The 144,179-nt window shown below is 41.7% G+C and overlaps 4 protein-coding genes across 8 annotated transcripts in view; 1 reads left to right on the top strand and 3 right to left on the bottom strand.

Annotated features, from left to right (window-relative positions):
• Positions 1-4,680: 4,680 nt before the first annotated feature.
• On the bottom strand, positions 4,681-60,365 carry LOC310948387 (transcription factor COE1). 3 transcript variants are annotated; one of them, XM_083915482.1, is made up of 17 exons: positions 59,555-60,365; positions 58,530-58,686; positions 57,450-57,513; positions 56,604-56,659; positions 55,107-55,180; positions 53,478-53,546; positions 29,458-29,539; positions 28,480-28,621; positions 25,920-26,050; positions 23,802-23,928; positions 15,857-15,945; positions 12,459-12,524; positions 11,862-12,024; positions 10,510-10,689; positions 7,431-7,628; positions 7,162-7,230; positions 4,681-5,996 (listed from the first exon to the last, which is right to left on the bottom strand). In XM_083915482.1, the coding sequence occupies exons 1-16, from the start codon at positions 59,686-59,688 to the stop codon at positions 7,163-7,165; spliced, it is 1,800 nt and encodes a 599-aa protein (XP_083771608.1). In that variant the 5' UTR covers positions 59,689-60,365; the 3' UTR covers positions 4,681-5,996; position 7,162. The 3 variants fall into 3 exon arrangements, with proteins under 3 accessions (XP_083771608.1, XP_083771610.1, XP_083771609.1); XM_083915484.1 differs by lacking the exon at positions 7,162-7,230; XM_083915483.1 differs by lacking the exon at positions 7,162-7,230 and having other exon boundaries at positions 4,681-5,999.
• Positions 60,366-68,600: 8,235 nt separating this feature from the next.
• Positions 68,601-70,704, bottom strand: il12ba (interleukin 12Ba; the record flags this gene model as incomplete). The annotated part of the gene is made up of 7 exons (XM_083915438.1): positions 70,681-70,704; positions 70,158-70,442; positions 69,910-70,015; positions 69,369-69,562; positions 69,065-69,249; positions 68,703-68,824; positions 68,601-68,607 (listed from the first exon to the last, which is right to left on the bottom strand). The coding sequence occupies exons 2-7, from the start codon at positions 70,357-70,359 to the stop codon at positions 68,601-68,603; spliced, it is 816 nt and encodes a 271-aa protein (XP_083771564.1). The 5' UTR covers positions 70,360-70,442; positions 70,681-70,704.
• Positions 70,705-123,546: 52,842 nt separating this feature from the next.
• Positions 123,547-125,793, top strand: adrb2a (adrenoceptor beta 2, surface a). The gene is made up of 2 exons (XM_083914989.1): positions 123,547-123,664; positions 124,058-125,793. The coding sequence occupies exon 2, from the start codon at positions 124,058-124,060 to the stop codon at positions 125,315-125,317; it is 1,260 nt and encodes a 419-aa protein (XP_083771115.1). The 5' UTR covers positions 123,547-123,664; the 3' UTR covers positions 125,318-125,793.
• Positions 125,794-139,434: 13,641 nt separating this feature from the next.
• The window catches only part of sh3tc2 (SH3 domain and tetratricopeptide repeats 2), a 19,273-nt gene continuing 14,528 nt past the window's right edge, over positions 139,435-144,179 (bottom strand). For all 3 annotated transcript variants that reach the window (XM_083915714.1, XM_083915715.1, XM_083915713.1), the window contains 9 exons: positions 144,077-144,179; positions 143,738-143,958; positions 143,483-143,649; positions 143,221-143,398; positions 142,979-143,129; positions 142,041-142,163; positions 141,789-141,939; positions 141,488-141,684; positions 139,435-141,010 (listed from right to left, as the gene is read on the bottom strand). The exon at positions 144,077-144,179 is cut by the window's right edge and continues 758 nt beyond it. In XM_083915714.1, coding sequence (XP_083771840.1) covers positions 140,357-141,010; positions 141,488-141,684; positions 141,789-141,939; positions 142,041-142,163; positions 142,979-143,129; positions 143,221-143,398; positions 143,483-143,649; positions 143,738-143,958; positions 144,077-144,179 — 1,945 coding nt within the window. In that variant the 3' untranslated portion in view covers positions 139,435-140,356. The remainder of the gene's footprint in view (positions 141,011-141,487; positions 141,685-141,788; positions 141,940-142,040; positions 142,164-142,978; positions 143,130-143,220; positions 143,399-143,482; positions 143,650-143,737; positions 143,959-144,076) is intronic.

Below are 144,179 nucleotides of genomic sequence, written 5' to 3' on the forward strand. Positions count from 1 at the left end.
AGAGTGTGCACCTGCAAACGCACAAAACAAGGGCTGGGAATGGAACTTGCCGCTTCCCTTTGCCTCTCTTCATCTCTCTATGATGTCCATTGTGACTATTTTCCAACATAGAATATTATTAATATTCATCCCTCCTCTCCTTGTCTTCTGCTCACTGTCTAGGTCTGCCTCCATTCTGAATACTACACCCCCCCACCCCCACCCCCACCCCCTACCCTCCAGTCCCATCCTCTCTCTCCTCTCCATTTCTTTCCTTTTCCTTTCTTTATCCGGGATCCCCATGGGGGACCCCTGTTTTTCTTTCAAACACGCCTCTCTGCTCTTCATCCCTTCATGTGTCCGTGCAGGGAGGAGAATGAGAAAAAGTAGGAGGAGGAGGAGGAGGAGAGCGAGATGGTGAGGAATATGTGCATTAATATATTTCATTAGGATACTAGTAGCCCAGAAGCTCCTGCACAGATCCTCTCTTGATGTGTGAAGGCTCTGCTAGAGGAGTTGTTCTCCAGGAATAGTGTCTAATGTTATGTCTCCAGAGGGCTGAGGTCTGCTGGCTCTATGCTGCCCTCGGCCTCCCACTCCTATTGTCCTCCTCCCACACTGACCGGTCTATCTGGGCCTGAAAAGCTGCTGGAAATGAAGAGCAAAATGGGTTCACCTTTTGTCTATGTGTATTTATGATTTATGAGTGTACGTGTGTGTGTGTGTGTGTATGTGTGTTTGAATGTGTGCGTTGCAGTGCAAGACGTGTTTTGGGAAGTGAATCCCTGGAGCAGTGTGGTGCAACACGGCAGCAGTGCTCGGCTCGCTAATCAAAAATATTAGGCTCCAGGACTCATTTTCCTCCATAACCTCCATAATTCAATATCCCACCTCTTACTGCTAAATCGTGCACACTACAACCCACTTTCCTGTTTGTCAGCAAACTATCAACTCTGTTATTGGATATATGGGAGAAAAAGCCATGTGCAGTTAAGAACCTTTGGGCAATTAAGGAGGCAAACACACACAAGCACGCACAGTGTTTACGAGTCCTTATTTCATCAGTACTTTCAGTTGCCCCCCCCGGCATTGCGGAAGCCTCCAGTTACCTTGGAGACCCTGGAACACATTGAGGTCAGCAGAATCCTGGGATCCGCTATTTTCACAAGCAAATCCAATCGCAGGGCCCTAAATTAGATATGCAAAAAATAAAAAAGAAATTAATTTTCTGCTGATGACCGGGTATGCAAATGATGACTCAATTATGGTGGGCTGGTGCGTTTGCAATTAATAACCTTGGAATCATCATTAACTAATATGTTTAGGAGGAAACTTGTCAGGCTAACCATGTTCACCATGCCATCAGTAATGCAGTAATGAATTAGATTCATTAGAGAAGGGGGCCAAGTGTGTGTGTGTGTGTGTGTGTGTGTGTGTGTGTGTGTGTGTGTGCGTGTGTGTGTGCGTGTGGACACAGGCCTGTTTCTGACCTGTGGCATTAGTGTAAGCCAGGTCTCCTCTACTTTTAGTCTGTCAGCTATTTGAAGATGACAGTTTCAATCTTAAAAAGAGCTGAATGTCACAAAAAAACTCTCTTTCGTGAGCTGATTGAATCGAAGTTCACAGTGTGTGTGTGTGTGTGTGTGTGTGTGTGTGTGTGTGTGTGTGTGGAAGGGCAATATATATATTAATTTGTACAATATATATATATATATATATATATATATATATATATATATGAAGAGCTCTTTTCCAAAAAAATGAGTTTGTCATGCCACTTTGCTGTGTACAGAACCTATTCACTGCTCCATCAGTGTTTCATGCCAAATCGCTATATTTCCTTGTTTAAAATGGTCTGCAAGATGCAGTTCCTTTCCAAACCGCGACCAGAGCCAAACCTGTTTTTAGCCTAAATGCGATACGTCCTCTCGACCAATCAGAATCCAGTGAGCGTTCTATGCGATCCAACATGGCGGCGCTCTGAAGCGGGAGAGTTTTTTGTTTTGTCCGTCCGTTCAACATGTTCAGGCTGAGCCATAAAAACCAATTTTCCAAGATAAACTGAATATTAACCAAATGTGTGGGTGTGGGAAAAAAATGTCATTTTCCTGAAAACTATTCAAATGGATTTATAGTGTTTTGGAAGAAGTTCTTCATAAACATTCCATACATTCAAGAGAACGATACAAGATTTTAACACTATTTTAAAATGTCAGTATTTTCTTTACAGGGCGGTTGATTTTAGCAGAGAGCTGTGGTGGTGCTGCAGGTGTCTTTGCATAGTACTACTTGTGTTAGCAGCGGTGTAGCTGCATACGGAGGCTTCGGGTCCGTCAGGTCCTGACACTGTGACTATAACCTGTAGCCCGATGTTAAAGAAGCTGCAGGGCTCACATGTTACATGTTTGTGTTGTGGATCTTACTGATTCTAAATACTGTGCTTACATATCGTTCCTGTCTTATCAGTCTCTGTTGCTGTTTATCCACTTACACATTGATATGGAGAGTCATCGGGTCTCAGTCTGGATTTTTGTGTGTGCTTCAAGATTCTGAAGACAAGTGGATAGAGGCTAAGTCACCAATCAAAGATGGTGGTGGGGGTATGACACATGCGCAGTAAAATCTGGTCTGCTCTATCAGTAGCGCAGCTCCAAATCCACTGTGCATGTGTCATACCCCCCAAGTACCGCCATTTTTGATTGGTGTCCTTGCCTCTTTCCATAGCCTTGGCCTCTAAATGATGAAATGATCTTCAAATAAACTAGGCCGTCCTTGGCAGTTGCTATAGAAGGTAGCCTTCACTAGCAGCTAGCATTTAGCAAAGACACACAATAACACAAACTAACCAAGGCAGCCGTTGGTTTGTGTTATTCTTATATTATTATAGAACTCTGATGGCTTTGAAAGGGGAGCTGATTCAGTTCCCCATCGGAAAGGGCTATCTGACAGAAAGGTAACTTTTTAAATCGTGCGAGGGAAGTAGACGTCATAGCCGTTGCGTGTGGTTATTATATCAAGGCTATGGACCAAAAACCAAGAGATTTATTTCAAAATGACAAATTGACAACTGACAAAGTCACAGACAAGAGGTAACTTTAATTCAACATTGTGAGAGTCCAAAAGTTATCTTACAGCTCAATTTTCATCCAAAACAATAACAATCTATACAGTAGAATTTTTTTTCTTCCCTTATATCATAGAGCTGTTCAGTGTATTTGCAGTCAAAGACAAAACAGAGGGAAAAATAGACACCAGCTATTTGGTTTGCATCTTTTTTTTTGTTGTTTGTTACCTAAATACAAAACTTTGTCACCCATTACCAATATTCATAATCAGGATGGAACTTTGCTTACAAAGAAGCCATTGTATGACAACAGACCTCTGTAGTTCATTTGAAACAGATATGGTGCGGCGCCTCCCGGCCCGGCCCCGACCAGCACAGGCACACTAGTGCCTGAAAAACACTCGTCTGTCAGCAGGCGCCTCCGTTAAAACGCTCCTTTCTACCCACTTAACAAAACCAGGCTCTAGAAAAGAAAAGCAGAGAGAAAAGCCCTATTCTCTGTCCAGCAACAGCTTGAAGACACACGGCAGACACAAAGAAAGGACTACAGAAATGGCTGAGGGGCAAAGGAGTTGCCCTTTCATGCTTCCTCACTTGTTCTTGTTGTGTTTAGCTTGTAATGAAGCTGTATTGTCCAAAGGCTAATACATGGAGAGAAGGACTGGGGGATCGACTGTCAGATACTGGAGTCAGACCTACGACTCCATGTGGGAGATTCAAATTGTGCTGTGACAGTGCTTGTCTTCACTATGCGCCCCTTTGTACTACAATTAAAACAGCTCTGTGTTGTCATACTGTTTTGATCCTGTGGTTAATGAGAAATATTACTAACATGCGGTTGAAATGATTTCATTCATCAGAACAAAAGCTACATAATTGCTACCAAAAAAAAGTGTTTCTGTGAACACTAAAGTGCAATGAGCACAGCTGAGACAGGCCTCTCAGTGTGGACTGTCCTTCAAAGCATGCCATCGCTGTAGTATTATAGTACATCGGGGGGTGTGTGATTGTTGAATTATGGCTCTTTGTATTCTAGTCTGGCTTCACCACCAAACACAGCGGGTTTGTGCTTTGTCCCCAAGTTCCCATGAATTCCTCTGTGGCAATAGACAATTGTGGTGAGGGTAGAAAACTGTACACGTGATTGAATGAAGAATGGTTTTGCATTGTTAAGGCATCTAGACTGCTGGTAAAGATTACAGTGACAGAGAAAAAGAAAGAGTATATAGATACAGTATGTAAGCAGGCATAAATAACATAGGAAAAGAAAGAACAGAGGGGGAAAAGGAGGAACTCAAAGAAAGAAAAACAAAGCATTTTCTAAGTTCTCTTGGTTTCCAAACACACAAAAAGAAAGTGTCACTCAAGAGAAGAACCCATGCATATTATCAGTTCAAGAACAGTATCAATCTGAAAGCCTCAAACAAAAAGATATAGATTTACAGTATATATTAATGTGTGTATATATTCTTAAAAAATCTACTTCAACCAAATACTCTGATTAAGATGCTACTTTTTTGCCATACAATAAACATTTTCATAAGGAAACAAACTGAATTTATTTATTAACTTACAAATCATACAAAAATAGACAATGGCATGTTTTTGAATCAACAAATTAAAGCATGGTACACCAATCAACATACAAAACAAAAAAAGATAAAAGAAAAAGAAGTCACATTTAAATAGTGAGAGACAACAGTAAATAATGAAACAAAACACGGTGAAATATGTTCACTTACTGTATTAAACTTACACAACACAACTAAAGGAGGGTGAGAGGCAATGTACAAATACAAGAGATAAATACAATATTTATAGGATATTTTACACCATCCCCTTTTTGTATCCAAATCCATGTTTGTCATGTTTAGCAGATGAGATATTGACAACACAGTAAATCTATCTTCTGTACTGAGAAGCTGCCTTAAGACATTTAATGTTTACAATTCAAACTATAGCTATCGCAGAAAGAAACAAAAAAGTCAAATGAAAAACTTTTTTTTTTATATACAAAAATATATCACATATATCACGCATTTATTCTAATTTGATATTTGCTAGACTCCTTCAGTACAGTGCTGGCTGGACGCACACATCCTCTGGCTTTTCAAGTCTATAATCTCAGACAAAATGTCAATTTTGGCTAAATCATCTTCACATGACAAGCAAAAAAAGCATATTGCAAACAGCTCAATCCTCACAGTTTTATTAAAATTCAAACAAACAAAGCAAAGGGGGTGGGGGTGGTGGGGTGAAAGGCATGTTTTCGGACGGTGATTCGGGGCAATTTTATTATGCCATTTGCTTTTTGTAGATTTATGGGATTACTAGCAGCAAAGCTGAGGGTTGATTTTTTTCTTTTCTGTATTTCTTTGTTTTTGGTGTTGTTGACCTTTGTTCCACATGGCCAGTGTGTTGTTTTGTGGTTTTAGTAAGCAGAATGAGCTAAGGAAAGCATCCTCTATTGTGACAGAGGTTACGTAAACTTCATGGCCAAACCAACACTTCACTGTTGTTTGTGCGAGTTGTGAATTGCGAGATGGCGTGGGGCCTCCAGTAATCAAACCCAAACCTTACAGGCATAAACATAAAGATAAATAAATGCTCTTCATGAGGTCAGTGTCACACTGTGGGTAAACTATCAGTCTCTATGCACTCCATCCGACGTGGTGTCAGAGAAGCTACACTAATTCAACCAAGAGGGAAATAACATCACAAAGGTTCGTATTGTTCCTTTTTTTTTCTCCTCCCATATCCCTTCAGATGAAATCCCAATGGAAAGGCCTGAGTTTAACAGAGTCCTGCGTCTTATCTTGACTTCCTTCAGTTCGGCTCCAGAGCACAACAGAGACTCGCCAGACTCTGCTACTGTGTCTTTTCCTCTCAACATTCCCAAATCTCCAGCTATCCCAGATCCTCTACATGGGTGGAACGATCATCCCGGGAATCACTGCTTTATGGGAAAAGAGGGGGAGGAAGATGGTGGAAAGGGGGTGGGGGTAAATAAAGAAAGAGAGAGGTCAGTCATGTGATCGCTGGGTTTCATCTGTCATCACAACAGTCACATAACAGAAATGTGCTCCAGCATCTGGCGAACAAAAGACGACTCTCCCTCATTATCTCTTCATTCCGAAGCCCTCAAAATCAAAACATTTTTCTCCGCTGCGCCTCTTACTTGGCGCGCACCGACAACATCATTCAACTTTTCGCAGGCTTTCTGAATAGCTTCATGCAAGAGCTGCCACTGTTAATTGTTAGCAGCTACATTGTCTAAGCCCATTGTGCATCATGGAGCATAATTCAAACAAGAGAGAGAGGGGTAGTGACGTGGGATGACAGGTGGTGAAATTACGCTCAACACTTGAACATGGAAATGGAAGCTATGAGCTTTATTCACATTTTTACCTTCTTAGATCATGCTCTGCCTTCCACTAGCTCTGACATCTTCACCTCCCCACTCCCACTCACCCCTTTCCCTTCCCCCCAGTTTTACACAGAATCCATCACAAGCAGGAATTTTTCATATAACATATTGGCTCCTTATTGATTTCCCTCTTTCTTCAATCCACTAATTCCCTGGTTATTTCCTAAGTGTCTCCGGCTTGTTGGGATTAACAGAATGGTGTGTGTGCGTGTGTGTCAGTGTGATCAGCGCGCAATGGCCAATGGCCCTTTGGGTCACCGTGGTCAGCGCTCATCAACGCTGACAGAGGAAGTGAGGAAGTGCTTAGCTTGGGGCTCTGATAAAGATTCCCATCCATCATTTCTCTCTCTCAGGATCTCAACACCATACAACATCCTGCCTAGACGAACAGACCCCGCGCTGCATTCGATGGAAATGGGAGAACAGAAATGACCCGTGGGGGCATAACCATACCCACCCCCCCTACCGTCTCTCTACAGAGACACCCACCGTAGAGCAGGCAGGAAGCAGGAAGTGAAAACAGGAAATGGAACACATATGGTGTGGCGTGCTGTCCCTCTGACAAGTCAAGAGTGACAAATAAAAACAGAAAAGAGAAGGAAGGGTAGGGCAGGATGAGCTGGTGTTGCAAATGAGCCATGTGGGGATAGTGTGGCATGGAAAGAAATGGAGAAGGCAAAAGTTAACGTACTTCAGGAGAAGGCCAGGCCCTGCAGAGAGTTGTTTGATGAGTACTTGCTAGAGTCCACAAAAGACTGATCTACAGTGAGGAAGGAGAGTGGAGTAGTTCAAGGAGGGTAAAGAAAGGAAGTGAGAGTAAAGGTGAGAAATTATTAACAGGTGAAGAAGAACAGGATTAAAGCTTGATGAAGAAGTATCTTTTAACTTTTTCTATATAAATACACATACAAACAGTTGGTAACATGTGAATAAATGCTAGGTGCCTGTTCAGCAGCTTACCTTGCAGGCTGTTAGCGTTAGCGCTGGTGCATGTGGGTGGAGGGGAGTTCTGGGGTCGCACGACAGGGGCAAAGGCGCTCTTCTGCTTGACGGCGGCGGACACCATGTTGGCTGGAGAAAAGGAGAAGATGCCAGAGGAGCTGCTGCAATTGGAGGGCAGGCTGGTCGACGAGGCCATGGTGGGGCTTGATGGGACGACTGAGAGAAGAGAGACGGGTAGGAAAGGGGGGTTAAGGGGGTCATAGGGAGCATGTCAGGGAAGAAGGACAGGGAGGAAAGATGAAGATGGAGAGGGAAGAGACGAGGTTAGAGAGAGGGCCGAGGGCAGAGGACAGGCAGGCGGGATGAACAGAAAGGGACTGGTCAATGGATGATGGCAGGGGGGATGATATTTTGGACTCAGATCAACTGGCTCAGACTTTCAAATCTTTTTATGTTGTTAAGCAAGTACCTGGCAGTGAGATATCCCATAACTAAGACAAAAATGTTGGAAACTTGCACCGAAAACAGCCCAAAGCATTTTTTCCCCCTCTGATCAGTTCATTTTGATGACTCATCTTGTTACTCAAGGGGTGCAACGGCTTGATAAACATCTCCTTGCTGACTCTGGGTGCTGTACCCGTCATTTGTCCTCAGGGCAAATAGGCTCTCCATGACCACCTTCATCACGGATAATCATGCAAGAGATTTTTAATAAACAGCAAGTGCAAAATACAACACATCTGCTTTATAATAATCACTGCTTCTTTGTGTTTTCATTGCTATCTCATTAAACATGGTTTGATATCCAGGCTCATGATCAGTGTCGTTATCTAAAGCCTAACGCACCAGTCACATCAGGAAGTGGCAGAGGTATATATGCAAAATATGCAAAATATGCCGTCGTAGAAGCTTGGTGACATAGGCGCTACTCATAGGGCGAGTGGGGGAGCTACTTTAGCTAGCCAGCTAGCTATTGTAGCTAGAAAGTTATTGTAGCTAATCAACTACTGTAGCCAGCAAGTTATTGTAGTTAACCAGTAAATTTAAGAAAAAGTTCAAAAGCTTGCTAACTGTAAGTGCCCCTGCAAAAAAAGTTAATCAGCTTGGTCACTAACTGGGAAATAAGTTCACACAGTTTTTAAACATTTTATATATGCACCATTAACTGTTACTTTGTTGTGAGAAAGTTTATACTCTGACAATTAAACTTCATTGTAACTCTTGGATAATAAATGATAGCTTCCTCCACTTTTGATGACTTGGCTAGCCGTTCCCTGGTAGATGCTAGATCATACCCACCAAACAACAACATGGACGTTCCGCACAGTCGTCAACACATTATTATTATTGTTATTTGAATTTATAAATTATAACCTTATAAGTAACAAGATTTAACCCTCACCCTGTAATCAAACCTGACCCTACCCTTAACCCTTCATAACATTAGGTAGCTGCTAACATAAGTGTTGAGGCTTGCGTATTAGGCTATGCCAGATTTATTCCGCGACTAGTTTGATGGGTACTATCTTGCATATATCCCATTCCCTTAAAAGTCAACACTGTCAACACGGCTTGCTATTGGTCAGACAAATTCAGGGGTCAAAGTTCACCAAAAGTTGCACTCCACTGGTTGATTTCTCAGTGAAATGTTGCGGTTTTAAAATGCTGGTGCGAGGCTGTAAAGCTTAATTTTTGTGACATTCTCAGTCTTAGGTCCACACAAAGATTTCCCAAGTAAAACAGCAACCAAGTATTTAGGAAAAAAAACTTGAAGCAGAAATTTTGTAAAATTTTGACATTTAGGCTTTAAGCAATTTGCACCGGCCGTTCTATTCATTTCCAATGGAAGAGGCGATAGCGGCCAATTTAGCAGCAGCGCCCACGGTAGCGGTGTGCACCGCTCGGATTTGCCTCTGTGCTGCAGTGCTCGGGGTTCAAATCAGTTGAACTTTGACCTAGTTGCCGCTGACCTTTCAAAAGCGCAACCAATGAGATAGAAGCTTTGAGTGTGATGTTTACGTTTCCTAGGCAACCAGAGAACGACTTCAAGTCGGTTAGAAAGATGGATGAAAAACTTATTTTGTGTCCGAGTTTCCTGGAACTATTTAACATTACATTCAAGTCTTATCACAATCTTGAAAAAAAAACGGAATGCTTGAAGCGTTATAAGCAGTGACACCAGGTTCGTGAATAGGCAGCTTACGAGCTAAAGGTTGTTTTAATACTAACGTTGATTTAGCCGTTTATTTGGTCTCTGCGCCCAGCGCAAAAAGCTTATCATGTGAAGGCCCTTTGCATAAGATAACTCTTTGCTGGATTTTGGTCATGAGACTCATCCACAGACAAAAATGACCATAAGGTTATCTTCACAACCAAAATCCTGTTTCCCTTTGACATCATCCCATCCATCCTCCTGGGTTTATCTTTTGTCTGCTAATACACTAAGAGCATTTTCCCCCTCAGTGATTTTACAATCAGCCAAGTCGTATTTCACCTGCCCTCTGATATCTGCTTCTGCCTTTATTGTTGTTATTATCCAACACTTAGCTTTTATGGCTCTTCCTGACAAATCCTCGCAATAAAGTCATAATCCATTTATGAAGGGGCCTAACTAATCAATTAATGAAAATTGGACCTACAAAGGCAGGCCGAGGGGCCATTGATTGAAAGTGTCTGTGTAGGGCCGATGAGCCTGTTAAAATACTTGTTAACACCCAGGAATCAAAGAGCTGAAATGGAATTGCTTCTCTAGCAATTAGTTTATTGATTTAATCAAGGGTCTTTAATGTAGAGGGTGAATGTGTGTGTGTGTGTGTGTGCAGAGGTGGTGGGGTGTGTGTCGGAGGAGGTGCTAGGTGATCTGCTCCCTTGGCCAATAAAGTGGGGATTTGCGTTTGACTCTGTTCTTAAAGAAACAGATGAGCCAGCTGAACTGCACGACTTTCCCCTTGAGTGTCACTCCTTATTTCCCCCCTCTTTGTCTGTCAAATACTTATTTTTATGTTAAAAAGGCTCACACTCAATCCTTTTGGTTACTTTGCCTGGATTTTGTCCTCCCCTCTTGGTTTCACGTCTAGGATGTGGTGCATTTACTCACTAGCATAGGGCGAGTTGCCTGCAGATCCGTTGAGGAAGTTGGGCGAGGTGCCCAAGGTTGCCATGCCAGAGTTAGCGTAGCCATTCATGCTAGTGGAGACAGAGCTGTAGCCACTCTGCTGGGGAGTGGAGCTGGGAACATAACCATGAGGGGACACACTGCTTGTATTCCTATTGAAACCTATGGGCGGTGAAAGAGAGGGAGAGGGAGGGAGAATAGGTGTTAGGGGAATAGCAGATGGCAGACAAAACAAAATGAGAACATCAGTGCTGCCAAATATTCTTTTCCCTACACGGCTAATGGACATAGCAGTACAAGCCAAAATGAATTCTTGAAAACTCTGAGACTGTGAGAAAGCAATGAACAGAACGGAAGAAGAATAATATGAGAGGAAAATAGCTGCAATCCAACAACTGAAACAAGAGGCCTTCAACCTTACTGGCTCCTCTCCAAAATTAGATATATTGATAAGGCAATTAACACTAAAAGGCCTCTGCAGCTCTTTTGTAATTTATAAAGAATGAAGCCAGTATTTCCGACAGGACCTTTTTTCTACTTTATGCTTTACAGGGGCAGCGAACAGAAAGAGGACAAGATGGAAAGGAGACTATAAATATACATCTCAGGTCCAATGCGCTGACACTGGAGAAAACAGAGAACAGCTGGAATTGAACATCAGGAATTCTCGTGCCACGAGGGCTGCACATCTCTACTGTAGTAGGAAGCCTCTTTCTTCATAATTAGGTACCACCAGTTCCCATTCCTCATCAGTTATGAGTCGGAAACTGTAGACAAGAAGCCACGCAGCTGATAGCTGTTGTTTTCTTCACATCTGAGCGTATTTCCAGATGAAGATGAAGGACTGAGGAAGCTCATTGGAAGTATTGAGACATATCCAGAGGCTGGTCCATCCACTCTCCTCTCCTTCCCCTGATACATGTGATGAATTACCACTGACTGCACCCACATCTCTCTCTGTCAGACAGGGGCCGACCTCAGTCTAATATACACACCCCTAGGACCCACTCATATTTCTCCATCGTACTCCATCCATGGCTCTCTTTTTCTCCATTCTTCACTCTCTCACCTTCATTCTCTCTTCGTCTTAAGTTTTCCCTGTTTCTCACTGCCTCCTCCTCCTCCTGTCCTCCTTTTTCAGAATCTTCCTTATTTGCTCCATGCTCTTAAATCATCCTCTCTGAATTTCCCACGTGAAAAATAAAATCTCCCTATCGCACTACTCATCTTTACAATCCATGCTTCTTTCAACGAAAAGAAAAAAAAAGAGAATAAACCGCCGCCACATTTCCCACGGTAATAGACTTGAATTGTTTCCTTTTGACTTTGCTCACCCTGATTGGCTGTTTGTGCCACCTCTGACCCAGTGAAGGAGTTCACGGACATCATGCCAGCATGGACGGAGCCGCTGCCAAGACCGGCTAGCTGGTTGTGCCCCCGTGGCACTGTTGTGTAGAGGGCCTCTGCGATATCCGCTGCTCGTTTCAGAATCATCTCCTGACAATGTGCAAGTAAAAAAAAAGAACTGTGGTCAGCAACAGAGGCAGGAGAGAAGAGAAGAAGAGAAAATATGCCCTTGATGCAGGCTTTATGGTCTCACAAGAATGTAAGATCTCCACTTGAGATATTGCGCATGTAAACCTAGTAGGCTGAGTGCTTTTTATCAGTGGTCACTGGGAGTGGTGGGATTGGTTCCAGTAAATGGAGAAAAGCCTCATTAACAGACTCATCAAATCTTTAGCTTGTCTCTTCCTCTCTTCTTCCCAGTCCTAATCATCCTCCTCTGCTTCTTTTCTCTTCCCAGATCTTGCATGAACTGCAGAAGGGTGCTGGGGGCCGGCAGAGACACCGCCTGTGATGCTGCGGTTGGCCCGAACCAAAACGTAGTTTGAGGATGAGATATTGATGTTTGTGTGCGCAGTAGTGTCTACCTGGTTATTGTGCGGCATTCCGTACAAGGCCTCCACCAGGTCTGCTGCTCTCTTTAAGATCACCTCCTACAATCAAGAGCAGAAAGAGGAAGGGGATTGATCACGACTGTGACGGCTCAAAGACTTCAGTCACTTTTATTACATTTCACGTCCTACATTATGCTGTGAATGCAGAACAGAGAGTGCAAGAGAGGAAGGAGGCAGACAGAGGAAGGGAGAGGAAGAGAAATGGGCCTGTCCCAGCACTTTGTTACTAGCCGGGCAGTTTGGGAGAGCAGAGGTAAGATACTGTTATCTGTGAATAAAACATGAGCCTATATCTCTCTATCAGTCAGCCATCTTCTACATCTTCTCCTCCCTACTGTCACCGCCGGAGCATGAATCACATGATCACACATCAATCTCATTTAACACAACATATCATCAGGTTGACGGCTATACAACTCCTCTCGTCAGCGGGGACACACCCGTCTCCTGCCCTGTATTAACCCGGGTAATGATCCAAGTGAATAGCCCTGCATCCACTTTGTGTGATAAATGTAGAACATCATTGCTCAGGTGAAAACCGCCAAGTGGAATTTCCCACATCAAACATTTATCCTTCTGTAGTGTTTGCCACTCATTTTCTACCGCTTACCCTCCTTTCTCTCCTCTCCCTGTCTCTATTCTTTTCCCTTCCCTGAGTGTATGAGTGTGTGACTCCAGGCAGTCGTTATATGTGTGTGTGATGTAGACACCTACAGCCCTACGAAACCCTTTTTAAAAGTTAATGTGCCAGGGCCAGGATATATGCTGGAGGCGCGACAACCAGAAAATTGCAGCCCCCTCCCCTCCAACCTTCCCCTCGTTTCTTTCTCTCCCTCCCTCTCTTCCACTTGCACACACACACACACACACACACACACACACACACACACACACACACACGCTGTGCGCTATACCCTCCTGAGTGTATCCCTCGCTGTGAACAAGCCCTGGAGCATGTGTGCTCTCTGTTCCGTGACACACCGCCTTTCAATCAGACCTCATATCACATACGCACACGCACGCACATGCACACACGCGCACTCAGCCACGCACATGCGGAGGCTGTCGAGCACGCCCAGGACATGACGAGAGGGTCAGCAAAGCAATAAAGATTGTAGAGCGCTGTCCGAGGTGCTAAATTCACTCAATAATGGGAGCGCTGCCTCTGTGTTAACCTCCCATTACTAGCACTATCTGGGGGGAGGCAGAGAGGGAGGCAGGGGGAGGAGACGGAAAGAGGGGAGACCAGAGAGGAGGCCTGTTCGGTGTGATTGAGAGATGTAGGGGCCCTAGGAAGGTAAGTGGTTCTTTAGTATGTATGCACCGCTCCTCGCTTCCTTCTCTCTGCTTTTCCTCGACGCCCCATGCCTCCCAGGGATTGCTAGATAGGTAGATGGATGGATGGATGAAGGGAGGGAAGGGGAGGAGGAGGAAGAGAGGGGTGGGGGGGGGGGGGGTTGGGGAAATGAGGGAAGTGTGAGGCATTAGGACACAAACAGATCCGCAGCTGGAGTGTAAGGGTGTTCAGGGGAGGACACGTGAAACCTCAGTCACTTCATCTAAAAAAATTTTTTTGCATCTCTTCGCACTGGCTTTGACTCTCATCGACCTCCTGTCTGTCTTTGCCTCTCCATCTCTAACGTCCCTCTGCACCTGCGTCTCCAAACCACTTCCTCTGCTCTCTCTTCTTCTCTCCCATTCTTTCTATTAATCACTCTCTCATGGTCCTGTGCCTTGTCTGTACCTATCAGTCTCTCGTTAGCAAAGGGATCTGTCCAGTAGCTAAACGCAATTAGGCAGCGCTCCAGAGTCGTTCTGATAAACAGATAAATGTGGTTAGCGCCGTGCTGCCTCCCTAGCTCTGCTGCTGTAAGGGGAGACGATTTCCTGGGCGCAGGGTCTCTTCCCGTAAAGTCAGGCCCACAGAGACGTCAACAGGAAGGGGAACCTGATCCAGAGCAGAGCCTGGCCTCGTCTGGCAGGGCGGTCACTCATTAGCCGGCCCCAGACCCCCAGCTCCACCACAACCTTAGCTAAACACCCTGCAGTCTGGCTGCGACTGAGCTACCCAGCACTCCTGACTGCCTGACTATTAGCTACAGCGCAGTATGGGGGCTGTTTTCAGCTGGACACTGGATCATTACAGCGACATACAGAGATAGAACAGACATTGGCAGACATCCCACTCGGCGTGTGTATGTAGGTTCATTAAGAATCCCATCGAAACAGGTGCCACTCGAACCGAATACATTATATTCCCAATCAATTTTATCTCGATTAAGAATTGACTGAAGAACCACAAAGAGGCTTTTGCCAAGGTGACGATGAATGGACATTTGTAGCACAAGAAGTTGCCAGTGTGTGCCCCTCTCCTGCCCCTCGCTCCGATGATTGAGGCCAACAGTTGAGAGAAGTGCGGTCAACAAACTGTTATTACCTCAATAAAGGCACAAATCAATAGAGCTGAAATGAACAACTGGGCCTGCCAGCTACCGCTGTTCATTTAGAAGAGAAAGAGACACAGCAGAGCAAGGGAGGAAGAGGAGGAGAATAGAAGAGATGGATGGATACAAATATATTTAGAGAGATACAGGGGGGGTTGATAGGCTAAAGACCAGAACTCACCAGGACAAGTCTCGCATCCACCAGACATGACACGCGGCGAGGACAAGTGATTTCTCTATCTTCCTTCTGCATCTACCTGGGCTCTCCATCTCTGCCTCATGGTGACTTCCATCTACTGAGTGTGTGTGTGTGTGTGTGTGTGTTTTTGTGCACGTACAACCACAGAGAAGTGTGTATGCATTTCTGTGTGTGCCGGTTTGTGTGTGTGTGTGTGTGCTGGAAGTAATAAAGTCCACCCGGGGTTGACTTCGATCCACTGACCCAGCAGGAGGTAAGACTGGACAGCTATGATGGATCACCTAACCTGCTTCTGCCTCTCTCTTCCTCTCTCTCTCCCTTCAACCTCCTTCCCTCCTTCTCTTCCTCCCTCCCTCCATCCATCCCTTTCCTCTCCCACTTTGCCAGTCTAAATGACCTGATACTCAGTGAAAGGATGAATAGAGTTGCTTGTTCGTTCGCTACGCAAATCAAGTGTTTGTTTGAGCAGAAAATGACCATGAACATATGATAAAATGTTTAAGTGCATACTGCATGGTGTCATGTATGGCCTACTGTCTATAGCACACAGGCCCTCCTCTGTATGTGAGGTCATTTCACCCTTGTGCCATGTCTATCCATACATGCTATGAAACTCTAGAAGTGGTCAATACTGTACGTCTCTGTACCAGAAGACAAATTCCTGTAAAATAATTGCATGTGGCAACTAGCACGAGCAGAGACACATGAGAGGAGTGGAGGCACTGTACCTTGGGTAATCTCTCTTGGTCTCCGGGGTGTCTGGGGATGACCTTCTGTAACCTCTGGAAGCCGTAGTCTATGGTCGGCTCGTTCAGCGCTAAGCACAAACAGACGGGAAGAGAAAAAAACTTTTAATGCTTTATTCTTAATAATGAAAACACCTACTGTTAGACAGCAACTGAGGGGTGCAGCAGGAGGAAAGGCGTGGTGGGAATGACTGAATTAGGCAGAGTTTTACACGAGTATTTCAACATTAAACTAAACACGCTGAAAATGTGGGTGTTCTCTATTAAGTCTGGTGTGTGTCTTTGTTTGCCTGTGATGTAATGAATCTCTCTCTGTCGCCTGCTTTGGTGGTTAATAAAAAGACTGTCAGGAATCAGGCAGAGTGTGTGCGCGTGTGTGTGTGTGTGTTTGTGTGCATGCATGCCTGAATGTGTGTGTGTGTCCTGTGGTCCTGCGTTGATCAGCGACTAATATAAGCAATTACAGAGACTGGTTCCAATATAACAAAGGCTTGATCGCTCCGGGGAACAAGCTAAACACACACACACACACACAGACACACACACACAGACACACACACACACACACACACACACAGACACACAGACACACAGACACACACACACACACACACACACACACACACACACACACACACACACACACACACACACACACACACACACACACACACACACAGTCAGATCATCCAGGCAGCAGGGAGAAAGCACTCTCTCGGCATGCTGTGGTCGTGCTACGGTAATTGAATATGAGAAGATTTACCATGAATATTTAAACATTAGAATAAATACAATGAAGATCTGAGGCTTATAGTACAAACACTTCAGAGGAGGATTGTTGGATAAGTGCTCTCTCCACATAATTCATTCCTAATGTACTCTCTCTCTCTCTCTTTCTCTGTATTTTACCCTCCTCCCGTCTGTTCCTCTTTGTGGGTTGCCTGGGGAGTCAATGTACATACATAGATAACATTCTTGACTACAGCCTATAAGACGCTGCTTTTGTACAGAGTTTGCGGCTTTTACATGTGTGTATTTGTATTAGTATGCGGTTAAAAAGTGAAAGAAAAGGAGCCATTATGCGTGAGGATTCCCTGTTATGTGTCTGTGCCGTCCGTCTGTTTCCCCTGTGGGTCGCAGCTTGGACGTTTCCTGGGGGCTGATGCCCTGCTCGCCTCACATCTGAGCAGCCAGGCTGACTAGGCGGCCCCCAGAAAAAAAGGCCCCTAGAGGCTATGAGTACAAGCTGTCTTGCTGGACCTCTAGTGACTTTGTCATGGCTCCTCCTAACCTGCTCGCTCAAACACACACAGACCAAAACAGAGCAGGAGGAGCGAGAAACGGTGTTGCTCTGTTTTGGCAACACAAACGTATTTGGACAGCTCTCCCAGCGGACCGTTCCAGTAATCCATAAGAGTGAGAGAAAGGAAAGGTGAACAGCTAGAAGCAAAGACAGTCGAAGTGGAGATGCCAGAGGCAGGCTCAACTTCTGAAGAATGACAAGCATTACAGGCCAGCTGGTCCACTGATAAAATAAGCCAAAACAATGCGATGATCACATGCAACAAATAAAGTATGAATTATTTCTGAGGACAAATATTTGACATTACATCCCTATTCTCTGATCTTTCTAAAGCCTTAAGGAGGATTTGCCCTGGATTAGGCCTGCAGTCTGAGGAGAGGATTGTTCCGACAACATCCTCTCCTTCGTCTCAAAGGCTTTTGTTTTTATGATGAATTTTTTATCAGTTCTCCACAATGTGCCAAATGAGCCTCGAGTGAATAATAGCATAAAAAGCCCAAGACATACAGAGATACCTCTTATTACAAATAAAGAGACGATTTTAGTAATTGAGAGAGGAAGTGATACTGTCTCTGCTCATTTTCAAGGACCATAAACCAGAAGAGAAGTATGTCGGGGACAATGCGCAACTACCTGGCTGCGTCTCTTTGGGGATTATCTTGCGTTTTATGCCATTACATCTTTGCTCGATATCTCACATATCACAACAGGAATTAGTACTGGAAAAAAAGAAAAAAACACCCAAAACTCTCCTGCCTCGAAAGGCGAGTGTTGTGCCTTTACACTCCAGGATTCAAAGCACACTCTCCTATACAGGTATATTTATAATCCTTAGCTGTCGCTCTCCAGAAGAGCAAATCAAAGCCAGTAAAACATAACTGCCATAAATAAATGAATAGATGAGCAACAGCCCTGGACTGGAGGGATTCACCTAGCAATCACCCACATCAGATCAGATCAATGCTCATGGAAATTTCATGAAGCCTAGAATCCACACCGCTTCATATTTCACTATAATAACCCACAGAGCCGCAGGGGGAGTGTGTATGAAGGGGTGAGGGGGTAGAAGGAGGAGGAGAGGAGGCAAAGGGTGGTGGGGTGCTGGACGTATGAGCTTAAGGGGAGGAATGATGGGATGGATGTTTTGGGTGGAAAGGTGTGGGGGGGTGGGGGGGGGATTGGGGTTGAGGGATAATTGAGAGGTCAGCACATAGAGTCGTCCTGGAAACATAAGAGAGGAGGAGGGGAAACTACAGTAAGTGTCCAGTAGCCCTGTCTCCTTCTCCTCCTGTGTCACAACACTGTATGTGTGTGTGTGTGTGTGTGTGTGAGTGTGTGTGTGTGTGTGTGTATGTGTGTGTGTGTGTGTGTGTGTGTGTGTGTGTGTGTGTGTGTGTGAGTGTGTGGGCAGTGGGTGAGTGGGTAGTGTACTTGCAGGGTTTGGTAATTGGCTCTGAGGCTTGATGTTAACACCTTAACAGGCCCTCAGACAGTGGGTAAGGAGCTGATCATATCACAACCTTCTGTTTCTCTCTCCTTCTCAGTCTCCACTCCTTTGCCTCCCCTCTCCCTCCTAACATCCTCCTCCTCTCTCCCCCTGCCCCCCTCTTCCCTCCCCGCTGCAGTCTCCAGTGCTCAGGTGTGATCTCATAAGCGCTGCCTTGCGATCGATGCCGCCAGTGGCAGGGGGTTCAATAGCCCTGAATTACGGCTTCATTTCTACCCCCCCATACTCCCACCCTCGCAGATGAGAGCTGCCCCCCCCATCACCCACACACACACACACCCACCCATACCCCCCCCCCCCCACACACACACACATACAACACCCCCACCGACTACTCACAATCCAGATCAATACCTTACAATCTAATTTTTATCCATTTTTCCATAAACCCCGAGATTGCGTTTATTTGCAGAATCCGACAAGCTAAATAAAGCATTGCTTGAACATGTCAGGGAGACTAATGCATGGCTGGAAATTCATACACAGAAAACAGATGAGTAGAGCTTTTTGCTCCTAAAGGAAGGGAGAGGCCGAGGAAGAAGTAAAGGGAGGAGAGGATGGAGAAGAGGAGGAGGAGCAGGAGGAGGAGGGGGAGACGCTAAGAGATTCCACAAATCAATGGAGGTGTGGATGCTACTACAACCTAAGCTCTAATTATCTGTTGCAAAAAGTGCATGTCGAGAGTTAACAATACCTGACAGCACGGATCGTCACTGGGAGAATGCAAATTTCTAGAAAATCCGGAGGAAAAGTGCACGCTTGAATTAAGATATAAGCAAATGTAAGAAATCATTCCCCCGTCGGATGCTGCTCATTTCAGCGGGGTATAAAATAATCTTCGTTCGAAATTCATTTACATCATCATCATGGACCAGATGCTCCTGTAATAAGAACGGAGCGCGCTAAAGAGGGAAGACAAGCCACATGGTGCAGAAAATTTATCTCAATCTCAAATAGAGGTGTGAATTTCCTCACTGTTAAGACTGTGTGCAGTAAACGTGAATGTGTGCAGCTATCTCAGCTGGCCCTGTCTCCAGCTGGAGACCAGCCGTTTTAATCAACAGCAGGCCTCCACCCGAGCTCAATAAAAGACAGCATTCACAAATAGGAGCAAGACAAGTAATTGACCAGCTCGTGGTTGCACCTCACTTTTATTGCCAGATGACTGCATGCTGCATTTGTGTCCGTGATGTGTGAATGTGAGTTTCTGTAGGTGTATTGCATGTGCATTTGAATGCAGAATATATCTGAGAGTCTATGTTAACAACAGATTTTGTCACTGATTCTGCAAATTTGCACTAACATCATGATATGCACACAGTCAGCATCAGATATATAACTAATGTGAAGTAGTCAGTTGTGTGTAACAAGCAGATTTAATCACTATGTGGAAAAGCTTAATTAGTGCTAAAGTTAATCAGAGTATGTTCATGCTTAAAACCCTTCTCTGTGTGTTACTCCAGTGTCTATCTTGTATTGAATGACAGACAACTGACAGTACTTCCTCCACTCCTAAAACTAATTTGGAGCCCAGAGGCAGGCGGAGAGAGACGGAGAGAGAGAGAGACTTCAGCAGCATCCTGACTGGTTTAAATTCTGTTCTTGACTTTTGTCTTTTACCTCACTTTTCCAGCTCCTCCTCACGGCAACTGAGTGATGTTTCCTACACACCTAATATGCACTCAGCGCTGAAAAACTACCCCTAATGTTTGTGCGTGCGTGTGTGCGGATGCGTGTCGGTGCGCATGGTGCCGGCCTTAATGTGAGCCAGCAGAGCCTTTTAATATCAGCAGAAGCTGTAGTAGAAGCACTAAGCAGACAAGGCTGCATACTGAGGAGGGAGGGATTGCCTTTTGAACGACAAGCGTGATTCATCAACTCCCCCAATCTATGGCCAGTATCCCTGTGTCACACACAAACACATACACGCACACGCACGCACAAACACACACACACACACACACACACACGCACACACAAACACACTCACGCACACACACACACACACACACACACACACACACACACACACACACACACACACACACACACACACACACACACACACACACACACACACACACACACACACACACACACACACACAGTGCCCTAGTGGCAGAGAGTATTATCACTCTATATTGCATGGAGAAAAGAAAAGGGAGAGCATCTCTGATGAATGTTACAAAGACAGCAATTCAGTAAAAGGTGATACACAACCAAACATGGAGATGCATTTGTACGGGGGAGATGGGGAGAGAGGGGGGTGGGCAATGACCTGATAATGAGAGAGAGAGAGAGAGGGAGGAGGGGGGGGGGATTAGGGAGAGCTCTCAGCCCCAGAGGTGCGTAAGGCAGAGGGCAGAGAGAGGAACAGAAGGGGGATAAGGGGATAAAAAGACAGAGGAAGAGCAGAGAATGAAAAAAAAAACATTCTTTTATTCTTATCAGTGGAGAGCTTAATTGCCTTTGATGAGTCTAATTGGAGCTTTCTGAAGTCTAATGGCAGAGGAGTCCTCAGAGACGGCAGAGGACACATTACTGTAATAGCTTCTCTCCGAATCTCCTCTGCACCAAAAGTCCCCTGCCAGTCTCCTCTGTCCTGCACTACAGCTCAAATTTTTCCATTCAGCGCCGGACGGTTGTGGAGTTTCAATGATCAGGCAAAGGAAGGTGGAGGGGGGTAAACCTATAGATGGGTTACATGTGTGTGTGTGTGTGTGTGTTTGTGTGTGTGTGTGTTTACGTGTTGGGTATTTTTGCAAAGTAGCGGTAGCAGCAGAATTGGGTATGTGTTGACTTAATTAGGTCTGTGAGCTGCTCGCTTTCCTTTCCTCAGCTGAAGTTGATTAGCAATGCCAGCTGTCCCCAATGTAATTCAGTGTGCGCATGTGTGTGTGATCGTGCGTGCACATGTAATATATGAGTATATGCATGTCTGCGAGTGTGGGGTTGTGTTGACGTGTGTGTGTGTGTGCTAGCTGCCAGCTGCCACGCAGTGCTGCCAATCCTCCATGATTAGTACCCACTGGCAACTGGGCTCAAACTGGTGCCAAACAGACCCAGGAGGGCAACATGGCCCATGGTAATCCTCCATCCCTCTTTCCCATCCTTCTCCTCTATTCCTTTCTCATCCACCTCTCTCCACTCTCATCAATTGCTTTTTGTATGCTCCAAATGCCCTGCTCATCCGCTTGTTGCCTCTCATCCAACATACCACATGTGAGCAGGTTCTTCCTCACTAGGAAAATGTGAAATAAAAAAAAAAGGGGTGATAAAGAAGCTGTGGAGAGGTACAAATACCTGCTGAGGGTACAGAGCGGTGGCTGAAGTGAAGTGTGTGAAGAGTAGAACTGGGATCTATGCCTTGATACGGTTGACTGTGTCACAGTGAAGGTGCCAGCTCTTGGCAAGCATCTGCACAGTGTGTGTGTGTGTGTGTGTGTTCAGCTCCCAGTAGATGACCTTTTGCTACCCCTCACCTGTTGAGATTTTTCTTTGTGCCTCCATGGAAGCCAAGAGGCAGTCAGAGAGGAGAGAGGGGATGAATTCATCCAAAGAAGCAAGTTTTGAATAAGTGGATGTGACAAGGGGAAAGAGTGGAGGGCTGGGAAGAGATAGGGCGTTTATGCATACGGTTCCCACATGTCTGGCACATTAAAAGGCTGCACACACATATGCACACCTACACACACTTATATACACACAGCTCTGTGAGTTTGGCAGAGTACGGGCTGTTGGACAGCTCTGGCATGGCAAAGGCTGCCCACCCATCTGCCCTCTGTCTTAGTAATGCAGTTACTTGTCAATGTGCATATGTGTGCTTGGAGTACATTCACACATACGTACAAACACAGGCGGCCTATGGCAGCCTTTCCCGTAAGTACACAAACACAGAGTCATAATTATGACGCATGGACATGGATTCCATCCATGCACAGTAATTAGGACACACACAAAATGCAGAAAAGGCATGTCGGTGATGTGACACACACGCTTTCTCTCAATTATGATTTTGTCAAATGTTGGCAATTCCAGCCGGGGTTTACAGCCTAAGTCTATCAGTGGTTGAGATTACAGACAGATTTATGTGATTCGCAACCTCCCCCGGGACCTGTGGTCTCGCATTGGTTAATCACCGCTTCACATTCACTCTCTCTGCCGCTCTTTTCACGGCACAGCTATAACTCTGCACCGATATGCTCTATTCATGCCCCTGCACTCACTGTCGAAAATCACACTCTCCTCATGTACCGCTTCCTTTGTGAATCACGCCTTCGACAGGGTTAAATCTCAAATAATCCCCCTAATCAAAAGGTTAAACCTCCTCCTGACCTTCACCTGCTTCATAAAAGAAGGCAAACACTTTTCCTCCTCTGATCAGTAGGCATTTACACTGAATTATTGAGTCGTGTTATTGAATTTTAAATTGTTTAGCATGCACATTTCTTTCCGCATAGACGGTGTAGAGAAAATGACAGTAGCACCACGTACACAGTCGGACTAAAGGTCCCATAGTCTTAAAGGTGCCATACTGAAAAAGTGAGATTTTTTAAAAATATAAAGCAGGTCAAGGTGCTATATAAATACTGTGAAAGTATCAAAAATGTTTAATCCACAGAGAAATGCACAAAGTCCATATTCAACTATGCTAGGTAGAAAGTGTCGCTACAGTGCTGTTACAGTCATTCCCTGACTGGGATGACAGTGAGAGCTGAGAGCGCAGATGCAAAAGACCCAGAAACACTGACCAATCAGAACTGACTGGGCTTTTTCGGGAGGGGGTCTTAAAGAAACGCACTAAAACAGAGCGTTTCAGACAGGGGGTGAGTACAAATATATTCAGAGAGACAGTAGGAGAAAAATAATGTGTTTTTTAACATTAATGCATGTAAACATGTTCTAGTAGAAACCCAAAAGACAAGTATGTGCGTGGAAATTAGCATGATATAAGGCATTTAGGGTCATCATCACATGTTATGTGATTATAGCTTTTTTCCCCACTTTTCTCTAAAGGTACATTGTTGTTCATGGGATAAAACTGGCAGCAGATAGGTAGATGGGAGCTACATTATCTCTGTTAATTAGTGTCATTGGTACGTGTTAGTGTATAGTACCTGTATAGATGAAGCGTCCAGGTGTGCCTTTGCAGAACTGTTTGGATTTGTAGGACAGCGTGACCTCCACCACCCCGGGGATATGTCTGGGAGGAGTTTGCACACGAATGGCATGGGGGGTGATCAGCTACAGGAGAGGCAGAGAGGGCGAAAAGATTAATGCAATGAAACTTCATATCTAAACATGTGCTCAGGGGACTATTCTCGGCTTGCCTCAGACCTTTCCTTTGCAGCTTTTGACTTTCTTTCTTTGTATAATCAGCCTGAAAATGATGTGTTAGCGCTAAAGCCCTCAGGTGGCCTCATAGCCTGAGGCAATGTCACTGTGAGGCTCAGGATGGTTATCAGTGCTGACATGGACTCTGTAAGAGGGGTTCAAAAGCAGTTATCTGTTTATGAATAAAACACACCTTCCTCTGCATACATCTATTACGTAGTATAAGTAAACGTATAATATGCTCATTTCCACTGCCCCTGTCTCTGTCTGTCAGCTGAGGCTGTCGAGCAGCCGTTAGCCACATTAAAGCACCACTGTATCTTAAACAGGCTCACTTAGTGTGGTTGATGAGCCTACTCTCCACGTATGTCTCTGTGTGCATGCTGAAGTGTCTTTGAAGGAAAAAGGCAAGAAGACAAAACACAGACGAGACCTTACTGAGTGCTTGTTTTTTCTGCACGCTATAGTCAACTAGCACTCAAAACTAGCAGTGCTCAAAAACTATCAATGCCTCTGCCAGCAGCTATCGTGTATGTGCATGTGTGTTGTTCTAACTGTCCCTTTCATTGCTCACTTAGCTATGCTTTCATTCCTCCATTGTCTGGCCCCACTCACCTCTCAGCGAGATAATATAGGAGCTTTTTATAGAATTATTCCTTTACTAAAGAGAAAGCTGTTTAGCTGCGCCGCTCACTGACCTTCAATTTCACACATACACTACATTTACATTTTAGTCATGTGGCAGATGCTCCTTACAAAGAGATTCATACTGTAAGGTGTGCACATATTCCACGAAGGCAGATACTAACATAATAAAGACAGGAAGGGAGTTGAGAAGAGATATGACACAAATAAGAACTGCTACGGAGAAATGAGAAAGCAGGCCGATCAGATTGTGAAATATTTTTGATATGGTTTTACAGTAGAACGGCAATTAAGGATCTCTTACATTATTAATTCATCTACTTATTATTTTTTCAGTCACCTGACCTCAAATAGATTGAATTTACATTTGAAACACAGAAAAGATGAAAACCTTCACATGAGAAGCTAAAACCAACAAACGTTTGGCATTTTACGTGAACATTCTGTTGATCAATCTCCTAAAGGTCCCATATTTTGAAGTGAGTTTTCCATGTCTTTTTTTATTTTAAAGCAGGTCAAGGTGCTATATAAATACTGTGAAAGTATCAAAACGCCAAATCCGTAGAAAAATTCACACAGCCTGAATTAAGAAACTGTGACTTTAAACGAGCTGCCAAGACTTCTGTACAATTATGTCTGTACAACTGTCTGTACAACTGTCTGTACAACTGTCTGTACAACTGTCTGTACAACTGTCTGTACAACTGTCTGTACAACTGTCTGTACAACTGTCGATACAGTAATTCCCTGGCTGCAGTGATGGTGCAGAGATACAGAGAGCACAGATGCAGAAGACCCAGAAACACTGACCAATCAGAGCTGACTGGGCTTTTTTGCAAGGGGGGCCTTAAAGAAACAGGCACTAAAATGGGGCGTTTCAGACAGTATGAGAAAAATAGCGTGTTTTTAAACATTAAAGCATGTAAACATGTTCTAGGAGAAACTCAAAACTCAAGTATGAACCTGAAATTTGCATTTTGGGACCTCTAATATTTTGTGCTCTGGATGGACATACCATATACGCACATACACACATACGCACACACACACACACACACAAACACACACACACACACACACACACACACACACACACACACACACACACACACACACACACACACACACACACACACACACACACACACACACACACACACACACACACACACACACACACACACACACACACAACACACACACACACACACACACACACACACACACACACACACATACACCATATGGTGACTAACCTCACTCCAGACCAGCATGGTTCCAAAGATGACCTGCAGGCCGTCAAAGAAGTTGTCCCCTATGATGATGACAGTAGCGCCCCCTGTGGTCCAGCCTTCACTGGGGCTGATGGCTTTGATGCTGGGGGTTGCTGCAAGAGTAACAGGCAAAATAGATTAGATGCTAACTAACCTAATGACAGCCCATAAAGGTATTTTCCATCGGCATAATGTACAGTCCCCTCTTCTTCTTTCCATCCCTCTCACACACACATACACACACATCACCTCTCTGCTCTCTCCCAGGGGTCGGGGGCGAGCGAGGAATACTAATCAGAGTGATTATACGCACCCCGTTATTAAACATCACCCCTGCCCTGTGTGTGAGGGCAGCGGCGATGCGCTTGTTTTATGACACGTGGCAAAGCGTGCAGGCGTGTAAATGTCAGGTGTGCTGAGTGTCTGATCAAAGGCCATGCAGCCGGGGAGCAGAGCAGAGCCAACAGTAGCTCTGCCCTCTGAATACACCGCCTTCATTAACCAAACACTTAGCTCTTGCTCAGCTGTCTTTTCCATATATCTATGTAGCTACTGTATCTCAGTGCCTGGCCACTGTCTGAGCATGTGACCATGCAGGCTTGTTCCAGCTCCTGCTTGGATATTTGTAATGCATTTTGTAAGCTTTCAATGTTTTCTCTAAAAACATATTCTTTATGTCTTTATCAGACAAAGTACATGGAATAACAACTATAAACCACATTTTCAATAACTGGTATTCAATGTGCTTTTTGACCTTATCCGTTGGTATTATGGACTTGGAGATTACTGGATGTGATTGAAGAAAAGAACAGCATTGGGAAAATACATGTTTATACAAGCTAAATCTCCTCTCCTTAACAGATATGCAGCTTGTCAGACATGCTGTAATTCTGTAAAGCGGCATAATCCACTTTAGAATAGGCTGACTTTTTTTCCCTGCAGCCTAGCCTTTGCTCTTAGCCTGACTCCCTGTTTCGTTGATCCTCCCCAACAAGCTGGAATGATATTTAGCCCCCCGATACGCCTGCAGAGATCAACGTTCACCAAGCAGCAATCTGTGGCCGTAATCATGGCCTAAGATGCCTCCTTTTCACAGCCGCTGATATTATGTGCGCTCCATGTGTATGTGTGCGTTTGTGTGTGTGTGTGTGGATTAACCAGATGGTGGAACGTGAATCCATGTGATAGGATTATACTTTGGGGTGTTCCTCGATGCCATCTGTTCAACTCTATGCACTGCTCATCTATTACCGCCTGAAATGGGCCCCCAAAGTTGTGTATCCTGCACACAAACTCCCACTACACACTCACACACACACACACGCACACATACACACACACACACACACACACACACACACACACACACACACACACACACACACACACACACACACACACACACACACACACACACACACACACACACACATACAGAAAACAAAAAAGAGAAACTGCTGCCTTCCTTTATTATAATTTCATCCTTTCTTTATGCACTATTACCCCTTCCTCCTTTCACGCCTACATCTCCCTCTCACTCCTGTTGTTCCTCCTTCCAACTGCCATCATCAGGAGAGTAGAAAATCAGAGAAGAGGAAATTCCCAAACAAATCTCTCTGACACAGGGAACATCTGTTGGCGTACTGTGTGTGCTCTGTTTTTGGTGTAAGATACAAGTCTCCCAGACGACTCCAATATGTCTTGTCTTTGTGAACTTTTCTAATCATTTGTGAGACCAGTCGCAGGAACAAGTGGTCCACCTTACCTCTGGAGAATGGTCATTAGGAAGACTCAACCATAACATTCGATCTTAATGCAATTTATTGTAGGCCATCATGTAAATCCCTTCTTAGTTTTTTGTCATTATCATCCCTGAGGTTGACTTTCCTCAAAGAAAAAAAAATATGTTTCTCTTATTCAATGTCTGGGAAATCGAAATGAGAAAATAACTGGATTAGGGACTTGGGAATCAGTGCGGGCTCCTAAATCATGTGCACATGTCATTATGAAGTATTAAAGGTTTGGGTCTGACTGTGCATGTGGGGGTGTGTGTGTGTGCATGTATGGCTAAACCTGAGGGATGGGGAGTGATGGAGGGTTGGAGGATAAAAGCAGGTCTCCAAGGAAATAAAGCCAGTGTTGGCTTTAAGCAGAACAGACCTCATAAGACACATAGTGCTTATGCGAGGCAGAGTAGAAGGCCCAGAGGCAGAGACCTGAGGGGAGCAAGCCACAAGGGAGAGACAAGAGACTCACTAGCTACCACTCTCTCCTCTCTAAGCTTGAGTTTGAAACCCTACAAGGGAGGAAAGTGAGAATCCGAGAGGAAGCAGGAGAGAGATAAGAAAGACAGCAAGAGAGCAGGTTTGAGAGGGATAGAGCGCAGATAGAAGAGGGGTTGAGTGCGTAGCCAGACAGGGGGGGTAAGGGGTGAGAGAGGGAGGGAGGGGAGGGGAGTTAGACAGAAAGAAAGAAAGTGAGGTAGACAAAGAAAGCTTGTGAGAGAGAGAGAGCCTGGGTGTTTTGTTCCCGCTTTTAATACCGTGTTCCAGGTAGGATGGTGTTCCTTCTGAGGGGTCCAGTCTTCGAGCTCGGCGCCCGTGTTTGGAGTTGTTGTGCACAAACATGTTGTCGGAGACGGCCAGGACGTGACCCTCCACGCTCACTGTAGTCGACACAACCACCTGAGAAAGAGAAAGATAGGTGGAAACGATGAAACTATAATAAGCCTCACTTTGATATGTAGTGGTGTGTGTGTGTGTGTTGTTGAATCTAAATTATGAACAGGGCATTATACATTCCTGTAAAAGCTTATGTGGATCCAAGACTTTTATTTTGAATTAATATTAACAACACCAAAATAGTTCTTATTTTTCCTATTAAGACAAGTACAACTTTGTCTTGTTTAAAAACTGCTACCACATGTGTTGCATTTCAGATAGCTTTACTTTCTGTTCTGGATTAACTCTGTTCACTTTAAGTGTTTTTGCAATCTATGTGATGTTATTGTTAGTAATCTTAACCCTGCAATAGCAAATTTTTGGCAACAATGAAAACAAGCTGTGAATGCAATTACATTACATTATCGCCTTAAAATAGTTGTGGCGAAGCTGTTGGCAAACAGTTGCCTATTTACAAATCCAGGAGACAGAGAACAACGTTAGCATGCATTTGGAGGGGTGTTTTAGAGCCTTTTCACTGAAAACAACTTCCTGCTGCAGCTGTAAACAACAGTAAGAGCAGTGAGGGTGAACCAGTATAGTAAAGTTGCGGGCCGGAAAATCGAAAGAATAGATTCTTCTTCACAATCTTATCTATCATTTGTAATGTTAATGCATAATCTGCTCTCTTTTCTCCTGTATTTAACGAGAGAAAAACACACAGAGCATTTATGTGAGAGAGAGACCCTGTGAATGTCTGGTGCTTTGTGAAAAATCTCATGAAAGACAGTCCAAGAAAATGTGTTTTTCTTGTCCACTGTACAACACATACTGTATGTAGGCATGCAGCTGCATCTCACCTGAAATCGCCTCATGTCTCGAGGGTTCCCTGCATTCTTTAGGCAGTTCTGGTTACACTTCAGGAAGAACTTGAGGAAGAACCTGCATATGCAGAGACAGAGAGAAAGGAAACAAATGAGTTAGTGAAAGAGCAGCTGTCTGTCACTGAAAATACAGTATGAGCTACATCAATGAAGATACAAGATACAAATAAAACTAATAAAACAGAGGTGGCAGACAAGGCTCATACACTATCCCACCGTCATCCATCAGTTGTTTATGACAAAGGGAGTTTTCTATGTAGAAACAGCTCCGGGATATTGAGTAAGATGCTACCTTGTATATCCATCTCCGAGCTTGCCATAAACTCACCGGGGCAGACGTCCCCCCCCCCCCCCCCCCCCCCCGAGCTGCAGAGCCGTGTTACGGAGGTTGTGCTGTAGCTACTATGCAGCACAGTGTTGCCATTCCTGCCTCTCTCAATCTCAGTGTGAGAGACCACATCAACAGCACCTGCCATGCATTATTAATAGGCTGAGATGGCAAGTATGGCTACCCGCATCAATACTTAATGAGGGAGGGAGGGAGGATCGGAGGATGGGGGGGGGGGGGGGGGGAGCACCAGAGGCCTGAAAAGCAGAAAGGGGACGGCTGACAATTTATTCCCTTGCCCCACCCCAAGGCTTGAAGCCAGACAACTTCTTCTTTAAGTGTAACTACAGTACATTACATCTCTCTTCTCTCCCTTCTGCATTGTCTGTCTCTCTGAAAAAAAAAAAGCCTATATCAAATGAACCGCGAGAATAAACAACACTGTGTACAAATAAACAGGAACCCTCAAAAGGGGGAAAATAAAACTACAAGATTTCCCGGTCCCCTCCCCTCCTCCTCCTCCCTTTGAGGTAGCTCAAAGAAATGCTGACAGCTGAAAGTGCTTACAATTCAGATCTCCACCAGCCACAGAGAGAATCACTCCTTTGCTCAGCTTTTCTTTCATATGTCTTATTTTCTACCCTCTGTTCATTTGTTATGGCTAGGATTCTGCACTGGGCAGCGTGTTTGGAGCCAACTGCCTTAGATACAATCATGCACGAGCAAACGCATCTCACATACACACACAGACGTGTCAAGAGAAACACAGTAAGCAGCGATGTGCCTTGGACAATTGCCTTATCTAGAAAAGAAAAGAATAGCAAAAAGCAAGAGAGCAAAGAAGATAAATGGACAGACCAGAGTTCTGTCTCATTTCAAGGGCCAGCCTACTGCTGTGCGCATTACAAGCATCTGATGTAACACGAGAACTTGTGAATTTATCCCTGACAACTTTTAAATGCATGACAGCTGGTTAGTGGTAGACGCTCTTCTTCAAGTGAGGGAGAAAAAGCCTCTTATGATCTGAATAACAAACTGTCTTTCTCTGCCTCTCTCTCTTTTTTTCCCCTCTTTGTTTGTGTTCTGATTTACGATCTCGCTGGCGCAAGAGGCTAAATCTGAATGAGAAGGGGAGAGGAAAAAAGGGGGGAGAGAGAGAAGGAAGTAGAAAACAAGAGGAGAAAAATGATAGAAAGATAGACAGACGGACGAGGTAGAGAGTATGTGAAATCGGAAAGGAGAGACAGACCACCCTCCTGTATATTTTAGAAGCTGTAGGCCAATATCTCAATAATTCATGAAGCACAGAGATGGAGGGTTTTTTTTTCTTCACAGTGGCTGCTGGACCCCACAGGCTGAGGGTCTACCAACTTTCTTATCTCCTCGAGGTCAGAGAGCAGCCTCACAGACAGCTGTGGACCACATCCACTTGTCCAACATACCTTCCTGACTGCACCTCCTGTTTAATTCATCGACTTCGCTCTTTTCCCCAACTCTCCTTCTCCTCCTCCTCTGAGGTAATAACGATAGACCGATGATGGATAAGTGGGTAGAGGAAGGTTAGGGTCACCAGTGTCAGAGGTGACCAAATCAGTGGGTTAAATATTAGCGTTTGGATTGGAGAGAGGAGGTGGTGGAGGAAAAAGAAAAAAGTGAGACTGTGCTGAGCTACAGAGTGCAAAAAAGAGACAGTATGGAGAAAGTCAGCATGCCTCATCTGCTCAGCCACCATGCCAGCGTGTCCCCTCGATCTCCTTGCACGCGTGGATCATCTGATTCATTATTTACATGACTTAAGGTGTTTGGAGTCAGCCGCATGGAAACATTACAAAACTGCAGCTTGTTGATTCCTCTGTGCCCTATCTCATCTCCCCGGGAGCCAGGGGACTGAAATCACCACTGCACACATTTACATGGATCAACAGAGTGTGGGTGTGTAAGCAAGGGTGGGGGGTATGGGTGGGTGGTAGCGGGATAAAGAGCAGTGCGTGTTGATTTGCAATAGCAAAGAGATTACCATAAGGATTTATGGATAATGTGATTGACAGCTGAACAGTAAATATGGACAGATAACTGACGATAGCGATAATTCTCTCATTTGCTCATTTCAGCTCTCTATTATCATGTTTTCCCCGCATCATTGGAAACAAACATTTAGCGTTGTTCTGTTACATATGTTGACTTTTAGACGACCTTCTTCAGACGTACCCCCACGTCAACTATCAAATCCGACACCATCCGCCGTGTTCAAAATGTGTTTATTTCAGCTGATTTTACCGTGGTTGCTTTAACAAAACAAAAGTGGATGTTGCAGTCTTTTTTCATTTAATTAAATAGTCTATGTTTGGGTCAGTTCATGTTTGCATTTGCAGACTATTTGAACTGTTTATTTTCCACTAAGTATGGACAATAATTTGAAATGTTCTCTCTTAGCTAAATATTTAAAAGCATTTATCAATTTCTTCTCTTCTCACTTGCTAACTGTTTATATAATGTTCATGGCGACCAAGCAGCAACCTACAGGGCTGTTCCTCAAATGGCCAGTTGGCTTGGCTCTAAAAACGAAATCCATATCCAAATAGACCTCCAATGTTAAAATGCCCAACTTTACGGCAGGAATAAACATGTTTACAGCAGCTGGTACCTAATAGTTTTGGTCTCTATAGCTAATTTTCCTGTTCCTAACAACTGAACAGGGATATTTTTTATATGTCACCCAATTCAATTACATAAGGGCTTGAAGTTATGCATACGTGGGTGCCGCCACAGATGGCTAGCATATACTTTTCATTTGTCCCGTCACGTATTTGCCCATTGTTGGGTTAGCTGGGATTTAGGAAGAGTGGTGATGGTCGAAGCCACCCACATTGCGCTTCATTTTGGCTCTTCAGAAACACATGGGTGACGTCATGGAGATTACGACTATATTTCATACAATCTTAATGGCATCGGACTTGTGGTTGGTGGGAGGTGTGTATTCGGGCAGTCAGCCGACTATGGCTGGTAGTTTATCTGTTATTGTGACACTGCATTTACTAAATACCTGCATCATACCAATGTCACAAATGTGTAAATATGTTTTCAATCCAAACATAATTTCTGTTTCTTCTTGAATTAGCAAGCCCACAATCTCCACATGTACTGCCTAACAAATGATTTACACAATGACATAAATATTCAGTTCAATCCAGCCTTTAAAGCAGAAAATAGTGAATTCAATCAGAAATGATCTCAGTTATCAAAGTAATATTTCATCACTCTCTATCATGAAACAATACCCATATGGTCACTGTCAAAGAAACCATTTTTAGGACACTGAGCTCAGATCTGTACATTTTCTGGACATTTGGGGATTTTTACAACCTTAAGAGCAACTGCATATATTCTAAAGTTACACATGAATTACATGTTGTATATTTATTTAGCAACATGGTTAAAGGGAGAAGGCTTTCTATCATTATGCACTGAGATAGAATGTACAGACTATTGATTAACTCAAACTGCATGTCATCTTAAAACATAAAGAATCAGTAGGTTTACAGAAAAGTGTCCTCTCCTGCAAACATTTATGCTTGGATTATTGCCTCCTCTACCTTATTTGTATTTGTGACTCTTGCTGATTTTTCAAGCTGTTTCACTGTGCAGCTCCACTTCACAGCTACAAATATTACCACTGCAAATTGCTGCGCCGGCTGTATTAAATGAAATAAAACCATTTTGCTCTCACGTAATTACCCCCAAATCCAGGAACGGCTGTGGAAGTGAATTTGTGTAAATAACTGCTTGGCCTCTTGAAGCCTCGTGGCATAAATTTGTAACAGTGAAAAAAACGAACGAATAAACACATGGAGCCGGTCGCCGGAGTAATTTAATGATCTCACACTTTCATCATATCATAACGGGCATTATTTGTCACTTTGGAGCAATTAAACACAAAATCACCCTCTGCCCATAAAAAACAAAACAAGGAAAGCAATTATAAACACAACTTTTAAGTAATCCCTGTAGCATCTAAATATTATTACTGTGGTGATAAAGATTGTCTAAGCGATTAGCTAACAGCAAGGAAGCCTCCGAGGGACAATTCTGTTATATTTTCTAATAATTTTCCTACATTACGAACAAATGAGGTAAAGACTTGTTTTCATTGTCAAATTCAACATGGCTAACTTTAGAACTGTGTGTTTTTTATCCTTCTCAATAGTTCTGGTTTATTCATCTTTTCACCCTTTTGTTACACACTGCGCTGTACATCTTTGTGCCTCAATTCTTTATTCTTTGCCCCTCCTCTCTCTGTTTTGTTCTGATGTCGATTTGCTGTAAAAATGGCTGTGGGTGATGCCATAACTCAGCCCTCTCTTCTCCCTCCATCCATCTCTGCCGCACAGATCATCTCCAGAAGAAAAGCACTGTGTCTGCCTCCTAATATGCTTCATGAGGTGTGTAATTCACTGTGCTCCAGAGGGGAGCCATTTGTCTCGGGGGTTAACTAAGTGACACAACAGCACTTCCCCATGCCTGTTACCACCGTGGGACATGTTGAACTAATCTAGGCAGGTAGAGGAATGGGAGTTCCTGCACTTCAGCAATTAAGCATTAAGATTTGTTGAGGAAGTCGATCCTAATGAAGTCAGAGGCGAGTTGATATTAAATGTTAACATTTGTAAGCAAATATAACGTTACAGCGGGGTGGAAAAAAAAGTGACAAATAGGCGACCAAACTTAGAGTGAAGTCTATTGCTCTGAGAGAACCGAATGTCTTCCTCAACTCCTGTTTTGTGTATTTTCTTTTCCTCCCCTTGTGTTTCACTTCTCATATTCTCTCTTTGCTTTGCAACTGCTTCTCTTGCCTTTTCCGCTATGCATCACTGACACTTCAACCGAGAGCCTGACTGGCTTGTTTTCGTGGTGACCTGTCTCCCTGCCTGCAGTATATGTTTAAGCGTGGAAGCACACACACACACACACACACACACACACACACACACACACACACACACACACACACACACACACACACACACACACACACACACACACACACACACACACACACACAAACACACACACACACACACACACACACACTCACTAATTTAGGGAGATTTATGAGGGGGGCCTTGCACCAGGAGCCATGTAGGCTGACCTCAGGAGTGTAGGGGGGCACTGGTGGGGGAGGCGGACTGGCTCCATGGGTGGGGGGGTTGGGGAGGACATTAATAATCTAGAACCAGGTCTGTCTCTGGGCCTGGCCCTGGGCCTTAGATACCAAGGCCGTAACGGTCTGCAGTGTCCCAGTTTACTTGGAGAGAAACATCAAGTTTAACACGGCTTACTAAAATCTGATGGATGGATGCAAAGACTAAAAAAAGTACAAAACAAAAAAGAAAATAAGCAGCAACACATATTGAACACCCAAGAACATGGAGGTAGATAGACAAAGAGAGACCATCTCACACACATACAACCACACACTTCGCTCCATTCCTTTGGAGTGCTACTCCTCAAAGTAGCAGTGAGCACCTCTATATTGCCCTCATGTCTATCTTAAGTGTCATGATTTATTCAAATAGAACATCTCACTGCGCTGAAAAATTCATTTCCAGCTCGCTCCGTGCATCGTCCCTTCCTCCTCCACGTCTCTATCTGCTCATGTCATGTCAGCTGAATTTGCCCCGTTGTTAAATATTTCTTAGAACAAATGGACCCTGGAGGAGGGAGACGGTGGGTCAGGGAGGATCCGCGCTGTGCCTTCGCCCACTAAGGGAGATGCCCCACTTGGGAGAGATCACTCCTCGCTTCCCCCAGAGCCGGAGCTCCAGTCCCAGCTTGGGGACAGAAGTCCCAGAGACACTTATCCAATTGTGTTTCATCCATTTCATCCAAAAAGGGATCATTCAAAATTCAACTGAGAAATTGTGCAAGGAGCATTGAAAGACAGGCAATGATATCTCTCCTGCTTATAGGAATGTAGGAGAAAGGAGTGTTGGGTTCAACAACTTGTAGCCTGATAACATCGCTACCTGTGGACTGGCTTTACACCAGAGCACTGGGGGAAAAAATGCAACCAAATAAACATTTTTGCGTGCGTGTGTGGATGTGTGTGTATCAAAGCCATGATGAATAAGAGGCTGTCTAGGTGATGGACAAGCTTGGCAGGCAGTGCTGATTGAAACACTTCCTCTGTCAGGGCCTGGCCCATTAATCTGATGGAGACAGAGACAAAGGGAGGGAGAGAGAGAGGGAGAGAGAGAGAGAGAGAGAGAGAGAGAGAGAGAGAGAGAGAGAGAGAGAGAGAGAGAGAGAGAGAGAGAGAGAGAGAGAGAGAGAGAAAAGCTCCAGGCCCCTAGACCACAAGAGTAATGAAGGGTCCTGGTCCCTCTCACCTCAACTCTGTCCTGCCATGCTGGGACACTCTGCTACCCTGTCCAGCCCGAGCCCTGCCCTCGTGGGACTGACCAGTGAATAATGGCCCTGTCATCAGCTTGGGTAGACGCCGCTGCACAGCCGAAGGGTCTGTGTGACCGCGTTATGCCCGCCTCCCTATACGCAGTCATTTACCCTAACTGCTCTCCTCTCTACCTTAGTTGAAGACTGATGTATTCATATTGAATAGTGTTGATTTAAGCACATGTTAAACTTAATGCATAATGCATCGACTATATATAGCTTGATAAAGAGCATTGTGTCAACCCGGGACCAGCCCCATACATTGTGGGGATGAATGTACCGCTTGCAAAAGTTCTTTCTTTTTGTTCCATTTAAGCACCGTATTAAATCATAACTATGACTATGACTGTACACAGGCTCAAGGTTATGTTTCTAAATGCAGCAGGATCAGAAATCAGAAACTTAATTAGTGTGCCGTTTGTTCTCGGGTGAAAAGTTGTTCCAAATGGGTCTTGAGGGAGGGATATTGAAGCAGAGAGCGGGAGAGACTAAGAAAAGTGTGTGTGACGGAGGGAGATTGATACTGAACAGAGACTTATTGCTCGACTGGTGTGTGTGTGTGTGTGTGTGTGTGTGTGTGTATGTGTGTGTGTGTGTGAGTGTGTGTGTGTACGTGCGTGCGTGCGTGCGCGCGCGTGTGTGTGTGGACATGTGCACATGTGTGTTTTGGCCTTGCATCCCTCTGTGTTTATCAAACATATTACAGCTCCTTCTAGATTCCTCACCTGCACACCCCCAGCCTGCTACATATGGCCCACCAATCACAAAATAAGGAATCATGCATATATTAGCATAGCTAATGGCCTACACTCTCCATTTAATATGCTAATTTCCTGAAACATTACTGAATGCCGTCTGTTCTAAATGAATAAATTTGAATCGCAATTAGAATAATCCTTTATAATTAATGAAAACTGTCAATTTTGGTTCATAAGTAATTTGATTAAAGTGGTGATGGGACACTTATGAAGTTCATCGGGCTGTGAGGGGTGTGAACACACACTCGCATGCATGCAACACACACACGAGCTGCATGACAACCAACAGCAGGTCCAGGGCCGCATTATTGATGAAGATGATTAATAAACTTATGAAAGTGGTTGTCACACTCCCCAGACCTTTTTTTTTTTTTACCCAACACAACTTATTTCCACTCCTTTCCTGCCGTGGAGAAACAACAGATCAATCACGCCTTTCTGCCACCTGACAGAGAGGGAAAAGTGAGGGAGTGATTGAAAAGGTTTCCCGGCCTTGTGGTGCTGTGTCAGTGGCCTGTCTGTCCGGTGGGAGACACTGATGGACTGTCGGGGAAGAGAGAGCCCCGCACACACACATGCCAAGTCATTACAGGGGGTCGAAACGTTTCCCTGTCGTTTCTCACTGCGGGATGAGCAGTTACTACTGTTTGCTGGGTTTTACCAGTGTATAATAACGTATTATGAGGAGCATATAGTTAAAGAAGAGCGCGGCCAGTTTTTAACTGTTCATCAACGTCCCCTTCTTCAACATTATCTCTCTCATGCTGTGCTATGCTGCCGCTGGAGCGTATAATGGCGTCAGTTAAATTAGGGTCACTCAGCTGTGGGAAATTGTTGCAATGTGTGCTGCATGTGTATCTCTTCCCCTTTTACTGTATTTATATGAACGCACTGGTGTTTGCGCCTCAACTCGAACACGAGTGTGTGTATGTGAGTGTGTTTGCATGGCATCAACCCAATAATAATGGTCCAGATAGTGTAGAGCCTCGCAGACTAATTAGCCATATCACTGAGAAAATAGCAGCCTGCTAATTAATGGGTATTATGGCATTTCAGAAGTCACTGCTCTAATTGGGAGAGAACTGAGCCTCGCATTTCCATACTGCAGTAATACCGGCTTTATCCGCCCGTCTATCTGTCTGTCTGTCTGTCTGCCTACTTGGCATGCTTGCTTTTAAACACAATCCTCCGCATGCACACAGAGAAAATAATTATCCTGCACATGCTCACATTTTCAAACATGCACATAGTAATGCACAGGATGTATACATACATACACTACCAAGTTTTTTCAGTACTTTCCCCACAAGGGGAAAAGAAACCCTCCACAAAACATGTTTGTAACCTCTGACCCATTATCTTATATATTTATTCTGATTAAATATCTTTATATTGCTTTTAGAGAAAATAAGCGCCTGATCCAAGTGAATTGGTGTTTAATATAATCCATCTGAATAATTCTCTGCATCCTTTTTTATGTGTGTGTGTCTCAGCTCTCTCTGATACACATGCATATCCCCTATAGATTCCTCTTAACCCTATCAGACGGTGGGACAATCAAAATAGATTTGCATTCAAATGCCACATGCTCGGTATCAAATATCAAATCAAGCCCGAGTCACTGAGACAGACAGACCTCGTCCCTCCGCTTCCCCTCCTGCACCTCCTCCCTCCTTTCTCCTCTCAGGATCCCAGGGACTCCCATTCTCCCCCGGACGACTTCTATCGAGGAGTGACAGGCTGTGGCCAGGGTGTGATTGACAGCCGGTTGATGCTTCCCTTTCCACCACACACACAACCCTCTCCTTCAGCACGCACACACACACAGACACACACGCACACGCACACACACACACACACACACACACACACACACACACACACACACACACACACACACACACACACACACACACACACACACACACACACACACACACACACACACACACACACACACACTCCGTGCTCCTGCACTGGTCTGGGTGTCTGTGATAGCCCCTGGGCTAGTGCCCTGCAGGCTGCACAGCACTATACATACAAATCACAGTGTGTCAGCCTTGTGAATGGGCCCATTTTGACTTTGTCCTTGTAAAGTCAGGCCCCCCTTGAAGCGGGGCTGGATCTGTATCCTGCCTCTTTTTTTTTTTAACTTTCCCTCTCACTCTTATATGCACACAGAGGCAGACAAATGATAAAACTTACACAAAGGGACAAGTAGAGGGAGTATGCACACGCATACACACATGTGCACAGAAACACGCAAAAAAACTGGCAGATTTAAATGCAGTGCTAATGGGCAGCACCTCACAGGAGCAGGGTATAAATACATCAACAACAACACACACATATACAGTCCACACACACACACCATAACAGCCAAGACCCGGGGCCTAATCTCACACACTCAGCTAGTACACCTGGTTAATGTTAAGAGGGCAGTTATAGTCAATTACATTCCCATATAACGCATAAACCTCCACCCCGCCTGTGCCGGGAGAGTAATTGAAAACAGGCGCAGAACGCACCGGGGTCCAGACAAAAAGTCAACTTCCCACCCCTGACTTTCTCATTCACTACATGCGCTGTCTTCTCATTCCATATTCTGGAGTCCTGGGCAAATGTAAGGGGGAGGAAGGCGGGGGCTGCCATTTGGATATAAGGCAGTGAAAGAGCAGGAGGATATGGAGTCATATGAGGTACTGGAGGGGAAGACAAAAGGAGTGGGAATGGAGAGACGGTCAGGGCTTTGTCTGCCAGGTGAGGTCCAGGGGAGGAGCAGTTAGGGTCGGGGTGAGAGGGTGGCGGACTGGTGGTGGTGTTCAGTGTGGGTGGGGTGGGGGAGCCAAGGGGGACGGCGGTTGTAAGTAGGAGTTTGAGACTGACAGGTGACATTACCCTGCGTCATGGCTGGAGGGACAGAGGGACAGAGGGCGCGATGGTTATCCAAGCAGAGAAATGTCAACGTCCAGACACCGCTGTGACACACACACACACACACACACACACACACACACACACACACACACACACACACACACACACACACACACACACACACACACACACACACACACACACACACACACACACACACACACACACACACACACACACACACAAACAAGAACTGCACAGACACACAAAGATCCAGGACAAAGGAGTCTGGAGTCTTTGAGAGGGAAAAGGCTGGCTACAGTGGGCAGAGATGAAGAGATTACATCCTTTCCATTTAAAAAAGGAGGAGATGAGAATAGAGAGACAAAGCAGAAGAAAAGAAGAAGAGTCACTGACTATACTATTACAAGTCAACAACCTTGCATTTATTCATATCGTCTGCCTTCTAAACACCGGCTTCGTGAAGTCGCTCCTTCATTCACATTCACCCCTTTTCAATCTGCTCTCTGCCGCTTTCATTAAAGCCTAACCTAATTTTGGCAAAGCTTATAAAATGTCCATATTGCTGCTCATTCGACCCCATTGATTTAGTGTTTGGTTAAATATTCACGACTGTGGATGCAATTAACATGCTGTTAATGAATAATTGATCGCATCTTAAGCGGCCATAAAACTCATGCATATTAATTATTGAAACAGGAAATATGAAAAAAAACAACCTTCCTTGTTTTGCCTCAATCAACCATCTTTCATTTTGTTTCTTTAGTCAGGAAGGCGTGTTGAGAGTATCCGAGGGGGCCAAAATGTAGCTTATGGGAAGGAGACAGGAGGCAGAGAGTGCTGTGAACACTATGCAAATGCCTCCCATAAACACTGCTTTAACAGCTCTTATATGCATTAAAGCTACCTTTGAGTGCATCCATTTAGCTCGTACATACATCTCTACAGTGTGTGTACAGCTCGGTGTGATGTGGAGTACAGTGTGTTGACAGCCGCGGTGTGACAGAGGTAGTTGCTGCCTGTTTGGAGAGGCAAGTGTTTACCAGGAGCGAACGCAACAAAAAACAAACCCGGCGAACATGGGGGTGCTTGTCAGCGCGAGACTGGAGATCAGTCAGCCAACAATGAGCTTTCCTCTCCCACTGTGTCTCTACTGGTGTATGGTTATAGGCTGATGTCACCCCTGGCACCTCCCCGGGCCCTGGTGAGTGGAGAACAATAGTGTAGAGAGGGAGGGGGCGGTGGCGGTGGTGTTGGTGGTTCCGAGGGGGGGGATGCTGCGATGCACCTGTGGTCAGGTGAATATTTCACTCCCTTTCCTGTATTTATATACCAGAGCCAAAACTGTGTGTTTGTATGTGTTTCGGGGGTTAAATTCATTATCCGTACATCCCGCCTTCCTAAACCACTCTAAAATGTCTTGACATGAAAAATACATCCCCGAAGCAGCCACACACTCTAGGAAAACACCAATTTACATTGTTGCTTGTTATTTATTTAGCACAGAAAAAGCTTTTGGAGGTGTGTGTGTGTGTGTGTGTGTGTGTGTGTTACCCCCCTCTATTTCCTATCTCTGCACCTAACTAACTACTCTGCGATGTTGGTGCCTCGGAGCTAAAAGTGACAAGCCGTCAATTGTGTTCCAGTATTAACCCCCTCTCAATGTCTGCATGCCCGTCTTCTTCTTTGTGATGTTGGCTTGATCAAAGAAGCAGCACTTTGGCAAAAAGTAACCAGGGAGAGTGAGATGGAGGACACCATGCTGCTTACAGACTGATGAACGACGGCCAGTCTCTCAGCAAAACACTGTCCCCCTTTTTCTTTTCTTTGTCTCTGCATTCCCAGGCTTTCTCATTATCGCCTACTTTCTCTCTTTTGGCTGAGCATGATTCAGTATCTCCTATATACAGCCAGTCGGTAAGTAGTAGTTCATGGAGTGTACCGTATACATTTTTATGGAGAGGGAGAGGCTATAAGCTCAAGCTTTTTATATGAAGAGGAAGACAGGCCTTGCCAACATTTTTTCCTCCCCCTATTTTGTTCTTACAATTATTAAGAGAGCTCGAAAGAGGTGCTGAGCAGGGATAAAAGAGAGAAGAAGACCACCAGAGTGACAGAATATGATACAAAGATGCCCCATGTCTGTGTTTCATCTTATCTTAGCAGGTTCACCTAGCGGTGAGATACCTCAAACGCACATTCAGTCATCAGCAAGAGGGACTGAAGGAAGAGGGACAGAGTGAAATAAAAGAGAGCGAGAGAGTAAACACACACACACTCACACACACACACACATAGATAGAAAGAGAGAGAGGAGGTGGATCTCTGTGGCTAATTCTCTGGGTGTGGGAAAGCAGAGCACCTAACACAGGTTGGCCTGGTTTCAGTAATGAGTTTGATTCTTCTCTCTGCCTCCTCAGTCTCACTGGGGACCAAAACTGCATAATAACATCCCTCCACACACACACACACAGACACACACACACACACACACACACACACACAAACACACACACACACACACACACACACACACACACACACACACACACACACACACACACACACACCCAAGCAGGTCTATGGGGAGCTAATTATTCTCACCTGTGTTAATTATTGCTGTAAGCCAATCAGCGGACTCTGTGCTAATTAGGCAGTGTTAGGTCTGATTAGTGTTTTGCAGCAGGCCCACTCAAACTGTTATCTACCATACTAGTCCCCTCAGGCGAGAGTGGAGAACAGGTGGAGGCTTGCCCTGTGTGTGTTTGTGTTCGCTCATCCTTAATAATAAATAACAGAGGGACAGGCTTCAATTCGCAATAAAACAAAGTCTAATCAGCTTCTTTTTCAAAATCAAACTTCTATTCAACAAAACAACGCATGCCATCAATTCAACTAGTCTCTGCACTCTGAGTTAATTGGCCCTGGTGTGAGGTCATTTCTTTTATCTGGACAAACAGCCCCTGTGCCCTTTTAGTTAATGAGGGCTGATCCAGGATCAGTTCTGTCACTAATGGCTCCTTTTTGCCAGGATAACCCCTCGGATTGATCCGCACATCACACAAGCAACCCCCGTCCTGACCCAGGAGAGCTATCTGCTTTGTAAGAGTGTGTGTGTGTGTGTGTGTGTGTGTGTGTGTGTGTGTGTGCGTTTCTGGCAGAGATGCTCAAAAAGAAAGAGAAGAAGGGAGTGGTAAGAGTATAAATGCAGGGCCGGTAGATGAGGAATGAAAAGAAAAAAGAGAAAAGGGGAGAAAAGAGGAAAAAGGAAGAGAGGAGAAGGAGAAGGAGGGTGAGAAGGAGGCTGGAGGAAACCTTCCTCTTATGACACGATTGATTTTATTTCAGAGGCTTGAGCCTGTCACTACTGAACACTTGGTCCCCCACTCCTCTACACACACACACACACACACACACACACACACACACACACACACACACACACACACACACACACACACACACACACACACACACACACACACACACACACACACACACACACACACACACACACACACACACACACACACACACAAACCCTGTGCCCTGACCTCCACGTGTGCCTGCTGGTCCATACTGGGTCTAATGACACCAGGGCCTCCCACAGATCAATACTAAACTGTCACTCAGCTGGCAAGCACACACACACACACACACACACACACACACACACACACACACACACACACACACACACACACACACACACACACACACACACACACACACACACACACACACACACAAACACACACACACACACACACACACACACACACACACACACACACACACACACACACACACACACACAAGCAGTCAGACAGATGCAGCCACGCACATACACATATGTGGGGTAGGGTATGCGTTTGCACATTTGTGTATGCTGGAAGCGATGTTTTCTACAACCTCAGCAGATGCCCACCTCCTCCCCCCTCTGCCCACACACACACACACACACACACACACACACACAAACACTCTGGACCAAAGCCATATTCTCTCTCCTCAGCCGTTTTCTCACCCCCTGCTCCCTCACACTGAGAGTCTGGGTCCTGATGTAAAATTGATGAGCGAGGATGGAGGCCCTATAAAAAGTGATAGGTCCTTGTGATTGTAAATTATAGATTGTCATCGATTTGACGTCAATGCCCACATACACAGGCATATAGATGCACACGCATACACACACACGTATCAAAATAGACACACAACTGCTCGTTTTTGCCCAGGAGAGAATGAGGAGAGACCCCCCCCCCCCTGCTCTCTTCTTGACCAACTTATTCCACGTCATTCAACACCGTCTCTTCCTGTTTCATTTTCTTCTTTCCATCGCCCCTCACCCTCCCCCCCCCTCCCAACTTCACTCTCTCCTCCTTCTCAACAAACTCAAGCACCCATCCGCCTCTCTCCATACACATCTCAAGTGCCACTTAGACAACCAGACTGGGGCTTGAGCCAAACTCTGCTCTCAGGAGCTCTGTGTTTGTGTGACTTTTGGTGTCTTGAAGTCAAGATCGCTGAATAATAATTAAAAAAAAACAACCTCACAAACCACCGGATGCACGTTTTCTTTTAATTCTGGAAAGGTCCAACAATTTATCTCGCACTATAAAAAAAAATAATATATCTGTTGACTGTGAAAATCTCTGGCTAAAAACATTTGTTTGTCTCTGTTAAATCCCTAATTATAGCCTGGCACAACACAGGGCAGATGCAGGCTAATTCACCATTAGGCCGTTTGGTGTTTATTAAACTTTTATAATGTGATCACTCTGATAACGGCACAATTGTTTCCCTGGGCTTGTGTGGTTATACTGTTGTACCCCTCTGTCCCCATGTAATGGCTCCAACCATGTGTGTGTTAGTGTGTGTGTGTGTGTGTGTGTGTGTGTGTGTGTGCGTGTGTGTGTCTTGGAGCTTGCGGAGTAGTGTTTTCCATTTCTCATTAGAGTGGCACAGACTCCTGCTGCAGGGTCAATGGAGGGGGAGAGGGTGTGTGGATATGTGTGTGCGTGTGTATCTGTTTGAAGGGGAGTGGGGTGGTAATGAGCGCAGGAACATAATACTACGGCGTCCATTAATGCTCTGAGGCAGTGACATTAGGCATACTTAACTAATAGAGCCAGTCTCTGCAATTACCCACTGTTATCTCTGCAGCTTTAGAGGGGAGCCGGCTTTAATAAATGTTTGTAGTGATGTGATAAATGCCAGGTTTGCTCATTTGTAATCTACACTGCGGGACAAGGGGTAGCGGGTGGATCTAATTGTTTTATTCCTGATTCCAGAATGTACTGGAGTAAAGAACATTTCAGAACATTTTCCTCCAGGTACATGCATCTCCCTCTCTGTTGTCTGTCTCTCTGCATCTCTCTACCTCTCTCTCGCCTCTCAGTGGGGTACTGTTACAACTGTCCTCCTGTCAAACAGAGAAAAGCAGTCTATACTTGACGCTCACCGTCACATCTCTGCCTCCTCTTTTTCCTCTACTCTCATCTCTCTTTTATCCCGTCCAACATCTGAGGCGCGGCCGTGATTGTGCGTGTAAACATCTTGTCATGCTAACACAGGCGTCATGACAGAAGAGAGACGCGCTTCATTAACGGCAAGCTTGTAAGTTTGCCTTTGTGTTTGAACATGTGTGTGGGCTGCATGTCCGTCCGTACCAGTGTGTAATAGGGTACATTTTGCTAGGGTCAGTGGCAGGACTGTAGAGGAGTTGTATTAACTGGATTCTTTTTTATTGTGCATATGAGACACAATTTAAGGGCTGCCATCAGCTACAATGCTGCAAAAGTTAAGTTAAAACCCACGCTAACGCCAGCTCTACTACTCTCTGAATATCTATACCACAAATAAGAACTGTCAATTAACAAGCAAGTAATCACTTGCTACAGAAAATACACCAACACTTTCACCTCCTTGCACGGCCCTCACTCTTTTGGCAGTAAATCTTCTCTGTTTGTGTGGAGACAATAGCCAGAGGAAGAAAGAGAGGGAGTGGTGTAGCTTTGCAAAAAAGAGGGTACAGGAGGAAGGCAGACAGACGAGAAAGCAGCGCTGTTAATTGTTTTCCAGAAAAAGGTTTGGAAGGTCTGCACGTTTGAACTGAATGTCACCTCATGTAAATCACAGCCTCTGCATGGGGAGAAACCAATAACTGGGATAATTAGCGTGACTCTCTCCTTCACCGCACGCAGAGATCGAGGAAGAACACGATGCAGAGGAAGAGCGTTCAAACGCAGGGGGAAGATTCCAAGTGTGATTAACAATAAAAAACAAAAAAACCCTTCAGAGTTAAATCTGGAGTTTTGAGTGGGAGGACCAAAGAAATAGACACATAGACAGAGGGGCAGACAGAGATGAAGAAGACACATGGATGAAGAAAATCAGAGAGAAGAACACATTAGGAGACGCGGAAGAAAAGGAAACGCGTGAACATTCCTCCCAGCAAGGTCAAGCCACTCGGTAAACAAACAAACAACGTTAGCAGCACACACAAAGGGGGTGAGGCGGTGTAAAACAACAAAGTGTCTCAGTCGATTGCCTACGCCTTACTTTGTCTCCCCTCATCAGTTACATAAACACAAACAAAGGCCTTTAAATTCAGCTCGGCTTTTTGAAGTGAAAACAGTGACATGTGCTTGGGTCTCATTTGTTGATGATTAATGCAAAGTAAAAAGAATATATTAGAAATGTAAGAATATAGCATCCCTTTGATCGAACCATGCTGATGACCATAATTGTCTGCATGTTGACGTCGCTGCTTTACATTTAATTACGCCAGAGATACTCCCTTGAAGGTTTCCTTTTGTCTCTTAACATAACAGCTCAAATTAGTCAAGCTCAATGTCACAAGACTCATATATAAACAGATATGAAATGGTTGAACTTGAAAATAGTCTGTATGGATTTTTTTCCAAATATTTGAGTAGAAAATTAAAAGTCACCCTGCAAAAATCTCACATAAAATAATCAGAGCATATGAAAAGGCTCATTCCTGTGTTGTAGAGTCCCACCACTGCAATCACACTCCATATCTCTCCCTCCCCGTCTTCCCCATGCCGTGCAGGTTTTCCTTCCATTGTGGCGTGTGAAACTGAGAGCACTGCTCAAAGCCCCTGGCCAGCGATCCATTCTTCCTGGACAGATTGATGGAAAACAATCAACAGACTACACATCTTGCTCAGGCACTGCGGGTCACCGGCACTCATCCTGGACACCTGGACTTACATCCTGGGCTACAGGGCTGAGGTAAGGCGCCAAAAGCAGGGGCTGGGATGGAAACTTGCTAATAGGAAGTGAGACGCCAGGTTGGGGGGTATATGGAGCTGGCATGAGGCATACAGTCTGCGTTATCACTTAGCAGAAATAATCTGTAAACAATGAATCATCAGTGAGGGCTGAGACCAGGGTGGCTAGGAGCGTGGTGACACACCGGCTCAGCCTGCTGGGAGAGGAGGTCTGGGTATCCTTCACTGAGAGGAGCTGCTGTGTCTATTCAATTACGAGCAGCATCACAGGCAGCCATGTAACACATTGGCTGTGAGGGAGCACTTAGTGGGCCGTGCGCTCGACTGTCCACACACATCAGAGCATTGAGAAAACAAAGCATTGCCCCTGCCACACACACACACACACACATAACCACGCACGTCCAAATGTATACCATCTCACCGAGAGGCACGCGCTCATGCTCTTCACGCCTCATTTGAAAAGCAAATTGAGTGCATCTTCGAGGGCGAGTCACGGACTAAATCCTGGAAAACGCTATCCTTTCCTCACTTGCAGCACCACACACGCTCACACATCATACATGAGACCTTTCATATGGTAAATATATCTCATATATTCAACTCCCCTTCTATCTCTATCTTTCCGTCCTGCAATTTCCAACACCAAAAATGTCTTAAATAGCTCTCAGAGAAGTAGGACGCTACTCATTTGGGTTAGTTCTGGCTGGCCAAAACCCTTCATTCTGGGACAGAACAAACACTGACACAAAGGCAGCGGGAGCGGCCAAGGAGAGCGGCCAGGTCAAGCAGGGAATGTCAAGCAGTAATGACAAAGCACTTTGCAGAGAAAATAGAGCTACAACAGCACTATTTACAGTAGTGCTCTCCAAAACAACTCCTCATGTCATGAATCCAAAAACTTTTCATTGTTTTGACATTTGTAAATTACATTTTATATGCCCTAATAAACGGTTTGTTACCTGCATTCAGCTGGGGAGCATTAGCTTAACTACCTATAAAGTGTGATAGCAGCTCTGTTTAGTTTATTGGGGAAAGAATTAAAACACGAATACACACACAAACTTAAGCATTAAAAAAATGCTTATTTCAAGTGTGTTCCCTCGTTGTTTCCTCAGTGCAAAACAAAAACAGCTTGTGTTAATTTGATATTTCATATCATGAAAACAAACCCATGTTTACTCTGAGAATGATGTGGGGATTTTTTTTTTCATGGGGTGTTCGCAAATGAAAGTGAGCCAGTTGTTGGGGGTGAAAGTGCTGAAGGTCTGGATGAGAGAGAAGGCAGCGAGGCAGCTCTGTTTTAGAGGCTCCTCGACCTCCAAACTCCCTGCTGTCAATCAGTGCAGCCGTCCGTCCCTTGGGGCTGCGCTTTCCACCAACCCTGGGGGGGTAGTGGGGGGCGGACCACCGCAGGGAAAAAAGAACACAACCAAACAGATGCAGAGAGCTGCAGGTCAATGTGTGTCTATGAATGTGTGTTATATTATTGCCTGCCTGTGGATTCTTATAAGTGCGCATGCGTGCATCTGCATATGTATTTGTGTATGGGTTTAGCTGAGGGTGAGAGCTGCATCTGTGTCTGTGCGTTCTTATGTGTGTGTGTGTGTGTGTGTGTGTGTGTGTGTGTGTGTGTGTGTGTGTGTGTGTGTGTGTGTGAGAGAGAGAGGCAGATTTGTGAGGCGGCCAACACCTGAGGGATGGGAGTTCTGCCTGCATATCGATGAGCCAGCAACTCTGCCTCTTTGCCCCTCAGCCCCTGCACAAACACCACTACCAGCTTAGGGCTAGTCCTTTTCAAAAAACCTCCCATAACATCTAACGCAGCTGCCCCCCACAAGACTTCACAAAAGAAACAACACAAGAAGAAAAAAAAAATCTCCTAAAAAAAGAAAAGGGCCGTGCTGAAAACATCTCTCCTCCTACAAAAAGAAACACCGAAAGAGAAATACTGTCGGCCTGTGGGTCCCATGACTCTGTTTCTAGCTTCTCTTTGTCTTGGAGGGAAATGTAAAGCTAGTGATAGGTGCTCAGAGACACAATAGAAACTGTGAGAAACAAGAGGAAGAGAGCGGGAAAAGAATTACTATCCTGCATTAAAATGACAGACCAAGGACATGGGAAAGAAAAAAAACAAACACAATTACTGAAGACCTCAACATTCAGGCCTCAAACACATCAGGAGATACAGCCTGAAAAATGTATGATAGCTGTACTGTAAGTGTGTTTTCACCTTCTCACTAACACAGTCATGGATATGAAAGTGAAACTAAGCTGAGGGGACGGAAGGCGCTGCCAGTAAACCACATTAGCATCAAATGCAAATGAGAAGGGGGCTAATGGCTGGACAGGTGCAGACTGGGCCTCTAAATGACGCACACACTAACATTTGCAGGCACGCACACGCACACACACACACACACACACACACGCACACACAAATGAGATGGATGAATTAAACATGGGTGGGCTCGGCTTGGGGGGCTGGCAGGGCTGACATAAAGTCAATGACATACATTATTCACTAGCGCACGTTAGCCCAGCCAAGGCAACACATGACCTCTCACCCCAGGAAGTGCATCCAAACATAACAACCAAAACAATGAGGGGGTTCCCCACTACAGAGGGAGACAAAGAGGGGGAGAGTGACAAGCTATGCAGCAAAATGCATCAGCCTGGAAAATGCAATCCTGAAGACATTGCAAAGTTTACGCGTTCCTCCCAGATGTGTCAGACGATGTGATGTAAAACCAAAGCAGGTGCAGACCAACAGCAGGCCGGATATTAACCTAAACCTGGTCTACAAGTGCTAACTACTCACCGTGAAGCGGAGAGTCACTGGCTCACAGAACAGGAAACTGTCGGCCATGACATCATCCTCCCCGGGAGGAGCACTTCCTGCCCGACATTCTTCACTCAAGACACACACACACTCATCAGGAAATGGCCTCTATCAACACACACACACACATACACTCACTCCTGGGGAAATAACCAACATTGATGCGGATACACAAGCACAGATATGCATGCAAGGAAATGGGCCACATCAACGGCGGGCTGCAGGAGTGTGTGCAAACGCAAACATACACAAGCACACACTTAAAACCAGCCATAAACCTGAAATAACAACGCCTGTGCATGTGAACTTGACCCCCCCCCCCCCCCCCCCCCCCACACACACACACACACACACACACACACACAAACACACACACAAACACACACACACACAAACGCCACCTCTCCCCACACTGGAAAGGGTGATCATGGGAAATGCAGGGCTATCCAGTGGATCCTTATCTCTGGTCGCAGAGAGTTTCTCTCTCCCCTCCGGAGAGGCTCTCCCTGCCTGGGGGACACCCTGTGGCAGGCCTTCGGGAGCTGGCCAGGCAGGAAAAGGCTACGGGACACAGGTGGTAGGAGGCAAGAGAGGACACATGGTGCCAGAGGGACAGTCATACCCCCAAAGCGAGTCAGGTTGAGAGATTAGTCCACAATTATATGGATGCAGCAAGTAAATTAACAAAAGCAGTTACAGCTATGCAGAGAGATAGCAAAGGCATACACAGGTGAGAGGGAAATGTGTTTGTGATTTGAGGCCCATCCAGGCAGTGGCTGCATATGATTAACCCCACGCTAACCAGTAGTGATGGAGAGAGGTGGAAGTGGAAGTGGTGGGGTTAAGAGCTCCCCTTATATTATCCTGCCTCTGTAAGAGGCTAAAGTGGACCACACATGTTTCCCCTGGGAAGATATAGAGAGGTGCACACAAGCTTCTCACCTTTCAGTTGCTTCCCCTGCCCAGTGTCAAGCACATGACACAACATGTCATGCCATGGTCTCTCTGAATTTCCAAGAACTCACCACTTCAGCATTTAAATGCATAAAATACGGCATGAGTTGACTGACTCAGATCAGATGGACAACGTAAATCAGAGATGAAAAAACTGCGTGTAAAACTGAATGTGGCTGCTACCGCGATGAACTATAAACAGCATGAAAACAGGTTGCGGGGGGATATTGTCTTTTAACTTCAGTGAAAATCTAAGCAATGTTTAAGCTCTTTTTGCTATCATAGCCTAAACAAATATGCTTCATAATTAAAATTCTCTATTGCATTGCTCTTTGTAGATGCTTTAAAGCCCCAAACAAATTCTCTTCAACAGGAGGTGAGATAAATAGAGGGGTGAGAGAGATTCTCCCGGTGAGCGAGTACAGTACCCAGAGCGCTGCCGAACCACACTGTACCAGATTTGTTCTCCTAACAATCAAATAAGTTTCTCATTAGCTGACTTTATTTTTCCTCATTCCTGCGGTTTTGCTGCAGTGGCCTGTTTCTCCCATCTTAACGAGAGAGAGCTAATTAGGCAATCAGACCCATTACTCTTCCAGAAGAGTTAGAGCTAGCCCTGCTAATTAGGGCTGTAAAATCTAATCATCTCTGCGCAACAGCAGAGGGCTAACGAGCCTTTATTTAACGAACTAAATAACTTCAAGGGTGGAGAGGGGCTGTTGATGGTATTTCTTTATGAATTTGAAGGAGGGGAACTCGTGGTAATTGAGTCAGTTTCACCCTCACAGTTGTTTGCTTGTTTATGAATCCCTGATTATTACAACTGCCAAGAATATATTGGTACTAAATGAGCAAACGTATAAACCCTCCTCTCCTTATTCCCCTTCAGTCGCCCCTTTAAAGCAGGGCACCCCCCCCCCCGCGCTCTCCTCTCACCTGACCTATTTTCCTGTCCAGAAAGAGTGCTCGCTGGAGAGGAAAACAGAGATATTGCTGTTGTTTTCCCTCCCCCTGTTCTAATTTGTTGTTCGTTAACGCTGCCCTCACACCTGAGCCATTGGGCGTCAGGGGAATACCGCCAGCGAGCGACCACAACACATGCTCAGTGTGGGGAAAGCTGTTCACAGCAGAGATCAGCCTGTTTTCGCCAAGGTGGCTTCGCTTGAAACTGCGGCAAACTGAAGGGAAAGTTTAACCGTGGCGAGCCAGGATGGCTGACAGAGCGAACAGATGAGAAATTCAACAAGTATGCACACATGAAAACAACAATCTGAAATATGGCACAGAGTGATGGGCAGGCGTGTTGTCTTAGACCACGTGGTGGGGTGCAGCTGTCTCAGGGAGCGCTGAGGTGAGGCCTTCCGCTTCACTGGAGCGGAACGAGGGTGGCGCACACACACACACACACACACACGCGCACACAGGTAAAGAGTAGCTTTTGACGGAGCAGCAGTGAGCACGGGACAGCTGTGTTCATCAGATAGCACAGGTCACTGCCTCATCAACACTCACACAAATACACTCAAATGTGACAAATTCAAATCAGACATAAAACCTCAATAACCTATGATGCACTATGTTTTAATGCAGTTGTATGGAAAGGTTAAATACAGTCAGAAAAGGTGACACTTGGAAAATCACTTTCACAGTGTGCAAGTTCTGCACACTCCAACAATTGCTCAAATATAAAACAAATAATTTCCCCCACACTGTATGTCCCCATGTGTGCCACACGCGCACACAGCACAGGCTGGACTGTAAATCTTCAGGGCTTTTCTTTTTTTACCCCCGACTGAACGTAAATCCTGCGAGCTGTTGCATCGGTCAGAAGTAGTTTATGATGGCAGGAGAAAGGTGTACACTCAAAGAAAAGTGTGTGTGGGTAGGAGCGCGTCTGCCAGTCAAAAGCAGCAGATGAGCTTCAGTATATCACACCCAGGCCAGAGTGAGATTTATTCACACACACAAACACACACGCTGTAACCCTAACTGCTCATCAGCTAAATCATCAGTCCCAACCACACAAACACTGTTTGACCACACTTGAAGCAAAGCTCAACTGCTCTGTGATTGCTCCTACACTTCACACACACCACACACACACAAACACACACACACACACACACACACACACACACACACACACACACACACACACACACACCACTGCAATATTATTATTAACTTTTTTTTCCCACATTTTGTGCACAAAGACGATTATAGTTGTGGAAATTTTAAATAAGCTGTGGCCTGCTTTATTATGCCTGCAGGTTACAGTTTGTCAGCCACATCGCATGTCGAAAATAGCTTTCTTCTGCTTCACTGGAAATTTAGATGAAATTTAGTCATGTTCTCTTGTTAATATTTAGAGCATGCTTCTGCAACATTTGATGTGTATTCTGCACACAGTCCCTGTTCACACCCATAGGCAGTTGTACGTGCTGTGTTTCTGTTTGCGATGACAGTACAGCATTACATAGGCCTGAGGTCAAAGGGCAAAGTTTGCTTACCTGTCGATGATGACAGGGTCTGATGGGGTCTCATTCCTGTTGCCACAACTCTTCTTATCACAGCATCGACTGCAGACAGGCGAGAAAAGAGGGGGGGGGGGGGGGGGGGGAGTGTATGTGGGGAAAGAGACAAAGGGGAGTTAGTCAAAGGGATGTGTACAACAGCGAAATAAAGATAAGGTACATCACACAGAGAGAAAGGAAGTCAGATGAGCATACAGGAAAGAGAGAGAGGAGTAAAAGGGCGTGAGACTTTGGCAGAGTTTAAGAAACGGTGTGAATTGGATTTCTGCAGGGCTCCCCGAGGTAAGACCGGGGCTCTATAGCGCTACAGTAGGTGAGATCAGCGGGGCGATTTTTAGGAGAAGTTTGGAGGAGGAGAATAAAAGTAGTAAGCTTGAATAGGGCTGGATACAAACTTGAATTAGCCTCCAGGGCTCAGGTTAGCTCCATTTCTGTCAGACATCACACAACCAGACATCTTATGTTCTCTATTTTTCCTCAATGCTCGTCCCCTCCCTCTATCCTGCCTCTCTCTCTCTCTCTCTCTTGCTCTTTCTCTCTCTCAGAAGTGGGTCACAGAGTGGTCCCACTGGACCTGGGGAGTAGTGCATGCTGGGTAGAAGGGGGTTGCATACTGATGTGACGAGTCCTTTCTGAATCATTTGACTGCAACACAATGTAATAGTGTTGTTGTATGCCGTCGGCCCCCCTTTTTCCCCAAAAAAGTACCATCGCGTCTACCTTTTCTTCTCTGTCTGCTTGCGTACAGTATGCGTGTCTGTGTGTACCTGCGTCTGACTACGTGTGTGCATCTACTGTACGTGTGTGTGTGTGTGTGTGTGGGAGGAGATGGGGAAAGACACAAAAGAGAGTGAGAGAAGGGGGAGACTGATTAACCCTCCCCCCTACTTTCTTGGGTCCCTCAGGACAGGAGGCTTGGAGAGCCAGATCAGATTTCTGATCTCGACCGTTTCCTGCAGCATATGAAAACAAGTGGTCTAAATTGCCTTGTGTGATAACCAGGAAGTGGCTACACTTTGCCACTAGCCATTTCTCTACATGTAACTCATATATTTCTAGATTGGTGGTTTGTGAGGGACAATAACATGCTATGTGATGCTTTTATTGATTCTAAATGCATGCAACGGCCTGTGAGATCTGTGTATATTTAATTGTGTGTGTGTGTGTGTGTGTGTGTGTGTGTGTGTGTGTAAGTGTCTGTATTTTATGTGTAATCCGAGTCTGTCCCCCTCTGCACATAGCTCACTGTCAGGACACAGCAAACTGCGTGTATTACACCGACTAAGGAGGATGGGTTTGAGTAATGAGCTTTTCCTTGTCCTAATTAGCTGAACATGAGAGGGATGCACACGCACACATATATACACGGGCACATACACACATATTCCTACCAACAGAAATAGGCCAGGGCCCATCTTCCCAACCCACTTTGAGGAAAATGATAAGATTTCTATTGTAATTTAGCAGTGCTCCTCCTGTCTTTGCCCCCTCTTTACACCAACAGAGACACCTCCGATGTGAGAAAAAACATTCATCTTGATCCAGACTGTAAAGCCTCGGCTAGACCAACAAATGACAGCTGTAGCTGGGTGTGTTTTGTCTTACCTGCACATGATCTCATGGGTCAACAGGACCCGACACATCTCTGGGTTTTTATCCTGGCCCTCATAGATAATTGCCTGAAGGATAGAGAGAGAGAAAAAAAACACAGAGAAATCAAATAACCATAATTCATTTTTGTTTTTTTATGTGGTGTGCTGAAAGAAAAAAAAGTGAGCCATGATGCTGGGACAAATAAAAAACAGAAAAGTGTGTGTCTTTCATCTGGGGTAGTGTTGTCTATCTGGCAAATGTGTGTGTCGTGGGAATCCAGTCCTCCTGAACAGGAACGCTCTGTTCTGACAGAGACAGTAAGAGAGAAAACATTTGTGCGTGTGTGTGTGTGTGTGTGTGTGTGTGTGTGTGTGTGTGTGTGTGTGTGTGTGTGTGTGTGTGTGTGCGTACTCCTGCGTGTGCATATGTGTTTGTGTGTGCACGTATGTTTATATGCTGTGTACAGTGAGCAGTTGGACTGCCAGACTGGAGTATAGTGCACCATCTGGTCCATACAGCACAGCGTCCAAAAATCTAGTCTGGTTACCCCTCCAACCCCACTCAACATGCTCTCCAGGGCTGTGATCAACCTGCACGCGCACACACACACACACACACACACACACACACAGACACACACACACACACACGCACGCACACACGCACTCGCACACACCCCATTCGACAGACACACGGACACAAACGCACAATCACAAACGCGCCTCACAAACAACATCCCCTCCTACTATTCATTCTAAGGCAAACTCTCTTCAAGCCTAATGGCACTAGAAGCAGAATTGGCAAAACAAAAGTCCTGATATCAAAACAGCATTGAAGAGGCTGATTTTCTTAGTATCTTTGTCATCCTAATGGAGAATTCCCTCAGTGTGCGCCAGCCCACATGTGCGCCTCTGTGTTTCTTTGTGTGACTGGATTGGCCATAACACTCTGGGATAGTTTGTTCTGTTTCACATTGAGGAAATGAGGGTCAAGGTCCTCAAAGAGTGAGCTGGTATGCATCACTGTCTCTCTCAAACACTAACACACAACTGCTTCTGCACCTCACTGAGATATTCACACACTATATGAGCACAATCACACACACACACACACACACACACACACACACACACACACACACACACACACACACACACACACACACACACACACACACACACACACACACACACACACACACACACACACCATCACCCCTTACTAGCTGCTGTGCAGAGGTAGAGTATGAGGACACATGTCCTCTACTTTTCTGGGCCTCTGTAAATGTATTCCACAGGTAAGACAGGTCGTTTATCAAGCCGGCTATGCTGTGCTGAAGTTGAGGGTCTCAGACACAGGCATGCAGCGGGGGGCGAAAGGGGGGAGCAGGAGGAGGAGGGGGAGGAAGGGGGCGACTGGAGGTAGGGGCAACATTCAGACCAACACACAACCACCAAACTGATGCATTGTTTAATTTTTGGACCTGCAGTTCAATGCAAAACCTCTTACCTGTTTAGTCATAGAGTCAATGAGACGCACATACAAGTCCTGCTCTGTCCTGATCCCTGCAGAGACAGAGAGAGAGAAATGGTTAAGCAGCAGGGTTCATATCACATCTGGGGCAAAGCATTTCCCATTCTAGGGGATATTTCAGATCACAAGTTGTATCCATTCTGACTTCCCCTATGAGGCACTTTATGAAAACTGAATGAGTCCAAACTGATACTAATGACTTTCAGTGTTTGTTGCATGCTGTCAGTTTGTGAATTTTTAATTTACTTTCTTAACCCCTTAAGAAAGATTTTCTCTCTAAAAACATTTATATAGAACTTAATTATGAGAACGGGGACATGAGGAACAACTGAGTTTTCTGTGTTATATAATCAATCAAATGTAATCATTTAATCAGCAAGAGTACAAAAAAATATATTTAAAAAATGTTAAAGGAGGATTGGAAACGTTTATTTTGCTAACTTGGTTTGTTTACTGTTGACTGGAAAAGATGCATTTACTGTAGGAAGCAGCAAGCTCAGCATGATAATAATAATAAAATCATTATTATTAATAATAGCCAAATAATAATAACAACAATAATAATAATAATAATAATAATAATAATAAAGTCATGTGTAAATACCAACATTTAAATAATTTTCTAAGACACCCCCCCCCCACTAATCCTTCATGAATAAAAAATATATACATAAGAATACAAGAAGAAGAATACATGAAACAAAAAGACGGAGTGACCTAAAACATTTGTTTCCTGAGTTTTCACGTTGGTCTAGCGTACATAATTCACTCACTGTTTTTTTTTTTTATTACTCCATAAAAAATGATGGCAGCTAAACTCACCGTTACTGTAGAGGAGCTGAAGTCTATAATGGATCCCATTGTTGGTCTTTTCCCCCGTCGTTTCCTATGAAAATTAAACCAAATAGAGCCGCTCAGAGCAAGCAAACCATCTCCTCCTGGGACTTTTACTGCGCGTCCATAACTTGATATTTTTAGTCTCTCTCACTGTGATCACATTTAAAACACTAAGTATCATTCACACAGACAGATAAAGGAAGAAGACAAAACTCTGTTTGTAACTGAAACAACTTGTTAAATGTATCCTGTAAACTCAATAATCAGACATTTAAAAAAAACACCACAAACACTTCCTTTACAAAGAGGCCTATTTACAACCTAACCCACAGCATAATGGAAACAGAAATTGTTTAGAATGTGACCACAGACATTTAACACATTTAATAAGAATAACGTGACATCCTCACTAATTAAATATTCAGTAAATAACATTGTGTAGAATATTAAAATACTTTAATAACACTGGCCAACAGTAGGCAGGCATTTGGATCTAATAAATAATAAACAAGTGGATACTGAATGCTGATGAATAAAACAAGCATTTAAAGTAAAACGCTCACTTTTAACGCCACTCGTAAACAGATCAATACACTTGATCGACGTGTCAAACGCTAATATTGATGTGAGTTTAGACAATTAAATATCGCATCTGACAACACCTGCAGGAAGAAGGCAACACGCTGCGCTCAACTGTCAGAAAAATGAGATTTAATATTATCAGTGGGGTGCCAAAGTGTCCATGTACTTGGTTTACACCTTTAAGGAAATGAGTTCAAATTTAATTTCGATGTTTTTAAAATGATTAAGAAAAAGTAAGATAAGCTGAAGTCTGTAACTCTTTCAGGAAACCACATCTAAAAAAGCCTTCAGGATCCCTGCTGTGTGCGTCTGGCCACTTTGTTAAAACACGTCTGGTAATTTATTAGTATACTATGTCGGGCTTCAGTCGATGCTCCGCTTAAATACACGTATGAAAAGCTTATTTAAAATATGTTGTTACAAGCTGTCATGTGGTGACAATATCTATGGGCCTGCCTAAATTTTGTGAAATGTCAAACTCACCTTTTCCTTCTCTACAAAGTCGATGTAGGTGGTTCTCTCTATTTCCACCGGCTGACCCTGTCTGTCGTATAAAGCCAGCACGAAGTGGAAGAAGTTGGACTTGCGGAGGTTGGAGGGCGGCTGTTTCTCGAAGTGTGCCCGAGCAAGTCCCACTCCGCTGCGGACACAAGCACAAACCAGCACCATCCACCACGAAGGCAATTAAAATGAATTAATTCAGTAAAAATGCAACATGAGAGATCTGCTTCTAAAATCCACTTTACAGCCGCTTATGTTTCAGCCACTGTCCATTTCAAAATCCATAACTACATATAATTGTATTAAAACATCTTTCTAATGCGCACACACCCATCTGACAATTGAATCAACAAAAACGAAACAAACACGTTCAAATATTAAGCTATAGGCCTAAAGGGGTTAATTATACTTATTTATATTACAGGCAGAATTTGGACAGATGAACTGGTCTAATGATTGGAGGGTCTGCTTTCAATAAATGTGTGGTGTTTTATTGTAACCAACTGGATTCACAATTAAGAATTTTATTTTATAATTTGTAAGAAAAAAACTACTAAATTCAAGGTGGAAAAAAATAGTCATGCATGCAGTCAATGGAAATAACCTATTCTGCTTTATCAAAACCAGAAAAAGAAACAACCACCGAAGTGAGCAGAAAAATCTTGAACACACTCCCACAGCATACTTTCCACACACCAAAGTTAATCTAAGCCTTCATTTAAATCCTGCGAGCCTAAAAGTGCTTGGAGGTAACTGTGCTTTCCGTCCAGAAATATGCTAAACCACCCTGAGCCACATACAGTATTATATCATGTTGGGCTTAGAGCTAGAAAAAAAACTTATAAAGCCAGCAGGAACTGTGGTTATCCAACTATACGTCCTCTGGGAACGCGTGCTGCCCCAAGTGATACAGCCTCTCCGTCTTTAACACCGCACATCTTAACGACTCTCTCCCCCCGGTCTCCACGCCCCGGTGCAGCGCAGCGCCAAGGCCGCCTCAGGCTCACCTCTGGGCGGCTGTGTTGGAGTCCAGCACTCCGGCGCCCTGCATCCATGTCCGAACCGCGTTCATCCCGGCCACCATGGGCTCTTCTTTCATACTACTCCCACTCCTCTGGATGCTCTCGTGGATGCCAAACATCAAAACGCACCTTCGCACTGTCGCTATCTCTCTCTCACTCTCTCTCTATCCTCCTCTTCTTGGCTCCCTCCTTTTTTTTGCCTGCCTCCCCTCCTCTTGCGTCTGTTTGATCGCGCTGTCAGAGGAGCAAAGTGGCGTGGTCTATATCACTTGGCGTTTAGTTGCGCGTGTGTTTCTCAAAGTAAACAAAAGATGCGACATGTGGAAGGAAATAGGGGAGCTGTCAGCATCCAGGGTTAGCTGCACCTCATGTCAGCGACTCCACAAGAAAAAGAAGGGGAAGCAGCAGCGGCGGCGGCGGCGGCAGCGGCAGCAGCGGCAGTAGCTGTGAAGATGAACAACGATGAAAGGGGAAGCACAGGATGAGAGGCTGCACTGAGTTGGCGACAGTCCCCCGGATCAAGGTGCAGCTGACAAAAACACAAGCAAAATGTCACTTTTTTTTTCTTGCAACAAACAGTCCAAAGTGAGGAAAAAAACAAGGAGATGAAACACGTTCCACCCTCCTTCGATCGTTCTGTATTTACAAAGTCTTGTCCTCTGCTCAGATGAATGAAACGGAAGATTGCGCGCAATTAAGAGGCAGTCCTGGGCAACGGCGGCTCCGCTCCTCGTCAGCTCCTGCTCGGGTGATTTTGCGATCTATTCTTCCCTGAGGAATCACTTTGGACCATCTCTGGGATGCCAAACAGGAGAGCACTAGTAGGTGAGGGAGGCGTGGTCTACAAAGGCGAGCGGGAACGCCCCCAAACACAGTTAATAACACAGACAATCAGCTGTCCACCAACCCCGACCAGCACGCTGCCCGCACCGCCTGCCTGCTTGCCTGCTGTCCCCGCCTCGTCCCACGCAGCGTCCCGCCCCAGCCACTTAGCCAGAAGCTGTGCACGGTGTGTGTGTGTGTGTGTGTGTGTGTGTGTGTGTATGTGTGTGCGTGCGTGAGCGTGTTCATGTGTGTGCAGTGTACGTGTGGGTTTTGTGCGTGTGTTTAGAGTTGACAATTAAGGTTTTCACGACTATCAAACATCAGCTCAGGGGAGGGCATTAGTTTAATCCAAGCAGTTTGCCCGCTGAGACTAAAGGGCACAGTGACGAGGAGAGACCCCGGGGCTGCTGGAACATCCATCGCCCGTTTGCCGCGTTGTCACTTGAGCTGCAGCTTTGAAAATGTGCCCGCTGTCTGTCTGCAAAAACAAGACGAAACACAATCCGTTCAAATGTTTACACGAGCATCAGATAAAGCGGATTTTGTCTCATTATTATGTCACACCACAATGAGAGGAAACTATTTGAGGAATTGTTGCACTACTCACTTGCGTGCAGATTTCAGTGTGCGTTGTGTCAAATTAATTCAGCATCAACAACTGGATACCATTATTTGAATTTTCCACATCGTGCATGAGTGTTTCTTTGAGAGAGAGAGAGAGAGAGAGAGAGAGAGAGAGAGAGGGAGAGAGAATACAAAACTCACTTAATTTGAACATTTAAATGTTGTATTTTCTCAAAAGAATTGAATCCGCCGCGTGTTGAGCAGCCCAAGTGCTCATTCAGAGTATCAGCTCTGATAGATTATGAGCTTAAGAAAGTTTCAGCTCACAAAAAGCCTGGCAGCCGCTACCCACATTTTTTTTCTGTTACAGCCCAATGGTTTGAAATTAGCTTTGATTAGATGCATTACAGAAATCTTGCGGGACTAAGTGCTGAATCCAAGATAAATTTGAGGATTACAGCTAAACTGCGCTGTGTCCCGCTGTCCAAAAAAAATTTGCAATCACTCGAAAATAACTGCTCCACAACAAAAACTGTGAAATAATAATAATAAAATGCATGGTTGCTCACAGGACTATGGAAATAAACGAAGCACGAAAAACAACTATAATCCAAGTCCAGTTTACAGAGAGTGAGCGCGTTAACCCCATCAGTCCTGTTTCCCCCCATCATTACAGAGTCATTTCTAAATTGTCTAATTGAATTGTCTGGGGGCCATCTGTTCAATAAGTACTGTTTGTTTCATTCTAATGAAGTGGAAAGAAGGAGAGAGTTTGTCTGTTTGTTTTTATCAAGGGGGCATCTTCAAACATTAAGATTATATCAGGAATTGTTGAATTGAATCAGTTCGACACGTTCATCTTGTCGGGATCACAGTTTAGTAAAACTGCACAATTACAAAAGAGCCTCGGAAAAAAGGGTCATGATAATAGAACAAAATCCGCACAATTTTGTGTACTAAAATTGTATATCTATAATTCTAATACTTTAACACGAGTAATACTTTCATTTTTAAGCAATGATATGACATTTTTGAGTCACATGTCTTCATACCCCGTGCAGCCAGCAGACAAAAGTGTCTCAGCAGAGTCTGATAAATGCCATAAACGGTCGAGGTTGGACACCTCCCCGCAATCATCTCATCATTGTCTATAGATGTTTATTTATGTCTCTGCTGTGGTGGGAGAAATGTGACCACCCCACCACGTGAATACAACATATAATAAATAGTGATAAATCAAAGCAACGTGAGATAAAATGTCCCTCACACTGATACTGTCTCAAACACACACACACACACACACGCACGCGCACACACACACCCACACACACACACACACACACACACACACACACACACGCACGCACGCACGCACACACACACACACACACACACACACACACACACACACACACACACACACACACACACACAGGTTCAGAGCTATCCTTCAGCACATTTGTTTGACTGTGGCCGGCTCTATCGCCATGATCCTGTCTGCCTTGGTCGGCATGCGGCCCAGCTTGAACACCCGAGCCCCCTGGGGTGGCATATATATATCCCCGAGCACTATAACACCGTTAGCCCAAATATCACCGTCTCAGTATCCAAAAACAGAGATGTCAGGTGGGGCCCAATGATCCAGCCATGTTAATACTGTGATTTACTAACTCCACGGCACCCAGACATAAAGGTTTGCAAAATATATCCGGCCATTACGCACAGGCAGGAATGCGCACGCCATGTAAACGATGCAAAAGCGTGTGTATATGTTTGTGTGTGTGTGTGTGTGTGTGTGTGTAAACGACTTCCATTCAAGTGTCTACATATGGGAAGGTTATTAATAAGCCCTGCGTTATAACTCTAATAGACATTTTGAAGTAAGTGATCAGAAAGGAGTTGTAGGCGCTGCAGTCCGCCTTTTGTATAACCACCAGATGTTCTCGTAAATCATAAGGTTGGGCTGATGATAATAATGGCCTGATTGAATTGAAGAGCCATAAAAATGACTAGTTGTAAAAATCAGACATATGCTTATGCGAATGGGCCTTATGTCTTACAATATGCTCTCTAGTCGCCATAAAAGAAGACGAATATAGATGTTAACCATTTAAAGATACGGACAAGATACAAGCAGAATGTTATTTCCTTGATACCTGCATTTAAAAAAAAATGTTTTCATGAGTGTGTAAATAGTTTCTAAAACATGCAGGGATACCATTCACTGCTAAACTGAAAACAAGCAGATTTAAAGATGATATCAAGGGCAAACATGATAAATTGTCTGCACTTTTAATACATTATTTTTGAATTTTTACAACACATCTGTGGCACTTCCTAATGATGACCTCTCCCATTTTACTTCAGGTGACTCAGAGACCAGTCAAGCAGAAACCCCAGTACGTGAATTTGGTGCAATGTTGCTATCTAGTGGCTTAAAAATGACATTGCATGGTTAAATGTACTATGTTTTGCATCCACTTTAAATCACTTGAGAGAGCAAATTGTATTGATTTGAACTTGTAGGCAAGACCAAAAGATAAGCTGATCATGGGGATTCAGTTAAAATCAGTTGTTGTCTTAAGGGGGATCTACCAGAACGTCTCAAACTTTCCTGATCGTTGTCCTTGTTCTGAATGTTATTGTCTTTTTATGTTAATGATGGATATACATTTTCAGTTTTGTGGGGAGGAGTAAGCATTTAATACGCATTGAAGGCAGAGGCCAAATTCTACATTTGCTTTAGGCAGCTTGGCTTTGTATTCAATTTCAAAACAACTAAATTGTGAGAAGTGCTTTAATTCTAACAAATGATATTGCATTTGAATGAAAAATGCCTATAATTTCATACTAGATTAACACTGACTGGGGCTTCATTTTGACTACTCAAAGTGGTTCCTAACCATTAAAACAAATCTGTGCTTCATTAAAACTGTTAGTGATTAGTGGCCGGTTTATCCAAAGGCTATTTGTTATTGTTGTTTTATGTAATTAAAGTCCTGACAAATAAACGTGTCCAGTAATAAATGCTTAGAGTAAAGGAAAGTCTGAGAAAAATGTAACAATGTTTTTTTGTGCAGCAGTTTTTTCTGCCATGATCGATCAGCTCTACCAGCGACACCTTTAGAAATAATTAGATCACAGTCTGCTGATCTTTTTTTCACACTTCTCTTTCTGAAAAAGACATAGATCAGCTTTTCTTGCATCAAATATGTTCACATTTCTCACATTTGTAAAAACATGTTGTTGTCCTCTGTGCCACAAAATGTCATGATAACGTTAAAAACTTAATTGAAGCAAGCTTTTCTCCCTATAGTCTCATGTTCCAGATGCAAAAGAGCAAAAATGATTCAGCCACAAAACTCCTGTTCAGCAATAGAGTTCATTACGTCTCAAAGTGGCGTCATCAGGACTGGGTTGACCGTGTATTGATGGCTACAAAACAGCCCCACACCTACCCTTTGACCTCTTTTAATTAAGATAAATACTGCATTTTGTTTCGGTGAAATCATGTGAAACATGCTGCACACAATACATCATTACAGTGAGACTGGACCCAGGGTCAGAGCTGACTCATCAGCTTCATAATGCAGTTAATTATCCTCATCAAAGTTTCAGATGGCTACCTACAGTACATAACCTATTCCCCCCTTTGATATCCACGTTGAGCTACATACTGTGCTCATGTCATTATAGTGAAATATAGATCACTGCTGTAATTTACTAAACAAGGGAAACAATTAGCCGCTTAATCTGTTATCCCTTAATGTCATATTTTTCTATAACTTATAAAATAGTGACAAAACTATAAGATAGTGCAGGAGAGGGGAAACAATCTGTAATAAGAAAAAAAAAATAGTATGTAGTATGTATGTATATGTATATACTGTATCTGTGCATACCTACACACGTAAAGAAAAAAAGACTTAAATCTCTTGAGGTGCGCTTAAACGATCAGTCGCTTAATCAATTATCCTTTCAGTAATATTTTAAGCATTTTATGTTAAGCAATATTTTAAGTGCCAAATACTTACTGGTTCCTGCTTTTAAGATTTTATGTTTTTTGACATATATGAAAGTTAACTTAGTATATTTCTGTTTTGACCTGAAAAAACAACAGAAAAAACAAGCAATTTGAACATCTCATATTGGGCTCTTGGAAATTGAGTGGGATTTTTAAACTTTCTGACAATTGTTATGTACAAAATGTTTAATTGATTAATTGAGAGAACAATTTTCAGATTCATCGATACTGAAAATAATTGCTAGTTGAATCCCCACTGTATCTTCATTATTTAATGTCAGAACTCAGCATACACATACATGACCTTGATAAGATCTTCGGTCATAAATGTCACTTTCAACTGTGCCATTACAACAGAGATCACATTGTTCTTCCCTTTGACTTTACAAACAGGGGGAAATGGACAAAAGTAGAAATGATTACCCAAAATGTGTCAAGTGCCCTCTGTAACATAAGAACGTACTACTAAATACTCAAAGGTCAGGAGCGTGGGGTGAAACATGTGCGGTATGTGTCAGCCTCCGAAAGTAATTACATAACTTAACCTCTTCTGCCTTTTGTGATGGGGAAGTGAAGGTTCATCACAACCTCCTGACCAACTGAGTTACAGACCAATACTGGGAACAGTGGCTAACTTTTATGTGTGATATTGTTTGTTTGTGTTTTTTTATGTGATGTGGAATTTTGGTAAAATAAATAAATAAAAATGTGTATCCACTTTTTTATATCTGACGGCTGATTAGTCTCTATAGAATAATACTGTAGTGCTTTAACCTAAACGTTTCTTTTCAGCACTTATTCTCTTTTGTAGTGTAAACATTGTGCAACTTTTTCTTCAGTGGGATATGAAATGTGAATAAGTTTGCAAATGTGAAAGCAAATAAAACATGTGCTCACAATCTGAAAAAAATTAAGCTGCCTGGTATGCAGAGGCTTATTTTATACACTGATCATATAACTCGTGAAATGTTGATCTGTGAGATAACTAGTAAGTATTGCTGTCAAATACATGTAGTGTAAAAAGTGCAATATTACCCATGGAAATGTAATGGCGTAGAAGTATAAAGTAGAACAAACTCAAGTGGACCTAAAATTTGTACTTCACGTTGGTGGATGTCGGGGAATAACAATTAAAAGCAAATATTGCTGTTACACACAAAAAAGTATGTTCTAGATTTACTGTAATTCATCTGTTTTTCTTTTTGTAAAATGCCAGATAATGTCACCCAATCTAAAAACGAGAACAATCATTCTTTGTTTGAACTTCTCCTCATTCATGTCGGCAGGTCATAGTCACATGTTGACGACTCTTTATTTTAAGGGGCCAAAAAGGTTGCACTAGACTAACCCAAGACTTCTTATTGTGATGGCTAGTGATGAATAAGACATAGCCACTAAACTGATAAAATATACTATCACATTGAGTTGCAATGTTTAGTTAATTAGATTTATTCATTTCCAACTATTTTGATAATCATTTTGAGTAATTTTTATTTAAAAAAAAAATCCAAATTCTCTGATTTCAGCTTCTCAAATGCGAATGCTTTCTGTTTTCTTTAGTTCTCTGTGACAGTAAATTGAATAATATATTTGGGTTGAGTCAAAACAAGACCTTTGAGGATGTCACCTTGGGCTTCTTATAGTTCACTAACAGCATGATCTTTTCATGATCAATTCATCTATAGATCATTTTCTCGATTAGTTGTTTGGTTAAATGGTGAAAATTGTTGATCATGATCATCGTAAGGCTCTGCTGTCAGAGGGAGAAGTTACTGTCACCAAAGGTGCGTGCAGTGACAGAACCCGTTTCCTTAGAGCAGACACATAACTTATGTGGCATAAGGCCCTTTCGTGATTTAAAGGTCAATGCCCTGCAGTGAGCACTTACATGAATTCACCACGGGAGAGTGTGCTCATAGGAATGTCTGAAACAAAGCACATTGGGGAACTCTGACAGCTCAGTTTTCATATTACTATATGAAGTTCAGGGATTATGAATAGACTGCCCCAATACCTCATTTTCATTAGTTTATAGCAACACTTCATTTTTAAGTTTGTTTTATGTTTGTGTGTATGTATGTGGTGGCTATATCGTACTCTGTGTCATCTTCAGTAAGTGTGTGTATGTTATATATTATAATAATATAAAGAATAATATAATATTTTAGTAAGATAAATATATTTGTAATAGAATTATGCTTTGTTTGATATAGAACAAGGATAATTGAAGAATAACAAATGGAAGTTATTATTATTGTTATTATTACTATATAGATAGAAGGCAAAATATTTCAAAGTGTTATTTCAGTAATATTTATTAAAAAGGAGTGGAATTAAATAAGTTTTTCCTTCCCTCTTTATGACTGCCCATTAATGTATGATAATTTTGTTTTTTTCACATATTCAAAATAAACCAAGTCTGGTTGTTTGTCAGCTGATCAAATGTGAAAGTGCGACTAACTACTGAACTAATGTGTTTTATGATGTAAAACAGAGACAAGATGGTAGAAGTCCCAAAATTGTGATTTGGTTGTAAGTCGAATAAATGAATTTGTACCCAGGAAAACAACCAAGAGAGATTGGAGGAAAAGACATTATAAACAAAACTGCATGTGTCTCTTGGCATGCAACAGTGGAAAGACCAACGTGCCAGATAAAAGCTGAACCGTTTTGTTATTGGTTAAAGGGTGAGAATTTCAACTAAAAGCCACAGTCTCACCCTCCTGGTTAGGGGAAAGCCATAAAACCCTGAGCAGCTGAAGACATTTAGACCTTTTGTTTATTGATCAAATAGAAACAGTTTTTGAGGTTTCTGTTCTCTAATAAAAAGGTACGAGGGTAGGTTTAGAGTTTATAGTTAAAGGTAATACTAGAATGCTTTGTCCAAGCTTCAATAAAGACTTTGACAACATCACTTCTGGTAATTATAGCTGTGACAAGGATGAAGCTGCTGTTTGTAAATGTGTTACAAAGGGAAATCCAATATTCAGCAAACAGTCACGTGAGATAGTAGAGATGTCTTGCGTTAGGCAGGGAACGAGAAACATTTTATTCAATCAAATTTTATTTCTTCACTTGTTAAGAACTATAATTAATAGTTACAAACTGCATGATATAAGATAATGAAAAATATATAAAAGCATATATGTAAAATCAAAATGTCAAGTTCTCTTTCTTCTGTTAAGCACAGTTTTTTCTTTGCAGACATTTGTTCTTCTTGAAACCCCTCAATCTGTAATGGAATACAAATAATAAGGAAATTAGTCTGAAACAACTATTATTTTTTCCAATTATGTTTGAATCAAGCCAGCAAAATGTATTCATTTATCACTTTTTAAAAAAGTAAAAGTTACAACCCTGTTAATAAGGGTTAAAAAATAAAAATCTTTAAAAATAAAGTTAAAAAAGAATTCCATTACACATATTTTATAACTTTCTTGTGGTTTCCATGCACTCATTTCTACATACAAATGATACATAAAGCAGATGTTTTTCTCGAAAGCATTAAAAATGTATTTTTTCTAGAAACTAAGGCGCAAAAAAAAAAAAAAGACAATCTGACAGAACGAAATTTACTGAAAAAGTAGACAGAGTTTGCTTTTCAGGTGGGGGGAGAGTCTAGTGACTGGCAAAAGATGGGGAAACACTGAGGACAACTGGAAACATTGGAGGGGGAATACAAGCTAAATGTCCCACTTCCCACCACTGGGAGGCACTGACCTGATATGGCTCCACTTGCTCCATTGTGAGTTACTGAGAGGATCCTTAGCACGGACACAGACGGCTTTAGCGCTGCGCTGGACTTCAAATCTACAAACGTCTGTACAGTTGACTTCCAAGGTCTGAGAAATAAAATCAATCAACACCGTTTTTTGTGCAATACTTTTACTGTCTGGTTTTGTCATCTGACACACATATTTTCATTCATTTTAAGTGATGTCTTTATTATTATTGTTTAGTTTCTTCTTATTTGTTTGTTTTAAATTGTAACATGTTCAAAATAAATCAAAACAAGATGATCAGTCTAGTGATCATCTTGTTATGATTTATTCCACCGTTAAAGTCAGAAAGGTCCCTCTCACCTTGGTGGCTCTTGAGTGAGTGCATGGGTTGTCACACCTTTTGCATCCCCCCTTGAGTTGTGCAATCTGGAACGTGAGAGGGAAGTAGGAGTAGGGACAGCTCCAGGAGCTCGGGTATCTCCATTCTATCGTAGCGGCAGTGGCGGTAGTGTTGAGCTTGCAGATTGTCACTTTGTCAGGTTTCACTGTCGTGGCCGAGAGCAAAAGATAAGAGTCAAGCGACAAGGAAAGGGGAAAGAAAGAAATACACAGGTGAAAGACAGTAAAATGAAAAAAAAGTTGTCCAGTCCCAGAGCTGTCTCACCTATCTCTGACAGGTAAAAGTGTTTAGAGTAGCTCTCCACCAGGAAGTGCTCCGTCCTCACGTAGACAGTGATGAGAATCTGTCGGCTCTCCTCCGCGTAAGGGCAATGCTGCTTGTCCAGGCACAAGATCCTGTTCCCACTGTCGTCCACTGAACAGCTGAATTTACTTTGATCGTCATCGTTGTCAGAAACACTGCATGAAACAGCATACAAATGTGTCTTGTTGTTCAGATGACAAAATGATTTTGTAGTTTGCGCTTTGATTTCCATGAAGAAGCTATAGCCACTTCTCTCATAGACATATAGGCGAAGGGGCAAAAACATCCCTCAGGAGGTTTGTATTATTTTTTACATTAAGTCTGATCCCAAGACAGGACCTTGACCCCTAAACGACATTTTAATAAAGTACTTTGTTATGTTTCCTTTCATAAGGAGGTATTTATGGATGTCACTGTGTAGTCGCAGCTTTGACATGAGTCTGAACATGATGTTATTATTGGAGAGCGAAACAGAAAACATTTCAGCAGTTTGTGAGCTTACCGTCTAGCTTTGATGAATGCTACTTTGCCAAACCGACTTCTGTGCCAGGTCCAAGAGCAGTGGAACCCTCCGTTGTAATTTTGAGCAGAGCACTTTAAATAATCTTCTAATGAGAGACGTAACATAAACATGCACAGATGGGAACACACAAAAAAAAAAACAAGAGGCAATGTATCAGTTGGAATAATTCCCCAAATCTAGCTGCTGCATGGCATTGTTAATGCAGTTTTTTTCAAATTAGACTGTACCTTGGTCGGTTTTCACAAGAATTTTCCTCCTGTTAGTTTTGTCCTCTTGGATCAGGACCGCAGTGTGATTGAGGAGTAATCCATCCTTGCCATGGCAGGTGTAGTTTCCACCTCCTAAGCTTTCCTCCAGCTGCAAGAGATATGTGTTTCCTCTTTGTTCTTTCTCAATTCCGTTCTTCCTCCAAAAAATATCCTTGTTCATGTTTTCTCTCCTCGTAAGCTCCTCTGGCTCCAGGCAGCTCAGGGGATGCTGGCCCACAGTCCCATCCACCTCCACGACCAAGGCTAATCAGAATCAGAATTCTCTTTATTGTCATTATACTTAGTACAATGAAATTTTGTATGGCTTCTCCCGTACACAGTAAATAAAATGAAAATAAAAAAACAGAGACAAAGTCAGTAGGCAGCAGCTGGCAAATAGTGTGAAAACAAAACGATGACGATAACAGAGGACTCACAGGGATTGACAGAGGGATTAATTGAAGTGAGTGAGTTATGGGTTTTTCATAGAGAACAAACATACTGTGGGGCAGCAGAGTCCAGTGGCTTGTTGGATTTTGATGACTGCCTTGCAGAATTGCGCAGAAGATACTGAAAAGAAATACCTCCATCTGAATAATGAAGAGAAGACAGAGAGAGAGAGAGAGAGAGAGAGAGAGAGAGAGAGAGAGAGAGAGAGCACAGGGTAAATAACAAAATAAAGGAAATAAACAATGGATAAAGATACTACATCTTGAATTAAGAAAAAGCCATAAAATAGGTTGGAATTATTAAATCTAATAATGTAACTCCATAAATTCGACAATACAACAACATCTCTCTATCTCTCTACCTACCACCAAAAAAAAGGAATAATATAAATCTCGATATCCAAACTGTGCCGGCTAAAACCACAGCTTACACAGTTATGATGCCTATACATTGTACCTTTCTGACATCACATAATCACAAATTTGCATAAAACAACATAATCAAGACATATTTTGCTCACTACTCTATACCAAGGTTATTACAGCCACTATCTATAGTTTGTATTAATGTGAACGAAGTTTATAAAAACTACATGTACATAAGGGAAATGATAGAAATCTTCATGTCATCTTTATTTAGATTATCAAACTATACCTTTTTATAATGGACTCACCTCACATACTTCAATAAATAAATACATTATTATTACTAGTATTAATAAATGATGTGTTATTAATAAATAACACATCAGTCAACTTACCTTGGCATTCATTTGTCCGATGCTGCGGTTCTGGGCATCTCCAGTGAGTGATATACTGGAGGCTACGATGACATTTCAGGGACAGAACTTCCCCATTCAGAAAAAAGTCCAGAGGAACTTCGCTTTCTCCACGAGCTGAGGTATTCAGCCAGCGTTCCCACACCTCCACCTCCACCTCCACCGCCTTTTTTCACGAGCCTTTGGATCACTGAACATGATTTTAGCAGTGATATTGGGTAATTGCACGTTACCCTTTGATATAAACGTTGTTTGCTAGCTTTATTGTGTGTAGTACCCGTTTGTTTACTTCCTGACATTTCATTTTCATTTTAGCCAGGACCTTTACACGTCTGGTAGGCTACCTGTGGGCAGGGTTAGTCACAGAGAACCAGCTGCGGCCAATAATACCTTTCCCGGTGTGATGCCGAGCCTTTTCCCGGAGCCTCTTTGAACTTTCCCCTTTACACTGGGATTTGTTTTCACGACATACGTCATTTCACACTATTACGTTTAATTTCTCTGACGAAAACGAAAAATAAAAAAGATTCAAACCAGCATGACAAAACTATTTATCACCCATAAGGGCTACTGTATAAAGCATGTATAATTTTAGACGAGATTAGTGGTAGCGTGGTAGCCTGCGACACCAGAGTCAATGTGACACAAGATGGCGATATTAGTAATATTCATATCATACTGGGTTTTACTTGGAGGGGAATTATCATAAAGACTTACTAAACTTCTAAGGAGAGAACAAATACCTGCTTTCCTGTTGTCTGGCAAGCTTTTGCCACTACATTTATGGCATTATCCCAGGAAACACACAGGACCCTTAATTGCTCGTGCCCACCATGCCACCAATAACACTTCCGGATCAAAACCTTCATAATACATAAAAAAACAACAACAAATGATTACTGAACGCAGAAAATCACGATTTTTCGTATCACAATAGAGTAAACAGGTGGACGACACCCCCTACGAACAATGTCTATTTGCTTTTAAAATCAATACAATTTAAATATCAATTTATACAAAAAGTAGGTAAGCCTATGTTTAAGTTAACACATTTAGAGGTTAATTAAATCATAACATACTACAACTTTGTTTTTCATAAAACTAAATGTAAAATCTAAAATGTAAAACAGTCATTTTGATCCATACAAACTTTGTATTTAGTCGTAAGATTAACTTTCTTTGCAAACACTGCATTTCTATTTTATAAAACGTAGACAGAAATCCTTTTTTGATTGTTTCTAAAATGGTTTGATTGCCAATAAAGCTTCACTTGTTGGGCAGAGGAAAATCAGGGAGATTTGTTTAAAATAATATTCAATAATAATATACTGTTCTTAAGATAATATATCATTGTGTTCGATGATAGTTTACATATTTCCTCAGAATCTAACCAGATCACAATATGTTTAGGATTATATAATAATCCTAATCATATATTATAATGATTATAATGATTATTACTTTTAGTTCAAACTAATGGATCCCCCTCCTTATGATTCTTATATTAACAATGAAAAAGTCTGATACAAACCAATTTCTGCCTAGTATTTTCATTACTTTGTGGCCAATTAATAAAAAAAATGCACAACTTAAAAGTTATTTTTAAATATTTTGACTATGAATACTTTTCTCCCATTGGCTCTTATTTTTTGCCTCCATTAGCACCATTCTGTGATACTACTATTCGTCTATTACTATATACTAGTATAAACTATCAGCAGTGGAGTTTTGTTTTGATGTAACAGCCTGGTGTGATGCAACACACCTTGTGTGTCAGGTGTTTTTACATACCAGTTAATGATGTGAGTGCATTCCCATTGTGATCTGGAAACACCAAGGCATGTTGTGGGAATTATGACAGGCACTTCTTTGTTTGTCAGACACAGAGGTGAAAGCGTAAACAATACAACAGAGTAAACAATAGGGCCAGAGGGTCAGCACCAAACTGATACAGCGTCACATTATTTCCACTATAAATTGATTTTTAATTTCTATCTGTGTGTTTTTTCTTTATGTCATTTGTTCCCTATAGGGGTTTAATATTTTGAAATTCGGGATTAAACACTCTAAAACCTCGGCCCCCCTCCTGCAATATTTACTTTAATCAAGGAAATATATTTATGATAGCATCCTATAGTATTATAGCATGTTATTTTTTCCTTGTAACATCACAATTATGTCACACATTGAACTGCATGCCATTTCGTATGTGTCATCTTTAAAGCAGGTTTGACAATCCTTAATTCTACGTCATGGCTTTTCATAGCCACAGAAGAAAATGCCATTGAAAGTAATCGACAACACACCGTAACCACATGAGAATAGGCTGTATTACATGTAGAGGAAATGTAACAAATTCAGTCGAGGCCAGGATACGCTACCCATCATCCTTAGACCTTCTCTAAAAAGCACACCCTTAATGTGGAACCAGGGAAAGGAAAGACAACAAAATATAGGCTGGCCAGGTCATTAAAGTATGTCACGTCCGAGAGGCTGATAATAATATTGAAATAGATAACAAATGGGGCAATGTTATTGGGGAAAATTAACAGAAACATGAGCAGGTCAGAAGATGGGACATGGTCCAACTAGGTAGACAGACAAAGGCCTTTACCTTTACAGTGTTGCTGGCCAACAGGGGTGTTACAACTGAAGTGACAGTCTATCTTTCTGTGCTGAAGAAGAAGTTAAATCAAACCAATAGAAGGTTGATTGGGGTTGAAATATCTTTGAAATTTTGTATTAGCTTCTCATTGAGTTAAATGTCACAACTTTGCAGAGAATCATCTGAGGTTTTTGGAGGAGTATATAGTGTAAAAGGCCTGTGGATATTCTCATTTGTCCAGGTCATCGTTATCCTCAAAGCAATTTCAGTCAAAAGCAACTGGACTTGGTTATTTGTCTAGGAAGACGTTTCACCTCTCATCCAAGAGGCTTCATCAGATCATGTACGCAAAGATAGTTATCCAGTCCCAGCCTGGTCAGATGTGTACATGAACTGATGAAGCCTCTTGGATGAGAGGTGAAACGTCTTCCTAGACGAATAACCAAGTCCTGTTTCTTTTGACTGAAATTGCTTTGGGGACATATAGAGTGAATGTAAATCTGAAAATTTGTAAAATTAGTCTTGGACACAGTGCTTAGTCCATTTGTTCACAAAAAAACAACTTCATAAAATCCTAAAACATCAAAGACATTTGAAAGCATAACAGTTTGAAAAGAATCTGTAAGAATTCAAGTGCACACATGTATTTATTGCACATAACTCTGGTGCACTAAGATTCATTTCAGCAGCTTGGTGGAGGCTGTGACAAATGATAGCTTCCAGCTATTTGATTTACACTGTATGCATGAAGAGCCAGTCAGGTACAGCAACAAATATAGGAATTAAGGTACATAGTAGTGTAGTACCTCGTCACGTGCATTCTTTTGTAAATATTAAAGGAGAACAATCATTTCCAGCAGCTATGTAAATCTATCTTTATTTTGCAATCTATAACGAGCTACATTATGTCGTTTTTAAATGTAAATGTAAAAAAAAAAGTGGAATGAATTGACAGCTCCTATTTTAATGACAATTGCTTATAAACATGTTTTTGAAAAAGAAAATGATGTATTAATTCTGTTTGGGGTCACATTAATATTTAGAAATAGAAGAAATAGAAGTATGTGAAGGGAAATATTATTATATTATATTATTATTTTAACAATAAGGAAGTAAGACCAATGTCAACATACATGGCATACATGGTTATAGTCAGGTGTTTTCTTGTGAATGGAGAATATATTCTGTGTAGTGTTTATGTCTGACCACCAGATGTCCCCAGAGGGTTACAGGTGAGTGCAAGACTTTAGCGCAGCTTCCATTTGAGGTAATAGTTCATAAACTCCATGCATTAAATCCTCACTGTTTGATTATTTAGGCAGTCAGCATCTAAGTAATATTACAGATAATAACGTGAAACATGTGCACTTTGACTTAGTACAGATTCAGTTTTAATTAGGTTCCGGCCGGTGTCTTTGCTCATGTGTCATAACTGGATGTTCTGCAGCTGTTAAGAATTACACGGCTGGGCAAGAGGCTCTGTATGGGCTTGTGATCTGTGACTAGGCGCTGGAATGTCTCCCAGATGCCCCCAAACCGTAACAGCTGGAATGAAATCAGTGCAATGATCTCATCTGTGTGAGGGATGGAAATTATGGAAACAAAAGTAAAAAGGAGACGACAGTAATGATGTAATGTGTGTGTGTGTGTGTGTGTGTGTGTGTGTGTGTGTGTGGTCGAGTGAGAAGAAGAGGATGAAGGTACAGAAAGGTCAAGTCATATAAAGCGGTTGATTCTGTGCCTCCTTCTCCATTATTGACTGAGCCCTTTGTGTTTCTGAGCAACAACAGATTTGTTTTCCAGTATGGACGACCTCACTGGTATTCAATTTGCTTTGGCAGACTTTCTTGCAGCTTAGTGTGTGTGTGTGTGTGTGTGTGTGTGTGTTTGTCTGTTTGTCTGTCTGTGTGTTTATGCAAATTCTGTTTGGAATCTCTTAAGAGATTTGTGGGAAAAAGAGAGACTGGATTTGTGTAGATTCTCAGATTCATGGAACTTTTCTCGGACTGGGTGTGCCACATGTTACTGTAGTTCCTGCTGTTAACATTTCTCTCAGCAGAGAACCAACCATTTATCCAACACAAGATTTATTGTGTTAATAACAAAGAAGTCAAACTGTCGAATGAGAAAGTTTTGATAAAGAGAGCTGAAGCAGAATCTCATTTTTAGTCTCAGACTTGTATTTTAGGTTTGTACGAGAACATGTTTACATTGGTTTTCTCATATCTTCTGTCTGAATACACCTGTATTCACCCTCTGCCTGAAACGCTCAATTTTAGTGGCTGTCTCTTTAAGCCTTCTTAAAGAAGCCCAGTCTGCTCTGATTGTTCAGCATTTCCAGGTCATTCCTATTCTTACTCTTTGCCAAGGAATGACATTAGCGGCACTTTCAGCCCAGTTGCAGGAAAGAAATTCCGCATTATACGTTTCCTGTTTGTGCCCATTCTCATTCCCATTCCCATACTCACTTACATAACACAGACCCACACCACAATCTTTTCCTAAAAATAAGCAAGTAGCTTTGATGCCAAGATCTAAGTAACGTTAATAGTTTTTGATTGAATTCATAACATTAACCACATCTTTAAAACTGCAACCATGGAGCATCAAAAAGTGTATGACGAATAGGAAACGAGAACGAGTTGCAGCCATTCAGATATGTTGAGATTCAACGTATCTGTAGTTTGTAGAAATGTACAATGCCAGTGCTTTTTTTTCTACTTATATACAGTAAATAGTATAGCTGTGACATCATAACCGTACAGAAGTTCTTGCGGCTTGTTTAAAGACACAGTTTCTGAAGACGACATATGTGAGCATTTCTCTGTGGATTGAGTGTTTTCATACTTTCACAGTATCTATATAGCACCTCATCCTGCTTTTTAATACAAACAAAAGACATGTTAATCTCACCTTTTACCATGTGGGACCTTTACAGAAAATTCTCCCTCTCAAGGTCCTTCCTACCAACAACACAGAAATACACTCACACCATAAACAACCATGCCACAAAAGGGTCAAAAATCTCTACATGTCACATTGAATAATTGCCAATTATAGAGCATCACCTCTGTGTCCTCTGTTTGAAAAATTTGAGAGGTGGGTTCATTCAGTGACAATAAATAATGGCCCGGTGTCCTTTTGCACATTGTATATTTGACCTCCCCTATAGAATATAATGCTTAAAGATGGCACTTTCTCCTACAGACTATCTTGCATATACTCACATTACAACAGGAACGTTTGACTCTAGGCTGTTCTATATCAAATTATCTGCACACATAAGTCAAGAAGAGTGGGGGGGGGGGGGTACCTTAATCCTGTTTCAGAGTAAATAAGTGAGTTCACAGAGTTCAATAAGTTTTAATGCGACTTTCACTGCAGTCATTGTTAATGAAACCTGCGTCCCACAGTCTCTATCGTCCTCTCTCAGGGAAATATAGGCTGGTACCACGGCGTTTATCGTCCTCTCTCAGAAGAACAGGGTCAGTGAGGGGTAGCCTGCTGGAGAGAAGCGGTAGGTTGAGGGATTTTTTCAGCATTATATCACCTTTTCACAGACTGCCTACAAAGTTTCTGCTTCTTACACTGGAGGAAAAGAAAAAAAAATCCCTTTTATATAAGCTTTGGCACCAGTTTCACGGCCAAACTTGTTAAAGAGTTGTTCTTCAGTTCTTCAGGGTAGGGCAGCTTGTAAAAGATCAATGTCATCAAATTGCCTATTCAATGGCCCGATGGCTTAGCTTTACAAAGAGGCCCCTTGTGTTTTCTTCCTTTTTTTGCCAGGATTCTCAAGATGAACCAGCGATTTTCTCAATAGACAAGAGAGGAGGATGTGAACAATCAATTGAAGAATAAAGTGACACCAGAAAATGTTTAGGGCATTGGTTTTCCTATTGTGCATTGAGAAGCAAGAGATTACAACGAGGAAGTGCACAGCAGCCAGCTTTGTTGTAAGGACAAGAGGGAGAGATATTCATTACCCCATGATTGATATCTTGAGTACTATGATCATATTGGTTTGATTAGTGTGAGGAGGAGGGGAGGGAACACAGAAGAACTAAAGTCTTCACTGTCCTCCCTTTCACATACTTGTTTTAATTAAAATAACAACAGTGTACAGGAGTTTTAAGGGAATTCATATGACCTGTAGCAATACTTAAGCCTACTGTCAGCCTTCCCCCTCCCTACAAATTACATTAATTATTGGTTTAGCCAAGACTGGATATCAAAAGGTGCAGGAATGGTTTCAGTGGATTCAGGGCCATTTTATTTAAACTCTAAATGTCCTTTTTTATTCCCAGGGAGAATAGTTTTCCCTCACAAAGATCCCATGGTGTGTGGGACAGAGCATTTTTTTGTTTTGTCTCAATCTGTGGGTGGTTCTGCAATATCTAAAAAGGAGCTAGAATAAGAACAAGATGCTGTTGTTTCTGTCTGACAATTTTATCAGACTGACTCATGAGGTCTGTGACTGTTGCTGTGTTTATTTGGGTGTATGCGTGTTCAAGAAGAGGATAAATAAGGTATCAGAACACTTCCCTTTAAGTATTGTTTTCAGGAACTACCCCTAACAGTGACTTCAGCCAGCCAACTGAATTTGCTCTATCTGCTTTTAACAACTCACTCAACCTTTGGGTCGGCTGTTATCTTAAAGTGTAAGGCACGGCGCCAAGCTCTACATGAAGTGCCCCCTCAAAACGAATTTGTATTTTCATTTTTTTTTCCTGTTATTAATGCCTTTCTATCTGCTCTGGTGTCCTTTAAGTGGCACAGGGCAAAATGTTTGGACTCTCCTCGGGGATCTTGGCATTCTGCCTGGGATTCTTTTTCAGCCGGAAGCAAATCCAGAAATATGTGACACAAAATGGGCTAATCTGTCCTGCTTTGTTACATAGATGATTAGATGACAGATGTCAGGGAAAAATATCAATGTCCTGTCCGTTCTGGCAGCTTCACTTAAGTGATGTGTTTCAGTTGATGCTTATTACAAGGCTGATGTTACCTTCAAGGTAATCTTATCTGCACCCTGGGAGTTTCCTACCCTTTTTGTTCTGTGTATATGGATGTGTAACTACATGTGGAAACATTACATTACATCTTATATAACCTCCCCCCTTCCAACAATTAATAGTTTACTACACATGGTCTGCCAAAGCTTTTAACAACCTTGTGTCTGTGAAGTTAAAACACACAGATCTATATTGATTCTTACTTAACAATTTGTTTTTTGTTATTTACATTTTCATTTTTTTTCATCTAGTGCAGTTAAACAGGCTCACGTAACTCCATTCAAACTGTCAAACTAGACAGCAGCTGATCAAACAGGACTCAAGATTCTATTAATGTATTGTTTATTTCTTGCATGAAAAAATATTCAGTAACACATTCTAAAGTTAAAATAATTTGAAAAAAAAATACAGAAATCCCCTTGTCAAATCACATGCTGGGATTTTTGCTTTGCATCTATTCATTTTTTTAGGGAATCCTTGGCATACAGTATATCTGCGACAGTGAGTGTAATATAAGTCTCATAAACTAACTACATGAACAGGCACAAACTGGGACAACCATCTGTGAAATGCTGCAGCTTATTCTTGTCAGTGAGTGATGCTAAGCAGTCTTCCTGTATATCTATGCAGAGACAGTTTGTGCTGTGTGACGCAGAGACAGGCAGAGAGAGGGAGAGAGAGAGAGAGAAAGAGAGAGAGAGAGACAGAGAGAGAGAGACGGACTTAGTGTGTAAGTGTCTACAGAACATGTTAGTCTGTAAATTTGATCAAAGCTATAGACTTCTTATCTCAGATGCATTCAGATGTAATTTTGGATCAAAGAGCAATGTGTAATTGCTGGTAGTGCCGGCCAATACAATCAATGTGATGGACTATTTCAGTCTAGTCACATTGTAATATCTGAGCTGCACAAGCTGATATGTGGAGAAGTGGACCTGTGATACTGTGCCAGTGGAATGTCAAATTTCAAACGAGGCTGTCTCTTCAAAGGCAGGGTGCCCGGGCATTGTTTTCTTATCACTGTCTTGTCTGATGAACAGCTTGAGCGTGTGTGAAAGAGAGACTCACAGTTCATACAGTATACAAAGGAGATATGGAGGTGCTTGTGGGTCACGTCAAAAACTCAGGGCCCTCCGGGAAAGAGTTCCCCGTAGTTACATTAATGACCTCAAACTCTGCTAAACACTTTTACATGTGTAGTTACTTATTTGATTTCATCTCGAGTAAAGTTAGGAAAGAAAGAGCAGCGACAGAAACACAGAAATAGACCTAAGAGTAAACAACATAAGTGGCATTGAAAGGTCAGGTCAATTGATCAGTAGAGTACATGTGCTTTTGTACATTCAGACCAAACATCACTATCTAGGGAACACTGTCTCCTAGAAAAGCTCTATGAATCTCTGTCCGTGCGTCTGTCCTGTGCATATCTTAAAGACCATACATTCGCTCTACTAGAAACAGAGTAGATATATTGCTGGGTAATTAAGTGCATTTTCGGCCAGATGTTGGTGCTTTAACAACAAACTTTATGTTTGTGCTCGTAATTTTTGAAATATACGTCTATATACGAGGCATTATCTGCGCAATGTATTCAAATTGACTTTAAGTTGGAGCTTTTCTCTAATAATAGGCTGTACAATTTAATGAATAATAATGCATCATATTTTGATTGTTGTATTTTGTGAGTAAAAACTGAATCTGCAACATAACCAGTAACATCTCTCTGTCAGTTAAATGCAGCAGTACATTGTTTTTCCTCTGAAGTAGAAGCTCACAGTAAGTAAATAGTTAGTCTCACATAGCCAGACATAATTACACAGCATTGTCAGCACTGGCGTATGGTCTGGCTACACTGCTTATCATTTCTGGGATAAAGGGAAAACAAAAGCTCTGTTTGTGTTCTTTTAAACCCATCACAAAAAAAAACGTTGGCCCTGCTAAGCCTGATAATGGAGAAAGCAGAAAGGAAGAAGAGTGCCGGTGTGTCAGAGATGCCCCAGGGGTTTTTCCCTTGAAACAGTGTTTTTCATTTGTGTTTCTGACCACAAGTAGCTGCAACTTGGGTGTGTGATGCCACTTAGGTGCACAGGGTCGGGTGTGAAGTTGTTTGTATGAGCTGTTCTCGAAAAAGCTGCAATAACAAAGTTTGGGAAAAAACACTTTCTGACCAGGCACTACACTAGTATTACTTATTTGCAGCAGCAAATGCGTTTTCAAAGACACTTAATACCAATTGAATCAAGTTTTTTCCTATATATTGAGAAATTGTTGTTGTTAAAGATCTTCAGACATATTTTCTAGTGCATTAAAATAATAATCTACTTAAAATCCATTGGTGAATATTAATCAAAAGTTTAACCACTGGACACAATGTGTCACCTGCTTCTCTGAAAAGACCATTCTCTGTGTCTATGCGCAGAAGATTTTCACAGCACACCTCACCATCTGTGAGTCTTTCTAATCTTTAAAAACATGCCACTAATAAATATTTTTTTTAATTTTATTTTTTATTTTTTAAAGGCCTAGTTAATAACTAAAACACTGTAGTTATAAGCAATGTTACTCCAACAGTAGAAAATGGTGCATTTGTTGGGGACTGTATTCTTCTGCAGACTGCTACACAGTTGCTGCGCCAGCATGTATTTCAACAACAGAACTGAGTGTGTATTGACTCAAAATGAACTACAGCCCCTATGTGCAGAGCAAAGAAAGAACATTTCACCCAGTGCATCAGTGTGCCTGCATCAGTGTGCCTGATTGATGTATTTTTAATAGTTTGGTGAAGGTTTATGGCACAGAGGAATAAAATACATAACAGGGTAAAACAGAAAATCACGAGAATTATCCAGTACAGTTAAATGAACTAGACAACTTCACTGGTTAACACTGGGTTTTTCACAGCAGTATCCTATGGGTGGTTGTAGACAACACGGCTATTTTTGTTATTTTGTTTAAATGTTTAAATGTATATTATTTTCACGTGTACGCCTTGGAAGATGGTCTCTGCTGCCTAAATCTTTCCAAGAAATACTCCAATTTGACCTGACTAAAGGGTTTTTTGGAGGTTTCTCTTGTTTCTATACCTAGTCTGTAAAGTGTCCTGAGATAACTTTTGTTATAATTTGGCACTATTAATAAAATTGAATTGAATTGAATAGAACAGGACATTTTTAGGCTTAGGCATAAAGCGTCTCCTTGGTGACCTACCAGAACGTGTGACATAAGTCAGTTCAGTTCTAGAATCTAGAATCCTGTGACTCCAGAATCAGAATTCTACTCTCTACAGTTTATAAACCCTTCACTCTGACCACTCTCTGTGCATTTGTGCCAAAGATCAACTGTGTTTGACTGCTCTCGAGTCTGTCGTTGAACTTACACTTGTGAAATTTACGTTGTCGCTTTTACTGTTGGGTTGGTTCTGTATTGTGATACAGAGCAACAACATGTCAATGGAGTTTCTTGAAGGAAGCAGAGGAGTCTACAGACCCATCAGGGTATGTGAGAGTTTTTGTCTTGACCGAGTTAGAATTGAAACATTTTCAGATGGGTTTTAAGGTTATGTTTAGGTTCAAACAAGACTAAAACCATGAGTAACATGTCTTATTTCCTTCAAAGGTGTTGTTTGATACATCCATATATGATCGGGCTCTGCAGATCTGCTGGAATATTACCAGTTACAGGTCTCAGGTAAGACTTTTCCTTCCAAGCCTACACTAATATGAAGTACAGGGTAAATGATGATAATCTCTGTCTTGTCATGTTTAAAAATGATTTATCTCCTTTCTGTTTTTAGATTGCACTGCTGAGGGAACTCCTAAGGCTTCAGCAGAAAAACCAGATCCCACCTCAGGTGACTGCTGAAGACATGATCGACTTCCTTCTGGAGCAGAGCAAAAGTACTCTGAGAGAACGGTGAGTTACTGAGAAAGACAGTCCACCTCTACACCTTGAACTGTCACACTAAAATGAATTTAATGAGAGTAACAGTTAAAATAAAGCCTCTGTTCTGTTTCTGTTTGAAGCCTTTGGGAGTTTGAGCTGGAGGATTTTGATGAGGAGGATGCCAAACCTCTACTGATGCTGGTGAGACGAGAATCCTGTGAAGAATTCCTGTAGTTTGAACTGTTACATTATTCTGATTTTATCCTTTAACTATGTCCAAACTGCACTTCATACATTCAAATTCCTTGTTTCAGGTGTGGGCAGTAAATGTCTGTAATAAAATGAGGGATGTTGAGTTTGAAGCCCGAATGCTCCTCAACTCCCCAGAGGCCTTACCTCCTAATTTTCAGTGAGTTACATTTGACGCATATTTAACAGTTAAACTGCAGTGGTTTTACTATCTCTGTGATATTTTGAAGGTATTTTGAAGGGTTTTAGAAATGAATTTGAATGACTGTAACCTACAGACATCCTAAAGTCCTCAGCATGGCAAAAGACTACGCCAAGATCCTGAGAGAGAAGCAGGAGGAGGCTCCCAGCTCCAAACTACTCTGTCCAAAAGAGGTGGTGTTCGAGGTTATTCCCAGAGTCCTGCAGGGCTTCTGGGCGCTTCCTCCTCGCACTCTCCTGAATATGCCTTCCCAGAGACTCAGCAAAATGTCTGTTGGGGTTACAAAGGCCGTTTTGGACCGAGTCTCCGAAGCTCTCACCTGTGTTGAACGTCAGGCCAGCTTCTCCCGCTCCATCAGGGATGACATGGTCCTGTCTATCCTGACAAAGATCAGACAGACGCACTCGCATGATGTCCTTGTGAACAGGATCAAGAGCTTCTCACCAGTGCTGCTGAGTGAAATTGTTGATGTTGCAGTGGAACAGATTTGTGGGATGTTTGAGTCCCAGAGCCCTAAAGCGCCAACTCATCTGACACCACCTGCTGAACCTCCTGCCACTGCTCCAGTCCAGGATGATTCAAACCTGGCTGTAACTGAGGAGGTGCCAGCACCAAGTCCAGACACACCCTCTGCTGAGGTGTCACCTCCTCCAGCTTCTCCAACACCCCCTGATCAACCTCCATCTATCACTGATGTTGAGGCCAGGGAGGATGAAAATGACAAACCCTACCTTGAAACTGACCCGGAACCCGCTAGAGAACCAGCCTCTGCTGCAGTTCCAGCTTCTCCAACACCCCCTGATCAACCTCCATCTATTACTGATGTTGAGGTCAGGGAGGATGAAAATGACAAACCCTACCTTGTAACTGACCCAGAACCCACCAGCGAACCAGCCTCTGCTGTGGTTCCAGCTTCTCCAACACCCCCTGATGAACCTCCATCTATCACTGATGTTGAGGCCAGGGAGGATGAAAATGACAAACCCTACCTTGAAAATGACCCAGAACCCACCAGCGAACCAGCCTCTCCTGTGGTTCCAGCTTCTCCAACACCCCCTGATGAACCTCCATCTATTACTGAGGTTGAGGCCAGGGAGGAAGACAATGACAAACCCTGTCTTGTAAATGACCCAGAACCCACCAGCGAACCAGCCTCTGTTGCGGTTCCAGCTCCACAGAGCCCTCTTGGTCCACCTGTGATCATTTCTGCAGAGCAGACCAGCCTGAGCAGCAGCCTGGCTGAAACAGAGCAGCAAACCTCCAGTCTGGAGGCAAACTCTACTCAGGGTGCTGCTGTTCCAGCTTCATCGGCTCCTCTGACCCCTCCTCTTGAACCTGTGGTCATTGTCACAGAAGTCGAAGAGAAGAGAGCGCAGGGCTTCTTCAGCTGGCTCTTTCATCCACTGTGCTGTTGCTTTAAATGATTGATTTATTAAATAAATATATCCATTAAAAAAAAAATATATTGGTCATGTATGAAATTATTAAAAATGATTAATTATTATTTAAAACACTTTTATAATTAAATTAAATTAAATTAAATATTTTCACATCATGTCACCATTTGTTGCCTAAACTTAACCTGTTGCGGTCCACTTATATGGTCATATTTCCATATATATCATACAAACCCATTTTGTAGTGTTTAATAGAATATGTCTATTGTCATATATGTGTCATATGTGTAAGAAATATGAATATTTATCCTCACCTTTTGTAAGATATCATACAGATCTGTTGATATTGAAAATACTGAAATAATATACCCATCCATCCACCCAGACTTCCTCCCTACTCTTACTTTATCGTTCTTTATACTACGTTATATCACTGCAGTTGGAAGTTCGAGCAGTTGGAAGTCTGATGTATCTCATGCAGACACTAAAGGGTGCCTTGTGTATCAGTCAGATTCTGAGGCACACTGACCAAGCTGCCATGTTTGATGAGCTGGGAGTGAGAATGGGTTGCTCCAACCAACAAAAGTAATTCAACATTTTTACAGTTATATTTGGACACTCACGCAGCAAATTGGCAGTATATACATATAATTTATAGGAGACAAGGTGAGTCATCAAAGCCTCAGTCTTCATCTTGGACCACCGAAAAGAACATCTGTAATCCACATCTGTAAAAAAACAACAACCTTTAAATGCCTTCTCGCTCTGTATCATGGCTGTAAAAAAAAAACATCTCTAGGACTGAACTTCAATACCTCTACAAACCTTTGCATCCAGCATCTTGCAGTTGAACTCCAGTTACATCAGGGGTGAATCATCATGTTTCAGGCATATTACAGATTAGACCCTGCCCTGTTTTGTTCCCTTGACACAAAGGGTGTAAATCTAAATATTTTAAAATGGATTGTTTAAAAATGTTTTTTAAAAAGTGATGTATGTCCCACAATCTAGTCAAGACAAAAAAATGTTCCCATGGTCATTACTCATGCAAGTTCTGGTCGGTTTATTTTCTCCTCTAAAATGCACTTAGGTGTTTGCTGTTTCAGCCTATTTTTTCAAGTTATTTCTTATTTATTTCAACCTCTTTCCTTCCTATTTTTGTGGAGCTCCCACTCAGTCCACTGTGTTGCATTTGCTCAGCTAATGAAAGAATACGTGTGAGGCATTTTATTTCATATCTATTCATGCAGACTTTTCCAATGGGTTCAACCCAACACTGCTGTGCCTCAGCACCTTGATCAACACACTCACCACCCATTCAGGTGTTGGCATTCACTACAGAAGGAATAGCAATAGTTTATCTCTTAGGGTAGTGGATGTATGAGTCAGGGATGAGTCATATCACCAACCAATTTGCCTCAATAATGATAAACCTTCTGAATGGGAACAGATGGATCTGTGCACCTGTGGACAGCGCGTGTTACCCACCCCCTTTCTCAGCGCTGGGTGTACGTATGTATTTGTACAGACAAGGGGCAATTGTGAGGCCAAGAAAATGACTCCTATGCACATATCTCAGACCAAAAGCTTAAACGTGGAAGAGGTGCTGAGAACATACATTGTCAGACTCCTGACGTTTTAGCTCTTAAAGGTATGCAGTCAAATGAAAACCAGCTGAACACAGGATTCTGGTAAATAAGTGATATCACTGTTGGACAGCACATAACAATTCTGCTGCAATAAATTATTATTGAATGAGTTATGATGCAAATATGTTTAATAAAGTGGTTTCATGTTTATCATAAATCATTTTAATAACGGCCTGTGGTGAGATGTGATGAAGTGTTTGGGCTTGCCACTTTTATCTGCCTTTGCTATTCTCATGCATATCCACTGGCATGTTAACAAGCCTGGAACAAATGTGCACTCCTTAGACTTGAAGCTTTGTCATGCTTAGTTTTTTTTTTACCATGCACCTTTTGTAATGATTTTTTAAATTTTCTGATCATAGTGACAATTTTGAGTCTACTTCACAACAGTACAGAGAAGGGTCATTATATCAAGATTTTATTTCAAGTACTCTATTGGTTTTTCGGGTGAAAAAGGCAAAAAAATGTAAATAATGGTGGAAACAAATTGATTTTAAAATTGTCAGAAATCTACATAATGAATAGCTTGTTTGCCTTTTCTTCCCATTTTGTCTTCCTTTCTATTGCAAGAAGCATCTGAGCTGTACTATACTGAACTGTATAGATAACACAACAGTGCAACTTCTAAATATGTCATACTCAGGGCTTGACATTAACCTGCCCACCTGCCAAATACGAGTGAATTTCAGCTGTGGCGGGTAACACAGTTGCTCCTACTAGCCACTTTGGCTGGTTGAATTTAATTGCAGTCTTCTCAAAAGTCATTTGAATTAATAAACTGATGGCAAAGTGATACAACTCCCATGAGCACTCGTGACGGACGACACTTCCGTGTTGGATGGACAAAAGAAAAAAAAACAGTTAAGTTGAGAAACACAGCTACAACTAAAGAAGTAGACCCAGACATGATTAGCAACTATCGATATGTGGTAGAAAAAGAAAAGAGTCTTCAACGACAAGTGGAAGGCACCTGTCCACCTGGCATGATGCCAAAACGAAGTGCTGCGCAGATTGTATTTTCTTACGGCGGGGAAAAAGCAAAAGGGGTTTTGTTTGTTATTTGTAAAACAAACTTCAAATTTGAAACTGTAAAAGAACACATCGTTTCAGTAACTCATCCAATAGATGGGGAAAAAATATCATGGATCTCTAATGTTTTAAGATACACCTGTACGTGATTGCTGCTTAGATATCCTGCATATAGAGTAATTACTTAGGGTGCACTCACACCGTCCATCCGTACTGTTTGTACTCACACTACCTGGGCCTCGCGTGAATGCTTCTTGCCTGCCAATACGTCATCACGTCGCAACACGTCACATGCATTGATTGCGAAGCGTTGCTTTGTTTACAAATCTTTCCAAAGACCTCAGAGTTTTTGTGCGTCTTGTCCGACTGTTTTTAAATATTTTCATCCGACCAAATTTGCAGTAAACACCAACCTGAACCTTTCGCCGCCATTGTTTTAAATGTCTGCGCATGGTTGGTCCTTTTTTCTATGTCCGAACAGGCGCACATAAAATGACGTCAGATCTGCCGTAGGCCTCGTGCTCGTGTTCGTACACGTGCGCACGCTCGTGCTCGTACACGTGCAAACATGCTTTACAAAAGCCCACCTCTCCCAAACGGTCCGTGGCCGGTTGGTCAAACGAAACTTTAGCCGTGAAACGTGCTTGGGCACGGTATGGATGGAAAGTGTGAGTGCGCCCTATGGCTTTCATTTAAAAATATTGAAATGTTCTATGTTTTATGAATTGTATGTATTTGAATTGCATTAGACTTCAGTGTTTATTGTTGTTATTGATAAATGATGTTGTTTTTCAGTAGAGTTATCTCTCTAATAATCTTCTACATGCCTGCACCATTTTATCCCCACTAGCCATAGTGGCTGGTGAGCAAAAAAGTTATTGTCAAGCCCCGGTTATACTAGATTATAGATTTTAAGCCTTTTACATTTAGTTGATCTTGTTTGGGTGTTTTTTGTACAGATAATGCTATCTTCCTTTATTTATACAATGTCTGCTCTACTTGGGCCTCTGTGATCTTGCTGCTATAGCAACTGCTGTCAGGGAGAGGCTTACATCCTGTGTAATTTGTGCTTCAAAAACAAAGCAGTATCAGACAGAATCAGCAGTAATTTACTGTAATATTTGCTGAAACCGCCACCAAACACACCACAGTTTTGAGTCTGTGTGCTGCTAAGTAACACATATATAGAATAAGGCTCAAGCTGTAAAAACGAAAGATGACAAAAATACCCATCAGGACTTGGGGCATTGGTCTTAACATTGGAAAACTGTTTTAATAGATCTTAAATTGTAAAAACTAATTGTAAAAAAATCAGTCTATTTAGTCGTTATAATTAGATTTGGAATGAAAAGATGAGCAGGGAATAGAAAGGGTCCTTGAACATTCAACCTCCTTGCTCGTTCTCTCTCAGCTTCTTTGGGATGCAGTTTTGTCTTTGCTAAATATTCCCATTTATATGCAGGTGAGCGAGCAGGTTTGATGCTGGTCTATTATCCCTTTGATTCCTATTCCATAAACAACACGTCAGAGATGATGGTGGAGATGGAGAGAAATCAGATTCTATAATTATATCAGCTCTCTTCCGGAACACAACGCTAATATCAGAGATTTTGCTAATGCATCTTTCAGTTAAATTCTAAATTCAGAAGCTGCATTATTTATCACTTGCCATCTTGGCTAGGTGAAGAGACTGAGGCCTATCATTCAATGCTTTAATAGGAGCCATTTTTGTGAAGTGAAGTAGGTTCTGAAACATACTGAGACCTCTGAATACCTCGCCCTTGAATGTGTTACTGGCAAATTATAAATACTGTTTAAATAGCTTTTATATTTATATTTTAAAGATATATATAAAAAAAAATTACAAGACATTTAAAATATTAAGTGATGGTGGTGCATTTCCAGAGCTTGAACGAGCATGGAACTTTTCCAGTTTAATCAATAGTACAGAAGATGAGAAATTGCTTTTACAAAAATGAATTTATTAAAAAACCTTAAAGTGTAATGCTGGCGCAAAATCATCATCATGGTCTTTTTTGGCACTAACATACATCAAAAAAGCCATCGAGAAAGTTTTTCTTTCGTGTATGAACTATTAACGGAGAAATCCGGTAGAGTCGCTAACAGCCGGATGTGGCTAACACTGATTAGCTCGAGGCATTAAGGTGAATTAAAATGTCTTATTTAACCACTAATCCTGCTCAAAATAACAACAAACCTCTACAGTAGCATTATAAGAAATCCTACATATAAAACAAAACACCAACAACTTAGTTAACCAACCTATAGTTTATTAAAAGAGTGTTTTGAAAGACTTACCAACTGGCCCTGGTACCAGCTCTTCTCGTAGTAAAGTCCATTCAAGTCGATTATCAAATGCAATCCAAAAGGAAGGAGCCCATTGATGAGTTTTTCCAGCAAGATGTAAAATATAAGGTTTGTAAAAGTCCCAAGAAGGCAAAACATACTATAAAGTTCAAAAGACATTTAGCGAGAGTGTTAAAGGAAGAAATCTGCCATATTTAAAGGAATACAAAGAGCACCAACCACCAACAACTGGAATAGAGTGTTGATCCGGAAATGCACATGAGTCTGAGCCTTAATGCTAGGCTAATGTTAGCTTACTTTATCACTTCGATAAAACATAATCACGTGAAGGCTGGGCAATGATCTAATGTCTACATATCAACAACTTCACAAATGCAACACCAGATGCTCAGTTTCAAAGATTTCAGGTAGTTGAGGTCATTCATATTTAATTGGAGTAATCAGACAGAAACAATAGGTTGCACATGCTCAAACTGGACTAGCTAGATTGTTAAACACAAATGTATAGCTCTCTGAAATTAGCGTTTCTCAGTAAGTACATGGGCAGATTAAAGTCATCATGTACAGATAAATCATCCAGTCCTCTTGATGTACAGAAGCAAGCATTAGCAGTATAAGAGTGCAACATGTTTCAGTGCATTTTCATAAAGTGGTGCAGCTTTACAGTACTCTCCACACAAACCTGGTCCAAGCAGCAAGGTCGATGTATACTTACAGGCATTCTAATGAAACAGCTCATCATTGTTAATAACACATGACTGTGCTTATCTGAGCCTTAAAACAGAACTTCTCTGTCTCTATCTCTCACATCTGGCCTCCTTCTACCTCGTGCCCCTCTCCTGAATGGGGGCGTGAATGTGTCTTTTAGCATGTTCAATCATAATTTGATCAGCTGATAACACTGGAATATATTGTATCAAAATCAGCATTAAGTGTGTTGCTCTCAAACTGAACTGGGTCCAGTCCACTGGTTCTCCTTGTAAAGATCACCGTAGGTTGGTGCCAGATGGATACAGTTCTTAAGAGCTGTGTTCTGTGTCCGCTCCAAAAAAAGGAGATATGCTAATTCTGACTATATTTGGCAATGACTTGAAAATGAAAGTCATGCTTAACTTCGATCATGTCTTAGGTGGAAAAAAGAAGAAGATACACAGCAAATTGTTTCAAGCAGTGTTAAATTCCACACATCTATTTAACATCATTTTTGATGTTTTTAGTGAGCAGGGTGACTGAATCATGTTGTTCTTGTCTTCATACTGCTGGCAGCATTTAAAAAAAAAACAACAACAACATTTTCTTCTAAGAAAAGGCCACACTTTTTTCAAAACCGTCTGTGTGTGTCTGCTCTGCCCAGGGAGTCTTTAATTGTTGCTCCTTTGTCATTTTGCGTTCCAGCTTCCTCCTAAGTGAAGACCGAAAAGGCCGGATCTCCTCTTTACTAACCCTCTGCTCCCTGTGTGCATCTTTGTGGTCATGGCAACCAGGCATATCGGCAGGAAAGGTGAGTGAAAAAGAAAACGGTGAGTCATCCTCATCCACAAACAAATGTGCCACTCAATTTAAAGAAGAGTTTGTTTTCCACCACAGCAGTCTGGACCCCAACACCAATCCAAGCATTCACATTAGCATTGAGGACGCCTTTCATATGCAACACTGTATGAATGTATAGTGGTATGATTTAACTGATGTAAGAGAGTGCACTTTAACTTCTCCTATGTGCGAGTCAAAAACGAACACAATTGAAACTTGTATGTCTGGTTTCGCACTGCATATACTTTATCGTATTAACCTCAAAACAAGGTAACAATGTGTGTGTGTGTGTGTGTGTGTGTGTGTGTGTGTGTGTATTTGCACTCATCTCTATGCTGGTTGCACTGTGTCAATAATAATGAGCAGAAAAATGGAATAACCGAAGGCTGGTTCCCATCATTAAATATCTGTTCGAAACACCAGAGAGCGTGTTGAGGAATAAAACATGAAACTAACTCTTCTTATGACACATGTCTGTAAACATGAACACATCTATGAGGTTAACTTGCCTGTGCTAAGTTTCAAATGTTGGCACTGCTTTGGTAGTCATCACTCAGTGACTTTCTTGGCTCTGATTGTTATTGAAAGAGAATGTATATGTTGAAAAGAAATGTGAGCAATTTAGGGCTGCCTTTGCTCGACACCTGCAGGAAGTGAGATAACATGGGGTAAAAGAGCATCTCTCTAATGCAATTACCAGAGCACTCTCCAATTTGAGAGCTTCACTCAGGCATATTTTCATAGTTGGTGTCATTAAATCAAACTTCTTTCCTTTAAACTCAAAGTTGTACCTGAGAAACTGCAGTTGTCAATAAATCTGGGAGTGGCGTCATGTTAAAGTGTCTTCATTGTTATCATACAGTATGTCAACACACAGTACGTGCTAAATATGTACAGAATGTATGGGAGCCCATTACACATTGCCTACATACAGTTGTCACGCTAGTTGAATGTGTCAGAAGTTTGACACACGGAAAAGCTTTGTTGTAGTAGTTCACAGTTTGCTTTCAGACAGTGGGGACTCAGCAGACTAGCCAGACCTGTTCACACCTTCCTATTTCTGCCTGCTGGTTACTCACATAGTGTTCTAGGTCATAAATACTGGAGCAGAACCTTCTGACAGAGATGGTGAATGACAGGTATATTTTTGTCAACAAACGTTCATGTAAGACTTGTGAAATCAGACCATTTATGCAGTAGAAAAGAATATTTTTACTTATACTCAAGGTTTTTTTTTTAAGGTATTTCTGCATACATTTCATGACAATTTTTGCTTTTGTTGATGAATAAGGAGCCAGTGAAGTGCTTTTAGAAATGCATGGAAGGATTCATTCAGGAAGGATAAAAAACATTTCAGTCACTGAGGGTCTAGCATTTTTTTTTCTCTACAGATAGAAATTTATAACCTGACTCGACAGATGGTTTGTAACACAGAACCATTTGAAAAGCTGATGATTGGATTGGGTGAACCATCTAACTATCAACATCTTCTGAAGTCAGTCAGGAGAAGAGTGAAAACATCTTTTCCTTCAAGAAAAGCCTTCAAAGCTGTTCTTTGCGCTTCTTTCAAAGAAGAAATGCTCTCCAGTTCTCATATCACTGATGCTGTAGCAGCATCTACGCTAACTGCTTTGTAACTGCATTGTTGTTTTGAACGAACAGTTGCCTTTCCATCAAGGAGAGTAAAAAGAGGATAAGTCACAGCATCGTATCGCATTATATCTTTGGCTTACAAGACATGCACAGTTTAATCTGGTCTGCAAGGCTCAATAGTTGGCGTACTTTCATTGTACATGGCGTTGGGATTTATTTGTCACCATCCTTGTATTTCTAGTGCTATCTGCTTAAGTCCTCCAACATCTCAGCTTGAGTTACATTGCACATGTGTCATACCCCATAGCTGAGACCCTGTATTAATCCATCAAGGGGAAAATCTTTTTAACAAGCCACAAGTCATATGATAATTAGGAAAGTAGCCTACTGTATATATAGACTGGGGGTAATTTTGGACCCCATGCTGTCCTGGTCTGAACTGCCAGCTATCAGGAACACTCAGGGGAACAAGGTTCCATTTCATTGAAATACATATGGTGTCTGCCAATGACGGATTAGTGTCATATGCCTAGGAACAGGGAGATAAGGTGCTATACGCCACTCAAATGCGTGCGGAAACATAGGCAAACCAATACCTAACCAGGAGCAAAGCATGTGTGCAGAATTTGAATTAGCTGCCTGGCACACAATTGTGTGTTTGGGAATTCAAATTAAACTCTTAGCCAGCTTCACATGCAGCAAGTCTAAAGCCTCACCTCAAATTCCAAACCAAATTTCTAAACTGCAACACCATCTGGCCGCAAAGTTGAATGCACACTTCATATGACATGACAGTATGTGGTTTTAAGTTACATAAAAGCTCACATTCAATGTACACAGCATGCTGACAGATGTTGTGCAAACGTTTTCACTACTTATATGAGAGAAGTGAATGTTTTTTTGTGTTGAATGTACACAGTGTTCTGTTTCTGCGTCATCCAAACACATCAATGCAAATTTGCTGCTCCAGAGGCATCAGTCGGCAGTAAATAATCGGCAGTGAAACACTGCCAGTGTTTCTTATCATGCGGGTTATAATGAATTACTTTCTCTGTGTATAAATACTGTATGCCTTGCACAAATGAATGGGTCACATCCCTGGTTCTGAAGAACTCCACTGAACAGGACGTTAGCATTGTCCACAGGGATTCCCCAAGACAAGGAGTTTCCCTTCCTCTCAACCAGCTGATTGGCATATCATATTTACTCTGCCTCCAGGACATCAATGCACAGTATTTGACCTCTGCATCTCCTCTTTCATTCACTCACTGTTTTTCTCTCTTAGCAGTGCTTCTTTCTCTCCTCAGCTTAAGAATTTAAACAGTCCAATTCATGGTTTGATTGGTATCGGAGCAAAAATGGAGCAAGACAGATAGGTGACTTCTGCTTTATGCTCCATTGAAATTCCTACCACACGCACCATATAGCGAGCTCATCTGCAAAATAAATAAAAAACTTTTGGACACTGGGTCTTTTCTCTGTGCCATATTTACGTCATTGCTGTTCAACGTTGGCTTGCGGAACTTCCATAATAAATAGCAACATGTACTTATTATTGAAAATAATTTATTTTCCCCAAATTAATCAATCAGCCTACAAAGTACATTGAGGCTTTTTGTGAATCACTGCTCTACGTCTTTTCATCATTTCCTTCCATAAGGAAAAAAAAAACTATACTTCCATCTAAAAACTTCTTGATAATAATCTTTATAAACAGCTCTGTGGAAATCACACACAATATAACTCTTTCTTTCTATGTTTTCACAATTGTTCAGTTGTTTTTGATTAGACTAAACAGAGTAACTAACTAGACAGAGAAACTGAGATTCTCTGCTACACTTAAGACGTCGTTACCTGGTAAGTGAAAAGATGAAGATGATGCTCGACCTTTACATTTATATTTACAAGAGATACATCATTTCTAAATTCTCAGTAATGAACTCGAACAGTATAAAGTGTCAGACTGCACTCCCTCCTGTTTGTTCTCACATCACATTTCCATACTTCCACCAGAACTCCACACAATCGTTCCAATGCTAATGTTAGCCCGCTTTATTCACATCCTCTGCTCACCGCCAACTGCCCCTGAAGAAATCGAAATAAACTGACAATCCATATTTCTCTAGTACTGTACTTAAAACCCTTATGTCAAACAGGGAGGGCCATTAAGAGCGAGATCTCTTTTTCAAGGATGCCCTAATTACAGTTCATATAACAATGTCAACGATGCAAGTGCGTAAAAGTAACACTTCAATCGACAATTAAACACATCAACACATGCATTTACACTGCTGTATGTCAGTCAGAAGGGTGTTTAATTGATTAAAAGGCATACGCTTGTCTAATTTTACATGCTTCTGCAGATTGTTCCACTTTTGTGGAGCATAAGAGCCACTTTCCCATTCTCAGTGTTTACTTGGTGTTTGTTGACACAAAACATGGCTAGCTGAAAAAATTAAGTTAATATTGTATTTGTGTTCCTTTAGATTTTATTGTATTTTTTTTAAATTTTTATTTACATGTTCAAAAAACAGTATTGATTTATTCACTAGTTAAACAGAAAAGTACTTTTGTGTACCGGTTGTAGTTGTGCTGCTCTCACTCCTCTCGTCTGTCTGCCTTTTCCTTTAGTGTAATGCATGATGGTATATAGTGCTTGGGTTAGAGACCATTGTTCTCCACTACTTTTTCCAATGCATTGTGGAATAAGTTGAGTCAGTTATATAGGGTATAATATTTCTCAATATGTGGACAGCACTACAAAATAGTGAATAGTGAGGGATTTAACACAGCCCATGAATTCCCTGAACAAAGCAAATTTAGGACCGCTTCGGCCACAGACATCATTTAAATCTGCCCATCTGCCTTAATCTTTGTGTATGTTTGCTGTCAGCTGCTTGTTACAGCCCCCCCCCCCCCTACACACACACACACACACACACACACACACACACACAGAGACACACACACACCACCCCCACTCACTGAATGTATGTATGTGAGAAGGAGCCACATTTCTTTACTTTCCTGTTTAAGGTTTGTGTGTTCCCGTAATGATGGGTGGCCATGGGAAATCAACGTTACAGAGGGACCTGGCAAGGTATTCAGCAGTTGAACACTTCCACTAACAGCCAGGGTTTCTGTGGTAATTATATCTCCAGCAGGGACAGCCTGGAAACGTGATTTCCATCTGCTGAAAGGCTTGTGGGTGGGCTTCCTCTTGGCCATTGGGTTAAAAAGGATACAGGGAGAGAGAGTGACAGAGGGGACCTGTATTAAAGAAGACTCCTCTGTCAAATACTTTGAATATAATAAGCGTTTAATTTTCTTGATGTATCAATTGTCCCATAATCTGATTCATTTCTGTCCACTTCCATTAGTACTTTCTTACATTTTTAGAAATGACCGCATACAACCCCTTCCTTGCGGAGCAACTCAAAGTAGAGAAAGAAGCATTTTGAAGAGAGAAAAACAGTGAGTGAATGAAAAGAAAGAATGAGATGCAGGGGGCAAATGCTGTTCCTTTATGCCCTGGAGGCATAGTGACTAGGCAGCAGGTCTGTCAAAATGTGGATTTCCAAATATGCCAAAGCATTGTGAATGGGGCTCTAAGAAGTGTGATGCTCCAAATAGTTTGTTGAATGTTGTCATATTTTGCCATGTTCAAAACCAGACAACAAAACTAAGGAATGGATGAAATGTTTCTTTTTAATGCAAGAAATTTTGACATTGGCATGCTAACCATGTTACTACTTCAAGGCCAAGGGGTAGCAGATTAAAATAAATGATTTTGTGGGTTACAGGTTATGTTAGAATTGTTAGAGCAGTAAGAAACAATGTTAACTGCAGAGTTAACTACATGATACTATGTTAATTAGCTAGCTACAGGGGAACCTGTGTCTGAGGGTCCTCTAACCCAGCTCAATATTCTCCTAATAAAATGACTAATTAAGAGGACCTTTAAAAGAGTTTTATTTCCTCAGCAGGGGTTTTCCCTTGGTGAAATCTTCAGTGTAGGTGTCCCTGCTCCAGTGTGTAGAAATCAATCACCTACAGCCAGGGCTGGCCCTAGACTTTTGGGGGTCCTAAGTAGGATTTAGTTTGCAGCCCTCCTCATTTATCTTGCAACTTCACATGACACTGAGTATTGTAATTTTTTACAACTTGCATATGGCAAATATTAGTTTAAGAGCCCATAATGCACATCCAGAAAACGAAAACATGTGTTTATAGAGCTTGAAATCTTTTGACTGTTTTGTTTTATCATTTTTAACTGTATTCAGAGGTTCTTCAAAGGAAATATTCACACATCCAGTTATCTTAGATGCAGGTGTGTTGGAAAGTGTATCCCGAGTTTCGAAAGTATCACAATTTATTAATCACAACTGAACTGAAGAAGGTTCAAAAGCTATCAATCTCCACAGGTATTGAAAGTGTTACCTGCATCATTGGCAAGCACCATGCTGACATTTGCAGTGAAACAAGTGAAAAGGTTAACGATATGTGAAACAAATTGTATAGTACTCCAGGAGGCGAGGTCATTTGATTGGCTGCTTCCCTGATCCCTCACTACAATTAGTCTTTCTGATTCATAAGGTTGAGTTGAAGATAGTAAGCATGATTTATATAGGCGCAAGCAGATAATGTAATGCTATCATTGTCTATCAGGTTATGATGAAAGTCATATCACAAAAGAAGAGAAACACTGTCCCTTAAGCTCTATAACAATACATTAGTAAGGTGCTTTGTGATGCATTGTCTTAACATCATAAGACATTATATACTGGTGGTTTAATTTAGTTTCTTTCTGTACAGGCTTTTGTACACACTTCTGTGAAATTGCTTTTACAGCAACTGCACATGTAATCCAATAAATCTGATGCAATGTTACAGCTAGTGGATAATTAATTATCACCAATTTTCAAGCAAAATATATGTTTTGAAATCAGTATTGAGTTAACATAATATATTATCTCATGATTCATAGCATTATCTGAGTTGTCCATTTTCATAACTCCTGCAGGACAATCTATTCAAAGTTTTCCCCTTGAGCAGAAAGAAACCTCCTTGGGCTACCTACAGAGCCAATGTTTCTAGAGAGCCTTTGCTGTGCTATTGGCAGATTGGTTGGTACAGTGATCTATAACCACTTATACTGATGTCCATCTGTTGACACGGCAACTTGAGAAGGTCTATGGCAAGCAGCTCAAGGGGGCATGATGTTGTGATGGGCACCAGGGGAGCTCATGTGGCTATGGTGTGACTGTGTAGCAAATTGTTTAAATGGCTCACATGTCAGTTAGGAGGGCCTCTTAGCGGAACTGATCTTAGGGCACCAGGGAGGTCAGCCCTGGCTCTGCCAACATTTCCAGAAGTATGTCTTGGTTTTGGCTTGTCGGGTTCAGTCAGAATCAATTGTCCTGGTAGAGTTGGAGGTAGATTGAGGAGGCAGTGGTGTTTTTGAGCCTGAGTTGAAGAAGTCCACCATCAACTGTCACAACCTCCCATGCAACCAGGAATGGAGCAGCTTCCGCCATGGGCTCCACAAGGGGGACATACGGCGGACCAACTGGAATCCCCTGTGCTCCTGCTATGAGCATTTTTTTCGACACGCACATAACCCTCACTGGGTTGTGAGAATTTAGCTTTCTTCCAGGCTCTCTGCTCACTGGGTCGGCTTCTAGTGCCAGCCCCTGTGGTCGCACTGTACCATCTTGGAACACAGTTTTCCAGATCCTTCGCATCACATTCATGCCCAGAAGCCCAAGTATAAGATAATGGAACAGTATCGTCAACAAACTGATTTTGGAGTAGGCGGTCCATCTCTCTCAAACAAGTTGGGTCCCTTATGTGCAGCTTCTGAAACTGCGCACTGCACCTTTAATGAGAAATCAGCCACAGTCTCATTTTTATACCACAGAGATCAATCAGCACTTGAACAATCCTGTTTGCCATTGTTCTTCTTGACTTTAAAATAATAATACGCCCTTTAGCTTCACTTTCCAAAAAGCTAATGGTCATATCTGCTTGAGCCTACTCAGGAACTTTTACCTAATAATGTCTGTCCCACAGAGGAAAACATGCAAGCAATTCAGTCTTAAAAAAGACACACACACACACACACACACACACACACACACACACACACACACACACACGCACACACGCACACACACACACGCACACACGCACACACACACACACGCGCGCACACACACACACACACACACACACACACACACACACACACACACACACACACACACACACAGATTTAGTGACAAAACAATGTTTTTTTTATCAAAAGACACATCAAAGAATAAATAATTGCTTAAGACAAAATAAAAGATCACTCAACATACTGGAGTGGCAAAACTAGTTTAATTAGCACTGTACAAACAAACAGTTGTTTACATTCCAATGTTTTGCACGGAATAAAAAGGCGTAAAAGAAGGCATCCCAGATGGGTTGGTTTGAAGAGACTAAACACAACTGGAGTACTGTGTTTACAAATGCATAATTTCCTCTCTGTTACTCAATACTCCCCAATTCACAGAAACTCCAGCACAGAAATGCCCCATAATCAAATCGGAATTTTGCCCAGGATTACAATACCACATAGGAGAAAGTCACACAGTCTCTGCCTCACTCGCTCTAGCACTCTTTACTCTGTACACACTGGCGAGATTTTTAAACATGAAGTGTTTGTTGTATTCACAATATAGTTGAAGTTTTGTTCATTACTTAGTGTGAATTTAAACATTTAAAAATATTGTATATATTGTTCCTGATGTTCTTATATTTTATACTTCCCTGTGTTTATATTGCTCATATCTTTCTATATTTATCGAGAATTTATAGTTTCTTATTGATGTTTGCTATCCACTTTGGTGCTGTAAATGGAAATTTCAACTTTGTGGGGCTAATAACGGAATGTCTTATCTTATCATATCTTACTCACTGTGTATGTATAGAATTTAAATAAAATTGATTTAGCATCCTTTTACATTATTATCAATTTAACACAGATGACATAATTAAAGGGTGTTGCAGATATGCTCCAGGTTAAAAGTGGGTGTAAAAGAATGAAGAGGGATCTGTCCCTGGAAGTGGAAGTTGCAGAATAGGGAGTGTTCTTTCTATAGAAACTGGTGGTTCATTGGAGGAACCATATGACGGAGGATTCAACTCCGGCGGAGGATTCAACTCCGGCGGAGGATTCAACTTGTGAACCAATGAGATCTTGTCTGGGAGTGATGGACAATCCAAAGCCAGGACCAGAGACTGCTTCAGCAACATTCTGAACCAATCAACAACCCAATTAACTTTATTGCCATATAAATTCTTTGTGTGGGTGAGGCTCTTTTTCTGGCTCATTGGTTGCAACAACAGCTTGGTTGATTGCCAGGATGACTGCAATTTCTGACCCCAGAGAGACCCCTTGGCTAAGCAGAATATCCTTTCCTCTTGATAATAAAACTATAATAAACTTGTTATACCTTAAGTAGCAGTATGGGTTCCCTTATAAAAAAGAACACAACAACACTTGTGAGAAGATATTAAGATGATATAGACTGGTAACACAAGTTAACTGTACCTTTTATGTCATGCTAACTTAACTTCATTTTCAATGCTACCTGGTATGGGATTTGTACAGACATGGTTGGAGGTTTGATTCCCAGCTCCTCCTGTCTGCATGTTGAAGTGTCTTTGAGCAAGACACTGATCCCCAAGTTGCACTACCATTGTTGTATGATGTGTGGTTGAACAGTGGCAAATTGTAAAATGTAACTTGGGTGATTGGAACAACCCCATCCAGTCCCTCTTTTTTTATCCTCAAAGGACCCCTTGAAAACTAGATGGTCCACATCTAGAGGTTTATCCTTTCTTATAAATGTCTCCAAGATCAATGCTCCAACCAATCACTGAAAAGTCCAAATGAGGAAAGATGAGTTTTGTAGTGGGAGAGTGGAGGATGAAAGGCCACAATATCTAATGCATGGTTAGGATTTGTATTAAAGTTCTGTCGCTTAGATCAGTATTGATCATGTCAGTGTAGTGTAAAAAAATGATAGTCTACCTATCCGTGGGTAAAACTATAAGGGCTCCACTGAAGACCCAGCTGGTCAGAGGGTCCAAACACAGGATGAAAAAGATCACAACAGGGTCGTCTATAATTAGTCATAGCTCAGTTTGTTTGGCCTTGTCCACAGTGACTGCAGAGGGACTTCTCTTTGTGTAAATGAATATCCTCAAATCACAGAAGTCAGCAGGATGAGCTAAAGTCGTGCATTCAATTCACAGAGCCCCTCGGGACCACTACTTATTAAGAGGGGATGTGGAGAACGGCATGCTTCATCGAAGTGTAACACATTGCACAGTATTGTGCCTGTGATTTTTAACAGCAAGTGCAACGACGTGTCTTAGACTACATCCACACTACTACTTTTTCATTCTAAAACAAAAAATGTTCTGTGTCCACACAAGCATTTTAGCTCCATACCAGAAATAATCTCTTTCTATATTAACAAGCTTGTGCGTGAAGATTCTCTAATGTTACTCCGCGGTTGAAAACTATGAATGTCTAATGAAAGTACGGAAAATACTATGGAGGAAGAACAGCAATGGCGAAAAGTATAATAAGGCCTGGCTGAAGTCTAGACTTCTGTCGCCTTCTAGGTGCAGAGATTTGTGCTACCACCTGGGTTTGAGCCAGTGGAAAGGACCAAATTAATTGTGTGTCATCTGCATAGTAGGAAAAGCCATGTGAGTGAATTAGCCAATGAGGATAATTGTTCCACCAATCTAAGCGATCTAACCAATGAATTGCTTTAAGCGAAGACTATCAAATCATTCAAGAGACCATCATGCACTCTTTTTGATGGTGGTTAAGTCAAGCTTTGGTCTGCTAGTGGTCTGGAAAAGAGATTTTTAATTTTTTTTTAATGAAATGCAGAGTTGACCTAAGGCCTATATTGTTTCTAACTAATAATAAAAAAATTAATCCAAAGGTTTGGTATCTAAAGCCAGTTCCAATTCTGAACTGGCTATAGATCCTCAAAATGAAGGCTTCTGAGGAGAGGAGAGAGAGAGAGAGAGAGAGAGAGAGAGAGAGAGAGAGAGAGAGAGAGAGAGAGAGAGAGAGAGAGAGAGAGAGAGAGAGAGAGAGAGAGAGAGAGAGAGAGAGAGAGAGAGAGAGAGAGAGAGAGAGAGAGAGAGACCCAATTTAAATAAGTCTGTTGAAGCGATAACATTACATGCCGTAGTGTCACATGACAGTTACAGGTTGAGCTATTGTATTCCTGTGTGTGATGTAACTCACAAATCATAACTCACTCTTTGCTTTTTTGTAAGTAAATGATATCCACAGGTTATTGACGGCACCATACAATGTTTTTCCACAATGTGTTATTTTGTTGTGCATCTTTCCAGTTGTGACTCCTGATCGTTTGAACCACATTGTCATTGGGGGGTATAAAATCTCTTGCCCCTCTATAATATTGAGATGCACTGATGTTTGTTTGTCTAATGTTTCAGTGATCTAGGTTTTAATGAAGCACCTTGTATTTCACTCATTATACATTAAAGGTGCTTACTTGCTATCTCATAGAGTTGCATGCATTTTTACATTGCATTACATTATAAGTTTCCATTTTAAAACTCCCTATGCTCCTGGTGAATGCACTTCACCTCACCAGAACTAACATTAGCAGCCAACTGTGATCCTGTGAGGGTGGATTTACAGCTGTGTGTGTGTGTGTGTCTGTGTGTGTGTGTGTGTGTGTGGGGGGGGGGGTGTATGTATGTGTGTGTGTGTGTGTGTGTGTGTGTGTGTGTGTCTTGGCAGATACGTGCCCATGTGTGAATATTTCCGACTCCTAGGCACGTCAGCATTTGTACTTACTGTTGTAGCCTACGTCACCATTTGGCTAAATGAGGTTTCCAATTACCCAGGCTGTTGGCCACAGTCAAGGTTTAATACAGGACTTTAGATGTACCCTATCTCTCTCCAAACAAGGAGTGCAATCAGTGCCTTGGTCAGTGTGGAAACCAGTAGCTATAGTAAGACAAAGAAACACAAAAAGAGTGTGCAGTAAATATTGAAGTGGTACAAATGTACACCAAATGCTATCAATGTATAGGTGACAGGTATTCATCCTTTTCTCCAAGGAGCACAGAACACATCTTATCACTTCTGTACATCTGAGTGCCAAAACATGGGTTATATGACCCTTCCATTCTTTTCTTTTGTGTCTTGCTCTCTCTCCACCTGTCTTTGTGTTTTTCACATGCACACACATTTGCATACATATATTATAGCTACACCCCAAAGACAAGAGTTTCCAGGATTCTCAGTTCCGTTTTCTAATACCTGGAAATATGCATCTGGCTGGCTAGCAGAGCAGTCATGCTAGAAGCAAAAGTGCAGAGACAAATAAATGAGGAGCTTACAAACAAACATGAATTACATGGCACACCATTTGTCAATACTGAAGTGTAGATGCACTACCTTTGAAACAGTACGGCACTCAGGAAGAGACTGTGACATGAGTAAAGTCGTTTGATTTCATTACTGTTGGTGTAATTATACAATCCAAGAGGTTTAGATACATGCACCCTGTGGAGAAGTAACTCAAAAGTTAGGGTCAATGAAATCATGATCAATTATTAGACTCAACCACAACTTTCTGATGAAGAAGACTAATTCATTTAGGCCTAATGAGTCATCATTGTTTATTATTTGTTACCTCTTACAACAGTAATGATATTTGTATTAATCAGCCTATGTCGGTGATCAGACTTCGAAAAACCATAGGAAATCCACTAATGTTGCAAATACCCAAGGTCCCTAGTTTGTGGTTGTAAAGTTTCATAAGTTACATTTTACACATTGTGCTCAAGTTTGAAAAAAAATGGTCTCACTACAATGAAATGTCTATTATGGGGACGGACATTATCACTCATGAATACAATTGGGCTCATTGAATCCACAGGAGTCTCAGCTTTCCAGTCAATTTATGCAATTCCAAGAACCCAGTATGCAGTAATATTAAAATTTACCATTTTAGAACAAGTGAAAATAACACATTTGTACTGCATGCAAAAAACAGTGTACTTTTTGTCTTTTTGGAAAATAGCCCTGCCAGTTTTCCCCTTGCCACAATTTAGCCTAACATTGAAGCGTTATTATTTGAGATAGTACCTATGAATACCTTAGGCTTTCTATTTTCATATGATATCAATTATGAAACAGTAAAGTTAGCCCACGGTTCAATACGTACCTCCGTTCTTGGGTTATGGTTTCGGTTCTGTTTTGGTACATATTTTGTGCGAAAAAGAGAAAAAAATTGCTGTTTATTCGAAAATTATTTCTTTATTTCGCTTATAAGTTTTTACATTCAGACACATTCAAGTGTATTGTATAATAAACTAAATAAAATTATGTAAAAAAAAAATTTCAACACTTTCAAATGCAAAAGTGCTTCTTCACAGTGCTAAGCTCCGTGCTTTAGCCAGTTCCACACGAACGCCTTAGATGATTTATAGAGGTCAGGAATTACGTAAATGCTGAAAAATGTGTGCAGAGCGTTCCGATTAGGTGATGATAACCTGCATTGCTAAAGGGTTGCAAATCTTTCGTTATTTTCTTTATTTTTTCTGAACCGGTTCAACAGGCTCGTTGAAAGACATCAGCGAGACACAACTGTTTTTTAACTGACAGTGTGACCTGTCCAGCCACCCTGCTTCCAGACAGTGATGCTGAGTGGTGGTGCTGCATATGTGTGCTCATATTGGAAGCGTTATCATTTGCATAGGTGACAGGTATGAAGCAATGCTTGCAGAGAGTAATTGTTCTGTTGACACTTTGTTCCATCGTCACTGTATTCAACGCCAAAATAAAAATGTCCCCACACCACAGATGTGTATGAAGAAGACTCCAGTGTTGTAGTTGATTCAGCTTGCTCATAGTGATCGGATATTTACTCGTCAGGGAGGCGTTTCCCCATCTGCAGAACGTGAACACATGCTGCGTTCAAGTGCTCCTCTAAAGCTCTGACAGAGCCACTTCAGAGACAGATACGAAGAATGGAAACATGGAATAACATGAAATTCCACTGCAAAAAAACAAAAAACCCGTAAGTGCGTATTGAACCATGGGGGATGTAGCGTACCATGGAGGATGTACCGCACGATTCAAACTATGGCATCCCTAATACCAGTATCTTCACTCTAGCTTTAAAACCGAGCCCACTACAGCCTCTGAAAGACAATATTGTCGGCTGAGATCACCAAATGTCCCAAGAGTCTCTAAAGGTTAATATTCTGCGGGCAGGATGGGAAGCTTTTGCTTTACTTTGGCCCTCATTGCCCTCCAAACTGTTAACATGTCCTGTCTCCATTAGCAACAATCTGTCTTAGTGATCTTTGAGTAGGACAATCGTTCATCTTCTTCTTATCAAATCTCTTTAAAAACTTTGTCATCATGTATAAAAATAGACACAGTACATCAATATAAGTTGCCGATCTGCCCTTTTAGCAGCATGCATTAATTTCATTCTGCTTAAGGGTCCTTGAGCAACACTTTAAATCTTCATCAGTTATGCAAACACAGTTCTCTCTCTGACCCTGGGCTGAAACGTTGGAAGTCACAAGAGACAGAATATCTACATGTGATCAACAGAGTTGACACAATATTTAGATGTTAGGGAAGACTGATGTAGAGGCAACCATTCTCACTCCCGGGGCGTAAAATACCAATGTTTTGTCACGGTCCTCTGCATTGGACGCAAATGCACAAGGCACCCTAGTCCATCCGGTGCAGTACCGGAGATTCAGTGCAAGTGCTCCAAAAGGGAGAGCGACAAAGTCTGTGTAGAGAAGTTCAGATGGTGGATGGGTCAAATAAACACATGAGGTTCACCCAGGGGACCGCAGTATGTTTCCTGTGCATCACTATAGTTATGTATCATTTAAAGCCCACCCACAATATTTTCCTTACTCTAACAAAGTTCTTCTGTTTTGCCTAAACCTAACCACATGGTTTTCGAAAATTCACAATGTTAACCATGTGTATTCCCTGTGTTCAAAACAGCAACCATAGTGGAGCGTCACAGTTTAATGCGCAGGGTTACTGAATGCATTGACAAGTGACGCCAAGGATCCTGCAAAGCATCTGTCTGTGATGTGAATGGGTTTGGAGAGGTGGTGGCATAGCACATTCAATAATATTATTGACAAGGAACATGTCAATGCAAGAAGGGAACTGGCTTGACCAAACCCATTGATTGAGCTATCCGATTGTGTGGATATTTGGATCTTTGATGTGGTACTGTACGTAATTTAAGGCGACCATGCATCCCATTTTGCGCAAACAATTTAAAATGATTTATATTAGCAATCACAAATATCTTGTGTTCTATAAATAAGATAATTGAGATCATTTGACTATAATTGTAGTTTTTATGGGGTTGTATCGCCCAATAAATCTCTTGTGAATTCTATTGAAGGTTTGAGAAACAGTTGGAGTTTTGCTAGTGAGGTCAGGGTATTACCGTGGTATGCCATGTTCTGTTCCTCGCCAAACAGAAACCTGCGTGTGAACAGACATATTTATTTTAGGTGAAGAGCAAATGGTCTGGAGGCTGTGTGTGATCGACTTCAAACACTTAAACTTACCTCAATATACATCTGGTGTTCTCATGTTGATGGGAAATGCCCAGCACGCTCAATATAATGCATATTCCCAATGTGTTTTTAACATTTACAAGTGCATTGACCCATCTATTATCATTCGCTGTATCATGACAGACTTGGATCTACAGTGTTCAACAAAACACGGATGATTGACTCTCGTTAAGCTATAGCAGCGAGCCACTGACCTCATTCATGGCTCCTAAGTGGTTATGCAACCTCAATTTGCTCCTTCCTCTGGGTGGTATCTGATAAGTGCTGAACAGTGTGTCTCCTGGCAGCACAAAAGAGGAACTAGAAGTGAAGGCGCAGCAGAAAAAAAAAAATAGCACTTCCTACTTGCACTACAATTTGCAATCAACACTTCCTGATTTCGCTTTTTCAGATAATTTTTTATTTTTATTTTTGCACAACCATAAGAGTTATATTTGTCAGAGCATTCTAATAATATAATATACAGTAATATGGTTTAAGATCAGACACTTACAGAAATAATAATAAGCCCTTTAACTTTGCCTTCAAAAAAGCTAATGGTGACATCAGCTTGAGCCAACTCAGGAACCTTTACCTGAAAATGACTGTCCCCAAAAGAAAACATGCAAGCAATTCTGTCTTAAAACAGTGATCACACACACACACACACACGAACACACACACACACACACACACATACACACACACACACACACACACACACACACACACACACACACACACACACACACACACACACACACACACACACACACACACACACACACACACACACACACATGTACCCCTCCACTCTTCCTTCTTCTTTTTCCATTGTATCAAGTCAATTTTCATCAGCAGACTAGCAGCACGGCTCTAGGGATGGCAGTGTTGGTCAGTCGGTTCACCACTTTGGTTCAGACTGAAATATCTGGATTCTCAACTGTTATTTTCACCATGTTACATGTTACACACATAGCCTTTGCAATGTGTACCTTTTAATTTAATTGTTAACTGAACTTAGTTTGCCACTGTCAATTCAAAGTTCTGAAGACAACAATACAATCAATTCACTTCAAAGATGTGTCAGAAAAGACTTGTGCGTCCTGTTCTTGATGAATAAGAGGAAAACAATTGTTCTGTCTAAGTAACACAATCCCCTTTTGTAATTTGATGTGAAGGGGGTTTGCCATTGTCATATGTTATTGTGTTTTTTCATTTCCTCTAGCCACCAAATTGTTTCATACAACCTACCAACTTACCAAATTAATTTCCACAATCTGGCTATTACAGGAATCCATGATTTCATAAAACAGAATATTTATAATGTCTTTTAGCAGAACTGAGTTCATGCACCTTTTCTTGTAACTTCAAGAAATTAAATATGGCTTTTGAGTCCTGACAGAGAAATATAACACATACAGGACAGAAAAAGCTCAGGAATATCAGGAAATGATATATGTTGACAGATGTTGGCTAAGATCTGGCTGACCTGAACTGATCTCTCTCGTGCTCTCACAGAACATAGCAGAGAAAGTGGCGACTTCCTGGGCCAGATTTGTGGACGATTACAGTGTTGTTTTGTTAAAACAAGGCTACATGAGATAGTAGCATGGCACTTACACAGTCTTTTGTCACACACACACATTAAATAAGAGCCTTATCAGTTTTATCTTCTTTAAGTAGTGAGTTGGGTTGCAGGCAGCTAAGAAGGTTAACTATCTTCAACTTTAGTGGACAAATCTAAACCTCATCAGTTCAACCATTAGGCTGGCATAAAAGCTCAGTGAAAAGGAAAATGTTCCCACATTGTGGCCATCAGCTATACTCACAGTAAATTAATCTTTTCAATATTTCTTGGGACCTGCAAAGCTAATATGCTGGCTGGCTGTGACGTATATCCATTTCAACCTGGTTTTCTCTCATATATTTTCTTTCATTGAGTCTAAAATATATAAAAATAAATGGAGAGGCTTTTTTGCACCTCTCTCTCTCTCTCTCTCTCTCTCTCTCTCTCTCTCTCTCTCTCTCTCTCTCTCTCTCTCTGTCTCTGTCTCTGTGTGTTTGAGTCTGTATCCAAAAATGGGTCATAGATTAATTTATTGTATCTATGATGAGGAAGACAACATGCTTTTCTGATGTTCTGCCTGCCCAGAGGTGCACTGAAACCTGGCAAGGAAATGAAAAAGGAGACGAAAAATATTACCATAAATTTACCAGGATGGACCACTGCACTCAGCTGGGTAAAAAACAGATCAAAGGACACAAGCCCTATCTAGTTTAACCTGTGATTTTTGTACAAGGCTGTGTTATGGTGATACATCGACTTTATTGTGATATTGACCTTTAATTAGCCATATCCTTCAGGCTGGTTGCGTCCTTCTCAGGCCAAGATTACAGAGGTCCATCACTGGGAGAACACCTACGTTACATTTATCAGTCTCCATTTTTCTATAATTTGTATTGTATTTTTGCATACTTTAATATCTACTGTTCACTGGCCATGTGTACCCATAGGTGTTGACGGATTTAGCATTGTATTGGCCCCAAGGGGACAATAACATAGCTACCTACCTCCTCAGACAGGGTCAGTGAAGTGGGACTGAGGCTTTTATTGGCTGCTCAACAGTATGCTCAAAGGCAGTATGAGGTTGCTGAGCTGCTAAGTCAGGGTCAGAGTGTATGCTCATGCATAATGACTGCTCAGCCAGTTCTGACCCTCTCTCACGGCTGCTTTGAGCATGAACATGCACAGTTGCTGCTGACCTGGTGCAAATGAGCATCTAATTGGAATTCAGCAAAGAACAAACGGTCAACACTGCAGAAACAATACAGAGATGTACATTCATTCTCACTCACATCTGCGGTATACAGTAAACATAGCAAAAACACAGTCAGCAAATGGTTTGTGACGACAGTTTTGCCTTGCATCCCAACACTAGAATGCATACATATAATCAGATATTATGGTCACTCAGTTAGTTTTACAATCTTCATGCTTTCATCTCTATTAAATAACATGTTTGGATGATTGTTCTGGCTAGACGCAGACACTGGATTCACAGTTGACCAGTCACCGGACTGTGTGGCCATAACCATGCATGGAAAAACCCAGCGTCAAACTGTGACAGTGATGTTAATTCCACACTTTGTTGCCAGTGTTAAACCCTGCTCACCCCTCCCAACAAAGAGGACCTTCAGGCTCTGTGATCGTGCCCACAGTCAATAGTCTGAAGAAGACCTCTGTTAGATCGAAACATTGCACAATTTAAGTTGCTGTGAGCTTTTAATACAGTGCAGAGAAAAGAGCAGAGCGTCAAAATGTTTTGGGAGAGCGAGAGAGTTTTTTAAGAAGTGAGAAGTGAGAATGAGTGAGTGAGAATATGTAACTTTTGCAAGTGACAGTTGCGGGATAATGCAAATGCTTAAGCATATTTTAACACTAGCAAGTACAGAGCCATATAGTGTAAGGGGATAAAATAACTAAAGTTCGCTAACAATGGTTACCATTATCCAAATGTTTCCAAACGTCTTAGTTTCTGCTTGTACAGATAAAAACTCAACCCTGTAGTTTTTCCCAGGGTCAACAACGTTTCAAATATACAGTGTATACAGTATATACAGTATATGTCAAAGTCTGATGACTTGTCCAGGATGTACCCCGCCTCTCGCTCAATGTCAACTGCGACCACCTTCAGCCCCCCCCTGATCAGGAGAATGATAAGCGGTTTCAGATAATGGATGGACGGACAGAGGACGTGGTCATGCATTTTAATCCGAATGCAAGGCAGGAGCGTGACTCACTGGCAGCAGTGGCTCATTGTCTAAAGACAGTCTTCTACTGGGAAAATTGTAAGTGCAGAAAACTGATCCGACCAGGCTAACTCAGCAGAATTTATGGTAATATAAAGTGTATCAATTTAGTTTTTTTCCATTAACTTGAATATAAAAGTTTCCGACTTGTTCTTCTATAGTCGAAGAAGTGAATTGAACTGCAAACATTGACTTCTTTTGAAATATCAAATAAAGTTTGCATAGAGTGTGAACAGTAGCACGAGCGTGAGTGTGTGTGGTGACCTGAGTGACATGAATCTTTTGTTTTCCTATAGCTAAGTTACAGGTAACAAATACAATGCCCTACCAGCCAGAGGGGCTGCATTCCATCGAATGGGAGTAAACATCTCACGGCTAATATATCTCAAAGAGTTGCATATTTCACCATGGAACCATAAATCCAAGATAAAAGTAAAGTGGCACAGAAGAAACAATACCCCTCAGAGAAGAATACAGTTATATAGCTGTTCTCTCCTCATTATTCTGAGTTAATGGTATTCTGATTTACATGCTTATTTGCATGCTTTTAACATGGTTGAAGTGTTACCCAACACTGGAAATTGCTATGCATCAGTGACTGAGAAAAACAAACGTAACAGTTTTTCAGAGCTTTAAGTGAAAAGAACAAATCGAACAAATGAACTCTTCTTTAATGCATCTGTTTAAATCTGATTCATAAATCACATTTAGATTCCGCGGATGTTGTTGAATGTGCAGAATACAAAACAGCTGTGTTAGAACGTAGAAGGCCGTCACTACAGCTGCTGAATCAGATAATACAGTAATACACTTTTTCAAGTGTATTTATCTACCTTTACAGTATGTAACATGCAGCATAAAACAGTCAGAGACTCAAGACTTTGCAACACAAAACACTTTTCTTTTTTATTACAATGACTTACATGCTCCGTATGCTAATGGATATGTCTCATCAATAATTAATCTCAAAATGTATTACTCTATCCTCAATTCATTATTTTAAATTCACTTTTGGCATAATTTTATGCTTCCTTTGACACATTACTCTTCATTTGGAAGAAATAAGTAAATAGCCTGCAGTCTGTGGCCAATTTCATGCTTCACTGGAATGAACTGCAAAGTAATATAGACAGAAGTCATGCAGGGCGCAAAAAATGACATACAACAGCAGCTGGAAAAAATGCAGTTATGATGCATTGCATTTGCCTTTCCATATGACCAACAGAGTCTAAAACGGTGCAAGTGAGACTTTAACTAAACAAAAGCAATGCAGCATTCTGTAATATACCAAATGAAGGAACATTTGTTATATCCTCAAATTTGTCCTCTGTGGAGGAAATTTGTAAACCTGACTATCTCTCACCCACTGCATACTACTGCATTAACTCCCTTTGCTATCTACAGAGGACATGTAGGGATTTTCAGTGATACCAAATGTGAAGGGGTGGGGCTTTGGTACCTTTAACTTCCAAATTCATGAAAATGGTGTCCGTCAGTGTAAGCACATTTTACGGGAAGAGGAAAAGTAAGTGCATAATACTTTTTATTGAGCAAGTTTTGGCTTAAAATGTTGTTGGCATATTTTATATAAGTCTCTTAAGAACACATTAAACACATAAAACATTTTCTGAATTATTTAAGGTCTATTTTAGCATAGCATCTAAGTATTTAAAAAATGTCCTCTGTGGTGGACATTTGTAGTTATTTCCTCCATTTTGTTCTGTTTTATTTCAAATGAAAGAAAGGGTGTCATTCTCAGAAGAGGGGCATCAGAGATGATAGTCAGACGGAGCCCTCCTGAACTTGCTGTCATAAAGTGGTTGTACAACAAGCCAGTTGCCATGGCATCCTCCGCCTATGGCATTGAACCTCAGGACACACACAGAAGATGTTCCAAGAAAGACAAAATGTTTGTCCAGGTGTCAAGGCCACAGACAATTGCTGAGTACAACACCAACATTGGTGGTGTGGACTTGGTGGACCGAATGTTGAGTTTCTACAGGATGGCCTCTCGCACTCGGAAATGGACAGTGCGTGCAGTTTTCCACTTCTTTGACCTGGCAATCACCAAATCGTGGCTTCAGTGACTGCAAGTCTCTGGGGAAGAAACCAATGAAGTTCCTTGACTTCAAACTGCTCCTTGGTGAAGACCTGATTACTCGGGTCCAAGCAGGAGTTTTAAACTCGACAAAGGCTTCTTCCTTTCTGACCTTTCTCAATAAAAGCTCTAGACACACACTATGTAGTTAACTGTCTACAAGAGGGAACTTAAATCCATTCAGAGCATTTCCCTAAAAGGAAACTCTGAAAGGAATGAAATATCTGACAGTAGCCGTGTTTGAGCTTCTCCTGCTTCCGCGTCCTGACTGTTCAAGAAATCCCAGGAGACACTTTTATTTTGTCTTCTGGCCGAAGTCACCGGTGCTATCCTCCATCACTGCACTCAGCAGCAGAAACAAAACATGGTTCTTCCTGAGCTGCTGTGGATATTCAAACCTTTTATGTCGCACATCCCCATCACTGCTGGTGTGAATAGAGCCGCTGTGTCTCAGTCTTTTACTGCTCTTTAACAGCAACTGGAGAAGTATTTTCTTTCATGGTATTTAGTGCACGAGTTGACACCTTGAATCAATGAGGAAAAACTCTTTGTTGTGCCTGAATGTCAACCAGATTATACTATTCTGTTTTTCTCTATTGGAGAAAAAAGTGCCGGAGCACCGGCAGGACTACACCTCTACAAAAACTGTACATGTGCATTGCATGAATGCTGAAAAATAATTCAACTCAAAGTAAATAGATCTGTGTGCCTCCACTTGACTGTGAAATGATGTCCACAAAAGTAGAACGGTGTGATAAAATGACGCCCTGTATCACCTCAGTTAGCTTGTGACTATCTCTGTCTGTTGATGTACAGGATGAAATGAAAGTTGCGATTTTGTTATGATTTTGTAACCCTAGTTCTATTTGCGCACTGTGGACTGCAGTCTGGACTCCGTTGTAACGCTCTCCTCTAATAAACAGCATGCATTCACCCACTGAAATCTGCATAAACATAGCCAGCCAATTAGGATGTGCCTACCTTAATACGTGTGGACCCCACGGTGTATAAGGCAGTACACTCAACTTTCTGCTATCCTGCACCCTCTTCAGCGAATGGTATAGGAGCGACAAGTGCCCTTGGTCAGCATATTCACATGGACAGGCTTGTATGATATCGTACAAAACTGTGAACGGAAGTCGAACGCCAGGCGTTGACAAACCAGAAGAGGACCGCGGAGTCGACTCATCCATCACCCCAACTTGCCTCCTTTAGTATAGATTTGCTGTCTATATATTATTTCCAGCATACAATACGTGGAATACACATGCATTACTGTTCATTACTTTTCGAGAACAGCCTGCTTACAGTATCTTAACCTTCATTCAATCTCACACAGGCTCTGCTCTTCACTGTACTCTATGGGTACAGTGGGTGGAGCCCAATGAATGAAGGTTCTGTCGCGCATAACATCGAGAGTGATTCCATCGCTGCTGACGTCTAATCTTGAGCAGCACTTGGCAGGCGTCGCAGGCTGGTGGTTGCTGGACACTGCTCTCTGTTTGTTCTACACCGAGGCATGAAGGTCCGTGCCGGCGATGAGCCAGGACTCGACAACACCGGCGAGGGCCGACTCCATCCTCAAAGGAAAGTAAACAGTGGTACAGAACAGAGGTATCATAAAAACTCTCAAATTTGTCTATCAGTGCAGTCTGGTTTTAATACTTAGAGACTGTAAACAAAACACTGGCAGGGAGAAGGCTGATGGTGGCCTCTCCATTGAAAATGAAAAATGTCACAGATACCAATTTCGCATTTACATGTATATGTGCGTGTGGAAGGGTGGTACATTCTAACAGAGAGATAAATAAGTGGTATGTAACCATGCTTGTGTTGTGAGATTCCATTCATCTGTTTTCAGGTTACACACTGCCAAAGAATTGTAAGCCCTCCTCTTAAAGTATTATCACTGAACCATAAAGATCCCATCATAATTACTATGCTCTGTCCCTCTTTGGATCCTAACTCAGCGTGAAGAGACCATTCAAGACTGCAGCTATTTATACAAGTTGAATATCTGCCAAAGTTGTTGTGAGTAACAAAACCAGAGAAAGCTGTTGGTCTCTTTCTAACTTGGCGTGGAACGGGTCAAAGTAAAATTTTTCCTGCAATTAATCATTGTTACAGAGTGTTAAAGAGAACAGGCAGAGAGGCTTAAGTGGCCCATGCCCAGGCTCACATTAATCATCGTAGAAGAGGGAAGAACAAAGAACTGTCATTCTATGGGTCAGCCCCAGATGTCTAAAGCCCAGTTCAGACCAAAGATTCACAACAAGTCCAGTTGAAACTTGCAACTACTTGCAACGTGCAGGTATGCAACGCTCTGAAACCTGCCAGTTCAGACCAAGGAGGCGAGGCGAGGAGACGGTGTATCGTCTCCATAGCAACTCCATAGCCTCTCTCTACTTCTGTTCTAACCGTATTATTTCTCTGATTCACTGCATTGTTCTGGACTACGGCTGGCGCTCTCTCTGTCCTTATTCTTTGTATTGCTTGCTCAACCGCAATATTTTACACTAATTGTGGCGGCAACCTCAGAAATTAAACCTCTAGAAGGGGATCATCAGGTGACATAATATAAGGAGCCCCAAAGGCTGCAGGCCGGGTCGAACAAACACATGATTTTGACCCAGGAGACCTCTGTTCGAAAAGTCAATATGTTAGTTAAATTACATATGTACTACGTTGTGCTACCTAGACCATCAAGTTATTTTGTATTTATTTATTTTTAATTGATTCTTTTATTTCGGGCATGTCAGTTAGATAAATCATCACCACACATTATCTTAGTTTACAATTCACATGACTGAAAGGGAAACAGGGAGAAGCAAAAGCTTATCTCGTCCCGCCCCCGTTACCCACAGAATACATTATCTTTATTATACTATTTGTCTTATGTCTTTGACATATTATGTTTCAAAAGCAGGTAGTAGTAAAAGCTGCAGTCTAGCTCTAGACAGACAAACAGAGTTATGTAACAAACATATTATTATTTTTACCCAAACCCCAAACTTTTCCTAGACCTAACAAAGTAGGTTTTTTTAATTGCAACTGTTTCACAATGTTACGTACATGTTTAAAACTGTGAGTGTGATGTTCAGATATGATGATGTGATGTGCTTCTCTCCAGTTGGGGCACTAATCTAGATTGTGTTGTATTACAGGATAGGAACAAACACCCTATGTGGTTGCTGTGAAACAACACGTCAATAATTAAAAGTATGTGAAAGGTCGGTATGGTCACAGGGCTAAAAATGTACTTAGGCTTGAAGAGAAAATGGCTTGCATCCATATTTCTGATCCATGAATAATAATAATAATAACCGGTGTGCAAAAACTAATATAGATGATTAATATTGTTGGTAGCTCCACGATTGGTCCTTCGATTTGTCTAGTTCATAATTTTCATCCAATCTGTTTGGGAGACAAAATGGTAGCTGTTCATTTATTTATATCTCTATTTACTGTACCCCCATCACCTGACATCCACCACTTCCTATGGCCATTAAGAGAAACGGAGACAACGTAAAAATCAGGATTCAAAGGGCACCAAGACCTAGTATGCTATGGAAATAGCTCACCCTACTTGAGAAAGGAGAAGGATTTAGGATTTATTTCTTTATTTATTTTACTTTGTATTAAAGTAGTTCAGGGTTGAATCACTGGGGCTTTTTTAAGCAAAGATGGATTGTAATTCCCCTCTGTGCTGACTGCAGGTCTACAGGGACTTTTTTGCTGAATGGTACAGATTTGTTCACACTAATTAAATCCTCACAAGGACTGTATACATTACTTTTCTTTCCATACAGTTTAACAAAGGTAATAATTCAGTTGAGGCCTTGACAACCTAATTTGTACTATAAATCTATGTCTCTGAGTTAAGCCAGAATCCCTGTTTTAACAACAGGACACTCTGGTTAACCAAATCAGTCATTGGGTCAATCCCAGAGTTCGACCTGTAACCTTCATAACATGGCTAATAATAAGTCTGATACCCTCTGTGAGTGTTTTTCCTTGTGTGTTACGATCAATAAGACAAGTAAAGTACTCCCCTGAGAATGGCAATTTTTCGGCCAAGCAAAGAAAGGTTGCGAGGAGCCATTCTGCTCTCCTTCATTGACTGAAGTCGTTTACCATCCCTTGTGGCATAGAGATTATTTTCATACCATACTATTAATGCCATGCAGGGAAATGTTTGTTGACTTGTGGTGGCAACATGTAGGGAAAGTCTAACTTGGGAAAATAAGAGTAGAAGAGATCAATTTCCCATCCATCCAGACCCGCAGAACAACATTTTTTTATTTATCTTTTGTATATGTTGGGCTCTGTCTGGAAGCCGCAGCCCAAAAGTTGTTGAATAGTACAGTGAAGTGTTTTTACAACCTCTTCCTCTGTCTGAACTTCATCAGGGGCCAACTGAGCGAACAATGACTCCTGGTCAGAAACTGCTTAGTCTATATATGGTCTGAGCCATTTGAAATATACAAACTAGGTTTGTCTTACTGTTTCTGTTTATCTAAACAACACGTAATACAGACTTGGATGATTTCCACTTCCAACAAGAGCACACTCTGCCTTTGTAGTTGCATTGCAGTGCAAACAGTGTAGGAGTTTTGGTCTTTGATGGTCATTCACTCATTTTTTGGTTTCTGGCTGGACCTCATCCCCCCAGGGATCTTTACCACAGAACCAATTAGTGGTTCAGGCTCTGGATTAATCCCAAGGGGAATGTCTTTGTTCCAATGTATTAAATAAGGACATGATTGGCCTGACAATAATTCCTGAGATTAGACAGAGATTGGATGGAGCAGACAGCAGTTTAGGATGGAGAAAATAATGGCCTATAACACGTAGTAGGTAAGTAGGTAACAGCGTAACATGAAGGCAGCGCACATTTACTAACACACAAAATAGTTGTTTTTTTTTAATGTATGTGTATGTTTGTGTAAGTAAAACTGTATTGGATTAATGTGTGTGTGTGTGTGTGTTTGTGTACACTGGAGATCAAAATTAGAGAACAGATGATTAATACTTGTTATTTTTTATTGTTCAGAAGTTGATAGAATATCCGCTGGGGCTTTACCACAGCTGTAGTAGCATGTTTTTTAAATAACCCAGGCACTTCAACAAAAAACTTTTATTTTGTGAAAAAGCAATGAGAAAAATTATAGAACAGCAAACACTGTGTCAGAAGAGAGATTTCAACAATGTTTTTCTTAGGGCTATAAGATTCAAAAATGAATAGGAAGTGTAGAGGCCCTTGCTTTGAATGACTTCAGCACATCTGCGCCCACAGGACATCACTAGTTTCACACACTGCTCTGGTTTGATCTTGGTCCATTCTTCTTTAGTGTCTTCAACAGTTCAGTAACTACGTATAGTGGGTTTATTAGTCATTACTTTGTCACCAAAGATTTTCCAGAGATTCTCTATGTTTATTTTCCCCCCCACAAAATAAAGGTTTTTGTTGAAGTGCCTTGGTTATTTAAAAACATGCTAGTACAGTAGTGGTATAGCCACATTTTCTACTACTAATACTGTTTTTCCAACTCTCAAGGTGTGGACCACATCAGAATTTTTTTTATTTTCTCATAACAACTAATATGTCTAGAAGCCACTGCTGACTGACAGTTCATGTTACTTTGTGGTAATTATTTGATATTTAAATGAATTATTCAACATTTTGGGAACACTACTTATTAATTTTCTTGTTGAATTTGATGAGGAGATCAACTGCTCGAATGTGTGTAAGTTAATATGAAGGTAAAATCCTGAGATGATAAGCTTTGCAAACTGGGTGCAGGGGAAAAAGCTTGCCTCGCTCTGCCTGGCCAAAAAGTGTCATGAAATGTGCAGTAGGTGAACCCAAATGCAGGAGACTGCTGGCAACAAGAACTTGAAGAAATTACTTTTTATTAAAAAACTTATGATCAGAACAAAACAAAGGATCCAACAAAGACTGACTGAATATGAATAGGTCTTCCTTTACTGTCACTGTACATGTACGAGATTCAGTGTGCTGTAAGAAGGAGAAATAAGATATACCGGTAAGTATAAAAATATCCAATATCAGTAAAAAAGGAAAAAAAATAAGGGAAGAAATAGGCATGTAAAGGATATAAGACATTGTGCATTTAATGTTTGTGCATGCCTCCAGGTGTCTCTGGATGTGAGTGACTTTTAAGCGGCAGCGCAGTCAGTAAATAGGCCAACATAAAACCAGAACTTAGATACAAACTAAACTGACACATGGATGAAATGCAGGTGGAGAGACAGGTGGAGTAGCTCAGGTGAGGGGAATGAGGTGATTTGACAGGAAAACAGACAGGTGGTGGTTAGGAAAACTCATGGACTGATTGATTCAGAGCAGGAGTGTAGATGGGCAAAGGAGGGGAAGGCAGCACACAGAACTCAATCCAGTGTTCACAAAAAGTCTGAGGGTATCTGGACTCCAGATCAATGTGATCTCATCCCAACTTTCCACATACAGATGCTTTTTCTGCCCACTGGTTCTACTTCAACCCACTGTAGCCCTGCAGGTCAAACTGTGAAGCTTCACTACGGGTTTTCTGTTTTAAACATGTGGAAACACATGGTTAATGTTGTGAATTCAAACAATTTAACAAAAGCACATAGGGTTAGGAAAGGATTGTGGGCGGAGTTAAAATAAGTATGCTTGCGATGTAACTTTTGTGATGCAACAGACACACGGGAAACTAACGGGTGAAGTCCTGTGTTTGTTTAACTCATCCCCCACCATGACCTCCACCCTAGATGGACTTTGTCGCCCTAAGTTATTTAAGCAGTTGCTCTGAGCATCTTATTATGCTGCTGAAGTGTTTACAGTCGAAAGCCCATTGTGGTTCATACGCTCAAGGGTGTCATGTGCATTTGTATCAAGCGCTGATGGCCTTGACAAAATTACACTATGACAGATAGTAGTCTATTATTCACCATAAAACTTCAAATTGTCATTTTTAAATTTCTGTTCTTTAGCATCTGTGCTGGTCCAAGGTTTTTGTTACCCTGAATAGAGCTGCCCCAACTACCCCCCCCCCCCCCACACACACACACACACACACCACCACCACCACCGCCACCTGCTTCCATGCTAAATTAAGCTAATAATAATTGATTAGTGTAGATAACAGACTTGAGTGGTATTAATCTTCTGATCTAATGTTCAGGAAGAAACAAAATAAATGTTTCTTTTCTTTTTGTTTTTTATTTTTTAAAAAGGAAAAGTAATACCAGAAAGGTACTGCCACATTTAAGAAAACAATTGAGAGCATGTATTTAGACTCTCATTTCCTCTAATCATCCTGAGAGCTTTCCCTAGAGGAGCAAGGCCTCCACGTATTGTTCCTCACAGATTACAGGAACAATATTGTGGGGGAGGTGAGAGGTGTATGTTGGGACATCAGGTCACATCACAACTTTCTATGAAGAGAAAAGTGTGACTCTCAACAGGGGATGGTGTGGAGATAGATTTATTGTAACAGTATTGAACTAAACAGAGCAGTGTACCGTGAACTGGAGACAGGATCCACGACAGTTACAGGGTTATCCAACTGTGAACTGGCTCTGCCTGGGAGTGACAGGATACAGGAAGACAGATGTCATAGACTGAGGAAACTAGTTGAATGATTGATCGAACATGTAGACTCCTACTTTCCAAAACAGGGCGCTGAACAGAAATTAAATCTACATTAAATTTAGGATACTAAGCCAGAGCAACAGAACCAGAAGTTCAACACGTGCAGAAGTCAACCAGTTAATACCAAGAAATGGCTATTAAAAATATAACATGTAGTATTATCAGCCTGTAAATGTTCTCATTCACATGTAGTATTATCCTAAAAACACTTTATAAAACTAATAGAAAAGTAATCCCTCTTTGTCATCGCTTGAGCCAGAAGTACATGGTGGTGCCTGAGACCCTGCCCTCTGCCTGGATTTTTAAAGCTTACTTTATATTTTGAGGCGGACAGGGATGTTTCTGCATATCAGCAAAGAGGCACCCACCCTACGTGGGTGTCTTTCCAACCGGACAACTATCTGGTTCCCAACCAATGTTTTGTCATGTCACCACTCTTAAAATAAAATGATCATGTGATCATACAGGTCAGATAAGAACTTGACAGCTTTTACAGTAAGAAATAAGTGTTTTTAAGTGTAAGCAGAGATGTGCAAAGTCTCTTTAAATAGCAAAGTACAACTCAATCAACTAATCATTATACCCCACAATCCATACTGTAAGTAGAGGAATGTACAGACAACATACTTACCTTATCAGGACTGTGACTAAACAAAGTCCTGTAGGTTGTGCAAGAGATACGGCCGACACACACATGGACACACAAAGATCCTTTGCTTAATGATATGTTCTTTCTCAATTTTAGGGCAATGTGTCCATAGGGTTTTGATAGCACAAGTGGGAATTTCCGCCCCAATGGTGGCACTAGAAGAACGGTCAGGAGGTCATCAAAACATATGATTTCATTCTGACATCATGAATATCCAACATCCAGTCATTGCTCTGTGGGTGCAATTGATATCTATAGCATTTCATGGTACTATTTTCTGCCTTGAAATTAGTGCGATTTTGCCAGGGGTTAAAAAGCTTTATGATTGGACCTCCACTAGGGGGTCAGCGCAAGGTAAAAATCTTTAAGGCTTAAAACGATATGAGAAATCATAGCAGGAGGTAAATCATGCATCTGAGCTTGACTGCTGTGTTGCATACATGCACAAAAACACTTTTAAGCAATCATAGAAAACTAAAGCCATCTACTTATCTCAAAGGTCTGTTTATGATCCATGTTCTATCATAATTGGTATATTGTTCCAAAACCTAGACTGACTCACCGTACCCACATTTCAACGGAAGAACTCCACTGAAATCATTGCACAACAAGCCTGACAAAAATGTTTGGATCTATTCATCTGCAAGAACATTGATTACTTTTACTGCAGTGGGTTGAGCAGCAAAAACCGCTGAGCACAAGACAAAGGACAGAAATCCAGTAAATATAGGTGCACTTGTTGTTTGTAGAACATTCTGTCACAGTATAAGAACTCAAAATTGTCTCAAAGTTATATGCACACAATTTGTATATTATCGACTTTCAAGTGATATCCCTTGATATAAGTCTTCGGATGTATGCTGACGACAGTGTAACTGACAAAATCTGTGATGCTGCTGCGGATAAGCTAACCAAACTCTTTTGAACAAACATCAGCTTGTTTTGTTTGACACCAAACAGCAACAAAGTCTATCTATTTTTCCATCAATAAGCTTCCAGCACTAGAATCCTTGAATGTTAGAATTAACGGTGAGCTTAATGAACAAGTAACAGATGAAGTATTTAGTAATTTCAGATTCTCAGTTGCATTTTAATAAATTTAATGGAGTCCTGTTGACATCCGATTGTGCCTTGCTGCTTCTAAATTCAATGATATTCATTCTCACATGTATTCACATTTGTCCTGTAGTTCGGTTGATTGAGAGTCTTTGCAATTGAATTGGACCTTGAAAATCTAGGACAAAAAGCAAATAAGGTACCATAATTGTCTTATTTTAATTAATTAATATTTTAATTATTGCAAAGTGTTTTGATTTCCATTATGTTAAGCTTGTGTCTAAATGTTTAAATGGACTTTGACCTCAACATTTCTGCAAGTACATCAATAGCTGCTTGAAATCACTTGAAATTAACCGCGTCGCCACTTTTAGGAGAGCAGCAAATTTGTACGCATGTTTAAATGTAATATATAAATGTGTGTTTTATTGTATTTTGCTGTATTCAAGGTTACTTTTTTCTCTCTCTTTTCCCTTACTGTTTTAATGCCTTAGTTTCCTAAAACCCCTTTAGGGATGGGTATCTATAACTAACTATGATAATTGCACTGGATAACAATTTTCTGTCTGTCTGTGTATATTGTGTCTGTCCCTATCAAATCAATAAATGTGGTTCTTAACTTTCTAACTCTTTAAATACACACTCAACGTATGCTTGTAGTAGTAATAGTTGTTTAATATAAGGCAGTTCTGAGAGACAGACTCAAGCAGAGAGAAAACATTCACACCCCACAATGCCCCATCTGTTCTCATCCCTCAGCATTTTGGTTCCAACACTGAGCTCTGTTTGTTTAACTAACACATAGATAATACAGTACATTCTGTTACAGCATTTGAATAGTTTTTCAGACACAAAAACAGAAATCTTCCAATGAATAGCTGCATGTTACAGACTTTGCATAGATTGTGCAAGCTTTGCAGAAATGCAAATTTTCCCTGAATCCTAAAAACATCTTCTTCTATTTTGATGCAGCATGGCGTGAGAGTTTGTTCGTGTCCTGCAGGGTGCACTCTCAGGGTCCTGGGTGCAGATACGTACCAAAATAGAAGGGAGTTTTTCTGCGGTTCAACCTTTAGATATTAATCAATGTAGTATTACATAAATACATGTTTTTGATCTCATGTGTTTGCTAGGATTCAAGTGTATGCTACATTTTTATTTTAAAGTATCATAGCAGGAAAAGCACTAACACACCAAGGTTTTGAATGAGGAAATAGTCAAACCTCCCAATAAAGCATAGAGTTTCTTAAACCAGTTGAATCACTTGTGCGTCCAACTTTCTCTTCACATTACAAAGAGTCAAGGGAAGCTTCAACTCCTTTTGATACAGTTTTGACAACAGGAAAAAGGCTGTAAAACCTCCTCGGTGCTTGGACTGCAGAACTGAACTAAATGTTTTGCCTCAACTAAAATTGGTGTGTACAGTATATGCAGATATGTATTAGGATAATTGTTTGCATATGTTTAAAATATGTTAAACCAGAACTAGTCAGAAAAGGTATGTGTTCGCAGCTCTGCTCTCATGCAGCCCAGCAGCAGTAGAGACTGCAGGGACAATGTGTTCAAACTCTCGGGAGCTTTCAGCACCCTCCGCAGGTTGGCTGTCTGATTGGCTGAGCGCTGACCGTGATGTCATCACTGCACGTTATAAGGGCTCTGACAAGTACCCTGGGAGACACATTAGAAGAAACACAGTGACTGAGAGGCATAGTGAGAGAGATACAAAGACTGAGAAAAGCAGATAGTAAAAGGAGGACATGTGACATTAAAGGAACTATCTGGACAGTAACATTTCTAATACTTTGTATGGGAGGCAGCAGGGGAGACGAAAACTACCTGTGGAGGTGGGTACTTTTAACTCCTATTTAGCATGTTTTTAAAGCTGTGCTCACTGAAGCCTAGCAGGATGTTATACATGTGTTGTCTGGTGTTGGTGCTGTAGTATTTGTTCTCCTTTTTGTGGGGAAACAAAACCAACAACAGACACTTTTGTGTTTTTCAGCATTTTACTTCTATGAATACTGTTACTTTTCTCTTCTGTTCTCATCAGGCCACTTTTAGATTTAAATTGCGATCTTCCCCTCTCTCTCTCTTTCTCTCACACACTTTTATTCTGTGTGTGTGTGTTTGTGTGTGTGTGTGTGTGTGTGTGTGTGTGTGTGTGTGTGTGTGTGTGTGTGTGTGTGTGTGTGTGTGTGTGTGTGTGTCTGTGTGTTATCTACGTATGGTCTCTCTAGATGGGAAATACAACCCTCCCAGTGAACCTAAATGTGAGTGCAGGGATGATCAACTCGTCATCAGACCCAGCTAAGAATGAGGAGGGTTACAGCGAGGCAACAATGATCGTGCTGGGCATGATCATGTCCTTACTTGTCCTGTGCATTGTCTTCGGCAACATCCTGGTCATAATAGCGATCACCCGCTTCCAGCGTCTCCAAAATGTTACCAACTGTTTCATCATATCCCTGGCATGTGCTGACCTAGTCATGGGTCTCATTGTGGTTCCTTTTGGTGCCTGCTACATCATCTTTAAGACCTGGCACTTTGGTAGTTTCTGGTGTGAGTTCTGGACTGCGACTGATGTGCTCTGTGTGACTGCCAGCATCGAGACCCTGTGTGTCATAGCAATTGATCGTTATTTGGCCATCACCTCTCCCTTCCGCTACCAGTCGATGCTGACCAAGTGCAAGGCTCGCATTGTGGTCGTGCTGGTGTGGGTGATTGCCGCCTTGATATCTTTCCTGCCGATCCACATGGAATGGTGGATATCAGATGATAAGGAAGCTAAGGATTGCTTCAAGGACAGTAACTGTTGTGAGTTCTACACCAACATGGCATATGCCATCACCTCCTCTATCATCTCCTTCTACATCCCTTTGGTCATAATGGTTTTTGTCTACAGCCGTGTTTTCCAAGAGGCCAAGCACCAACTGAAGAAGATTGACCAAAGCGTTGGACGTTTTCACAACAGCGACAACAGCCACCTCAAATCTCTGGAGGCAAACAATGGGCGTGGCTACAAGAGGGTCAAATTTTGCCTGCGGGAACACAAAGCCCTAAAGACACTGGGCATCATCATGGGGATCTTCACTCTGTGCTGGCTGCCCTTCTTTCTGCTCAATGTGGTGGTGGCCATATGGAAGCTAGAGGACATAGACCTCACCTTCAGGATACTCAACTGGATAGGTTACGCAAACTCTGCCTTCAACCCGCTCATTTACTGCCGGAGTCCGGAGTTCAGGTACGCCTTTAAGGAAATCCTCTGCATGAAGAGGAACCACCTCAGCAACCCTGCAGGGCCTGTGAACGGATACATCTACAGCAGGCACAGCTGGCAGAGCGAACAGCAGGGAAGGAGTAAGGGAAGCTTAGAAGACAGTGACGCTAATGAAGGGTGTCTGGAGAAGGGAGCGGGGGTCTGCAATCTTGTGGACAGAGCTGTGGACCCCAATGGGAATTGTAACAAAGCCCTATCAACTGTGACAACTGCCCTCTAAACTTGGAGCCCTGAGACTTCTGTCAACAGGGCGATCCAGACATGTTTACACTGCTGTCATAAACTTTTCCCCATAGAATAATGAAGGTAAGGTCAGTCAAACTGGCTAATAGAGACTTCTTTACAAAAACTGTAATACACATGTTCAGCTGAGGGAAGTATCTCTCTTCCTGTTTTAAAACAGGCACTGTAGGTAGATCACTTTTACATTGTTACATTTGTCATGTTTAACTTACATCTACCTCATCACATCTTGTGTATCTTAACTGAACATGAACTCACTGTCCACAAGAGTTACACTATGGCAGTATCTCAGCCATTTATTTTCTCCACTAAATGGTCTGTGCATTATGTAGTTGCTAATTATCTGTTCAATTTGTGGGCATGTTTTTTATCCTAGAGTTCCTGGCAAGAGATCGCACAATTTATTTGCATGAAAATGTTTTAAAAATTCAAAGTAAATGTTGGAGGCTGAAAATTCCATCCCAGCATGCCAATACGGCATGAACGGCAAGCTTTTATTGTTATCAGAAAATGGACGAGGAGCAAAAAAAAAGGATCAAACTCAATGCCTCTTTGGTGCTTCGTTAAAGAAATACATTCCAAATCACGTTAAATTTGGCTTAATTTTGTTTAACTTTTGATGGATTGTCTCAGTGTGAAAGATAATCAACAGGTGTGACAGAACTCCCACCCCACCCCCATCTCTCTCTCTTTCTCTCTCTCTGTCTCTCTTTCTATCTCTCTCTCTTTCTCTCTCTCTGTCTCTCTCTCTCTCTCTCTTTCTCTCTACCTCCCTCTCTCTCTCTCTCTATCTCTTTCTCTCTCTCTGTCTCTCTTTCTATCTCTCTCTCTTTCTCTCTCTCTGTCTCTCTCTCTCTCTCTCTCTCTCTCTCTCTCTCTCTCTCACTGCTCAGCAATGTGGTGAGGCCCTGCTCCCTGCTCTGTTTTACAGCCTGTTGCTAGATAGCACCAGATATATGAAGTTATCTCACTGGTGCAAGCTGAGAAAACGCCTGGGGCCATCCTCTGTCAGTCACATGATAAAACAAGTTTGTATATGTTGTGTCAGTCAGATTCCATTATCAGCCCTAAATATACCTATATCGTTTAGTGCAAAGCAGATTGACAGTATTGACCTTTAAAGCCTGAAGCTGTTTTATGAATAAATGCACTTTTTTTACTTTGCTGCTACATAGCCTACCAGTCATTAAGTCCACTGGTTCATATGTGAGACATGTAAACCAGTATTTGGTACATTATAGCAGTTACATAACTGTAAGGCAAACTATAAGAGTCTTTTCTTTCCCCTCTTCAGTATGTGCCAATAGCAACAACAGTAGTTGTCCCTTTGTGTTACATAAACCCCACTTTTTTGTTAAAATGTGTGGTTGCTCTGTTTCAGCATGCACAGTATTTACTGAAACCAGGGAAGCCTTTTCCTTAGTCGTGGCACAAGGGCACAAACCACACACAATAATAAACAGCGTGTTGAAATAGCCAAGCGATAAGAAAGTTCCAGGCCCGAGACTGGTGGTGGTGGGGGTTACTACTCAGAAGCCAATAAATGAGATGAGAAAAACAGTCCTGAGCAGTGCACTTTTGTCATTTGACATTTCCCAGAGTGTCCTCACTGTAAACGGATGTCTGGATCTTTATGAAATCAGTCTTGGAAAAGACACTCAACAGTCCAGTGAGCAGTGCCTCAGCTGTTCCAGTTGTTTCAGTCAGTTTCAGTCAGTCTACTTTAGACGCTCTGTGTGCAGTCTTCAGGAAATGCTCCCAAATCCAGCTGAGCCCTGCCCAATAAACACGAATAAATCCATTATCTCTACCGTTTAGCTGAAAAATCAGATAACTCCCTCTGAACTCTGAAATAGATTAGTACATTACAAAGTATACAGTTCCCAGTTTGCATGATGAGATATGATGAGCTCCAACCTGAAATGAGACTCTCTTATCAACCGTCTCAAGATGACAGGCTCTTGGGAATGTCACATTTGACGTAGGCAAACATTAACGGAAAATGAGAGCTTTGCATGCAGGGGCTTCAATTGGAAAATTCACCTACTTTTTCCGCATTCAATGACAGGTGTTGCAGGTGTGACCCTATGTTCTGATCAAAGCAACAGCATGCTAAATGTGGCTACTGAAAGCGGGAGGGGGAGCAGGGACTCTCTGCCAGTCTAAATCTGTGTTTGTGACCTGTGTTTTAGTGCATGTAGCAAGGTCTGCTGACACCATCAAAACTGTGAACTTTGTTCCCTCAGAGGAATCCTTATGTACTGTATCACTAGGTTTGGTCAGCACTGTTGTCACAGACCTTAGAAATAGACGTAAATTATGTGTCATCTTACGTCAATGTTTGCCATGTGAAAAACAAGCTTTCCAGTGTGTTGATCTTTTCCGTGGATTTACAGCAAAGTAAATGCAGGGGTTGAATGTCATATCAAATGTTCTCCAGGGTTTGTTTTTTGTCTTTCAACATTTTCACTCTACAGGATGCACGAAACAGATACAGTATAGATCAGATATATTCACATGCAATGAATTCACGCATTGACACTAATTTAATATTCTGCATTTAGAGCATCTGTAATTTTTAGAAGCACTTTGCAAGTAAGTGTTTGCATGTCTGCTACATATAATTGTGATGATGTGTTTGTGATCTGTGGTGGCCATTTCCATTCAAAGTGATCTGTGGAATAGGTTGTGAAGTGTATATCCACACTGCTCCCTCCTGGCAGTGGCCTCTCCTTGCACCCCATTTGTCTATATGTGTATAATGGTTACTGTTTCATAAATATGCCTGTATAATAAGAAATGTAACTCACCTCTTCACCTCCTAATGCTTGACGAAACAACACAGTTATGTCTTGAAACATTCCAGGTACAGCTGATGGTTCAGAGCCATAAACCTTGTCTTCTGATGCATACAATGAACATGCAGTTGTCTCAATGAAGTTTGCCCCTAGATTACTTAAAAAAAAAAAAAAGCTTAATTTAAACGTGGATTCTGGGTGACAAACAAGTGTGTAGTCTAGAGGATATATTACGATTTGGCACATATATTGTCAGTGTAAAAGAATCAAATCTTTTCTAAATGTTGATATGACCAAGACTCAGGTGGCTAATGCTCTCCTCACTGATCCATTATTCCTCCTATTTGATAAAAGTCACTTTGCCCTGAACAGCTCCCTATGATGTAGATTAGATCATCCATTAACTTAAAGCAGCACTGTATAGCACTTTTATAAAACATTTATTGAATTTTTGAACAACTGAATCCATGTTTGAGTTCATAAACTATCATCAATTACTGACTGGAGAGTTCACTTGTACCATCATACAAGACAACATACTGTGGAAGCGTCCTTTCCTGTTTCTGTTGAAGAATAATGAGAAACAGCAGAATCTCAGCACAGATTACGTTGAAGACGGACTGATGAATTGATGTTTGTCGATGTGCTTTTTCTATGAAAGTCGAATATTGCTTTAGCTGTCATATGAAAATTGAACCTATTACATGTGAACTTTTTTTCCCCAGAGTCATCACTCAGCTGAATGTTTACTAAATGTTTGCAAACCACTCTCGCACAAGTTTTTGTCACTGTTCGTAAAGGTAAGGCCTGTTGCAACATGTGTTGTCCTGTGGTATTTATGAAAAACTGTACGTGCTGTAACATTTGTATTGAAATAAATGATGTATATGTTGCCTGTAATGTCATCATTGATGTGTCTTTTAAGTTTATTACATTTAACAAAAGTGGGTGGTAGATTTTAACTCTACTAAGAATTTGAAGAACAAGGTTTGAGCCATCTGAATGCATCAGGCCTGCACGCGGACAGCAGTCAAGTCTATTTCCGTATGGGAAAACCAGTCATCAGCATGTGATCCAGATGGAATGATGGACAGGAAAGTGATCGGGATATTATGAAAATGTTTCCATTCTCTTATTGAAACTATGTCTTCCCAATGGTATAAGTAATCACAGATTTAACAATCCAAGGGAAAAAGACCATGGAGATATTTAGAGCCATAAAAAACATCTTGCTATTTGCCACTTTGTCGGAGCGGAAAGGATTTTTCATGTTTCTTTCAAGCATGAAATATGTTCTTCTGCTGAATGAAGATTAAAAACCTAAAGAGAAAGAAGAAAACCATGACCACATCAACTTATCTATTTGGGATTTGATATTCATACAGGTGACTTTTAACCTGGGTCTTGTTCAGCCTCAGTCTTTTATTATGATATAATTAAATCCAAATCCATATAAATAAATGGTTTATAAGGTTCTCAATTTAAAAAAGCCAGTAAAAGAGTGTTTTATACCAACTCCTGTGGCTTAATTAGCCTGCATCAAAAATTGTGGTTGACGGCCAATAATTCCCAATCCATACCGAAACCCTGATTTATTTCTCAACCGTCTTTGCACATGGTCAGAACAAATCAGGCTTTTGTTTTTTTTTAAATACTAAGGATTTAAATGAATTTCAAAATCAGGCACTGTTATCATTATAAACTGTCTAATGAGATAAGAAAGCTCGACAAACATCAACAGTAACTAGGCTGGGTGGGGCTTAGCAAACAGTCAAGTATAGGGAGCCATGGTATGGCCTATGAACTACTGTTACCCCTGAAAAATCAACTTTAGATCTAATTATGATGATATAATCAGCTATTTATCAATTGACTATTCGTGCCTTCCTCGTGCAGTTGAATTTCAGTAATGCAGAAGCATCACAGTGATAAATAGTATATCCACTTTTGCGCATAAGAGCTCTTCACCGCCTGTAACTCTCTGATCCTTTAAAACTTAAGTTCCCTGATGCAGCGGCAGGCAGCAATTTCATTTGAAGTCATGTCAAGTGCTCCATGTCTTTCAGGGGTTTAGATGTGCACTGAGGGCGATCCACGGGGATTGGTGTAGACCTAAGTCTGTGAGATCTGCCATGTGCTCTCTGGAGCTTTATGGCCAATTTTCAACACTTAGAGAGAAACTTCAAGAAACTTATTTTGCCAACAGGCTGCTCAATTCCATGCATGGTAATATCTATCATCAGGCCTCAAGGGCTAAGGACTCAGATACTTACGAGCAAGATAAAAAGGCAATTTTCCCATATCTAGACCTACCACGTTGTCTGAGTCACATTTTTTAAAAAGCAGACTGGAGTTTTGGTACAGGGTGACTCTTTTCTCAGATATTTAAATCATGGCAGTGATGCATAGGGCATAGGGTGTGAGCATGTGAAAAAGTTGTCTCTGATACATCGATAAGTCCCCTGGCACTTTGTTGACTACAGTGACCAAGGCACCGCAATGTCTACAGCCCCCTCACTCCCAAGGGCCATGAGTGTGTGTGTGTGTGTGTGTGTGTGTGTGTGTGTGTGTGTGTGTGTGTGTGTGTGTGTGTGTGTGTGTGTGTGTGTGTGTGTGTGTGTGTGTGTGTGTGTGTGTGTGTGTGTGTGTGTGTGCGTGCGCACACGTGTGTATGTATTCGAGAGCATGTGGATGTCTGCGTGTGCATAGGCACAACTCAAATCATAGCTTGCCCACATCTGAAAAACCCGACCTGAGGTTATAAAAGCAAATATGAACTCAAAAAATGCTTTATTCTGTTTTCAAGGTCAAAGAAAATTCAATAAAACGCAACTTCAAAAACATGTTACTTCTCAAACTAACTACAAATATTCTGTAATGTTCCTCATTTTCAACCATGTCAAACTAAGTTTTGGCTTCTATCCGTAGCCATATGAGCCCAAAGTATATGATAATAATTCCTTTGTGAACTGATTTTGCTCTGTTCAGTAAGAGTCAAACCTTGAAGATAGAGAGAGAGGGACTGTGAAGTTCTAGAGTCCGACAAAATAATGGAGCCGTTGGTAACTAAATAGATCACAGTTAAATAGAAACAATATCATGTTCATATGAAATGGGATGGATGTGGCCTGAACCTGATGTAGTAAGTCGAGGGCTATAAATGATTCCTCAAAATCTCTCTGGGACACATGATCACATATTTTATGGCACAGCAGCCCACATGTGGTCTTTTTCACTCTTCTCCTGCTACTTCTTAAGGCCCAGTCACACCGGGAATTCACACAACCAAATAGAGAGGCAAATCTCTCCCCTGGTGGGGCCTTATTTCAGAAATATTTATGGTAGTAGACAGTGAGAGATACATTATTCTTTGATCCAATTGGAATTGTGCCATGAATCCAACATATGATGTTTGTCAATTCAAAAGATAGTTTTGCAAGTCAGGAAAGTTACAGTTTGTATAAGACTGTGAAAAACACCTAAAGGTCTCCTGATTGACCTCTCACTGAAGCTACAATGCCTGAGTGTTTGAAAGAACTCTTGCTTGTTCTTTCTTTTTCAGGTTCATAAAAAAAAAACTGCTGAATAAAACACATCAGGTAAGATAACGTTTTGTGTGTGTTGATGGATTACCTAGCAAGCAAGGTTACGAGGGATGTTCACTGAGTTGTTTCACACAAAACTAAAAGGTACTACGACAAACTGCAACTTTCTTGAATTGGAAAGTCATCTTTAAAATGAACAAATATCATTCTGTATGCATAATGCATGGCACAAGCTGGGAATATTCTAGCGCTAGTCAGTCAGTCAGTTAGTCACAACAAACTTCTTTCTGAATTCAATGAAGAATTATTCATTGGTTGTTTTTTAGAGAAAAGATTTCTGAGCGAGTGAGCTTGCTAAAGCTTGTTAGCTCAGTCCCTTATTGAACAATGAGTCCACACTGTTTTCAAATAAACATTTCTTACTTTCTTGTGTCCACTGCTTTACTCTTCGTTAATTAATGACCTTGATGTTCAAGTGGCTCCTGGCTGTTTTTTCTCCTCAGAGACCAAAGGAGGATAACACAAACGCTGCTTAGTGCACTTGTGTACAATATGTACAGAGCAGCCCCTCTGAACAGACTACAAACTGCATACATCTGTTGGTTTTATGATGAAAAATGCATTCTGGCTTTGGTTTACAATAGGTCAAGAAAGTTTGCTTACTGTGTGTGCATGTGGTAACACACAATAACTTTCAAGTATCAGCCTCATCATATTTCTAGTTTTATTTATCTTTTTCTTCATCTTGTTGCTGATGGTGGATGACTTTTGTTGTACATCTGAATCTCAAATTGAGACAGGCCGAGAAGGATGAAGTCAAATTATTTTTTTTTCTTTCTCTCCTAATGGCTCAATTATCTGACAAAATAATAATTTGCCTCCAAGTAATCAATTTGACTGTGAGTCAGCTCCAATATATTGTATTCTTAATGGTAAGCAATTGTATTTGTCGATGGCCTTGTTAAGTTTAACATTTACCACCTTTCTAAAGCCACTCTTATGTAATGCTGCAGAATAGTTCTGTGTGGTTTATATCCTGGAGGACGATGAGTGTTGATGTATGCTGTTCTATGTTCTCCAGCTCCAGGCATTGACTTTTGAAGAACATATTTAACAACCAGTACCTCTCTGTTGTACACTCATCAGCAAGAATGTTCAAATATTGATGTGAAGAAGCAGTTTGACAGAATTCTGGCTGTCATTCACTAGTGGATGTGCGTGAATGTCGGTCTTCCATTTGGTAACCGTAAATCTTACAGGTTTTTAAATCATCCGAAAGAAACATAAATACAGGAAGGAATGATTGTCACATTTTTGTAGTGTCCTAACAAGAGTGGAAATTCCTCATTCTGATGCGTCCCAGCCAGACTTGGTCACTCCTGGTCTCTGTGATTGCTCTTTATCCCTTTGACATTACAATGATCATCCCAGCATTTCCTGACAGTGTTTACTAAATGAGAGATGAAGATGCTTGTCAGTTGAGTAAACATATGCCTAATAAGGTGCTACAAATATGGATATAGGGACATGCCGAGGAGTGCAGAGGAAACTAACAAGTGTGTCTATGTGTGTTTGTGTGGTTTTATGGGCTTATGGTTAATGTCCAGTGGCAAAGACGTATACAAGAATAAACCCTGATTTACAAAGGAGCACTTCATTTGAAGTGGAAGCTATGAGGTGTATTTAAAACACATCTCAGGCCAATAGTTAATACTTAGCATGGGTAGTGTGTCTCGTTTGAGCTGCTGTATGTCAGTTGTTTCTCCTTTAGCAGGAAAATTAACATACTGAACTATTTGCTATCAACGGTTTCCTAAAGTCATTGTGAAAGAACAAATACAAAAGACAAAAACATTTATGGAGTGGGGTAAAAGACAACAAGATCAGAATAAATGTAACATGCATTAATAACCCAATTAAAAGGAAAAGTTTACTTCTAGACACATTTCATGTTGTACTTGAAATGCACAGAAAGCTATGTTCAAACAGTTCAAGTGCAAGGAACTTGAAATACCTGTCCATCAGAACACTTTACCATACTAAGCATTTACAACGTCATATCTAGGTCATGACCAGTGAGAGAGAACAGTTCCTGTCAACATGAACCTACGTGGAAAAAGAAAATCTGTACAGATAGAGTGAAACCAGAGTCGGCCTGTTGGCAAAATGTTCAGCATAAGCTGCTATTGTTAGTGAACCTGACTGACCAGATACTTTGTTACACAAAACCACCTGAAAATATGTAATTGGAAACTGGAAAAAGGGGCAGCAACATTAAATAAAACTACCTGGCAAGTGATTGGATAAATCATCTGTCTATCAAACGGTAGTCAATGCCAATCCAGTGAGGAGAACAGTGCAGTTCTCTGCTCCTATTTCAACAAAGAATAATGTCCAGTTCGGATATAACTAATGCTATTCCAGCATCTACACTAACCTCTTTAGGAGTCACCACCAATACAGAGATGGAATATGACATATGTGCCCCTATATCAAGGGTTTTGTTGTCATATAAGGTGATAGGTAGAATACATAGGTTTGTGACATATATGAAGTACCTATTGTAAAGTTACATATGTAATCTACATATATTACAAATATCTATGGTACTATACTGTATGTTGTGACCATATATGTTTACAATACATATTCAATTCATATATGCAATTGTATGAACATATATATTAAAAATATGTATGCCTATATAATATATTTTTTCTTTTTCTTTTACTTACATGTCTATCTTTTATATTTACATATATTTGTATCATTATCATATACATAAGGCCACTGACTTTCCTGTTTTTGGTGACTCAGGTCAAATCCTAGTTGCAACCAACCTCTAGTTAACTGAATGTAATGTACAGTAATACATAATATGAAACGACATAAGAAGAACATAAAAATAATGTATTAATAAGTAGCATGTACTCAAAATTAAGGTGCATACATTGTTTTTTTTATTAAATGTATGTACTGTATTTGTATACCACACATATGCACAAATATGTTACATGTATGAACAATTATGTGACAAATATGGAAATATATGATATTGTTCTATTTTCGAATAGGTTTCACATACAATGTATACATATATGTAGAAATATGTTTATACTTCCTGTTTATATATTTTATAAATGGAAGTTCAATTTATGTACATATATTACATCCGTGTATGGGTGTTGTTGTCCTCAACCCCTGCAACCCCCCCCCCCCCCCCCCCCCTCAACTGCCAGTAGCTCTTCAGAGGACACTGATTGGTCAGATCACAGTGGCACCTAACACACGCTTGAAGCCTGACAATAAGGATTTTCAGATAATATGCAATCCCGCGATTCTTGTGTGGTCTTGTGACAGAATCCAGCTGCCGTGCAAGGTAAATTGTTAAGACCCTAAGGATGTAGATATTGTTTCAGTTTGCTGTAAGATTGTCACCTTGAGAGCAACTTTTCCTTAATATTAGAAAGAGCACACACTCTCCAGCCACACATGACAGAACAGATAATGTAGCCAGAGAAGAGAGTTATTATGTTATTGTGTGAGGTATGATGGAGAAGGACAGGGTAGGACTGTAAAGTGAGGAAGAGTGTGTTTTTGTGTTCTTAAACTGTCCAGAAAAGCATGTACGTATGTTCTTCAAAGCATGTTACTGACATTAAACTGTGACAAATCAGGTATGTTCCTAGTAACATTTAAATTTCAATGCTCCTTTGTTGAGGTTGAACATTGCCATTTAACTTAACTAGTCAACATGTGACTATAATTCTGTCATAGGACCGCAGATATGCTGTGGACGTTTTTAAAAACACAGTCAAGGTTTCAAAATGTTTGTTTTTGGAGTCAAAGATGACGCTGTTCACTTTCTGTAACAAACGTTGTTTTTTTTTCTAAAACTATCACTTTATCCCAACAGCACAATGAGAAATATTATCTGTGAAAAAGTAATGTCTCGTAGGTCGTGTTTCGTAGCCCTGTAAATGTCAGTAATAGTCCTTACATTAAAATGTCCAGGTGAATATGCAGTTAGACACAGACGGGTTCTAGACTTTGTGTCACACTTGAGTGGCATACATATGGGAGTTTAAATTCTACAGTATAGCATCTTCCTAAATCTTCTTTCGACTAGTTACATTTAGATTATAGCTCCATGTTTCCACGTGGTGTTGTTTTCCGGAACTATTATCTCTCAATCTGAGAATGTCACACAAAAGAGCATAGACAATCCCTCTGTTTCTTAGAAGGAAGTCATAAAAGGTATTTCATGAAGTAAACTATCCATCATCTCCTGCCACATGAGCTGTAACTGTCTGCTGTTTAAACTTACCTTATTTATTCATTTGTTTCAACCTTCCTCTCTTCTAAGTCAGAGAGGCAATAAAATACATTTTATGCATTTAGAGTTTGTCTTTTGGAAAGTATTTGGGTCACATGAGATTATTCAACCTTGTGTTTTTATTCTGTTGATATAAATCAGCTTCCACCTAAGCATTCAATGAAGGGAAGTGTGGAAAACTTGCAAAGTCCCTAAAGATCACTGGAAAGTAATCCTTGGAATACTTAAAAAGGAAGAACGATTCAGTGTTTGTTTTGGCACAAATGGACGTGTTGTTGAGTGCTAAAGACATGCCTGTGGGGGGAAGGAAGAAGCCCTGCAGCATTATTCAGCATGCAAGCCATGTATGCAAACATTCCTTCTTCCGGCTTGTTGCCCTACAACAAACTAATCCTTAACGGTTTCTCTTTGTTTTGCCTTGCCTGAACTCTCACTCTCATTTGCTTGCTTTTCTCTGACATTTCCCCTTGTCCCCATTCCATAAAATGTAGGCTAGTTAATATCCTCTTACTGTAATTCAAGAAATTCCATTGAGCATGCCTTTCTCTCCAAAAGTGTGGTTAATTTATCGCAGAGCCGTGTGCACTCTACGGATCAAATTAGTAGATTTTATTGTCTGCATTTCAAACTTATCCTGTCAGGAAATGTATTTCGATAGAACATCCACACCTGTTTATTCTCAGAGTGTCATACAAGGACTTTCCTGCACAAATAGACGTCATTGTTGGGCAGTGACGTTGAGAGGACACTGTACATCATGTTCAGCTTGGTTTGCTATTATTGCCAGGTGGATGATATTTTCTATTTCCTCCTGTCTCTCTCACCTGTTGAAAGATGTTGCAGCAGCTGATGCAACTCAGACTGCAGCTACTGTAGGAATTGTCTTTCACTGCCCACCTCTGGCTCAACTGTAGAACAACACCATCATGGTGGCTTTTTCATAACCAAGTACAAAATCAATCTGATAGCTCTCTCTTGTGGTGTTTTCAAGACATGACATTACCCGAATATATTTTATGCTTTATTTTCTGGCTCTGTGGTGCAAAACATTGTAAACAAAATCACCTTCACTCCGGTATTGTGGCTCCAGTTGCACACAGCTGGACAAAACAGTGGAGAAATTCTCTTTAGTTTGTGTGAGAAGAAATTGTGCTAATAAAAGAATGCAACAGACCCAAGTCACCACTGCTGCACTGTTGCATTTTTCCAGTTGTCAAATATCGTAGTGTTGTGATCACTTTCATTTCTGGCAATATTGTGTTATCCTCACAATCTAATTGGCATTGTTTCATCAACTCACTTTCTTTCAGTATAGAGAGTATTTCCTCTACCTCTTTGAATTTCTGCCATGTTCTTTTCTCGTTACAAGGATCTAGTCTAAACTATAAGGGTAAATTCTTAGAAAACGTCATAATTCAAAAGAATTTTCTTTGGATTTGTCACAAAGACCAACTCTTTATACTAGGAAGCACCCAGGGCCTATATGTACTATTTTATATGTTTAAAACCACCCTTGTAGTAGTGTTTTTGTTAAAAAAATCCCTGTAATTTGTACCAGTTTAAACAATTATTTCCAGCAAAATATCTTAGGGAATTACATTATAGGGAAATTGTGAAATTGTAAAATGAGACGTCCTAAAAGAACATTTTGGATAATGAGTCAAATTCATTTGACGCTAAAACTTACGTTAAAACTTTGAATGCAACATACATACATTCTTGTAATTCAATAATTTGGCTTTGTCTTATTTCCTGAAGTAATGGCTCTGAATATTCAGTATCATCTTAAAACAACAACATATGTAGACAATGCACACTCTTTTCAGTATTAGGCAGCCTGTTTCTGGGTTATTTATTATAGCTGACTCATCATGTGGTAGTATTAGGGTAGATAAAATCTGGGACTACAATGTAAAATGTTTAATTTACACAAAATTTTCCAAATTATAAAACAGTGTTAATACCTTTCAAAGATTGTGTATATGATCGCATTTTTTAATGCATTTATTAATCTAATAAATTAATAAATGCATCAAGACAATTGTTTAAAGAAACAGCACAGTGGATGCTGGCAACAAATCTGTCCCACTGCAACATCAACAATTTCACTCAGAAGAAGAGAAGAGAAGCTCTTGATCCTGTTCACAAGGACATCATGCGAGTGCGTCTGTCTGATCTTTGTCAGGATAGACAGGACCATGTCGTCCCTGATGGAGCGGGAGAAGCTGGCCTGACGTTCCACACAGGTGAGAGCATCGGAGACTCGGTCCAAAATGGCCTTTGTAACCCCAACAGACATTTTGCTGAGTCTCCGGGAAGGCATATTCAGGAGAGTGCGAGGAGGAAGCGCCCAGAAGCCCTGCAGGACTCTGGGAATAACCTCGAACACCACCTCTTTTGCACAGAGTAGTTTGGAGCTGGGAGCCTCCTCCTGCTTCTCTCTCAGGATCTTGGCGTAGTCTTTGGCCATGCTGAGGACTTTAGGATGTCTGTAGGTTACAGTCATTCAAATTCATTTCTAAAACCCTTCAGAATATCACAGAGATATTAAAACCAATGCAGTTTAACTGTTAATAAATATGCGTCAAATGTAACTCACTGAAAATTAGGAGGTAAGGCCTCTTGGGAGTTGAGGAGCATTCGGACTTCAAACTCAACATCCCTCATTTTATTACAGACATTTACTGCCCACACCTGAAACAAGGAATTATGTATTCATTCCTCATGTGAATAATTCCAGGATAAGTATGTTTTTTTTTCATTGGTTATTGTGTTAAATCTTACCCGGATTCAATAGTGCTTTTTTCTGATTGTGTAGCCCCTTTCTTTTTTTTTGATTGGCTGGTCAGTGGCAGCTTGACTGAACTCCAGGGGAGACACGTGTGATTCCTGCCAGTTCCATTGTGAGAGAAGTGCTGATTTTGTACATATAACAATGAAAAGTACTCACTTACTTTACTCTGAACGCAGGGACTGTAGTTCATTTTGATTCCATCCCACAAATACATGCTGGCGCACGAAATGTGTATAAATCCACAGGAGAATATAGTACCCAATAAATGCACCTTTTTTTCCTGTTTCCGTAATATTGCTACAGTCTCCAGCCGAAGAAATTTTTTTTTTTTTAATATACATATTTGTTAGTGACGTGATCTGAGGGCTACAGAAGGCCTGTTGAAGGTGGAAAGTAAAGAGACTGTGTACAGTATATAGAGAGGTCTTTTGTTATTGGTTGACAGTAAGAAAAATATAATCTTGCTTTTTTGCTGTAAATGCAATTATGTTTCCCCTAAGAATAAACAAAGGCACTCATAAACACTCAGCAAACAAAATAACATTCTTTATGTTTGAGTCATATCTTCCAGATATACAAAAACATACATTTAGAAAACATATATTACAAGCACAATGCACCGTAATAACCACATAATATATTAAACAAAAGGCACATGCTTTAAAGGAAGTTCAACCCAAATCCAAAAATACATGTTTCCTCTTCATCAGTCTCGATTGTTTGGTGTGAGTTGCAGAGTGTTAGAGATATCGGCCGTAGAGATGTCTCTCTGCGAATATAATGGAACTAGTTATAACCAACCTGCCAACCACATCACTCACCAGAAGGAACGTAAACATTGAGCTCGCTTCTTCGGGGGGTAAGCTGAGCTGTAGCTTTAGCTAGCTATCAGTGAGTGAGAAACTAATTTTCACAGCAATGTTGGTCCACAGGGGTCTCGCAATCAGGTCTGTGAGTCATCTTGAGTAACGTTATTTCTGGGAAAAGACATTGCTGTTGAGTTTTTGACATGTATTTATTTTAGTGCTTTGAGCATAGCAAGCCAAATGACATCTAGATCCATTATATTGAATAAAAGACCGCCATCTCTACAGCCGATATCTCCAATACTGGGCTACTCACACGAAAACCATCTACATTGATAAATAGCTCTACAGGTGAGATGGGTGAACTGTCACTTTAATGTCAACAGATCTCTGAAAATAGTATTGACAATATCTTTCCTACAATAAATGCCGTGTGGCTGGAACGAGTCAATGTGCTGGTCAAGAAATGTGACCAGACGGAGGAAATGTCAGTGAAGAACATAAAGTGCCACTTAGAGACTTGTGTAATCTAAGTTCACATGTTCAGTGTGTGTGTGTCCACGCTGACAGCTTATCAGTATCTGTGCTAACAGTCTCTGTCCGGTCAATATCAGTCTGATTGTCCTCAACACGGACATCTTTTCCCAGAGGATCCACATTAGCATCTGTCTCTTTAGTGGGTATGTTTTGTTCATCCTGGACAACATAATCCGTGTCTTGAGCGTCTCTGTGTCTTATTAGTCACTGGTGTGACTATCAGCTATTTGACTGGGTGTGCTTGGGTCAGTATCAAAGTCTTTCCCATTTGTTAGATTCTGGTAAGTTTGTAAAGTGTCAGTGGAGCTGCTGGAGTCTGAGATCTGCTCCTTGGCTGTATCAAATGACTCAGTAAGAATACTGTCACTATACGAGTGACTGGCGATGGTTTCTGTCTCACACCCAAAGGCGTTCATAAAAGGGTCATCTGCATCAAGATCAGTGCTGTAATCTTTCCCACTGGTATCTCCCATATTATGGTCTGTACGTCTATCCTCTGTGCCTCCATGGATTATGCAAGTTCTTGAGTTATCATCACAAATGCTTTTTCTCTTAACCAAACTCTCCGTACATTTCATATCAGCATCAGAGTCCTCTTCCTTATTTTGGCCAGGCTCTGTGTTTGCATCCTCCATGTTGTCCTTTCCAACAGCAGCACCTTCCTCTCCCGCCAGAATTCTCTTCAGACTCTGGGCTCTGTCTCTGTAAACTTGGCACAGCTGAGCATCGGGCATGTGGTTGCAGTGGATCTCGGCCAGCTTCATGTAAACCACATACAGAGCCTCGGGGTTAGTTTGGTCCTCCAGAGCTGCTGCCAGAGCCAAATGGAAGTAGCCAACTGCATCAAAAGAATCCTGGAGAGAGTGCACAGAGCAGAGGTCACAACAGTACTTACCCCACATTAACACGTTCATCTTCAGATATGATCATTGTGGAGGCAAGGCACCAGATAAAGGTAAAGACAATTACTGTTGAACTGCCGAGATAAAAAAAAAAAGCCAATTACTTCCTCTTGTTGTTACAACAAACCATAATCAGTGTCAGAATTTTTTTTCTTTCTGTTTTTTTATTATTTTCATGCTTTTATTAGAGCGTTGACATAGAAGAGATGACAGGAAATGGGGGGGGGGGGGGGGGGGGGTGGAGCTCGTGCCACGAGGGCACCCTGTCATAAGACACTAATAAATAAGATAAAGAATCTCGTGTTTTAAATTTGGATGATAGGGAAAATTTCATAGATTCTATCTAAACAATGGAAATTTAAGAAACACACATGTACATATTCTGTTTGCTCATGCAAGTGCCAAGACAGAAATATATTTGAACCGTACCTTCAGTTTGTGCAGAGTTAAATTGCCCAGTCGGCAGTACAACTTGGTGTAGTAGTGAGCCTCCTTAGGGTCCTGCAGCACAGGCGGACAGAGGGACAGAGACTTGAGGTAGTAGTTTTCTGCCATCTCATACTGTTGAAGGCTGTAGTAGACTGTAGCCAGCCGGTGGTAGGCTGTCCTCTCATTAACACGCACACCTGAGGAAAAACAACAACAGTATCTGCTAACAAAGTAGTCCTACGTTATCATTAGAGTTAGTCACAAGGCACAGATTGTACTTTGGGCCATGTTTGTACGCTACCTGTTGTGTTGCCGATCTGGACAGCCAATGTGGCGTACTGCAGAGCCTCCTCCTGCTCTCCCTGGTTCATTAACAGCTCTGTGAGTTTACTCAACAAACGAAACTCTGAATGGATGTCCTTGATGCTCCTTGCAAATGGTAGACTGCCATCCTGAAACCAAACAGCGGTGCCAATAATTTAAAAATAATTTAATGGAATCGAACCTACTGAAGTTCATTACGAAAAATACTACATCATTTGTATCCTCTTACCCTGTAGAAAGGCAGTGAAGCCATGCGGTTCCTGAAGCCTTTAAAGTAGACGTCTCCTGCCTCCTCGTAGATGCTCATGGCAAAGTGATGATCATTCATCCTAAGGGCTGTCTTCACTGCTGCCTATTCATCAAATGATATAGTCCATCAATATTGATTGCATATCTAACATCAGCATGTGAAACCAAGCTATACATATGTAATGAATGTCAGGTTAGTGTTACTTTGTATTTGAACATTTACTTGAGTCTGATAAAAAACACAACAGGCAACTGGTGATAAAGTCGCCATTTTTGGTGTTCATGAAGAAGATTTCTAGCCTTGTGAGACCAAGATCTTAAGAGCATCATTGTATTTGACTAATCAGTCTTGTAGCATGCAACTGAGAAAATTTGGAGCTGTTTGCCGAGCGACGACCAATCAGAGTTGGTTTTCAGGCAGGTTTATGTGTGACGCAACGCAACGCATGCAAATCCAATCTGATTTAGACACATTTTCAGACAGTGGTAGCCCTAAATCTGTTAGCCCCACGCTGAATTTTTTTCATCTTGGGTCCTTCTGTTAGTATATGGACCGGGCACCTAGAGTTGTGCGTTTTATCTGTAAATTCGCATTACATGGCAAATATCATTTACCGACATGTTTTCCACTTTCCGAACTTTGACGCTCTGTTAGTACGTCATATGCTTCGCTGATCTGATTGGTTGATTTGGCCCGATAGACAGATGGTTTATCCAATCCGCAATCAGTATTTCAGCTCCTTCCCAAAATATCTCCAAACGAGAGCCACCAAATGCTGAGCAAATGTGAATCATGAAAATTAATCCTTCTGGCGGAGTCAGGTAAGAAGATTATATCCATACAATAAATGTCAGAAGAGCAGAACAAGGTGTAGAAAAATAGAAAAAACTACAGCACCCTCCCCTCCCACCCCTCACCTGCAAATACATGTCAGCTAGCTCGTCCTCCTGGATGAGGTAATAGATGCGTCCCACCTGCAGCCAGGTCTCCGACTCTTCTTCTCTCTTGCCCAAATCAATAGAAATCCTCAGGCTCTGCTTGGTGTAGTCCAGAGATTTACGAGATGACCTGCAATCCACAGTTGAGACTGTTTTGGTGAAAAACCAAAGACATTATGAAAAAGATTGATAGTGAGCAGGACGGGGAGACAGAAGCACACCTTTCAGTGTTGAGTGAGAGGTAGAGGCTGCTGAGGATTTCCAGATACTCGCCCTCCAGTCTCTTGTCCTTCAGCTCTCTGGACACCATCACACAATGCTCATAGTAAACGATACTCTGGCCGTACAGGAGCATGTCAGCATACAAACGACTCAGCACTTTGGCCACCACCATCTGACCTGATGAGAAAATACAGCAAATATGTTACCCGCGAACATGGGCCAACATGTCAAATTGTTCATTTGATGCTAACTTGTACTCACTGTGTAAGTTTCTGGCATGTAGTCCAATCAGTAGCCCCATTTCATAGCACGCCCTGCTGTCCTGACTCTTCCTCCTGTCTTGGTAGCTCCGCCCCAGCCAAAGGTAGGTCTGAACATGCTCCTCATCTATAGGGCTTTCCCAGAGCTCCAGAAAAAGACGCAGGGATCTGGGAATACAATAACCTTCCCAATAAACAACTCAATCATTTTCTACAGTTATTGAGTAGAAGGAAAAGGATAACACTGATATCTTACCTGACCAGGAAGCGTTCTGCCACCAAAGATGCCCCTACATCCAGTGCCAGGCAGCCCAGGTTGGCCAGGGCCAGAGCCTGGTTCCTCTGATTCCCACTTTCCCTGGAGATTAGCAGAGCAGAGTGGAGATGCCACCCTGCCTCTGGGATGCGACCCTGCCGTCTCAGACACAGAGCCAAGAGGTTGTGGATTACTCCTCGCTGTGTGGGACTGTCTGTGCCCTGGAGAGATTACACATGATTGTCATATAGGGGAAGAAACAAAACCTACATTTTAAATCAAGTACTTCTACAAAAGTTGATGCGCATTTATCCAGGTGAATAGCGATGTTTGCTGCACCTGAAGAGATGTGAGCAGTGGTTGGAGGATACTCTGGGCCCTCTTAGCCTGGTCCGTCAACACCAGTAGCCACCCAAGCAGCACAGAGGCCTCAAAGCCCTCC

Source organism: Echiichthys vipera (genome assembly GCF_963691815.1).
Source record: "Echiichthys vipera genome assembly, chromosome: 6".
In the NCBI taxonomy this organism is placed as follows: domain Eukaryota; kingdom Metazoa; phylum Chordata; class Actinopteri; order Perciformes; family Trachinidae; genus Echiichthys; species Echiichthys vipera.

Bases quoted from the DNA above. Each gene is read 5' to 3' on its own strand.
- adrb2a (XM_083914989.1), top strand. From the start codon at position 124,058: ATGGGAAATACAACCCTCCCAGTGAACCTAAATGTGAGTGCAGGGATG.
- LOC310948387 (XM_083915482.1), bottom strand. From the start codon at position 59,688: ATGTTTGGCATCCACGAGAGCATCCAGAGGAGTGGGAGTAGTATGAAA. The intron at 57,514-58,529 runs GTGAGTTTGACA...TAATTTTCATAG, and splicing joins ACTTTGTAGAGAAGGAAAAG to GAAACGACGGGGGAAAAGAC. The intron at 15,946-23,801 runs GTACTATACACT...GTTTGTGCTTAG, and splicing joins TGGACGCTTCATCTATACAG to CGCTGAACGAGCCGACCATA.